Raw genomic sequence first — 128,750 nt, 5'->3', positions numbered from 1 at the left:
ACTCTCTTCTAAGCAAGCGCTTGTACTTTGATTTAGCAGCTGTGCAAGCTCTCATGAGTGTTATGGATTTATACTGAAGGGCTCCATGTGAGTAGCTTGTGAACACCGAAAGCAGAAACTTTCCTGGACCTGAGGGTCTGCTACAAGCAACTTATCTGTTTAGTATGAAACTAACCAAGCCTCCTGGGTTATTCTGTAATTCTGGTTTTGCTGCAGTTCTTGCTCCCCTGGTACCTTCCACACACTTGGAAATAGATTTTGAAGTATGCAAGAAGAAAATTTATTCTAATCATCCTTTCCCCACTGCCCTTTTTAAACACATACACCCCCACACAGGAATTTGGAAAAGCATAATTATAAAGTGTAATCTTAATTTTCACATTTTGTTTATACGAACTTAAAGTGAGTAATTATTAACAATTGGATATGCTTTCTTACATTTGACAATATATATTCTGCAACCCAGTGTGAGGTTCAAAGTAGCCAAGTAGAACAAGTCAATGGCTGGCACTCATAAGCTTGAAAAAGAAAGCCTAAGTGGATTAGTATGCAGAGCATTAGGGCATTGAAGTATTTTTCAAAATTAACTCCCTACAAGGAGGGTTGGAGGATTTTTTACCAGAATTTTTTAAAAAAAATTTTAATTTTTTTTTTGCAGAAACCTTGAAAAGAACTAAAGAGGAAGCTGAGGCAATTTTATGTAAGAGGAAGATAAATAAGACTCTTCATAAACCAGTGACAAAGTTGAGAAAAAGGGTAGTGTGAATCTGTATGCACTTTCAGATGAGTCTGGAGAATGGATAGATCAAATATACTGGCTTTCCTCCCCATCTTCTGAGTGATGACTCCTTGCACTGTTTCTATGCCTGCTTTTGAGGGACAGAACTCTTCTGCAAATACTTTTTGCCAATTTTAAAGTCAATAATCCCCCTGGTATATGGGCTGCCTGCACATTTTTCTGTTTATGTATTAACTTCAGTTTACTCTCCTACTGCAGAAAGAAATCTGAGATACACCTGCCAAGGACTACCTTTACTGTCATTGAAAGAGGAAAATACATGTGCATTAGAGATGGAAAAATAGACCCTGTTCCCCTTTGGCAGGCTCCTTTATGTTATCTCCTCTTTAACATATCGATAAAGCTGATCTGAATCTTTCAGAATGGAAATTTCTAGCTTTATGTCAACGAATCAATTCTTTAAAAACCAACAAATTTTACAGTAAAGCCAACACCCGTAATCTGCCTGCAACTCTTTGGTCTCTGATCTGAATATTTTTTGTAAAAGCATAGTTCCAAAAAGCCTTTTAACATATGCATGAAAACCGCTAATTCTCTTTCACCCATGTTTTTTTAAAAAGCTAAAACACTTTGCAACCTTTATTATTTATAATTGAGTATAATCTTAATTATTTATCTTTTCTCTTTTATTTTCATTTTCCTCCCTTACTTAAAGCAGGAGGTTTTTTTTGCTTTTTTTCAGTGTGATCTCTTGAATAAGCAAGGCTTAAGCTGATGAGATCTGTGTGTGTAGTTAGGATGGATCTTATCTAAATTTGCAGTATATGGAGCTATCTGGAGAAGTCATCCTAGGACCCCTAATCTCATTGGAGATTGAGGCACTTTAGGAGGCAGTTTGTCAGGCCTATTCCGCAACAAACTTTTGGAAGAGAGGAATTGCACTGTAGTCTCTGTAATATAACTTCCTTGACAGCTAAAAAAGCCTGGAGAGATTGCTTTTGCTGTGCATACCTGTACTATTAATTACATTTTGCCAATTAAATCCCTCCCTGTCCCTGTATGAATTCCCCCACTCCTTTCACCCCAGTAAGCTATTAACAATTTTACCACTTCTAAATATATCTGACAGAAGAAGAAAAAATTGCGAAGATTTTTTTCTGCAAGTTTTGTGCAAAACAAGGGCTAGAGAAGCATTCTACTAGTACCTGCATGCAGGAAAACATAGGACTCAGCTATGGACATGAAATAAACAAAAAGAAATGCTATGAAAACCAATAAACTATGCTATTAAAAATGAATCCAAAGAAAAGATCCAAAGCCATTGTACACAATCATCTTCATTGCATCTGATACTTGTTTACTTTATAAAGGCTTTCCAATATTTTTATAGTCACGAAAAAGAATTCACTGATTGTGAGGCAGTATAACAGGATGTTGACCACTAGAATGTAATGAAGCAATCCCTAATAAAATGCATCTGTAGAAGCAGCAATTTATGATCTCAGGAAAAGAAATGTCCATTTGCTAGTTCAGAACCATATTTTATTTCATTTTTTCAAAGAAAAATACAAATTTTACAGGGTAGAAGGTTCAGGGATCTTTTTATGTAGTGAAAACCACAGTAATTAAAGCCATGAATTTATAGACTATGTATGAAAATAATTTTCTCTTATTAATGACAACAAATGCTGACACCAACATCATCAAGACAGAAATAAAGGATTTAACTCTGTTTTCTTTTAATAGTTTTTATTTTTACTATTTGAGCTACACTATATTAAAGATCATAAAATTAGACATGATGCAATCATCTCCTTGCTACACCATTTTACTACTGCTGCCATCTGCTGCATGGAATAGTTTCCAAGAGTATTTCTTACTAAGCTGGTGAATGATTCGTTTTGGAGATAGATGTTTACGTGGATATGCCAAATTGCTTTTGTTTATTCCTCTAACTTGAAATGAAGTTTATTTGGTAGCAGAGTAATGTGAATTTTACAGTAGGACTTAAAATTGTCAAAGTCAATAAATTATTATCAAAGATGATATGATATATGATATATAGAAGAAATGTATTCTCAAATTTGTTTTGCAAAGTAGAATGACTTACTTCAAGAGATATTTTGACTCAATTAAACATGCTGAAATATCCACAACATTAATGTTAATGTCTTTTAAAATGTCATCTCTCAATGAATGTTATAAATGAGGAGGCAGTAAGAACAGAAGATCCAACATGAACAGTCTATGAATTCATATCCTTCTCCAGTACAGTTTGTTTCCAACATTTCTCTTTCTTACTCTGTTGGGGAAGATGAAACAGGAAAGCCTTATAAATATGATTGCCTGACAAAAGATTTTGGGAATATGAAAACTACAGGCAACATCGAAATGAAAGCCACTTTTGAAATACCAAATCTTAGTTACTGAACAACTGGAAAACAATGGTATGGCCGACTGAAGGTAATCCCCTCTTGATTGAACAATACCCTCTGCTTGCAGGCAGGTCCAAGGGTCAGAGCAGACCCTACTAGCTCAGAAGAAGGGGTCCAAAGAGTAGTTTTTAGAAGTTAAGATGTAACACTCTATGGTAATATAAGAACTCTTATAGGCTGTATGTAAATGCTATAGGATTTGTATCTTGTATTAGATTGGTTAGTGACAATTAGAATATTCAGTACAGAAGATGATTTATTGTATTGTAACCAAGACCTCACTATTCCTCTCTTACTCTTCGCACACTCTTACACTCTCTCTCTCTCTCTCTCTCCTTACTTACTCGCTTACTCTCTTGCTCTCTTGGGCCTGCTCAGAGCTGCCAGCTGCAGCTCTAAGCAGTGCCCCTATACCCACGCCCTTTGCAATAAACTGCATGTTCCAAGATCTGACTATAGAGATCTCTCGTCTCCGTCCGTCCCTACATTACTCTTTTTTTTTTTTTTTTTTTTAAATCCATCTATCCATCTGTACATCCCAGAAGAAAGTGCTACTCTTACATACCACACTCCCAACAATAATAAACCTATTATCTGCGAAGATGTAACTTGCACTGCAGGGTAGCCCAGTTATATTGTGATGTAACATACCTTTGAAAACACACCCTCAAATGGGTACAGGTCCAACTACTTATTCATTTAGCTAATAAAAGGCATAGACAACTACGTGATGCAAGTCACAGAATCTTAACAATATCCTAAAAATGAAACATTTTTATTTTTACAGCACAAACCTTAGCTTAGGCTCATCAGTAATTTAGCCTCTAACTTGCATTTTCTGAAAGATCCATGGTTTTGTTGAAAACCCTGCAAAAGTCCATAGCTTTTATCTATTTTATTCTGTTTAATAAGCCTCTGTATTTTTAATTACTTTTTGACTGGAATAACAACAAACTCCAAGGCAAACTGTATGAAGAGAAGGATAGAAAGTGAAATTAAAGGAATAACCCAGAGCAGAGGACCATAAGGGCTAAGAAAAGCTCTACGGGCCCTAAGCATTGCTTTACCTTGCTCAGCATTATGTCATAGCAGCAGAAAATGCTGTTCAGACAGTGCATACAAGCCTGACACTGTTTGGGATCCACTCCCCTCACACCTAGCACATGCAGTCATTAGAATGAGCTGTTAGGCAGCACACCCATGATTGTTGCCTTTAGTACATCTTATAAACGTTTTCCACACATTTAGCTAATTCATCTTCCCACTGCCTTCATAAGATCCTGTGCTAAATTTTTTTTTTAATTCCCTACCTAGTGTGTAAACTAGGATTTTCTTTCATCTCTTTAAAATCAATTTCCTCTTAACTTTCCTTACTCCTTTTTAGTATACTGTAAAATTCAATCAATAACAGCTCTGTATCCATTTTATTCGCAACCTTCATGTTTTTGTAATAATTACCAGTATCTCTCCTCAGCTTTTTCCAGTCCAGATTTAGGTATTTTCCTTCTAGTTTCTCTCTCATAAGAGAATTGTTCTGTCCCTAAATAATTGTGCTTGCCTTTGTATCCATTCAAACCCCATGTCCTTCCCATTTCAAACAATACTCAAGATGTGAGTAGGACACAACACTCCTCATAGCTGAAATTAAATGTACTTACATTGGGGTTTTTAGCAGAACTAGCAGAACCCTTTCTTTTCCTCCTGTATTTCTAAGCCAGTACTAATAGCAGGCATTTGATTTAGTTCATCACCTAAATATAATACAGCTCCTGAAATCATATTGTTTTGTAGGTCATCTTAACATTGGTATTGATGCATAAAGGCCGTAATCTGCAGCAGTTTTCACCCTTCTCCTACATGTTCTGAAAGGTGCCCCGCTCTAAAAATCAAAAGAAAAAAATGTGTGCTCAGGTGGGGAGGGGGTAGATAAGTACAGTATGATGTACACTAAAGTTTGTGGCTAGTGAAGATGAGGGCAGGAAAAAATACATCCATCTTTCCAAGAGTCCTGTCTCACACTGTGTGCATTGCAATCAGAAGTTAAAAGGAGATGCCTCTTGCTGCTGACATGGTAGTAAGCTCTAATTATGGATTCACCTAGTGACTAGTTAAGCATTTCAAAGGAATTTACTCAGACTACAGATAAATGTTGCTTGGATTTACCAGAGTTGTACATGAAAGATGTGTCCTGTATTCCTCAAGAAATCTTGTTTCTAAGCATTTTCTTTGTGTCTTAGGGCACATTCTCTGTGAGCTACCTCCTTTGCCTGGCTGGCGATGCTGTGCTTGATGCCCCCAGCACATGGTTGGCCCTCCTGGCTTCCAGGGCACTGCAGACTCACGTTTAACTTGCCACCGCTAAATTGCAAGCTAAATGCAATCCTTATTGCACTCAAGAAAATATCATGTCCCCCAAAAATGAAACTATTAAGTTAAACACCTTATGTTCTAGCTGTTTGCAAAGATACAATTTTCTTCTTTTGTTATTGCCTTTCAGATTTCAGCTAGCTCCATATAAACACAGAATACGGTCTGCTTTTGTTTTCTTCCGGCTTTTTTAGCAAAACAGGCCATTTTCAACACACTACTGAATTGGAAACATCATTAGTCTAAAAGCAAAAGAAATTGAACCAGTCTGAGCAGTGATTCATGTGAAACATGAATATACTGTCTTCGTTTTTGTAGTGGCTGCTTTCAGGTGCTGTTAACACACCAGTAACATACTATACTGGAATAATGTATGGAGAATGTTTATTTGTAAGATAGTGACACAGCATGTCACGCTGATAAAGGGTTGAGAAATGCTCCACGAATAAGGGGGTCACTGCCCAAGGCAGTTTAGAGCTGTTACTCATTGCACCAAGCACCCAACAAAGCTTCTTTGGTTGAGATCAGCCTACTACTCTCCAGGATCTCTGAGCCTGAACCTAAATAGAAACTGCCTAAACTAGGAAACGCTGGACCATAGACACATCCTACCTTGTCAACCCTGGTTGATTCTGTCGACTAGGGCTACCCACTATACTACTTCCACTACTAACATAGTTCAGCAAAGAGCTGCTGTGGAGGGAGCCAGTGTGAGGGAAGACTAGATAAATATACTAACTGGTTTTGGAGACTGAGGTATTATTTTCCTATTTCCCAGCATGAATTCAATTCAGGTGCTGTTTAGGACAGACAGGATAGCTGAACTGACAGGTACTGACACAGGCAGCTGCAGAAGCAGCGCTGCACACGAGAGCAGACGTGCCTTGTCACAGGGATTTGCACAGGTGTGACAGTAAGGGCAGTACTACACACTAGAACAGTGGGCATGCTACCACTACAAGGTAACACTGCTTGAAGGTGGTAACTTTGAGTGTATACACCAAGCCAGCCTTTGTTCTGCTAGCCTGCCCAAAACACAGTTTTTGCCTGTATAAAGACATTTGCTGATAGCTTCCTTTACAGTACTGCTGTTCTCAAACCTCTGTAAGAGAAAATATTGTTGGTTTGGCTGTTGACTGAGAAAATACTTTGCTGTTTAGGATGCACTGGGGTCATCACTGATGAAATTTTTAAGGTTCCATTCATCAAGAAAATGGGCATTCGTGCTTTTAGGTCTGATGTCTTACAGTGGCTACAACCTAGACCACTTTGTAATAGCACACAATTCCAGCACCTTGAAGAGGAATCTGGCCTTATTCAACTGCAGGAAACTGAAGAGAACACTTGTACACTTGGCCATGTTCCATGATGTTTTATTTAAATATTCCTATCAAGTAAGCGTTTTTGACTTTTGATTTCTAGCCTTAGCTATAACTTAAGTTGGGCACTCATCCAGGACACTGCCCAAGGCTGAGAATCTTAAATTGATGTGTAAAACACCTTCATAGATGGTTGGTTTAGTAAGATTCCATTTAATTTAATAAGAATGGAGCTCTTAGATCGTGTATTGCAGAGGACCATACGTGAAACATTAAGGATCACAACAGCATAATAGAAAAAATATTATCAAGACAAAGAATTCATTAGTTTGATTATATATTATTGTACTAATATGGAAGACAGCTGCAACACTGTCACTAAAACCTACCAAGCTTTCATTCTTGATGTAGTAATTGAGCCAATGAATATTCATGAACTCTAACTTGTAGTGATTCCACAGTTCATTTGTCAGCTGTGTGATTTGCAGCATTGCCATAAAAATCCAAACTAGTAGAAAACATCAAAGAAAACTAACAGACTGTGCAAATTTCCCTTCTTTCCAAATTGTCTCTTACTCCCTATGCAGCAGTAAAGTACTATACTGAAGATCCTGATCAGATTTAAATTCATGTCCTTTTGAACAGGGAAAGAACAGACCACAGGAGAAGCTTATAGTTTAGAGCTCTATGTTATTTGTACTTTTTTCTGATTCATCACAGTTTAGAGAACTGGCTTTAAATTTTTTTCTTAAAAAGATGGCCCTTTCAATTGTCGATAACTTACCTACTACAGACATAAACTAAAGACAAAACAGTAAAATTACTGATCATTCCAAGTACTGCACCTATAACTTTGCATAATGATTGTTTAATCTTGGCAATAATTCTTGATTACTTCCTTAATAGTTTAATATAAAGTGCTGAATTAATGTTTAATATAGGAAAAAGAGCCCTTCTAACAAAAATAAAAATGTACAACCAGATAATAAGTGATCTGTACTGTATAATTTGAAAATACTTCAATGTTCAGAAGTTATTTATCAGTGAAATAAGTCATTTTAGTTTGTTACCACAGACTTCAACAATGTTTGTTTTAATAATAAATTGTGGAATATGCACACAAGATAAAATTACTGAAACATTTGCTGAATTTATAAGACTGTAACGGATTTCCCTGACAAAATTTGTGTAAGTACAATATATGTCATTCCAAAACCAATTTAAATACAGAAAATAACTCACTGGTTGGGACTGATATTTGCCATGAAAAATCCATCACAACAGATGTCTCAAACTCCCTTGAGACACCTTCTCAAGGAATGAAAAAGTACATCAGCTAGATGCTCACAAATTACTGGACTTGAATCCACCAATTCACCTCATCTATCATATTTCTGTAAGGGTCCAGTCCTGCCAGTTATTGCATGATGTGCAGCATACAACATTTTCCTAGGGTGAGCAGAGCCTACACTGGAGAACAAATAAATCCAGTTTTCATTAAGCACAATAAACCCAGCTTACATTTTCAGCAGCAGTGAGTTTCAAACAAATTTCTCAGGAAGCAGCTGTACATGACTACAAGCTTGTTTACACATAGCGCTTTTATGTCAGTTTTGAAAGTGATATTTAAACTGGTTTCGCTAAAGCTGAAAAAAAAAAGATGTTAAAGTATAATTTATTGTAATATAAACGTCACATTTTTGATTTTAAACTGACTAAAAGTCAAGTTATATTTTAATGAATATGAGTGTGTCCAGAAGGCATCTCTGAATAAGTGATAAGGTGGCTGAATGGATGGTGGTTAGAAGGCTGCTATTCTGAAAAGCATTATTAGTTGCCCTATCCTAAGGTTAAGTAACTGGCATTCCAAGCATCCTAAGATTTGAGAGAAAAAGTAATTCCAGCATGCTGCACAGATAAAGACAGTGCTGGAAGTTCATTACTTTGTCACAAAGCAAGATTAAAGAATATTTTTAATCTGAGAAGGAGTAACAGGCCCATGAAGGAAATGTTGCAGGAAACAAGAGCATATTTCTGCAACAAAGCAGATGATATAAGAAGCAAGCAGGGAGACATTTAAATGTGTTTCTGGTGTTGATTGTAGTGGAAAAATATGTAATCTCTTTGTAAAATAATCGAAAGATATGGCAGAAGAACAGCTTGACATGAATTGACTCAGATCTAAGTCTTACAATCTGGTCTCTGATTAAAGAAGGCAATTATCATGCTGTTTTCTGACCTTGTAATCTATTAATCACTTGTGTTATATAAATATGTATTTGAATAGAAGCAAGTTGGCATAGCCCTACATACTGGCTATGCATTTGAATCAATGGAAAATTATAATAAGTGGAATCATAAAATCATAGAATGCTTTGGGCTGGAAGGGACCTTAAAGATCATCTAGTTCCAACTACCCCATCATGATCACTAGATCATGTGAAACACTCAATATCTTCAGAATACCAAACATACAGATTCCTACTCATGTTCTGAGCTCCTACTAAAGCACTAGTATGGAAGTCCTCAAGATAGTCTCGTAGTAAACAGAGCTGGAAGTGTTGCAGTGGTAATTCTTGCAACACGTGTATCAGACAACAAGGCCCATGGAAAAGAATATATGGACCGATTCTTGGTAGATATTTTCAGAGATGTTTATTTTTCCAGCCGTCTGATGGGCGACTGCCGAGGAACTGCTCAATCACGGCACCAGAGGGTCCTTCCCAGCAGGGGAACACAAAACAACCAATGGGGAACGAGGTTGACCAGGGAGTAGGGAGACCCTGTAGGCCCTGCCTCTACCCCAGGGCCCCTCTCTCAGGACCTCATGGCAGGGGGAGGAACCCCAACACTTCACCCATTTATTTGTAAGAAAAGAGATTTAAAACTTAACATTGAAAACAACTGGATAAACATGAGATAACAAGAACAGTTTCAAAACAAAACAAGCTACTCTCCTGAGTCTTTAAATGTCCAAACTGATTTTTTTGCTGGAATATCTTAAGGATGACAGAAGGGAGACAGGACTCTCTGAGCATACTTTGTGGGGAAACTGAGGCAGGAGATGGTTTCTTCAATTTGTACTTGTTGAAACTATAAACAAAAATATTTAATTTCTTTCTCTCTCCCTTGTCATCCCCCACTCGGCATTGGAAAGGGATTTTTGGGGAAACAATTGGTAAAGGCATGGTTTTGTGAGGGAAACCATGGGTGAATAAACAGATTGGGAATACACTGGGGGTAATAGGATATAGGGTAAAAGGGAAAGGTGGGATTAGGAAAGGGAGGCTGTATGGACTGCTTATAATGCGGATACTGTCTAACACGACTATGATTTTTAGCATATATACTGCCTTTCACAGAAATACCACAAGGCCCAGTGACATCTGCTGCTTGCAAACCTTTCCTTCCTTGGACAATCTTAAACTCTACTAATTCTCCATCTCCTAAGCTTGGGATATATTTTTTGGGGTTCTTTTTCATAATGGCACAAATATGTCTTCTTGGTTGTCACATCTCATTATAAAACCATAATTTTGTTTAACATTATACCATTTTACTATTCCTAAAACCTTAGATACGATGATTTTTTTCTTTTTCCAAGTGGCTGCTGTTTTCTGTCTCGCTGTGTTTTTGCTTTCGCTTGCTCCCGTGTTGGAACCGCCGGAGCTGCCTGGGCTGCCGGGGCCGCCGGGGCAGCTCATGCCTGTGCGCTCTCACCATGGGGTTTCGACTTCCCGGGGTTGCATTCAGGGCCCTGCGGGCCAGGCCAGGCCACACCGCTCAGCTCTCCGCACGCTGCCGCTGCTGCCGCCTCTGCTCTCAGCTGCGCTGCCACTGCCTGGGGCCGCGCCCACATCTCGGCCAGGCCACCAAGTGACGACTCCCCCGCGCCCTGCTCCAGCCCGCGTTTTGGTTTGGCGTGGCTCCGCTCTGCTGCCATCGCCGCTGGCCGCCGCCCGCGCGCCACCCCTCTCGGTCGGGCGTTCACGGGGCTCGCTCCACCACGCGCTGTGCGGGGCCGGGTGGGCACCGCCGGGTCCCGCCGCTCCCACTGCACCTCATTCCACTACCAACGCTGCAGCTCGCGTCGCTCCACCCACGCAAGGGAATTGCCTCGCTGCTGCTCGGAGAGCGCTCGGTGTGCGTGGCCTGGGTTGCACAGTCCCTGAGGCACGCTTCTCTTCACAAGGACACAGCTGACATTGCTCAACAGTCTCAGTAATTAAATAATATTCACGAAAATATTCTTCCTTCAGCATATATTTTGACTCAGAAATTAACTGTGTCCAAACAGTCTTCCAGAAGTCTTTGGTAAGAATCAAGTCCCAAGAAACACAGAAAAAGTTCTTAAACAACCATGCCAGGAAGTGTTTCAGTTCCTTTTGAGCTTGAATTAAGCTAAAATTTAAAAATCGTTGTTCAAGAATCTTTTCAAGTTTAAGATAAATGTCCATATGCGGCTCGGAGACCCACGCATTTTTCCATGGTTCCTCCATAATTTAGAGATGGAACAGCAAAACAAAAACAAGAAGAGAAATCCAAAAAGTTTACTCACAAATCACAATCGCTGTCTTTAGGGATCAATATCATGCCCGCATTCTCACCATTTGTCGCAGTGGTAATTCTTGCAATGTGTATCAGACAACAAGGCCCATGGAAAATAATATATATGGACTGATTCTTGGTAGATATTTTCAGAGATGTTTATTTTTCCAGCCGCCGGTTGGTGACTGCCGAAGAACTGCTCAATCACAGCACCAGAGGGTCCTTCCCAGCAGGGGAACACAAAACAACCAATGGGGAACGAGGTTGACCAGGGAGTAGGGAGACCCTGTAGGCCCTGCCTCTACCCCGGGGCCCGTCTCCCAGGACCACATGGCAGGGGGGAGGAACCCCAACACTGGAAGCCATCCCAGATGAAGTATATATGTAGCTTTTAGTGTTACAGAAAGTGTATTTTTGATAGTCACTAAAACCTATATCCATGAATGATTCCATACAAATAAACAGGTCATATTTCAGGCTTGTTTTCAAATGCTGGAAAACCATCATGTAAGCAAGCATGGAACTTGAATGAGTATTTTGTGCAGTAGAACACATTTGGCAATGTCTTATGAAAACATATATTTTCTTTTCCAAGACAAAATAAAACATTGCTATTAAGTGTCAGAATTCCTGACAAAGGAAAGTTAGCTGAGTATTTTAGACAGTAAAGAGACACCTTAAAGGAATCACCCCGGTGGACACATGTGAGAGAGAGAAATACATTTCATAGCTCTCTGAGATACTCAGTGTAATGTATTTAATCCCTTCATGTCTTTGAAAGGACACTGCACCTGCTTTTGTGAAAGCAGCTATGAAGACAATGGTGTATTGCTTAAACAAGACTGTTATTTCCAAAAACAATAGAGTACACAGACAGTAGCTGAGCGCCATGTACTTTTTAGAAATATTTCAAGCATTTGACATGTTTATTTAAGAGATATGTCATAGAGTCATATTTGATACTCAAGATTTTGAAGATTTATTCTTTAACTAAGTGAAACTCACTTCTTTTCAACTTTGTCACTAGTAACAACAAGAATTAGTAGAAGTACTACAGCGCCTCAAACCAGAAGTCTATGTATTAAATTGCTTTCTCTCTTAGAGAGGCTAATAATGGACACTTACAGGAGTGTAAATATGAGCATATAATGAATGATTCTTCCTCCCTACACCACCCTGTTTTCTTTGAATTAAAGGTTTAGGAACCTCCCAAGCCAGTGGTTGGTCACATCTGGATGACTGTTGTACTAGTTTGAAAACAAACTAGTGGGAGACTGTGAGAGATTGGTTACGTGAAAAGGGACATATAGATTCAGGATATACAGATTCTTTGCAGCTTACTGATCTGAGAAGCTGGCTACGTGAGAATGGGCACATAGACCCTTGCAGCTAGCTGAGCAAGGTCTCATAAGACAATGCACCACACATCCTGTGTAACAACTGAAGTTACAGAATATTACATGTATCTTGCTCAGTAACTGAACCACCATTGAGCCTTACTGTAGGTACAAAAATGCTGTTAGTGAGGATCTTCTTGTTATTTTTCTAAGTCCGTGAGAGACTTTTCTCTCTCACAGAAGAGGTAGCAGGGAATGTAAACAACCAAGCCACCTGCAACCTTGGAAAGTCTTGTTTATGGTATAGTAGAAAATATTTTGATAATGGATGTTTTAGGATTTTGGCCAATCACCCCCAAGGGGTGGCTGGTCCTTTGCCCAATTAGACTATGAAGAAAAAAGTCTATAAAAGAGTTTGTAAAATAATTAAATAAATCAATCTTGCTGCACAATTCCTGCCTGCTGGATCTTCTCCTCCTCCTCCTCCCTATAGCCGCGGGACACGGTGATATACCGTAGGAACCAGGCCTGCGGTAATACCTTACTGCTGAACTATGGGTTTATTTGCAGAGCCAGCAAGGTTAGGTTTTGGCAGTATAAACAATAGACATCTGTGGTTAGAAGGCCAGGGAAAAAAGCAGAATTGCTGACCACGAAAGGGGGTCCAAGGAGGGGTTTAGGATCAGCTTAGTTGACGTGAACCACTTAGAATGCGCCGTTACGAATATGCATAAAGCCTATTATTGTTAGTATATAAGGAGTTTTGGTACAATCAATAAATCGGATTCCTGCTGATCACTCATATTGAGCATCTGGGTTTCCCCTCTATCGTGACAGGAGACACCAAGTCAGAATAACAATTTAATAGGGAAATAAAAGGAGGGAGGAAGAAAAAATAAAGGCAGATAACACTGGGTTAAACTGACAGAGTTAAGATACAATGTGGCACCCTGTTAGTCAGGGTGGTGGTAGCAGTCTGATAGAATGGTGGCTGCAGTCCTCCCGAAGCGGCGATCCTGTAGAAAAAAGGGTCTGCTCCTCCTCAGAAGGTCCAGTGGTGGCTATGTAGCTCCTGTCCTCTGGAAATCCAGTGGGAAGGTTGTCTCTGGTGTTCAGAATCTCAGATTATATCCACGATGGGATGCTTGGTTCCTCCCTCTGGGTGGAGCATCTCACAATGGGGTCATGAGTCATGAGGCCAAGTGTTGATTAGGCTCATTAACAGAAGATAGTCCGGAGGGAGTTACCTCTGAGTCATGCGGCAGGACAATGATGGGCCATTAACAGCAAGATAGTCTGGGGGGAGGAGGCAAGGAAACACTGCCCCGCCTGATTTCAACGGCTGATGGGGATGGTAATAGAATACACTGCAACCCAGGACACTGTTCAACAGCCCCTGTCAACCTATTCTCCAGAAACATGGCAAATTCATTTCTGACAACAGGCCTTCCCATGGCAAAGCTCCTGATTTTATAGCCTTCCATAATATTTACCCTTAATCATCCTGTCTTATAATTAAACTCTTAGTGCATTTAACCTTATCGCACTCAGTAACCCCATAACAATGTTGCTAATTTTAGCTGTCGCTGAACTTGTATTTTAGTTTGACTTTCATAGCACTAAATTTAGTTTCCATTTTACTACATCATAGCTCAGCAGTGGAAAAATCTTCTGCAGGTATCCATACTCAAGCTTGAGTTTTGACAACCATGAATACATGTGAGTCGTCAGTAAACACCACCACTACCCTCTTTCTTCCAGGTGATTCAGGACTTTTTGAATAGGGCATGATCTATATTCTCCACATTTACTGAATCCTTCTAGTAGAGTTGTTAGGCCTGATCTTCCAATAAAAACTCCACATTTACTCTTCTATAAGTTATCATAGTATCTCCTAACTCTTTCCTTATTACTGTTTCTATCAGTCTACCTTATACAAAATTAGATTAGCTGTCTTAAAGTACTCAGGAAACACAGGGCTTGTTTTAGAGACTGGTGTAATATTTGGGTCTTGCTATTCCTCTGGCACTGGAAATGTTTTCAAGAGGGATTATGTAATACAGCAAACAGCAATTTCTAGTTCTTTCAGAACAATTTCTAGGATACTTTTTAAAATTTTTTTCTTAATGTATGTAAAATTGGAGGAGAATTTAATTCATGTTACAGTGACCTTTACCCAGCATAACACTACCAGGGCCTTGTGTTCTTAGGATGGATTAGCCTTTCTGTTGTGCGCTTTTGCTCCAAAAAGCAGTGATGCACATGCACATGTGCTGTCTGCATGACTATCCACCCATACGATAAATATCACTCTTTGGGCATATAACTGAAATTTTTCATTATTCTTTCTTCATTTGAAGTCTCTCAATCTGTTGTAGTCAATTACATCTTAGTGAACAGTTTAAAGAGATGACAAAAACAGAAGTACTGTTAGCAATTACACTCATACTTTCTGATGTGTCAAAGCCATATTGCTTCTAATTGCAACTCCATTTCACTTCCTCAGAAATCTGTAAAGAAATAAATGTACCTCATTAAAGTCTGAAAAAAGCCCCATAAAAACAACACAATGGACATTTACTGAAAGACAATAAATGACCATTTACAGAAAGACAAGTGATGCAGTCAGTGAAATATCTTCATCCTGACATTATGACAGGAAAGATGGAAATAAAAGTGACCATATTTATATCCCCAAGAGGGGCAAGTCTGGTGTGTAAACCAGTTTCTGAAATTGAGCCAGCAGAATTCCTGTCAGTTCTGTATCTCTACTGATAATAAGCTAATGTTCTTTGCATTTCTGTAGACTTTTCAATTTTAAGATTTAAAAGCAATTACCTGATCTTGATAATGCTTCTATGAGATAAATACGCATTATCCCTTTATTAGCAAGGGAGATGGAGGTACACAGTTTTTTATTTGCCATGTAATGAGCTGATTACCAGAACCACTAGTGAATCATCCACCTATCCTCTCTCTCAGTTGCTAATATTGTTTAAACTGATCCTAGTATCATGTATTATGACAAATGCCTACCCGGAACACTGCAGCAATGGTCCTACAAGACTTGTGAGAAGGGGGGAAAAAAAAGTGGAAACAAAAGAAAAAGTGAAGAAAAATTATCATTATTTTACTAGTTCTGCTTCACTTACAAGTCAAATACAAGAAAAAAATTGTACATACAACCTTGAGCTAAAAAATAGACAATTTTAGGTGGAGAGAGAAAACCAGGGCATTATCTCATTCGTCATCTAAGAAATAAATGATGAGCGGTTCCGTCTCATCCCCAGGGCAGCCCATTCCCTCAGGCCCAGGCCGTGCCTCCCAGGGCCTCACGCTGATCCCACTGGGATCAGCCCACGGGGCAGCGCAGCGCGCCCGTGCTGGGGCACGTCCTGGACACCTCGAGCCGAGGGGATTCGCGCCCGCAGAGCAAAAACGCTCCCGCCAAGGCTCAGGGGCCGCCTTTGGCTCCGGACAGCGGCAAAAACAACCCCGGGCGAACCCTGCGCACCGGGGCCCGGCCCGGCTGCGGCCGCTCGCGCGCTCGCTCGCTCGCTAGATGGCGCCATCGGCTGCCGCGGGGCCCCGGCCCCGGCCCCGGCCCCGGCTCCCCCCCCGCCCTCCCTCCTCTGCCCTCCCTTCCCCCGCCCTGCCCTCCCCTCTCGTCCGCTCCCCTCCGCTCCCATCCCCTCCCCTATCTCCCTCTCCTCTCCTCTACCCTCCCCTCCTCTGCCCTGTCCTCCCCTGCTCTCCCCTGCCCTCACCGCCCTCCGCCCCCGCCTCCCGACCGACCGCCAGCCCCGCACAGCCCCGCTGGCTCCCGCAGCTTCCAGTGCGTGTAGGGCGGCGGGGCCGCTGCTGGCGGTGCGGCCCAGGGCGGGTGTGAGGTGCGGGTCCTGCAGCCCCGCCGGGATGATGCCCCGCGTCGGGGAAGGCTGCGGGACTTCAAGCCCGGGGCTCAGTGAAAGGGACAGAACAGGGTTGGGGCAGTCTTCCCTCACTTTGCGGCGCTGTTCCTTCGTCAGGCGTGGCTGCCCCGGCAGAGGGAGGGATGGCCAAGCCACGGAGTCGCTCCAGGCTGGGATTGGAAATGACAAGAGTCCAGCCCGTGGCACCGAGTGGGGCTGTGAATATCTCCCAGCCTGAAGACTCCACAAGCCCGCAGTGCTAGCCAGTGTCAGTCTTCGAGGTACACACCAAACCTGGGCTCTTTCACTGCGTGAAAATACACTCTCCCATGGTCATTCCTCAGCTCAATAACCAGTCATAAGAGACATCTACAAGTACCCCAGGATGGGGAGGATCCTCTTCAACTGCTTTGTAGTTCCAGGAGGTAGCAACAAAAGCTTACTTTTCGATGAAGCCCTGTCCTCAGTGTGTGGATCATGGAATATTGGGATGCCAATGCCAACTTGTCATCTGAATGCCTGTGTGGGAATAATATTTCTCCATTTCGCATCTTCTGTAGAAATACCTGGAACCTGACTCAGACAAAGTCCAGAATAATATAAACCATTCAAATTCTGTTTCTATTTAAAAACGGATCAAGTCATGAAGTTGAACAGTTTCCTCTGAACATGCAGCAAAGTTATGAACAAGAAATTACGAAGTTAGGAACAGCTGGGAATTGCGGAAACCTACTGGACAAAACTAACGTTCAGTTAGGAAAAAAAAACCTTCTTTAGTTGTGCTTGAGCGCTAAATGAACATAAAACTGTATCATATGTTTAATTTCAAATACTTTTTCTCAACCACAACATTTTGCAGAATATTCTTAAGTATTTAACAAAAGTGCTGAGATTATAACATGAGAAACTTAGATTTAAATGTCTTTGTAAATGTATTTTCCAAACTTGTATATGGTAGATAGGAAGTTTGGGAAATGGAGTGGGTTTTCTCTTAGAGAATCCTACTATATGCCAGGTTAGGTAACTGCAGTAACTAGTCCACTTTCCTTGATGTAAAAAGAGATCCTGAAAGACTATGATGTAATACTTTGAATTCCTTCTAACATTTAAAAAATTTTGAACTTAATACCAAAATCACAACAGGAAAAGAAAATTAGGGGGAGAAGAGAGGTGCTTGTTAAGAGAATGGTTCATTGCTGCACCAGGAAAGGTGCAGAGTGAACAATAGGAAGCATTTCTTTACCAAGTGGGCGGTCATGCACTGGAACAGATTTCATAGAGGGGTGGTCAATGCCCCAAGCCTGACAGTGTTTAAGATGTATTTGAACACTGTCCTTAACAACACACTTTTGTCAGACCTGAATTGATCAGGCAATCCAATTGGGTTAGATGGTCACTGTAAGAACCTTCCAACTAAAATAGACTGGTCTTCGCTCTGAAATAGAAAGAAAATAACCTAGACATTGGTGGTAATCACCACTGCCAATAACTGGAAGCAGTTGGCTGCTAAAAGTTATCTTGGATGTATTTTGGAGGGTGACAAGTGAGTAACCGGTGTTCCTTTGAAAATGTTTTAAAAAATAATTGTTGAGACAAAATTTATAAAAATGGCAAGATTTGGTAAAGAGTAAAGAGAATAAATTCGGGGAAAGGAGGAGAATTAACAGTAAGTTAATTTCACAGAATCCTAGAATGGTTTGGGGTGGAAAGGACCACTCTGCCATGGGCAGGGACACCTTCCAGAGACCAGGTTGCTCAAAGCTGCATCCAGCCTGATCTTGAACAGTTCCAGGGATGGGCCATCCATGACTTTCTGGGCAACCTGTTTCAGTGTTTCAGGACACTCACAGTCAAGAATTTCTTCCTAACATCTAATTTAAAACTGCCTTTTTTAAGTTTAAAGCCATTCCCCCTTGTCCTATCACTGCATGATCTTGTAAGAAGTCTTTCTCCAGCTCTCTTGTGGCCCCCTGTAGTTCGGGTGCTCTGAGTTTCCCTGGAGCTTTCTCTTCTCCAGGCTGAACAACCCCATCTCTCTCAGCCTTTCTTCACAGCAGAAGTGTTCCAGCCCCCTCATCATCTTGGTGGTCTCCTCTGGACTTGGTTAAGCAGGTTCATGTCTTTCCTGTGCCAGTGACCCCAGAGCTGGATGCAGCACTCCAGGTGGGGTCTCACCAGAGAGGAGCAGAGGGGGAGAATCACCTCCGTCAACCTGCTGCTCACACTTCTTTTGATACAGCCCAGGACATGTTTGGCTTTCTGAGTTGTAAGGACACATGGCTGGCTCATGTCCAGCTTCTTATCCAGCATCCCCAAGTCCTTCTCGGTAGGGCTGCTCTCAATCCATTCTCTACCCACCTGCCTCTCTGTATTTGTGCAAAGAATTTGAAAATTATTTGTTAATACAGTTCAAGTAATGAGCCATTTCTGATCACTTTTTACCAGTGGAACATGGCATCACTTGAAACCATTAGGAACATAATGCTATGTACTTCAGAAATGTTTCATACATTGCATGAGGGCAGCATTGGGTGGAGTGGCTGAGATTTACAAGATATTAATGATTAATGGTGTTTAGGTGATAGTTAAGATTTATCTATGACATTACGTATTAACGATGTAAGATTTATCTATGATATTCTGAACAGAAATGGGGTTACAGAAATTAAAAATAAATTCTGTCCAAATTTAGCTGAATTAAAAATTGAACAATTCTTGGTAAACAGCAATTATCGGCCTGATGATCAAAAATACCAGTCTTCTATTCTAGCTTAAATTCAGCATAAATATCATGGATATAGTAGGAAATAGATGGGAAAAATATCAACAGAATGTAGCCAAAATAGGTGAAGTGGTTTTATGGCAGTCTGTGCAGAAAAGGAGAGGAAACTTTTAGCAGCAGCACTTGGTATGGGACTGAACAGGACTTTTATGCTCAGTTTTTCTTCCTTAACTCTATGTATCAGTGATAGAGACAGCAGTGGCAGAGCCTTCATTCCTGATGCTCAGCACAACTTAACCTTCCCAAGCATTCAGTGGTGTGAACATGTCAGCAGCTGCTCAGGGAAACAGTTTGGCGCACTTTAAACACAGAGATTGTATCAAGACTATGAGAAGACACATTTCACTGATTTTTGACCTGTCTTGGCACTAGGTTGGGAAGTGTTTGTGGGGGTACAAAGGTAGATGCTTGCCATGGAATTTTATTTGTAATTTCACAGGAGCTTCTGTCAGTGTTCTTAACATTTACTTAAGAAATGCTACCTGCTCAGCCTCCGTTCTGAATTAGTATGAGAAATAAAAATAACAGAAATTTTTTAATTTGATAGATGCTTTGTTTCCAAAAGTAATGACTTCCAAGTCAGGGGAAGAAAAATCTATGAGGATGGGTTTTGATATCTGTTTTCTGATTAGCCTGGAGCTATTGATGATAAATATAATCAACAAAAAGCTATTACTGCATGTTGTACCAAATTGCATAAGATATCAATTAAGAACTGGATTCTGCAGAACTCATTTACTGTGAGATAATTGGTTTAGGCTTGCTTTGTGCCAGAGAGAGTCTAGAGTTCTCACCAGTCTCTAGACCAGATCAAGTAATTGCACCCTAATGTATCCATCCTTCTGTGCTGACCACAGTGATGACCTTGGGTGAGCAGTTTAGCTAGATATGGCTGCATTTTAGATATCTGCATTATGTGAGATGAATTCCATCCCCTTCAGGCGCCTTAGATAGCTGAGCCTACATATGAAAGAGATTATGTTGTCATTGCAAGTGGTAAGTATTAAAAATGAGGAAAATCAGGCACCATTTATTTATGACAATGAGAGGAAAAAATCCCACATCACACACATCAGTATGAAACACTTACATTAGACATGAGTGCTGAAGTGTCTTCTCCACTCTGAATCTAATTTAAACAGCAGCATTCACAATAAGCAATTTTTTTGTTATTCTGAAGCACTGAACTGACAGCGATTTTAAGTATAGAGGACTTTTTGAAAAGAAAAGAGAAACATGCAAACAACATACTTGAGCAGAAACACTGGGATTTGAGATTAAGCACTGAAAGGGGTAAGGACCTTCTTTGTCTTGTGGCGTTTAACCAAGTGCAACCTAGCCCTCTTCTGTGTCTGAGCAATGTGAGGTATGTGGGCAATGTCTTGCTCATATCCAATGTCAGGTCCAAATGACAAATGCTGAGGAATCGGTGCTCAGATGCATTGGTGTCTTCCCAGTGGCTGTTCAGCTGTTTGAGAAACTGTAGGCAGAATGATGTGTCCTTGCTCTGGCAGTGCTGTCCCACACTGCAAACAGCAGGTAATGATGACAGTGGCTGCCAGGTGTGAGCAGGTCTGGTCAGGGCTATGGCTTTCAGCCCCTGTCCCCAGGTGTGAACACCACCGCACTGGCTCACTCTGCACTCGCTTATTTTCATTGCTGTTCTCACCACAGTGCTCTCTGTCTTTCTGTCAGAGGCATTTTGGATCAGTCTTTGTGGTCTCTCAGTACCTTGCAGGGGGATCAGCAACAATGCTTCATGTCTAACTTGTGATACTGTCCAGTTCTTGTTCAGTCACGGTGTTCAGCCCAACCACAGAATAGCTGGACATAAAAATACACATATATGAAAATAATTTCATATGGTAACACATAGAGCTGGCTTGCAGAGCAGCCTGACTGTTGAGCTCTCCGTGCTTCCTGCATGGTGGTGATACCAGCCAGGCTTCTCCTCTGAAGGTCCCAGGCTGTGCTGAATTTGGTCACCAGAATACTTCTGTTATGAACTCCCAATTTTTATAGTTAACTTTTAAATACCTTTAAAAAAATCAGTCTCTTATGTTGTATGTTTCCTTTTTTCTTTTGGGAAAGGTAACTTTAATTTATCGGATTCACTAAGCCGGGCATAAATACAGTAGGATCCAGCAGCATGTACTGTTTGCCAACATAGACCAGGAAAAGCGTTTTCCCTACTCACTCATCCAAAGGGCAAGCAGAACTGTGTATTCCCAGATATCTGTAGTACATACCAGGAAACAGTTCTATCTCTAGTCATCTCCATGGGAAGCAGGTGGTGTTTTTCTCATTTGCACAGTTTCGTGCAAAGCTCTCCCAGCTACTTCCTATTTTCTCCTGAAAACAGCAATGACTTTCTTTATTGCAAGGAGTTGGTATTACAGGACTTATTAAAGTAACTTAAGGAACTTTTATCTGAAGGCTGTTGTCTCTGGGCTTTACAAAGTGTTCAAATGACATAAATTGTAAAATATACTTAAATTTTAACTCTATTTTGAAGAACCTATGGATGGGAGTTTTGGGTTTGGGGATTTTTTTGTGGTGGGAGTTTTGGAGTTTTTGGTGTTTTGTTTTGTTTTGAACCAGGTCTTGGTTAAAAGATCTTATGTCTGTATGACATTACTTCGTTAAGTAAGAAAGAGAAGGCCATGCAATCTTCAGACATCTTCCTATATCTGTGATTAGTGAGAGCTCTTTACCAGCTTAGCCAAAGGTATAGAATAATGTGTGGAATAACGTGTGTCCATCCAGCAAAGGAGGGCTGGGGAAAATTTGAACTCTCAGGAGGAAACATTACCCGGGGTGACCCATATTTTAAGATAGCCCTTGTTATAACATCTGAAATAAGTATTCCTCGAGGAAGGGGGTACTTCCATTCTAACTATCGATAATATTTTTAGTTAGAAGCCTTTATTGCTTGATGGTTATCTAGAAGAAATGTAGAAAATAGAGGTAATTCAAGTGTGTTCTCAAGCTGCTCAGGCATAGACACAGATGTCCTGGCGCAGAAACCTATTCCACTTATTCCAGAGATTTTTTTCCCTTGCAGAGATTTTTAGTGTGGCCTCATCTTTTTGTCAGTCAGAGACCGTAAGCATGTGGAGTTAGTGAGCAATCCAGACAGAAGGGCCAAAGAAGGAATCTGTTTCCCAGTACCCACATTTGGTAGAAGCTCCTCTGCTCTAGTCCTGCTCCTCCATATGCTTCTTCAGTGAGGCCAGTTAGTGCCACATGCCCTCTTGTGGCTTGGGGAAAGGTGTTTCCATTCCTCAGGAGGGATGATGCATGTCTTAAAATATGCAGAATGATAAACTACCCCCTGAAGCAAACCCTGCTACTGGTACAATGGAAGAAAAGCTGAGAAGGGTCTAGGCAGCACATTATCAAATGAAATCACAACAAAAAAGAAAGAATGTATTTTCAAAAAGCATGCCAGTGATTTTATATCTCTGCACCAAAGAATTACATAATGCACTATAACATAGCCATTTATTATACATGCTTGGATTTAAAAAGGGGCAGCTCTGCATACTGAAAGAATCATTACTGAAATAAAACCCAATGGCAAGATCATCTCCTGTTCTATCTTTATTATTAATTTGAACTGCAGAAAAATATGGATATTTGCAGACTACTAGAATATTACAAGGCTGTAGGAAATGTCATAATCCAAAAATTCAGACTAGAGGTAAAATTAAGCGTGCCTCCTCAATTTTTTTACAACTTTTTGTCTTTTTTTTTTGTAAGCAAATAATCCACAGATGCATATATCATAACAGGTTTTACATAAATGAAAAGATAGTATCATAAACTATGAAGCTGAAAACCTGAAATGAGCAGTGGTTGGCCTTGATGATCTCAAAGGTCTTTTACAGCCTAGTTAATTCTGTGATTCTGTGATTCCCATCATAGCCTAGATACCACTGAAGTAGCACCCAGGGAAAAACAATTTAAAGTTATGAGTAATGTGTGTAAAAAAGGAGAATTTCTGAGTTAAATAAAGTAATTTTCACATAGTAAATATCTGTCAGATTTTTCCCATAATACTTCTGGAGCCAACTTTTCAGCCATGTGCATTTATATGAAAAACACACACACTCCCCAGACTAAACAACTCTGTAACACTTTGGAAGGATTTTTGGAAGATGTATGTATGTATTTATGTAAGTCCATGAACTCTGTATTTGAGAAGAAAGAAGACTATTGTCTGGGTAGGAAAACAAAAAGCTGGGGTCAGATTTCACTGATTCGTAGCCAGGTTTTTGTTAGCTGGATCACATGGGCATTTGGTCAGACTACATGTCTGTATGTGCGTCTTTTCCTTGAATATCCACAGTTGCTTCTGATCCACTCATTCTGGTTGAAATATGTGGCAGGTTTTGTCTTTTCTTCCTCGAGTAGAAATAAATTATACTTCCAGCTCCAACTATAGAGAGGGCTAGAAGAATGAACAGCCAAATGATGCCAGCAGAAAGTACTTTCTCAATTTTCTCTTCTGTAGGGATATACAATGGAATAACCTTTGAGGTTAAAAGATTTCAGAATCTAATAATAAATGAAACTTCTATAACAAGAAAGCAGAAAAATTCAATGTGCATGTCATTTTTCAGTTCAACATGTGCTTCAGGGTTTTTTTTACAAATACCAAACAAAATATAATTAAATCTGATCAAAGCCTAATATTAAAAATATAAATAAAAAAGTAAACCCATATCTACTTCAGGATAACCTATGTATCCTACACTGAGGTACAGAGTAAAAGCTTATAAACTTTTTAAACACCCTCAAAACTAATACTGAGAAACTATGTAATTATATTCCTGTTTTATTTTAGCATGCCCTTATTATTCTGCTTAAAAGGAAGTATGCTTACCTGTATTTTCTGTTGACATCTCTTTGTTTTCAGGAGCTTTTGGAAGGAAAAATAAAGTTTATTCTGAATGTTTAAAAAAAAAGAGAAAGAGGCATTTCCAAGTTCCTAAGTACCAGTGTTTCTGACAATTCCCCCCTAAATTCCGGTGCTGGTGACAGTTACTAACCCAGAGAGATGGAGTTCAGCATGTATAAAACTCTAGTAGGATGTTTGGGTCTCTCATTCTAAGAGCATCTGACTTCCTCAGTCGAGATACCCAAAACAACTTGTAGAGACAGATTTCTGTTATTTCAAAAAGTGTTTTCAAATATATTCATTTCTGAGAAACTCCCCACAGGATCCTTAGTCATTTAAGGTGTTTCCTGAAAGGAGGTCTTGAGTGTTATCATGAGCATTTTACTTGAGCTGAAAAGAGTTTTCCATTGTTGTAGCCCCTTCTGTCAGAGAGAGATAACCATTCCATCTGGATGTGGTTCCTCTGGTAGTTGCACTTCCTGAACTTAGCAGGTAATAGAAAGGTGAACAGAAATATGAAGTTTAACCAGACAAAATTTCCATATTCTGATTTAATCTCAGTTGGTAATCAAACTCATGCATTTTCTTACAGATTATATTTTTTCTATTAGGATACAAAAAGTATTTTATTAAACATGATTCTATCATACTGTAGGTAAAGAGTGCCACAAGAATGTTTGTCATGGTATTTTTGTAATCCATCAGATCAGTGGTCAGTAAGGAAAGGAATCACCAAGTCCAGCATTTCTACAAGACAGTTTGCATTGCACTCATCAGAACAAGATTCTGTTTAATATATTCATCTGAAATTAAATAAAGTGTTGCTTTTGAGCTTAGCTTTCACCTAGACATAGGGGTCTGAAGTATTTGTGATGGCTGCATGGGGCAGATGGTAGTTCTGGAGGACACAGGGGAGATGCAGCCTTCTGAGAAGGCAGTCAGAAGCCATGTGGGGCTTGTCAGTATTTAGACAGCCACATGCTGCCATTAGAGTCAATTGGTTTTGCACACAAACTTAGAATATTTTACATTTCTATGTTACACAATGAAAATAATTTATTAGACATTATTAACCTTAACGTATTAGAAATACTACTTACTTTTTAGTTTTTTACAGATATAGCCTTTTTTGAAAGAACAGAGGTTGGTGTTCCAGGAGCCAGACAATGCACATAGTTCTCCACAGTTTTTAAGCCTGTGGTTTGAAGGTTCTCCCACTTTCCAGTTGACAAAATCCATTGCAGATTTATCTGTCCATACCCACTCTCCTAATATTAAAAATACACGTATATGTATAAAATACACGGGTTTAGACAAATAAAACGAGTTGTGCTGGAGAAAAAAAAATTTATAACATGAATAGTCAGTTAAATGTTTCAATTCTAATTTTAGGCATATTTAAGCATACTTTGTAGTGAACTTTGTGTAGTTTATATATATATATATGTACTTTCAAGTGTACAAAGTTGATTTCTTTTTAACATAACATGTAATTTCATATGATAGGGTAACATATGATTAAAGATATTACCTCTGTCACCTTTCTTTAGCCCTACCCAAAAGTTCAGTGATTTTCCATGGAGTATCTTAATTGTTTCTGACAGAAAGTTTGCTTCAGTATAGTCTCCTACTGATACCAAATCAGCACCTGAAAAAATATTAAGGAACAAGTCACAGTGGCTCATTTTCTTAGAGGTCAAGTCAATAAACACATAAAAAATATGCAAAAATGTATAAAAGACACCAACTCTTCCATATAGACAACACTAGTCTTGCTGTGGGTATTATATCACTGTATTGTATTTTTTTTTGCGCGTGACTTTGTGTTGTATGTATGCAAACCTGTGCAAAGATATGGATTTTCTGAATTTTTCTGGATTTTTTTAGTCTTTGGTATTTTAGAGAAGAATAATTTCTCTCCTGCAATACTTTTTGGACAGGTCTGACCACATCCCAGATTGTGATGCAAGTAGGCTGAAAGAGGTACATGCGATGTAGTCACCACGATGCCTACCACCACTATGCCTCCATCCCCCATCAGTGGCTCGGCAGCAGTTTTGGCTGTGCCTGATGATAACAGGTTAGCTAGGATGTGTCAGCAGCTGGAGGTTACAGTCCAGAAGATGTCCAGAAGTTGATTTATAATTGCCATATGCCCTGGCGTTGCAAGTACACAAAGCTGTATTGGGATCATCGGGAAATGACCACCTTCCTGTCCTGGCCAGTGGGTAACAGGCAGGCAAAAGTGTAGGAATTTAGAACATGGAGCACTGTCCGATTGTAACCTTTCATCCTGGTTGTTAGTGTAATGTTTACTTTTTGTCGTAATTATTTGATTTATCTTTCTACAAAACCACTCCAGGAATTCTGTTGTCGTACAGCTGTAGAGCAAAACACCTTTGCAAAGCAACTTTTTCTGTTTACTCAGTTACAGGTCAGGGCTTTCAAATATATGAGGAAGTGCCTTTAGAAATGTATAGGATGTTTCCTGTTCTTACACTGAAATATGTGTTGCATCACACCAGTTCTTGGAAATGTGGAGCAAAGTGTCTTTTCTCTTCCCTGGTGAAGGTAATGCTCTTCTCTCCAGGGGGGCAGCATGGGGCTGTTCCAGAGCAGGAACTGCATGGCTGAGTGTGTTTTACTGATTCATGAATGATAAACAGCTCCTCAATCTCATTTGTTGTCCAGCCAGTGAAATCCACTTACTGAACTGTGCCCTGGAACTAACAAACACATCTATCCTATGACTTTGTGTCTCCTAGTTTACACTGTGTGTGGATTCCCTGCTTGTTTGGGGAAGGGAAAGCCAATACTGCAGCCTGTGCCTTAGTGGGTCTGTAAAAGTGTTTATCTCTCTACCTAATTACTTTTTGTCATAAAACTAGTAGGAATTAAATATTTTTGAGGTACTCATATTTCACCTGATATTTGACATATGCTGTCTCTGACAAAGATTAGTTTTATTGTGCAAAAGCATGCTCAGAAAAGCAACCAAAAAAAGCATTAGATGTGAAGTTTAAAGTAATTTGAGATTTGCTTAGCAATATTATCCATTATTTTACGTGTTTAATCACATTATCTACCTTTCTAAGATGAAGTACTCACCTAGTTGGGCACATTCCTCATGAGCTTGAGACCAACTTCTTTTCTTGGAGGCCTCAAAATAATAGCAGTGACCAGAGAAAGGTATCCAAGATTTGTGTCCTCTTGATTCAGGGCATTTTCCAGGAAGTTGTGGGGGCTCAGTAGGGGCCCTTACTGATGAGAGATCAGGAAGTTGGAGCCCAGCTGTTTTATGTAATTTGTTTTTCCCATTATACTAGTAAGACAAAACTAAACTACTGTGTTAGGTTTGTAATGTTAGTGGAAATAAAGCCTGTTCTAAGAAGAGCTTGAATATGGTTCTGATTTTCTGTTTGAGACAATATTTTTCTTCATATTTATTTATCAGTGTGATTAGGAAGATACACTAGTCTGTAAGCAGAATAGATTCTGCCTAATGGTATTTTTTGTAGTTAATCTAGTCAATAAAATATACAATTGCTTTTCTGGCATAAATATCTGCCTAATTAGTTAAAACTGCTGTTTTTAAAATGTCTTCTGACACTTCAGTCTCTTTTTTTGACAGGACCAAAACCTTACAAAACCTTACAGTAGAAACTGTGATTGTGAGTGAAAGTGTTAGCATAACTAAGCATAGGTTGCAGGATTTTTTATTAAACTGCATCCTGAATACATTCCATAGTGACTGATATAATAAGAAGATTTTGGGTTGGGTAGATAAATTCAGATGGAATGTAATATACATATTCTGCCTAATTACATTTTCTTCCTGAAAGTCTTCTACAGCCTGTTTCTTTCCCTGATAAGGAATACTCAGCTCTCAAATGAGATTTCCAGAATAATAAAGTGGAAAGAGACATTAGATATGAATTCTGAGGATTTTTGTCAAATTAAAACATTTTAGAATATAATTGGGCATGTAACTTTAAATTTGCTAGTGATTCAAGATCTTCCATAATGTTGACATATTCAAGAATATGGCTAGATTTTGAAATCATATTTATAGTTATTTCCATATAAATTATAGAAGTTTTTGCTTGGAAGGCTCCTCAAGGGGTTATTTACTTCATCTTTGTGCTCACAGGTGACATGAAGCTGATACATTGTTTTTAACAGATATTAGTCCTGTCTGTTCTTATTAAGCTGTAGTGGTAGAGATTCACTGATCTGTCCACAGTATTTATTAAAGACTTATGTACTGATACAATTAGAAAGTTTTCCTTGCTGTATTTAAGTCTGTCACCCCTTCCCAATTTGTATCAGACACATAGAAAAATTAAATTCCATCCCATAAGCCTCATTTTTAATATTTAGAATTGATAATATGGTTTCTCAAAGTCTTTGGTTTCTTAGTCTTTTGTCCAACTCCAATCTTTTCTTTTAATCATTGTTACTTGGTCATATGAAAACTCTAGTTGACTGAGAAGCTTTTCAAATTTTGGTACTCCAAACTGGATACAGAATTTCATATAATGCCTAATAAAAACAGGTCTTATAGCAAGTGAATTACTTTTCCTAATAGAATGAATAGTTTAAAAAAAGTGAGTATTCAATCCTTTGTTTCTTAGGCTTTTGGTAATTATTATGAATCAATTAACTTTTGGAAAGAATTCATGTCAGTATTTAGAACTAGTTAGCTACGCCTGTCTTCTTGGTGCATAAACAAAGTATTATATTTATCCTGGTGTATAAACAAAGTATTTTTCCAGTGGCTTATTATATTTAGCACAGTTGATAGCGCTATACAGCCTCTAGTCAAAATGCTTGTATGGAGTTACTTACCATCTGATTTTTTACAGACAGAGAAGAGTTTTTCCTCACAAGAAGCTGTCTTCCAGGTGCCATCAGTGTCTAGGTAGACACATGCTAATGTCTGATTTGGTTCTCCACTGGACCACTTGCTGTAAACTAAACTCCACTTGTCAATCCATTGATACTTGCCATTGGTCTGGAAGTAAAATCTATATGGTAAATTCAAGGTTGCTTACAGTGACATAGCTACTCTACAGGTTCCTCAAGAGGACTCTCACGTAACCAGTGTAGAATCATCTGCTTACTAGTGCCCCTTCTTAGCTCTTAAATGCTAACTGACTAAAATGTACCGTGTCTGTCATCTGCAAATGTGAATGCCTCCAAAAGGTATCTAATGTTAATTCAGAGCATTTGTCAAGCACTGAGAAATGGAAGGGAAAAAAAGAAAGGGGGCATGAGAGAAGGCATAAAACTAGGGGTCAGATAAGACATCATGTTGGTGTAACCATCCAGACGTCTGCATGGAAAATGGGAGTTTGTGTGGGAGTGTTCTTAAGCAGCTGTAATCACCATCACTTTTGTTGTAGTTATCGTGACTGTGATTCATGGTGAAGAGTGTAGCATGTCAAAACACACCTACCATCCAAATGTTCACCCTCTCCTGTCATACAACTGGTGTAGGCATCTCAAAACCAGAAAGGATTATTTTTCCATAGCACTCTAACTTCTAATAGGAGTAATTATGCCAATTGCATTTTCAAATTAAAAAAATATAGCTATTGGTCAATATGTACCATATCATATAGCCTCCATATTCCTTTTACCAATTTTTGCCCCAGTTTCTGTTCACAGCTGTAGTTTGCTATTGCTACCATAAATAAGACCACTCTAGTAAAATGTGTGAGCATAAACACACACATAAAAATTGTTCCATCTCAGGTGTCAGGTGTGCAACCTCTGATACCTTGTCACTGATCACCGAGGTGCATAAATGCAGAGCAGGAGGGCAGGATATTGTGCCTGGAATATCCTTTAGATTAAAAACAACTCAAAATGTAGGAGATTTTACAATTTATAGATACTTTAAACGACTCCAAACAGCACACTACTTTGTTCTATACTGGTTTGCAGGAACATTTCCTCGTGCTAAAGGAAATCTCTACTGTATGAGTCTTATTTGAAGATTTCCAGTGCAAATGGCTGTTACATTGATGTAACATGCTGTTTTCAGCACTACACTGGCAGAAATCCCAATGGGCAACAAGATGAGAGCATAAAGTAAAATCAGGTCCTGTGTCAGCTTGACTGCTTGTATGTGTCAGAGACTGAAAATAGCTAATGCCTCAAACATTGATATAAAGTTTTGCTCATTATAAAGAAGCTACAACTGAAGAAGCTTCCCTGAAGAGTGGGACTTTGAACTGAAAGTCAAACTGTTGATTAGATAAAGGGTAACACATTGTTCAGCCATCTTTCTGAGGGAAAGATATGCATCCACAAAAGGCCAAAGCCACCAGCTGCAACTGTCCCCAGTTGAGTTTGGGGTGGGGGGAGAGCACAGCTCACAGAAGCCAGGTTTACACAGACTGCCCCCAACCGAGGGGGGAGGAGGAGGTTTTGGGTGCATGGTGTAACCTCTGGTGAGAGGCAATAAACACCCATCCTCTGTTACACAAACTGGCCCAGCTGTGGAACCCCCAACCCCACAGGGCACATCCACGGGACTTTCACGTGAGAGGATTTGCCCTCCAGGACTGCACGTGATGCAACAGACCCAGAGTCTGCTGTGAGAGACTGACCCCACCCCAGGGGGACATGGCTGGACATGCCCAATCCAGCCTGAGCATGTACACCCATGGGACTCTGTGCCTTCTGGGGCAACCTTCACCACCAAGAGACCAGCTGGAGAGGATCAATGAACATCGTTGGGATCCATGGAGTGGTGATATTTTCCTTGTTCTATTATTGTCCCTGTCACTCTTTCTGTCCTCTCCACTTCTCTTCTACTTCTTCCTTCCTTCCTTTCTTTCTCTCTCTCTCTCTCTCTAATATTTACCATCAATAAAGCTCTTACTATTGTCACTGGCATATGGTCTCATTTGCACCTTAATTCTGCACGTTAAGGTGCAAACCTGCACTTTAAAACTGGATCATAACAGTATGTAATATATTTGTTCTCACCATGTTGCTGTTAAGACCGATCCACAGAGGCTCTCCATATTCCTCTGCAAGTAGGAACAACAGTGCCTGGCTATATGGATCTAAAATGCTGGCAAGTTCGGAAGCATTTTTATTGCAGTTTTTTTGTGCTTCCTCCCAGTTCATTCTGGAATGGGTGACAGAATAGCTAATCCCACTAGAATGGTCAAAAGCAAAGTCGAGCACTGTTGCTGGTGACTTAAAGAGTTCAGGATCTGTAGGAAAAAGGAAAAAAACCACCTCAAGAACAGTTAAATTTGGAGTCATGTATTTGACTTGAGCAACTGAGTAACATCATTATTTACAAACCTAGTATAAAATTGCTAATGGAATGGAACATCTTCTTCTTAGCCGTTTAAAATTGAACATAACTTCAAAACAACAGGTCTGATAAAAGAAATGTATTTTCAGCCTCTGAAAATTTTGAATCAGTAAATGCACAGTATCTTATATTGCAGAGGTAAATTTACTCCCTCATTCAGAAATAATACACCTGCCCTGCCTGTTATTTTAAAATACTCTTTGCAGCTTAATGACTATCAGGTTTATATGGATATCAAACCTACTAGTTTTGATACCCTATAGATCATTATGAACATACGTAATTAAAATGTTTCTGGGCTTCATCTATTCAATTACAATTTAAAAAATAAAATAGTTTTCCTATATTTTGCTATGTTTTCTCAAAAACATGGCTAAGTAACACTGGGAGGCAGGATGAGGATGGGCCCTTAGGTTTTACTGATCCTTTACCTTAAAACCAAAACAAAATTAAACAAAACAAAACAAAACCAAAACCCAACTGTAATAAAGTATGTTAAACAAGAAAAGTTATTTTAATCCTTTTGTTATCAATTTCAAGATTAACAATACAGAACTCACCACTATCCTTCTGGCATATATACCCTCTGTACTTAAAACACTCCTCATTGTTCCATTTTCCTGTGTCATCAGGAGGACCTCTCTTCAGAGACACACAATCAAACTGTTGGAGTAAGGGAAAGAAGATGGGTACATGGATATTAGAAGTTATAAAACAAAGTACTATAGTTCCCTGAGTAGTTTCACTCTTTTTGTTTTTTAGTTCTGATGTTGTAGGGTGTATTACAACTCTAGAAACACCTTTCTTTTATCCTTCTCTGTCCTTTCTGACCTCCTTTGTGGTGGCCAACTCCCGTGTTGTACACTCTTCAGCTCAGCCTGCTTGTTCCTTTGGATACTTTCTGGGAGAAATACTTGAAAGGCGTTATTATTTTCAAGAACTTACTTCCACATTATCTATCCCAACTAATGGTTACTATCAGTAAGGTTTTGAATAAGAATGAAATGGAGGTCATGCTTTGTATTTCACTTGCAAAGCCGACTTTAAATAGTGGCGGTTCTAGACAAAATCACCTAAATTACAGTGCTTGCCAGAGCTGTCATCTGCTCTAGTTCTTAGAATTTCTCTTTCAGTTATGTCAGATCAGCTTAAGAAGCTGAAACATCAAGTTTATTACAAACCTCAATCTCCTCAACTAAGCTGCCATGGGGTGATTGTTGGTCCTTTGAAAATGATCCTCTGAAGGAGAGAGCTGTTAGTGTCTTGAAGGTGAAGGAGAAAGTAGGATGTACCTTGCACATTTTTTTTCCTGCCTGATATTTCCTAGTGTTACTAGAGCTGCAGTGGAGCTATGTACTGTCATTTATGTCTTCCTGCATGCCTTGACCAATGGCTACATGGGCAAGAACAACATGAATTGGCCCAGGTGTAGACTAAATTGGTTGTCCAGATCCCTGGCTTTTCTAAAGGTGCGGATACCAAAATGATAGGAGAATGGACAGGGAGTGGAATGACATCGTGTGAAGGGCAAGTTTGGAACACAAGATACAGGGATAAATGGAAGATAGGCAATGTGGGTGTGCAAATCAGTCTATATCGGTATGATTATGTAGAATGCTATTTTATTTACAGCATTATGAGGTTTAATTTCAGTGCTAGCAGTGGAGAGGGTTTGATGGGCTTAGAAAGTAGTTGACATCTTTTGGCCCTTAGTAATTCAATTACAATTTTAAATAGGGAAGAAGTAAAAAAGCTGAACTCTTTCCTCTTGCATCCTCTTCTCCTTCCTTCATAGACATGAAAATAAATTTGTGTGTTAACTTCTAAACTTCTAATGTTGCATTTATTTTCTTTGAAAATTTGATAATTTACTATGAAAAGGAAAGCTGTATTCAGTATATCCAATCTTTATTCAATCTGCCATTGCTGCAATTTTGCCAAATACTTTGACAAAATTACAGCAATGCCATTTTATGCTCTGAGATAGCTAGACTACTCAAACATTGAAAGGTTTTACCTCTAGACCCAGTTTAAAGATAGATGACCAACCAATGGAGAAGGCTTGGGCAATGTCTGTAGTGAAGTGAGCTGCTTACTGGAAGTGGTATTGCTCCTCCAAGGTTTAGACTTGATGGTAAACACTAAGCAATATTTACCTGTTGCAGATTGTGGCCATCTTCTGGATGTAGACTAGGATACAAAACAGGTTCCACAAGTTTTGGGGAATCTTTAGCCCAGTTTGTATATGAGAGAGCACTTCCATCAGACCAAACAAAGTTGAGTTCACTGAGCATATCATTCAAGCCAATCCAAGGATCATTTGAAACATCCTTCAAATGGTAAGTGAGAAAAGCTAGAAAAAAAAAGCCAACAGAGGAAAAAATTAATGTGTCATGTCATCAGTCAAAATATCAACTCATAAACAAATACTTAACTATTTTGTTCATTAAAGCCTTCTAAAAACATTTTAATGACATTTGATCAGAAATTTATCTGAGTCCATTATTTCAAGGTTATGCCAAGCCCTTGCCCATGAAAAGTCTCAAAGAGTTAAAGTATTTGGGAACAATGAAGCAAGATTGGAATGAGAAAAGAAACAAAAAAACCTGTCTGACCACCATGATATCTAATGAGTTCACTTATTTCAACAGTCAGGATGAGCCACCTGACTGATGGAAATATGTGGCTATGTAAAGCTGCAAATGGAAGGCAGGGAACATAGGCAAGGTGAAAATATGCCTTTCTCTGACATTCTGCTAAATTAAGTAGCAGAATTTGGGCAGAGGTACAGAAGTATATCCCAATCTATTTCTAGCAGAAACAGACCATGCATTCTGTTTATTTCTTTGTGTCTAAAGCTACAAATGCTAGATCTGGATTTTTAATTTTATGCAAATTCATGCCTATAAATAATGTAAGACACTTTGCATGATACATGAGGAAGCAATCCTTAGCATCACTAGCATGCCCCAAACAGATTGTTCAATTCTAAAAGCATTTCATGCCTTGGCCTATAACCAATGTTGAGTATACAAACTATAAAATGTATATATTTACACGCTGACGCTCGCCTTCTTTGCAGGAAATGTCCACTGTCTACAGAGTAAAGTCTGTCTATTACCTAAGGGGCTGTTGCACTATACCTTGAACTTGTACATTAGGTATGCTTGCCAGGTTTCCTCCAAGGCTCATGCAAACTCTTCTTGCAGTATTCCAGTAATCATAGCCAGACCCAAAAAATTTGTAACACTAGGGAAAAATAAGTATAGACTGTTAGAGTGACAGCAAAAAGAATTTAGGTATGAATTACACTAGTTTAAGTAAAAATTCACCTAACTCAGACCCCCAGAATATTTTTTCGAAGTTAACTTGTATCTGGAGCCAAATCAAACCATTCACAAGTTTTAAATTTGCTCTCTGTCTTTCTGCAAGGGACTGAGAAAGTCACAACAAAACTCAAACAGCTATTTACAAACCATGGTAGGAGTCCAATGAGGATCCAATGTGCTAACTAACTCAGAGATTTCGAGATGCCATACAACATCACAAGTAAATGACAAAGTGCTGACTCTATAGGAAAAGCCCATCCCAGGTGTGGAATTGCTGGAAATTCTGAAAAACCTTTTTAACCTAGTGTCTATGGTCAGAGCACTCTCTTGTTTATTCAGCCTTCTTCATAGTACACCTCTTTTATTAATGGAAGAATGACCAATTTCTTAAAATGTGTGTAACCATCACATTACCAGTACATATTCACCTTAAAACGTTCTGATATGAGTGTGCCTCGTGTGCCCTCTCCATGTTTACAGCTCAGTCTCTGCTCTGTGCCATGCCAGGAGCACAGTCTTGGCAAGGTTTGTGGAAAATAGTATCTTTGATGACTGTAACCTGGCATAAACTCACCTGGTGTGATATCCATGGGTGCCTTCATAACAATACTGTATATATTAGGAAATAGAACCCTTGATATTAAGCACATCAAATTTGTCCCTTTTGGGAAGAGGCAAGCGTTACATTGAAGTCTGTTTGGAAAAACTTTGCGTTATTTCTGGTTTGTTCCATCTCAAATGACTGATTTTTTGCTATGCCTGATGCTTTCAGATTAATTCAGTTCTTCAATTTTTTGAAACATATATAAAATGTAACAGTTTTCCCAATGTACGTCAGGTGACCAATTCTCAGGAAAACAAGTAAAAGTCTGTAAAACCACCATTTTGAAGTAATTAGCCAATGGGTTCATTTTTTTAATGCAACTGACAAAAGATTTCTGAGAGACAAAAGGCCTTATGTTTGTCTTTAAGTACCTTCCCAAGCAGTAATATCATTGTGCTTAGATGGAAGCATCATACCTGATTTTTAAATAAAATCCAGTCTGCAGGGCATCCTCCCGGAGTTGAAGGTACTGCTGAAGGGAGGGTTGCATTTATAAAACCTCTGTGCCTCTCACAGATATAGCCATTGGAAAAACCACAGCTGACATCATTCCACAAGCCTGAAATCGATCGAAGTTTAGGTAATAAGACACTGAATAAGATTGAAATTTGTGGGAAAGTGAACTGGTTTCTGTGCTTATAAGTTCAGAAGCAATCTGCGTGGAAACGTGTGATAACCTGCATCTACCTCCCATTATCACTGTATACAAGGGCACTTTGGTCCTGCTGTGACCAGGGAAGTGGCCAGATGAGATGGCCTCTGAGTAGAACCCTCCCAACCAGCTTTGTTGCGCTGAAAGATGCAAGTGTAAAGTAATGCTTTGTCAGTGAAAGCACTATAGAATGTGAAACTCCATATATGTTCTGTTCCTTTGCTGACTATTCTCTTATTATTAAAACAATAATCTAATTATTTAAAAATTAATTATAAAAATATCATTATAAATTTAAATTACATTATTAATTTAATAGTTATTTTCATAAATAAATAAATATTTAGTTATTTCAAATAACTATTATCTAATGATAATTATTCAGAAAAATAATTGCTGTTGATATGAATAGAACATTTTCTTTGTGCAGCTGAAACATCAGTGATCAAATTGCCACTGCATTCCCTGCTAAAATCAATATCTTATACTCCACTTTTGTGGATAATATTGCCCCTGAAGAAACCTCAGATATAACAACTAATCTTCGTTATGCATGTTTCTCAAAATTGCTGGTAAAGAATGGGTGAAAATTGACAAGAGGTTTTTAAACAAGCATTAGAAGAGCAGCAGCCATAACATTATTTTAAAAACCAGAGTTGTGTAACTCACCATCTTTTTTATTTAAAACCACACAATTTTCTTGAGCTAGTGCAAAGTTGGGTTCACCCTGTGCCCAAGCTGCATAGTGCACTGGTCTTCCACTCATCCAACTGAAAAACAGTAGTGGTTGCTCAGACAAAGTCATTGAAAGAGTTGAGAAAAATCTTCCTTAACATGTTAAAAATATTTTTAAAAAATTACAGCCGAGTCTGTCTGTAAATTGAGTTTCCATTAGCATTAAAAGACCTTAGATAATGAAATCCCTGAATATCAAGACCAAAATGTCTTTATTTTCAACAGATATTATCTACCTATTCATAACACAAATATCCCCTATAAAAACTTCACTTAGAACAGTGTTTGTACAATGTAGTTTAACCAAGGGAGAGCACACATTTCAACATGCATTATCACTCTCTGAATCTGCATTTAACTCCTTTGCAGTGGTTCCTCCAGAAGGAGCTCTGGCAGTCCAATACTCCTACAACTGCTCTTTATGGATCTTGATGTAGCTTATTTACCTACCTGAACTGTTGATCTGCATTCTGGATTAATCCTATGAGATATGAGTCCAGTTTGCCATTTTTTAAGATCTAAACATAAAAATATATATTTTTATTAGTGTTTTCTAATATTTGTTAGTCTTTTAAACCAAAAAAAGTGTAAATTTTGTGCTGTGGAAGCAAAGAGATGAATACATATTGTTTAAATGACTGTGTACGGTCACCTGAGATACATGCAACTTATAGTTTTGCTTTATTATTTTTATTAATATATTCCCATTTTTGGCTGCATTACTGGTATGATCAAAGCTTTCAAAAATTCTGTTCTCAATTTACAAAGAAAAAGTCAAAGAAGTCTTGAGAAAAACAATTTAGTATAAAATTTTTGATACTTTCCTTGTTTTAAGCAGCTATGTAATCCTAGTGTCTCAAGCTGTCTGAGCTCTCCTCCTGTAATATCCTTTCTCACATAATAAAAGCAGACATCTAATCGTGTGAATCAGAAAGGTCTTTGTGTGGCTATGTTAGTATTAACAAACCAAGCAGGATTATGGCAGAGGTTTGAGGCACCATCCATGCTATTAAGTTGTCAGCATTCCCCTGCTGTGCTTCAGTCATGGGGCAGGAAAACTAATCCATGAAGGATTGTTTGAATCATCAGTCTAACCTGGACCAGGCTAAGACTTTCTTTGAAAAGCTGTTTTGGAGAGCAACGTGACCATCAGGTAAGACCATCAAAGCCACGCTGGCAGTTGCCTCACATCTACATGCAACACTGCATTCTAGAATATGATATTTGGGTGAGAGGTAACCGCCTTGTCAGAAGGAGAGTTTTCTGAGAGCATGCCTACTCTACCTGTCATTACTCCTTATATATTTGGCCACAGGCTGAACTGCATTCAGATTAAAATAGACAAGAATATACCCACCCTAGTAAACAGTAAAGTCTTTTGCATGTTTTTTTCCTAAGGTGAAGATTCATTTAGTAGAATAAATATTTTTTCATAGAATATTTAAACCTAGTCCTAATAAAATGTGGTAATATTATGCAACAAGCACATTCTTCTGTACTTCACAAACAGGATATATACAGAGGGTATATAAGCCATGTAGTGGATAACATAACAAAATCTCCCCTTACATATTTCCACAAAAATTTTCTTTCACTATTATTTCCAATTGTAGCAAGATTTCCATGATTGTTTGTGCAGAATGTTCTGGCTTTCTCCATAGAGGCCTTTTCTGGGCTGAAAAAATATTGTTTGTCTCCTTTTACAATCCAGCCATCTTCTGTGATTTCATATGCTGCAACACAGAGGAGAAATCTCTGCATTCTTCACAGTTCTTATGCAAAGCTGGTGGTGTTACATCACACCACCCTTTAGATAAGTGAAAATAAACAGAAGCTTACTGGCAGAAGGGCCCAGAGGTTCTGGTTTCAAGGGTGTCCCTGTAATGAAATGGGGTAAAAAAAACCATGTAAAACATGTCCCAAACATTGAGCCAGTATAAGCGTTCAATTTGTGGAAACTATTTTAACGTCTATTAACTTTTCACATTTAATGTATTTAATGCAGAATATATTTATATAGCATCTTTGGTGCAAAGTTAAAAATGGATATTCAGGGAATAAAAGGTGGATAATAGGCCTACATCTCTCTCTTGGTAGATTTTTGATAAGTGCATCTTGTACATCTTGAATGTTGCCTAAATTGGATGGCTGAAGTTAGTCTGAATGAATACTTGTTTCTGAAATAGTGAAATACTTCACTATTTCACTAAATAGTGAAAATACTCCAATGTTGGTAGACTTTAAACAATTCTTTGTGGACATTGTCTTGTATTTGAACAAGAAATTCAAACACTAAACAAAGTTTTGCTTTTAACTATTTTATAATTTATTAGCATTTACTTGTTTGTGAAACTTTTTTTTTTCTGTGTAGCTGCTTTGAGAACAATTAGATTACTGCTTTTTGAAAAATAATTTAAACTAAAAACTTCCACATCACATGGAGTGTGATATTGGAGCAATGTGTCTCTAAACATGCAAGGCTAAGAGGTATAAAAATGTAAGACAAATGTCATCTTTAAAATCTCAAGGCCATCTGAATGGGGCTTTGAGCAACCTGGTCAAAGGTTGAGAGTTGGAACTAGATGATCTTTAAGGTCCTTTCCAACTCAAACCATTCTGTGACTCTATGGGGTTTTTCCCACAGGAATTTATTGCAATGTTTGTGTTGCTGTATATGTAATTACATTTTAGTAAATGACTGAACACATTCTTGGGTTAAAAACATAAATATGTCAGCTTTTAAAAATAATCTATTGTATAATTGGTTACAAGCTTAAAAATAAAATGGTTACAAAATTTAAAAGAAAAATCCTAATAAATGTGTTTTGGAAGTACAAAGTATTATGTGTTTCAGTATCTTTCACCATGCCATTATGCACTGCTGACTAATGATGGCAATTTCTTCAGGCTGTAATTTCTGCCATTCAAATACTACTAATAATTAACAGTAAACAGCTACTATTGACACTTTTCCTAATGATTTTTAGCTGTGGTGATCATGCAGGTCAGAACTCACAAAGGAACCTACCAGGAAAGTATCTTCACAACATTTCTTTGAGATAGAGGTCTATGACGATTACTTTATAAGTATGAGAAGCTGAGACTATGTGCCTTGGTTAGAATCAGATTGTTTTGAATAATTCAGCAGCACAGAAATTATATTTTTTAGAAAAGTAACAACTGAAACTAGTTTGAAGGAGCCTGGGGAGCCACCAAAGGAACAGTGCTGTTAGTCTGGGAAGTGAAATACGTAGCCCAACACATAGCTATAATTTATTCCTCTCTAATTTCACTGAATATTTTTCCTAACAGTAGCTGAGAAAAAAACCACAGAAATAAAGAAGATTTTTCTACTAGCATAAGAGGAAGATGTGAACCTGTCTAAAAGTATGAAGTATTTTTGAAGCTCTCAGTACCTTCTTTTTGTTACAGCAGGCCTGTCTTCACATGTCATCTTACAAAAAGACTGGTTCTATTATGCTGGTGGTGTTGTTTAACTTAGAATAAGATTAGGTGACTAATGTGTTGTTGTGTACCAACATCTGAGCAGAGAAGTTTCACTTCACAAAGGATATGGAAATTTAAAATAATTTTTTTCTTTCTTTTTTCTTTTTTTTTCAAACTGTAGTGCTCTCTTTCTCCTTCAGTCAGTCAGAACTGTTTTGACAAAAATCTGCTTTTGTGCAGAGCAATGAATATTGCAAGGTAAGCTCTTGAGATTGCTTTCATCTTATTTTCTATTATTACATAATTACATGAAGAAGTGTGATTTCAGTAAAGCTTATCATGGAATACACTTTTTATAATGAAACAATAAAAAAGTTTATCATTAACAGATGAAATCTTGTATTCCAAAGGTATTTATATGTCTTGAACTACTTTTCTGTGTGCAAAATTCCTGTGAAATCAACCAAATTTTCTACCAATATGTAACTTGTACAGCTTCCTGTTTTGATAGAATGGATTCAGCTTGAATTTCTTCCTAAGGTGAGTTTAGAGTAAAAAGCAATCTACCTTTCTTTATTTCACAAATCCAGTTATGACTGTATTCACAGTGCTCCTTAATCCATGACGGGGAAGGGTTTTCACTGATTGCTCCACAATCTTGAAATGCAGTATCGTAAAAATAATTTCTTGCTTTATAATTAACCTACAGAGAAAACACACCTGTGGCTTTTAATCTTGTCTACAGGGGGAAAAACTGTACTCTGTAAAGAATGAGAAGTTTCCAATCACTCCTTTTTCCCCTCCTCTGGCTGTGAAGCCAATGTGAGCTATTAAAGTAATTACAAACACTCTGCAAGATGAAAGAAAGGCTATGAGTTTATGCAGTATCTAACAGACTGTAGCAGTCCCACAAAAACTGGAATCAAATGAGGTTATAAATCACAAGCAGCAAAAAGGAACATGGCAATTTATCACCAGAGACTAACAAAAATCAGGAGAGACCTTTCTCATATATTTGTGACATGGATATAATCTCTGTAGCTGAAAGCAGTCCTCTGTCTTATCAGTGTTGTGGTGGTATAACCTCAGGGTTTATTGGCCTTTTTTGGTTTTTTCCAATCTGGTATGAAGAGCAGTGATTCAGAGTTACCCAGCTGCAAAATAGACATTTTTGGGAATTCTTATACAGCCTTTGTATGCACCATTCATGGAAACTTCTCTAACAGAAAGAGAACAGAAGGAAACTGGCATGGTAAAACGCTCACCGGAGATCCATCACTCCAGGAAAGCCCACCATCAGGATCCAAACACTGCAAACCTATCCAGAAGGGCTGAAATGATGGGGATTTCTTTCTAGAGTGTGAAAAAAAAGTAGAGTGGAAGAGGATATATGTTGTTAGCTCTGCTCAATTTTAAATGTTACATGGGACAATAACTCTGACACTTACTGAACTTGAAATACAGCAATAATTTTAAAAATAAAAGGTACAGTTCATCAGGGAACTCCCATTGGCATGTAAATGAAGGTCACACCTTGAAATTTTGTAATTTGCAAATGGTTGTATTGGAAACACAGCATGTTGATTTTCTACATTGATGTTGTGATTATAGTGTTTTTTTCAGAAATAGACTGTTCAGGGTTACTGGAAGACAGAATTTAGTTTCAAAATGGTTCACTAAACAAACTTAGAATAGGGTCTGTGGAGAAGCATTTAACAATTTTTTTTGTTGGGTTGGCTTTTATCTGAATTTAAAATGTTTGCAGATTATGACACATTTTAGGAACTCCAAAAAATTCTTTGAAAACATTACTCATATGAGACATTTTCTCAGTTATTTTTCTTATTATTATGATGAAAACCAGATAGATTTTTAAACTAATTATCTCAGGAGCAACTCAAGAATATTATAATTTTTTACTACATAATGTGTTGTTACACCAAAATATCAATTATTACACAGTTCACTTGCTTACTTTATTAAGTTTTCTATCACTGTTTGCTCTTCTTCACTTCTAATGGCAGCCAGGTCTCCTCCTATTTCTCTGCAGAAATCTCGGGCTTCAAACCATGTTTTCTTTTGGTCTTCTTCTCTCACAAAACCCTGTACATGCAGGTAGAACACTGTGTTTTCAGTGCACTAAACATAAATCTGCTGGCTGCCTTGCATAAGAAAAATAGGAAAACCTTCCATTAAAATTATCCATTATAATATGGATTCAAAAGTAATTGGATAACCTTACTTATCACTGATAGAGTGAAAATAGCAGTGATATTTGAATAGTTGTGTAAAAACTGGCTACATTTGTGATATTACGTGCCATTCTGTGGTATTTAGATTACATATCTCTTTGACGCTCTCCTATCTCACGAGTAGATTATGGCAAAAAACAGTACTTACTCTGAAGCATGAATTAGTGCTATTGCTTGTATCCCAGCCCAAGGGACATTTGGAATCAGAAATGGTTTCAGAAGCGACAGGAACAGTGACTTTTTCAGCTAATTTTTTGCAGAGAAATTTTGCCTTTACTTCACAGTTCTGAACATCCCATAGTCCAGCTGCATTTCCAGTCCTAAGGGCAACACAACCGGCTTTCTTCCCTTTGTGAGATACAAAAAAAGTTGAAATGTTTTTTAAAGAGGCTCCCTTGACATTTTTACAGCTCATGTAATTAATTTACAAAAGACTATTTGAAATATATAAGTGTAGTGTCCACTCAGAGGAGGAGCTTCATGAAAAGAGGAAACCAGTAAGCTGAGTCCTTCCCCTTGAGTGCATGAACAACTGCTTGCCTGCCTCTTTCCTCTGCCACTCACGGCAAGGCTTTGGCAGCTCAGTGCCGAGGCTGGAAGGGATTTCATCCTTTCCCTTCAGTTTGATTTTGCTCTTGTAAACAATGAGGAGTCAGAAAAGAAATATTTTAATGGCATCATAGAGTCATAGAATAATTTAGGTTGGAAAAGATCTGTAAGATCATAGAGTCCAAGCATTAGCACAGCACCGCAGGCTCACCATTAAACCATCAATGCCACGTCTACAAATCTTCACATCTTGTAAATACCTCCAGGGATGATGACCCAACCACTTCCCTGGGCAGCCTATTCCAAGGCCTGAACACCCTTTCTGTGAAGAAATCTTTCCAAGTATCCAATCTAAAGCTCTCCTGATGCACCTTGAGGCCCTTTCCTCTTCCCCTATTTCTTGTTGCTTGGGAGAAGAAACTGATCTCCACCTCACTACAACCTCCTTTCAGGCAGTTGTAGAGTGATAAAGTTTCCTCTGAGCCTCCTTTCCTCCAGGTTAAACACCTCCATCTCTCTCAGCCACTCCTCATTAGACCCAAACCCTTCACCAGCTTTGTTGACCTTCTCTGGACATGCTGCTGCATCTCCATGTTTTTCTTGTAGTGAAGCACCCAAAACTGAACCCAGGATTTAATTTGCAGCCCCACTGGTGCCAAGTATCAAAGACTCTTCAGCTTCAAAGTCAGAAATGTTCCTACGTGTCATCATGGATTTATCAAAGTTGGAAAACAGTTAGAATTAGGGAACACAGAGAGTTCCTTAATAGCATAGATTTAGTCCAGTGGTAATGATGCCTTAAAGACCCTAGAAATGAATCAACACACTTCCAAGATAATATTAGTATAGGAGGTAATATAAAAGTTGGTCTTTACTGGAGGCCTCCAGGGGCAGATGTGGAAAATGTCCACAAAATGCCCACCCCCACATGGGGTGAATACAGCTTTATAAGTTTGGCAAATTAGTGTATTTGACAAAAATCACCAATTAGAGACATAAGAGGTAAGGCAATTTCCCCTGGTTCAATCCTTTCTAAATCCTCTCCCTCAGATGGAAACTAAACTTTGTTTATGAAAACGTGTCTTGAAGCGTTGTTTTTCGGCCTTGGTTCCCAGGAAGAATCAAGGTTAGGGGCCTTGTACCCCCCTGGGCTTGGAGCTCTGGAATATGTCTTGTCTTTCTAGCTAAGGAAAAGGTAGGGAAAAGTACTGGGACTAGCTACTAATACAATAATGGGCTACAAATATATGTGTAAAGAATACAGAGAATATATAAAAGGAAAAAGGAAAAAACATTCGGCATCAGTAGAGTACCAGGCATTGCTGCATTCCAGTTTGTGTACAGAACACCTTCACCAGTCACCCACTTGAAACTCCCTTGCTCTTCCATGTCTGAGAGACCAATCCAAAAATACTTCTCAGAGCTCAGACCAATGAGGCTGGTCAAGTAGGCTTGCTCATATCTGAAATGAAAGGAGTCAGATGGGATTGAGCTTAGCTTTCCTTTCATCTTCCACTCCTCAGCATCCCAAATTTCCCTCAGCTAGAATGAATAGATTCTCCATTAGGTTTCCTCTTTTGGGAAATATGTTGTTTAACTGGGTCCCAGATGCAGTAGCTGCAATAGGGGATGAAGCTGTGCTATACTGAAAAACTGCTCCTTACTGAGCAGAAGTTGCTGTTGTCTGTTCTTTCAAAGTAAAGTACAGGAAACATTGATGTGTAAATTATGTTTAGTTAGAAAAGCCATACTGTGTTTATTCTATTTTTTTTTCTTCACAAAAAGGATATTCTGGGGTTTTTTTTGTTTTCTTTTTTTTGTCAAAAAGTTCTCAACTATTTTTTAAAATTCCAATATTATTGCATCAGATATACAGTTTTTAAACTCTTTTCCTACCTGTCTCCTATACTTGTTAAATAACCACTGCTCCTTTCACAGGTTTTCTTTGCTTCTGAAAATGTTACAGAGGTATGTCCAACCAGGTAGCAGTAAAAACCATACCTTTCCCAACCCTGTCAAGAACACATGAAATATACTTGCAATTAAAAAGAAAATATGTTCTAGTACTTGAAATTCAGTGAACACTCATGAAACAACCTTTTTTTAATAGAACCTCATGTGATTATGTATTAATTTGAATTCCAGTATACTAATGGAAATTCAGTTTAGCAAACATTCAGTGCAGAAAGAAGATTTAATCACACAACCCTTGAACCTCAAGAAGTAGAACTTTTGAGGTCTGCAAAAATAAACCTTTGTGTTAAATTTAATTATTCTGGGAACAACTGATCCAAAGCGTAAAATGTTTCTCCAACTCAACCCACATTTAAAAACAAAAGTGCCTAGCACAAATGCACATCCAACTATATCTCTTGCTCCACTAATACTCCATTATTATTACCAACAAGACTGTTTTTTATTTGTAGAAATAGAATTTGAACTGCTCTCCCATCACATATAAAAAGAAACCTCTGTAGTTTAAAACGACTCTTGCTGTTGACACCCAACACATCCATAATTTTACAACACAGATTACCACAGACAAAAAAGCACAGTATTCATACAATTACCCCAAATTATGACAATAACCTCGACTTTTATTCACTGCATCAGTGTTAGACTACCTCCTTTTTTACTCCAAAAGTAACAACCAAAAAAAATTGAAATTGTTAAATAAACTAAACTACTAGTAGTTAACTCGACAAACTAATACTACTTTGCTTACTGTAAGAGGATTACTAACTGATGTTAATTCAATTAGACATACTACATTACAAAATAGAACAGCTATTAATTTTTTACTTTTAACACACAGACATAAATGCAGATTTTGATAAAATGTACTGTATAAATCTTTCTAATCATTCACAATCAATTCATGCGAGTATTAAACCTCTACAAAATAATGTAAACAAATTAAAAATAGTAGATAAAACAAATTAGTTTAACAGTCTTTTTAAAAACTAGAAAATCACTAAATAGATTAAAAATTTAATCAAAATAAGAATATTTGTACAAAGAGTATTATTAATTATAGTAATATGCTTACCCTACTTAATTCAATGTACTCAGATATTAATTAAGAAATCAATAAAACAAATAATAATTGTTAAAAAGAGAGGGGGAGTTGTCAGGAACCAGACAGCAAAGGAAGCTGATAGCTGTGCAGATTTTCTAGCCCTGGTTCAGCAGAAACTGTGGGACAGATAAAACTCAAGGCAAGAACAAGAAGCAAAGATAGAACGAAGAGGATGCCACGACCTGGCCACTTTGGCAAAGAAGATGCAGACGAGGTCACTGCTGGCACAAGGGGGTGCCTGAAAGGACTTGATAGTGTTGCTGTGGGAACAGAGGCAAAGGAAGTCTAAGTAGGGGAATTTGTCCAGAAGTTAGAGAACTATAAATGCTGGTGATTTCTGTACTAAACTGGCTTTGTTTGCTGCTTTATTAGCATCCAGCAGGGTCTGTGTCCTTTGTCTCAATCTCTTCAAGTGCCTATGAGTCACTTTTTTGATAATAATGGATAAATTTTTACTGGTAAAAGAGAGAGACACAGAATGGAGAGTGCATTCAGAATCAGGTGAATAAAATACTTCTTTGCTTAGAACCAAAAAGAGTAGTCTGTTGTAGTAGAGATGCTGACTCAAGTTTCCTGATGTTTCGAGGCTAAAGGAACAGTAAATAGACTAATTAATTGATTTAATTCATCAGGTCACCTAAAAAGTCTGACTGAAGAGGTAACATAGAGACCACTAAAGAACAAAATCCTCAAAATTACAGCTGAATTCCAAGTCACTTTTCCCTTTTATGGCAACTCAAGATTTGGTTGCTGCACCCAAGAAAGGTAAATAAACTCTGTGTTCAGTGTTTGGCTGCTGCTTAGCTCCATCAAGCACAATGAGTCTCAGCTCTGTTCCCCATATGGGCTTGTGGGAAAGGCTACTAAATACAGAATAGTAATAAATAGGAAAGTAAAAAGAGGGAAAAAAGAAGGAAAAAAAGTGGTAGGATACAATAACTTGCTCAAAACAAATTCACTCATAAAAAGGATTTTATTGTTTTGATTTGGCTTCAGTAGTGAGATTTGTCATCATCTTGCATCATGGCATATAGCCCAGAAATTGTTGCCAGTCCCTACTACGTGTTCGATAACCACAGATGGCTGCAGAACAATATAACAAATATGCAGACAACCACAGGAATGGTTTTGGCCCCTTTCACAGACAGTTCTGAGAGGTAATAGGCCTGACTTCTTGTTATTCCTTATATGGGAATGTAGTGAAAATTATCACCCTGAATTTGTAGAATAACAGTTTTTAGGAAAGGGAAAAAAATAGTTTCAACGTCAAGTGGAGCCTGTGAAATTTTGCTAACCAGATTCTTGGTTATGCTTTCTTCTTACCTTCGGGCAGGCAGGATCAGTCTTTGCTGTCCCAGAGACTCCTTGCAGTGGGTCTCTTCTGCAGATGTAGCCTAACTTCCTGTCACAGGCACTGTCTGCCCAGTATCCATCCTAGTTTCAGTTTGGGAAGAGGTGAAAAACAGTGAGGCAGAACCTGTTTCCTACAGAAACATCATCATTCTTTTGAAAGTACTGTTTCAATGTGAAGATCTGTACTTTTTAATGGATTCCAAGTATTTGAGCTTGGAGGTGAGGTTATGTTAAGCTAAGTGGCACAGCCAGATTGTTACGGTTTGCTTGGCACATAATGTACACTCGCAATCAGATATGAACATTTACTAGTTATACGTAATTTCATTTTAAATTCAATTTAGAACAACCGTATGTGTGAGTGAATAAAGATAACATTCTTTGATTCTATGCAACTTAGCAACTGTGCTGAGTTGCACTAAAAATCTCCCTAGAAATACAGCCATAACTCAAATAGTACAGTGCCACGCTGGGATTCATGTGGAATGGTTCACCTTTCCTGCCATAATGACACAATCTTCCTGGCCAGTTACTTCATGGGTTGGTTCTCCAGGCAACCACTTGGTATATGTCACAGGAGTCCCATCACTCCACTCAAAGTACATTTGAGTTTTGAGGTCGTTCAGGCCAATCCACAGCTCATCCACAGCTTCTAAGGACAGAAATTCATCTGTGTTATTACCCAAGTTGAAACAGTCCATAGGAGCAAGATTTTATGGAGATGAGCTGAAATTGCAATGTTGCAATGCAAATTCATCTGTATTAAAAGATGAAGGAGTTTATTTTAAAATGTAATTCACATTCTTCTTTCAAGAAGTTAAAAATGAGATATCAGCAGGAAATGAGATTCCTCAGCTTTATCAGTAAAGTCCATTACTGTATCTACCGCTACAAGGTGTCTGATGCAGATAATCCACTCAAATGCTGCAGTAACTAGAGCTGTTATTTCCTTCAAGTGATTTCATGCAGTGAAAAACAAATGAAAATCAAAATGAAAAGAATTCAAATGAAAAAGAAGAGAGAATAATGATTCCTTTTGTGGGTTTTTGGCATTTGGGTTTTTTCTAACCTATGTATCTGTGGCCTTCCCTATAAATACTCATAACAAACAAGCGAGAATTATTTTATTTTAATCCTGTAAGATTTCTAACAGTATAGTTCTCTATCTGTACCAAACACTGTCCTGTGAGAAATACTCACTGTAGCCAAGCTGAGACAGGATGAAGCCATGCTCCTCAGGGTTGTGGATGCTGGCCAGGTTGCCTTTGCTCTCATTGCAGGAAATGAGGGCTTCTCTCCATACTTTGGGGTCTCTATGAACCATGAAACAGTGACCTCCATAGGACAACCATTCTTCTGGGCATTTAACAGGCTCTACATCCCCTCAAAATCAATAGATATTTCAAGTTTTTATATGGTGCAAACTGAAGTCTAGAATAACTGCAATTGCATTTAAAATCAGTTAATTAACTAATTAGAATGAAAATTAAGTGGTAACAAATAAGCAGTACTTCATTCCTCACACATGTATTTTAGTCTGTATGTTGTTGCTCTCTGTACTTCTATAGAAACCATACTGCATTTAAACAAAAGAGGAAAAGACTGGAGACAGTTGTTACTGGGCTTCACTAGTGTGAAGTATTCACTGGCCAGAGGAATATTCAGGAATTTGGTATGTAGTATTTCCTCACAATATACCCCACCCAATTATGTTTTTTATCTTTCATAAAGGCATTATTACTGTAGCACAAGTAATTCTCTGCACACACGGCTTTCCATGCCAACTCTCATTAAATAAACCAGAAAGAAGTACAGTAGAAAAGTGGCCTGAAGGAAGTTGTTCTTTTTTGCCAACTTTCTAGGTTACAGGCAACCCCATCAAGAAGTTGCTACATCAAGAAGCCTACTGGTGCCATTTTTCCAAGCCTTCTGTGACAAACCTCAGTGTTTCCATTAGAATGCACTGCAGGAAGGGTGAAGCATCTCTAACTCTATTTTCATGTCCATGATACTTTCATGATAGTGTCTGGCTTAACCCAGTGCCTCTGGAATTGCGAATAATAACATAGAGTAAAAAATGCTTGTGTGGTTACTGGGCTCCAGGAACATTTTCAGTATTTAATTATATTGTGCAAAAGAAATAACAGTATGCTTTGTTCTGTACCAGTCCTCATAGCAGAAAAACAAATTTCAATGCTTGCTTTTTCTTTTTATTTTAAATAGCCATTAAATTTAACTTTAGCGACATAAATTATGACCTTATCAAAAGGTTTTTTTTTTTGCTTGACATACCAGATGGAAGAATTAAAGGATCCTTTGTGGAGTTTTCCTTTTTACAGATATAGCCAAGTTTCAGCTCACATGGCTGGTTTTCCCATTTAGCATCTCTTCTGGGATTTAGTACCCCACAGAGTTTTTCAGACTCAGGCTCAGGGCTTCCTTCATGGGATAAAAAACCAAATTATTTTTATTTAGCACAGGGTTTATGTCAGCAGCTAAAAGAGCAATTTACTTATAGCCTTTTCATGTGTAAATTATGGGCTCATTATTTCACTCCTACATTATTTTTCTACCAGAGATAAGGAAATGTAATTTAGAAGTACCCATCGAAATATTTCTTTTGAAGCTTGTTGCATACTTCACATATTCTGCCACATTTGATTACAGAATAGTGGTCCTTTCTGCATGTCCTTTGGAAAGTGAATGCAGGTTTTCTCCTTGCTGCAAGCAGAACCTCCTGACATTCCCTTACAATTGTTGAGTGTCTCTCCTCTGCCTGCCTCTTCAACCAACACTCCAGGAGTTTCTCCAGGACCACTATCCCTGGGGAATGGTCAGTGTTTTCTTCTCAGAGAGGCCCCAAATGATAAATTACATTTTTTTCCCTCCCCCCACAAAATGTACAACTTAAAACAATTCTGCTGTGAACTGGAAATGTGTAGATTACCTCATGATCATAACCATTGTGTGGGGATACAGGAGCTCTGGGGTTGTGGGCTGCATGACCTGAGAGCCAATTCCTGAGCCCTGCAAATCTCGAGGAATTTGACCAGCTCGGCAGAAGGTAGAAAATCTTCTACCAAACTCAGCAGTTCTGGGCTTTCCCTTCTTCCTTTGTGCCAGATAAAAGCAGGTGCCACCTCTGAGACTTGGGAAGGCCAAAAGATGGACTATGCTTGCATTTATTCAGAATTTGCTGCAACCTACTGTTGCCATGGCAATCATTAAGTGACTTTCAAAGATAAACTGTCAACACCATAAACTCTATTTACAGCCTCTTGAATGAGAGAAGAAGAACAAAAAAGCATAAGACGTGAAGAGGAAGGCTTTGCAAGAGCAGTGCTCACTGACAGCTGAGTCCTTGCAGGATGCAGGGTCTGATAACCCTGTGAGAGTTGTAGAGACAGAGGATTTCACTGAATTGAATGCATTCCCAGTATGCTACAGCTCAACTAGTGCTTTTTACTTTATCTGCCTCTGATAGGAGATGAGGTTATTTAGCTCTTCTGCTTGAAATTCCATGAGTTATATCCAGTGAAGAAAATCATCATTCTCAGATTTTTTTGTTTTACTTGTCTCGTAAGGCATTCAGCTCCCTTTCCTCATGTTCGTATGGAATACTACAGGACTGCATTTATTACACATTCATCATATTGGTGGGAAATATTAATTCCAAAAATTGTTTAAAAAGATTAGTACCTGGTGCCCAGTTAAAGTATCTGAAGGGAAAGCCACCGCTCCACTGCCAGCCGCTGTTGAGATTCAGACTGTTAAGCCCAATCCAGAGAGAGGATCTCTTGCTGTCAATCAAATCTAGTTAACCAAAAGAATTGAATTCTAATGAGATTTGCTAGGAAAACTTCTGCATTTCCAAAGTTTAGAAGAAGATAATAAAAGTCTGCCTGGTGGTGTGTAAGTTCAGTACAGAGTTCATGTTAACTGGTAACAAACTCAGAGGGATTTTTCTGTAGATAAAGAGTAGTGAATTGAAAAAGATTATTTTACATATTATTTTATCTGAACTTAATGCTATTCTACAGTTATATGTAAACAATAAGCTTTCAAAACTGAAAGACTGAATTGCTATTATTAATGATGTTACAAGTTTTCTTGTGTGTGGTTCAATTGATATAGGACCTTGTTCCACAGTGTTCATAAACCTATAAAGTCTGTATAAAATTACCATATAAAATATGTAAAAATGCATAAAAAATATCGTGTTTCAAAATTACTATTTCATTAGATGTACGTGAAGAATACTGATTTATGAACACAAAATTATAGAACATGTCATATAATGTAATAGTCATATAATGGCTGCCTCCTAAAATGTTGTTTCTTGTTTTAAGATCCCTTTCTGGGACCTTTCTGGTGTTTTCTGAGCTTGAGCCAATTTTTGCCTAATTAGCTGGAAATTCTTACATTTTTGGATAAAATAATAATAATAATAATATAAATACTTTAAAATGGTAATTCCACAACTTACAGAAGTTCCACCTATAAAAAGCTTAATATACTGTAGTTTTAGTACATATATTATTAGTACATATATATATATATAATATATACCTATATATACATACATAATATATGTACTTCTATTAGGACATATATTTTATATTTGTACATTTTTTTACATCAGCTGTTCATTGTAATGTGATTAAAGCATTGAAACTTTTGTAATCACTCAAAAAAACCTTTTGAAACAGTTTTAACTGAATCTTGCTTATTAGCTCACCTCTTAGATATATTTGTTCATGTATCTCCGTGACACTTAATAATTCTGCATTCTGTTGCTGACAGCTCTTCCTTGCTTGGTGCCATGTGAGAGCTGACTGGTGGTTTATCTGGTAGTAGGTTCCTGTCAAAGGATCTGTACTCCAAAATCTGTAACTGTCTGTGTGAGAAAAAGGAGATTTAGTACCTGAGTTTGTAATAAACATTTTACACAAAATGTTATGGCAAAATTTAACTGCAAGCTTAATTGAGAAATAACATTTTGGAGCAAATAAGGCTCAGACCCGCAATTTATCTTGCTCTTTGTAAAGAAAATAGGGTTTTTCATTGCCATTAGCAGTGAAGAGCCTTACATTCTTTATTTGCACTTTCCCCTTCAAATTTTATAATCTCCAGGAGAAAAAAAATATTGTAAAGAAGTCAATAAATCAAAACTGTATCTTGATCATTGTCTACCCTGAGAACCTGTTCAGCAGCCCATAGGCTATGCCGAGATTATTCTTGGCTGAAACACAACCGAAATACAAACATTTCCAGTAAAGAAATCTTGTCAAATTATGCCATCAATAATCACATTTGCGATGCTATAGGCTTGGGGAAGAGCAGCTGGAAAGCTGTCCAGTGAAAATGGACTTGGGGGTGCTGGTTGATAACCAGCCAAACACGAGCCAGTGAGTGCCCAGGTGGCCAAGAAGGCCAATGGCATCTTGGCCTGTATCAGCAACAGTGGCCAGCAGGACCAGGGCAGTGATCGTCCCTTTGCACACAGCACTGGTGAGGCCACACCTCAAATACTAGTTCAGTGTTGAGCCTCACTACAATAAAGATCTTGATGTGCTGGAGCACATCCAGAGGAGGGCAAGAGAGCTGGTGAAGGGCCCTGTGAGGAGCATATGAGGGAATTGAGGTTGTATTTGTAGTCTGCATGCGTTTTAGATAACTGGAATGTTGAAATTGTCTTCTGACAGCTCACTGTTAGCAGAACTGGTCCCTGGGCAAGTACTAAAATAAGCTGTGATTACAACTTGCCCTAAATTTCTCTTTTGTTGAGAAAAAAATGCTAAATTTCTTGAATGGTTTGTTAGAGAAAATGTTTTCTATTTCTTATTGTTTCTTTGTTGCTGATTCAGAGATTTTTAACATTCTTTTTTACTGTAGACTCAAGTATTAGTGATAATGTCCCAAGAATTTTATCATGCCAAACACTTCATATTTTCTAGTTTATATAATGAGGATGTCATGGGATTTTTCAAGTTACTGCTTGCAATATTGCACCAGAGAATAATTTTCACCAAATCAGTCAGAATGATGGTGGTCGTTGGTGGTTGAGAGTGAGTTGAAGCTGGTTTACCAGTGCAATGCTCCTATCAAAATGACAAATTGTGATTCTGATTCTGTGGTATTGTACTGAAAAATTAGGTTTGAGGCAGCATTTTTAATGTCTTTATTAACATGTATTTTGGTGCTCTTGATCCTGCACTCCAATGACCATACTTTTATCTGTTGAGATAACATTCTTTTGTAATGTAGTCTGAAATATTAAAAGGGAAATGCTGATGATGCTAATATTTCAGTAAAACCTTTGAGCCAATCTTTTAATTTCATATCTTTCAGAAAACAAACTACATTTTCCCATGAACTTTAGACCAATCTTGTTATACAGAACAGGGCTTTGCTTGGGTAGAACAGGTTAGACTACTGCTATCAAAAATATCAGTGGGTATTAGACTGTGAATAACATCTCAATTTTCAGGTGATTCTATGCTGAAAACAGTCATATTTAAAGCACACTGTTTTCTTTCCTGAGTCTTAACTGGGACACACCCAGACAACTTTCAGCCTGACTGTAAGCTATTAGCAAACAGATTTGTTACTTCTGTCAGGAATGTTATTGAGTGAAAGAGACATTTTTGAGTAAAATTAGGTCATTTCAAGGTTTTTCCCTTCCGTATTATTAACAGCATCTCAATACAGATATATTTACGTAACAGTGTTGTGTTATAGGGTTTATGCATGTGGGACTTACCAGCAGCTGGACAGAACCCATACAAATGGTCCATGTCAAAGTCGGGCGTCGTTGCACACCAGAATAGGCCATCAGACCTGCCAGCAGCCGTGCACTCAGCATACAACCTACCACTCAACAGGAAGGGGAAGGCACATGGAGCTCCGTTGGAATTTCCTAACAATGTAAACAGATCTGAGGGGGCAAAAGAGAAATTTTAATATAGCTGTGTGAATATATGTGTCTGTACTCTCCATAAGACTGCCTGGAGAGAGCATTACAAGTGTTACACAAGAGTGACTGGGGAGCTGCTATAACCAGCAATGTCTTTCATGGAAGTTCTTGGTAGGTATTGCAATTTACTGTTTGTTTCTGGGGTACATCATTACCTGTACCAGCTGGAACTTGAGCAGTTTCATGCTGTAGCCTACTATGAAAGGACTGTAGTGATTTTTATCTCATATATTTAAATATAATTTTCTAAAAATAGTGCTATCTTTTTATCATGTGGCTTAACTTCCTATCATTCATTAAAAGGAAACCATTGATTAAATTGTTAAATGTTGTGAGAATTTTTGGCATCTGAAATCTCACAGAGCAACTGAAGGTATTATGCATGGAATTATTTCCTTACATTTAATACTGATGTATTAAACTTAGAGATTTTTCCCTTTCATCCAGTAATACTAATACAATCTCATTATGCAGTTAAAGAAAGTGCTCTGATTACAGAGTCACAGAATCACAGAACGGTTCGGGTTTGTAGGGACCACAATGGGTCATCAGGTCCAACCTCCCAGCTCAAGCAGGGCCATCCCAGAGCATGTGGCACAGGACTGTGTCCAGACCATTATTGAATATCTCCAGGGAGGGAAACTCCACAACCTCTGTGGACAATCTGTTTGGGTGCTTGGCAAAGGAAGTTCTTCCTCATATTCAAGCGGAACTTCCTGTGCTTCAGTTTCTGCCCGTTGTGTTATTGCTACGCACCACCCAGAAGAGTGATTAACACTAACAATTAAAAATAACCTACATCTACATTTGTTCTAAAAGTAAAGAACAAAAAATATGCAAATTTTTTGCACAAACTGCATTCTGTCTGAACCCAAACAGCTGTGTTTCTCCAGGATGGAGGGATACAGGCCTGAATATGTGAACTAATCATTCTCTAGTCAGCTATTGCCTCAGGGGGAACAGCTGATATCAGATTAAGGGGAGCAGAAATCAAAAGACCCTATCTCTGATGAGAAACAAGTGGATTCAATAAACTTTCAATATTAACGTTTAAACTTTACCTTCATGGCCTTGAGAACACAAATCATCCATGGTTTCATAGATCTTCCATTTATCCATTGCCTCTGATCCTGTTTTCAGTGCAATATTTTCTTTTCTTTTGTCAGCACTGAGATACAAATCTTCCCCTTGAATTGCCAAGGCCGCATTTTTGCATTCCCATTTCTGGAATTCACTTTTCTTGTTGCATGGGTACAGAGAAATTTTAGCCTGGTTTCTCTTGGAGGGCACTCCCAAGCATTGTGCAAATGCCATGCTCATTAGCTGATGATCAGAGACCCACCTGAATTTTTGTAAATCACTGTTTTTCTTGCAAGTGGCTGTTGTGACTACCTCAGAACTCTGAGCAGTTAAACAGAACTTAGTATCCTCATTGTATATTAAGAATATATCCTTGTCTGTAAAACAAAACATTCAGAATAGGAGGTTAGGGTGAGCACATGGTGAAGGGGAACTTGTGAGGAGAAAGATGTGCTGTTTATTCTATGCTGATCTGATTCATGTCAGGAGGCTGCAAATATTTACAAGGATCAAATGGTATTTTCAAGACAATTCATTCTGGGAAGGAAATGTAAGTACAGCTCAGTAAATACATGTAAACACAACATGGAGGAATAAGAACACATAAACTGCATCAGCTCAGCTTCAAAAATGTGATCATAATAATGGAATTTCATCTTCTCCTGAAATGTACATTTCATTCAAGATGAAGAGACCTTTACTGAAAATTTGGAAGTTGGCCATCACTATTATGCATTATAGATTTAGCTCCTGTTACATACTTCTCCGTGGGGTCGCATTTGTGCTTAATACAGCTAGTGAGTGAGCCTTCTGTGACTCTTGCTCCTTTTGGAATTGACATGTTCTGTTATGTTTTGGGGATTTTTTTGGAATTGAAAACCATATAATGGTGGCTTGTTATCTTGCCTTGATCCAGTATCCTTTCATCAGTATATCTATCACAAGAAGTCAACATAATTCACACAATAAATCACAAACATTCTCACAAGAACCAACACCGAGGAGCATATAGATTCTATAGGTGTGGGCCTGCATGCCTGTGCATTGTAAATGCCTCACATCATAGTTAACACTCCCAAAGGGTTATAGGTAGCCTAATATAGTGATCTACTGAGATAAGTAGGCTCTGCTGGGAAGGGCTGTCCAGAACTGCAGATGTGCTGTGACGCACAAAGCAAGTCTGCCTGGGCACACAGCTGCATGCTCTTCAAAATGTCAGGTAGCATACAGCTCTCACTGGCTTTGGGTCATGAGGGGTTGAAATTTGGACTACAAGGAGTATTTGAGGACCTGCAGAACAGGAGGGCAAGATTTTGTCCTTCGGCCCTCTGTGCCTCAAATTCACACCTGGAAACAGAGATGCAGCATCACTGCCATATCCATCTGAGAGAATTACTCATAAGAGGCAGTGAGATACCCCTCCAAACTCTAAAGTCTCTAGGACAAGTGGGATGTTAGGTCAAGCCAATGTTGGGTAGTGAATGGGAAAAATTCTGGGGGGTTATGATGGAAAGAATAGCTCTTGAGCTCTTCCAGAAAGTCCCCGTATTACTTTGACCAGCTCCGTAATATATAGAAGTTTCACTTCTGCAAATCTAAATTTGAAGCTGAGACTTAGTTTGTTCTTTCCTTGTCCATTTAGGCAAAAAGTTTTAAATATTATTAAATCTTTTATTTCTTACTGCTCAGTAAATAAATGCTTCGTGTAGTCCCCTAAGTACCAGCTATTGTCCCTCGTAGAATTTTTGGTTCTAATGATAGGAGTTCTTGCTGGAAACTGTGAGGTTTCTGCTTTTGGACTGGGTTCCCACCTCACAGAGCAGGAGGGAGACCCTCTTTTTGCACAGGGTAGTGCTGTCACAGCTCACATGGAACAGTGTTTGCTTTTGGAAGCTGTGATATGTACCCCACTCCACAAATCTAATGAACTGAAGGATAAAGAAAACATATCTTTGAACATTATCATCATACTTACTTCAAAAGGGAGTTGTGATCTGTGTTTGGTCAACTTCAGAGCCTTAACTGTCCCTCTCACCCTAACAGCTGTGGTGGTTATTCCACAGCTGTTCTTCACTATCATATGTTTCTAATATGCTTTTTTCACTGGCATCTTCTCAGCCACAGTGAGAAGCCACATCTTACATCAATCCACAAGTTCCATCTCATCCCACACAATCTCATGCTAAGGCTAGGAGAAACACATACACCACCCTATTTAATTCCTTCATCCTTTTCATTTTTTGTGAGTCAGTCACATATACAGACAAGGACTATGGAGCACACTGTGAAGTCCATCTACTTTACAGTAGCAAACATAACCAATAAACAAGTTGTACCCAAAAGGCAATCTTTATTCACATATGTGACTCTCTCCTTCTGATTCCCAGCTTTACCCCATTTTGGATATTACCCTCTCTTTAAAAGTAAATCAACATGTCTGTATCTGCCTTTTGGAAACTTCTGTGAACCATTCCCACTAGGACAAATATGAAATGCAGAGTTGTAAAGCTGTGTAAAAATCTTAAAGATCCTGAGAAACCAACAAGACAACAAAGATGCCCACTTTCATATCCACTTTTGCAGGGGATAGGAAAAAATAGACTCACCGAATGTCTGAAAAGCAGTATGAACAAATGAGAGGAAAACTAAAACTGTAGAAAAGGTCAAGTATTTCATTCTGTCTTCTTATTCACAAAGAGAAGAGATGAAATAATTGCTGCAGTAGAGGTCCTTAAAGAATCAGTTCGCACCGGCTCCTTCTCAGTTTTGGAGATTTTTAGTTGAAAGAGAAAACTGGGCTCTAAATAAGGAAATATCCTGTCACATGTGGTATTTTGAAATCTATAAGTAATTACAAAATTCAAACTTTGCATCTGAAAGTGAAGTTTCCATCCATTCAAATGCAAGTGGCAAAGTTTGAACATTCCAAGATCATTCCACTGAATTATTTTTAACTTTCTTGGTTCTGTGCTGGAATTGTAACATTCTGACCCTCAAAGACAAAGAAGCAGGGAGTGCACTTTAAATGGATGTACCTTAAATGTCATGCATATATACCTGGGAAACTCAGAGAAAAATACATGCAAATTTCTTAGCCATATAGGTCTTCACTGTTGCAAAAGATATATTGATTTCGTTTACTGCAGTGAGCAATGCTGGCTATTTCAGTGTGAAAAATTAACCCACACAGGACAATTTAATTTTACTTGGTGACTTGATAAACTGGGTATTATGTATATACTTGCCTTTTATCTATCCAGTGTATCAGCTAGTAGAACTACTGTGCTGTTATTTCATGTGAATTTATCTTAGAAGAACCAACACAAATTAGCCAAATCTTTACAAATTTTTCTGATTTTGGCAAAAAAACTGCCTTTCAAAATTATTTCATCCATTAAGTGCAAATGAATTTTACTACTTTATTCTTTCTTTGTACCAAGTGTAAATGAGACAAGGGAAGAGTAATAGTTTCAAATTTTACAAGTGAGCTTCATTCATTTATTAAGTGGAAATGAACTACAGCTATGATGCACAATCCCTTTGTTATTTTGAGAAAAAGGGAGGAAAGAAATTCAGCTGAAATTACCCTTCAAATTTTGTCTCATTTTTCTTAGCTTAATTATGAAGACAAATCTCACCATATTTTCTGCAAGAGCAAAGCATCACTTCATAAGATAGAAGAAATTCATTTGCACAATACAGTCTTTGGAGCTGTGTAATCTAAAATCTAAAAGCTGTGTAATTTAAAATAATGTTATTATGTTGGATTTTTAAATCTGTTTATTCTTTTAATTTGCTTTGCCTTTATCATTAGCCATCAAATAGCACTGAATCCAGTTCAGTATTCACAAAAAAGAAAAATATGTGTATTTTTTGTAACTTACATGAAGGGGGAAAAAGAAGTTGTAAGATTAAGAGGGCTGTCATTAAAAGTAGTTTGAGTACAAAATGCCGTTTATTCCTTATCCTCTGCAATACGTTTTGTTTAATTGCCATATCTACATCGTGTCAATCCAATGTGGTGTGACATCTCCTCTGCCGTTCTTATGCACTTTCTAAAGGTTTGTTGTTCCCAGAGACCCTTGAGATCTTTATTTCTTCAGTATGTCAGAGACAACAGAGAACTCATAGGAAACTTAAACATCTCAGTAAACCTCTAAAACATTTCACTAGCAAGGCACTGCTGTGTGCCCCGCGGTTTTACGGGCCTGTAGCATGGACACAGCGCCCAGCTATCAGTCCATTTATCAGAGAAGTGGAGGACAGTAAGCAAAGGTATCCTAAAATGAGTGATCAAGTGGAATAAAACCAGGAATGGATTGGTGACTACTTTATAGTTTATTTATGGCTTTTTTAGTCATATGCCTTGTTCATGTTTCTGCATCTCCTCCTGTCAGCCTCTCTTTTAAGGAAGAAGACACATTAGATCAACAAACCATGTATCACCTCCACATGCTAATTAAACACTGAAGTGTTATGGTGCAATATATAGATTGTTTATTGATATAGTCTCATGTTGATAATTGATAAAAAACATTCAAAGTCATAGAATAAGACTGTGTGCAAAGACTTATTTGTTTTGCAAAATCCAAGTTGAAGCCATGAACGAAGGACAAGTATTTGCATTTCACTTATAATATTATAGCAAGGAAGATATTTATGTAAAGGGTGTAAGACAAGGGCAGCAATGGGGAAGAACAATTCATGTAAATCTCTGTTTATTCCAAACACCACTTGAGTAACAGTGTGGATGCTTCAGTACAGTATGGTGAGATACTCTCAAAGTGCAGGCATTAGGGCTGAGTGCTCTACAAAGAGTGCTCAGTTTTAGTCTTGACTCTGTATGTGACACTGTCACAAATTCCTAAATAAGTGACCCATATCTTTTAAATCTAAATTCCCACTAGTTATTTTCCATGCTCACCTAATTAGCCATTTTGTACAGTACAAAGTCAATAAACACCTGAGAGTATTTATTGCAGAGCATACAGCAATAGTTCTCAATCTTTACCGAAGGAATAACTGCCAACGTAACTTCACAGTAAAAGTTACATGCACCTAATAAAGACTAAGGTTTCCTTTAGTTCAGCTATATTTTTTTTCAGCTTAACCATTTAGTTTGGCTGTGTTATCCCATCAGACAACACTGTGTTCATTTTTTTCTTTGTTGCTGGTAGTATCACTTCCATTGTCCCCTGCAGTCAGGGCATGGCTGTATTTCAGCTGTCTGCTGCCCCACCTCAGCTCTCTTCCAGTTCCACTTCCAGTTTTCATCTTGAATAAAAAATAAACCATGAAGCCCATCCCTAATAAAATGATGAGGACCAGAGTAAGTAGTATCCACATATTCAGGTGACCACTGGCTTTGTCCTTTTTGGCATCTATAAATAAATAAAAAGCAAATAGAAATGAATGAACTGTAGCAACAAATAAATATAATAATATTGAAAACTATAATATCTCTCTTAATTACTCGGGGGAAAATCTGTTATAATATCTCTGTGTCAGTCTTCCTCATAGATCTTACCATGCAAAAGGAGGATCAGAGAGGGGGTGACCAATTTACCAAAGCATTTGATTATCTTGGGGTTCCCTAAGTGTCTTGCAGATAATGATAAATTAGGCTGGGAAAGAATCACTGGTAAGTAAGTAAATTAAGCTCATATTTAAAAAATAAAACAAACAAAAAAAACCAAACCAAAAAAAAGACCCGAAATAAATAATATTAAATTCAAGCACATATCTGAAATTGTTTGGAAGGTGAAAAAAAAATCTTACCTTCCACGTTTGCAGCTGCTTTAAGAATAGCTGTCAAAGATAAAGACAAATGTTAAGACAAAATCTAAAAAGGTCACATTTTCTTCCTGACAGTTGCTTGTTAGCAAAAGGTCTGGTAACCTGCATATCATCATCACTTCTGGAAACACATCTGCTAAATTAAGAGAGCTGAAAAGGTGCAAAAGATTTTTAACCCCATATTCCCTTCAATAAAACTGCAGTGTTTTGCATATTAAAGCCTCCTTCTTGCTTCTTTTGTAATAACCAGAATATCTCCAAGCACTGGTAGTTTCTGACTGTTTTAAGTGGACTCTCTCTTCTCCCCTGATTAATTAACCTTGCCCTTTTCACCACGTCTGTTTCTCGTGGAGACTGGGAACAACTTGATCGACTGCTGAGGATATTTGAGCTTTCCTGTATCGCACACAATTCTTTTGAGACCCAGCAGGTCTTAATTTACCATAATTCATTTGCATGTGTAATTACACGTAGAGGCTCAGGCTTTCTCGTGCAGCGTTTCCCGGCTGTGCACAGAGGGCGCCATCCGCAAGGCTTTTCCCGGCGGCTGGGTGGGAGCTGCTGGGAGCTGCTGGGAGCTGCTGGGTGACGGACACGGCCAGGATGAATCTGGGAGCGTGGGATGCAGCAGGAGCCGGGCTGCTGCAGCAGAACCAGAGCAGTGCGTTGAGCTCAGGTGTGATTGCGAGCACGAAGGAAAAGCAGCTGTTAAATTTGTCCCTTGAAAGGACGCGGAGCTGGCTGTAGTGGAATAAATATCTGGTTGTGCTGGAACGCCGTTCCTCTGGAGAACCCGGTGTCAGGGAATATCCTCTGTACTTTGGCATTGCGCGTCAGGGCCGCTCAGAGTCAAACCCGTCAAATAAACTGTGTGGTGATAGAGAGTTTCTGCTTTCTGACATGTTTGGTAACAAAGAACTGTCATTCAGCAGTGTCTGCCGCCTGCAAGGTAAACTAGGCATTGTCCTAAAAGCAGAATTTTCCTTTTGAGATCATGCCTTCAACACTGGTGTGACTGCTGCTTTCCCCACCAACTGCAGGTTTGCTTTGGTGGGGAAAGGACTGAACCTCAGAAACATCCTGAACCTTGGGGTTGTGAAATAGGGCAGGAAATTGGACTTTTTTTGCAGAATTAACAGTTAAACTCCAAAATACCACATGGTTGTTTGGCTCACAATATTCTGATGTTTCTACTTCCTGACTAAAGCAGATGGTGCTCAGTTATACAGAAACAAAATATTAAAAAAAAAGGAAAAAAAAAAGCTAACCAAAACACTTCTACTCTTTTCAAAGGTCACTATGTGCTCTCTGAATCGCACTTCCGTTTCTATTTAAATAGAATTGCTTCATCCATCTCTTGCTGGAACAGCATGTATCATACTACAGCAAGACAAAGAATAGCAAATTATTGATGCCACTCTTGTTCCATAGAAAGAAAATAGGAATGTTAGTAGAAAAAAAATGGGTTTATGTTGGAGGGGAACAAAACAACAAAGGAGTTTAAATTTTTTTCAGGAATTATTTATGATTTTTACTTATTAATTGAATAGTCCTCACAGAATGTAAGAAAATCTGAGGTTATAAAGCAAGAAATCATAAACAGGGCAAACAACAAAAAAAATTGTATTATTTTTGTCTGAACATTGAAACATTTGTATCAGTCCTTTGTAATGATCATATTGTGCTATCACTACTGAAATAAAACCATAAATGGAAAGAGCAAATATTAAAGAAGTCACTTACTCTTTGGTTTCTTACAAATAAAACCCTTTTGGGAAGAGCAAGGCTGGACACTCCAGTTGCCGGTGGCCGCAGACAACTCCACGCAGAAAGCCAGCTCATCCCACGAGGGCTGCCCCTCACCCCAGTTGACAAAGTCTAAGGCACTGTTATCTTGCCAAAGCAGCTGCCCTGATGTTGCAAAAGTTAGTATCAATACTAATAGATCCACAGGAAAAGTTTTCACCTTAGTGAATATTAACATAATATTATTTTGTTCAGCCTAATAAGGCAATATTACTTTCTTCAAAAATTCCACCTGTTGTTGTTTTTGTTACATTTTATCTCATTTGATTCTTGTCTCAAAAACAATATAATTGCTTTCCCAAATTATGATTTGCAGATTTATCAGTCATTTATATTTCTCCCTATTTTTCTCTAGGATATTAAAGTTTCAAACTGAAAAAAGCTTAATTCAGACTTTTGATAAAAAATTTCTAAATTATTATTTCAGCAGCACTCAATGAAAATCAAGCAGCTTTTACTATAATACTTAAACATATGCTTAGTTAAAAATGAAAACTTTTTTTCATAGACCCTAACAAAAAAAGAATGTTTCAATGGGATCAAAATAATCTAAAATCAAACACTTTCTGACTGCTTTTAGTCTGGTAACAGTGTTTTCTTCCAGATGCATGTTTTCTTCTGCATGCTTTAGCAAGCAGCCTAATTTTTTCCATACAGAGTCACAGAGGAGCTTGATGCTGTGGGCTCTGGCTGGACTCTCACAGGTCCCACATGAGTGTTCCCCAGCCATGAGAAGATGAGAGCCAGCCAGGACTTGTTCCCAACAGGAAAAGCTTTCTCAGAGACCAGGAATACGAGAGAACCTCAGAGAGGACTGAGGTCTGAACTTCTACTATACTTCAATTGGCTGCTTAAAACCTATTTATTTTATTAATTTTTTGTCCATTTAATAAAGTCTGTTTATGGTTATTTATAGAACTTAGAACAGTTACCATTTACATTTCTGTATATTCCTATCCAAAAGCCGCTTGTCTTGCTTGTGTATAAGTCTGCATGTTCTATTAAAAAGTTTGATTCAACCACATCTTCTATGGAAGTCAACACAGCACCTATAAAAAAAACAATGGAAGAACATTGGAGATATACCCAACATAGTTACAGCTTTTGAGATAGGTTAAGTTTAATAAAAAAACCTCTCCTGCTGGTAGGGAGTAAACAAGAATTTAAATAGAGACAACAAGGTAGTGTACAGCTGCAGGGGAACAGCCCGGACAATGGGAAAGGTCATCTAAAGTGAAAGACACAAAAGCACAGTGAAGATGATGACTCTTAAACACCAGACAAAGTGCACTGTATTTTCAAGTGATTGGATGTTATTTTTCATAGGAATTATGAGTGATTAATTATTTGTTCTTCATGGTTTGACAGAATAACATATAGCATGAAATATTATTGTGTAACAAACAAATTTGCAATTCAAACTGATGTATTAATTTTTCTGGCAATGGTGGTAGAGTAAGAGGGCTAAGAGGATCTAAAAAGATATGAAACAAAGGATTCCTTTCTTTTCTATTTCCTGGCCTCCTGAGACATGCATGAGACAGCCAATGACTCAGCAGCAAAGGTGAAAGAGTGCCAAAGTGCTGCTCCTATCTTGGTCAGGAACAGATGTGTCCAAAGACAGGGAGGGAAGCATTTTCCGTCCCTGGGCTCTTCAGTCTGCCAGGGAGCCTTACTGATAGAGCAAGGGCTACCAGGCAGCACATGCAACCCCTTTCGGATGACACAACCCGCATTAAAAATGAGTGATGGTTATTGCGATATTTACTTCATATTGTGTGGGGAGAGATATGGAAAAGAAGGAATAAGGCCAGAAACAAGTGGGGTTTTTAAAAATCGCATAAAATTTAAGATGTTACTAAAAGGAGAAATTTTGTGAATGAAGAAATATAACAAGAATCAAGCACAGCTGGAAAAATAAAACTAGGAAATCTGATCACCTTGAATTCAACATAATCAAAAAACACATAACAATAAAAATAAATGAGACATTTATTCCTTATTTTTCATATTTGTAGATTTTGCATTATTACTTTCCAAGATTTTTTTAAATAGTCCTATATTTGGGTAAAAATAATAATTACCTGATTGAATGCATTGAGTCACAGACTGAGCCCAGCTCATTTCATTGGCATTGAAGTTATAGCAGTGGCTTCGGAAAGGAATCCAAGATATGTGATCAGATTCAGGACATGTTCCAGTATCCTGCGGGGGATCAGAAGGAAGGACATCTAGAAGAAATGAGATATTATAGATGCTTTCATTCAGTAAGGATTACAGTTCTTCATATATGAAATCAAGTATTAAAACCACCTTTTCTTTAAAGTACTTTAAGTATTCTTTGGCACACAGTGCTAGAATTATCAGTGTCAAAGTCAGGGGTGACAGTGAGGATCAGGACTGGCCAGCCACAAGAGGATGACTCAGTGTGAACCTGTGCTCTTCTATGTTACTAACTAAATCAAACTTGTACTGTCTCAAGGATATTTGAGTGTTCAAGGATTTTTGTTCTAGTTTATTTTGTTATAACCAACAAATTTATATAAATAAAAGAAGCATTAAAAAGCAGAAAAAAAGCCTCCTAGAAAACTCCCAAACTCTCAAGAAGTTCAAGTAAGTTTTATTTTAAATGAAATATCATATAAACCCTAGTTTACTGTAGAAATCTCCTATTTAATATTTTCCTCAAGATAACAATCCTTACATAAAATTTCTGAATATCTTTATATCTGACAAAGCATGGAATAATCTGAGGCTTATTGAATATTTATGTGGTAACCCCTCATTTTCCTACAAACAATGACATTATGGAAAGAAACGGCGACATTGTCAATTAGTACATGTGTTTTTAAAACAAAAGTTGCAAATTAATAGCTATGAAATTCAGAGCATGGCCTAGAAAAGAAATTAAAAAACAACCAACCAACCAAAAAAACACAAAAACCCAACCCAACACAACCCCAAACCAAACCAAACCAAACCAAAAACAAACAAACCAAAAACCCCCTCAACCCCCCAAATAAACTCTGTATTTTCATTAGGTGTGTGTCACTAGAGCTAACAGATGTTACTCTAACACAAATGAGAAAGCAAAAAAGCTCGGTCCCATCTTGAGGTTTGCCTGCAACTTTTACTGTGTAGTATTTCTCAGTGCTACCCACAGAAACCCTGTGGAGTATGAATTTTTGTTTGGGCCAGTAACAGACCCTTTTTTATATGATAAAACTCTTTCTCCTTTATCCACATTTTGGAATCTAATAGTAATGAAGTAACAACCAGTGTAGGAATGATGTGTATATGTCAAAGAAAAAAAATCTGTTTTATACTCAGTGGATTTCATCAATTACAGACCTTCGCATAAAACCCCCATCAGCAGAACCAGTTTTACACTCTAGACTCAATGTGAAATGTCTAATGTTCCCACAATCTCTGTGATCTGTCTGCCTGCTCCCATGGCAGCTATCACTCCAGCCCACTAAAATGGAAGGATCTTGGCTGGTGAATGTCAACTCCATCAAAGTAAAACATCTGAATGCAAAATACAGGTATTGACATTACATACTCAGGCTTATTCCTCAATATATACTTAGACATTTGCAATTCAGTCAAAACAGATAAAGCAAGGTTTCTGCCATAAAACCAAAAGTCATTGCCATTGCTTACCCTCAGATTCTTTGCAGACAGGAAGATGTTTTTCATTACAAGGTGCTGTTTTCCAGCTCCCAGAGAGTGCTAGATAGACACAGGCTCTTTTCTGTCTTGGTTCTCCATAGTCCCACTTTGAAAAACTTATTTTCCTTTTATCGGTCCATCTATAATATCCATAATTCTAAAATTGAAACAGACATTTAACATAACAGTTCTACACTCTCATTTGATGTTTCAGATAAATGCAGTTATACAGAAGCACATTTTCAAAGTGATACAGGCAGCTCAGTTTGTACTGTGCTAGTACTGTTAAAATACTGGTTGAATCAGGACTCAGCGACATATAAACAAGACACAGCAGTATGGCTCGCATGCTGGAACAGCCCATGGAAGTGTTTAGAAGGCTAAATAATGCTCCCTGGGGACTCAGTCCGTTGTTGGGCAACGTTGTGAGGTGGAATTCCCATCCCAGAGGAGTCAGATTTCCATGAAGAGCAGCAAGACCATAGGAACATGAAACCTGTGGAAAGCTTGGGTGGAAATGGGTCTCAGAGTTGGCAACCAAACAAGGACTCTAAGCTCCAGCAGTTTTGAGGAGAAACATTTAGGAGTAAACTGCAGCTATCACTATGAGATACCTGAGAAAATTATTACTTTTTAAGAAGAAAATGAGAAATACGCTGAGCAGGACTTCTTGAGTCTTTGTTTAGTCTTCCCTCCTCCCCTTTTTTCTTTTCCAGGAAGAATCAGAAGAATTACAAGGAAAAGCACACAGACACAGACAATATATTGCTGCCAATAAGAAGAGGGGGATAAGATGTGGTCTCACTCCAGTGTATAGCTGTGTCAAGAGAGGCGCCAGGTACACAAGGTCATACTGAGCTTGGCATCATCAGGGCAAGATCAGTCACTTCCTGGGGAACAGGCGGAACCACAAAGCTTCACTCTGCAAAGTCACGGATGGCTCATTTATGAGTACCAGAGGAATGTCTGGTGATTCAAACTTGGTCAAAATGGAATTTTAGCTGCTTTGTAAATCATACTTCTGTGACTGTAAAAACAACCAACTTTGATATCAAGTGGACTTAACACTATTATTTTGGTTTGGGCAGAGATGCCCTGTGGACTTGTGCAAGTGGAAGGATTTATTTTAAGGTTGGTGACTACCCATCACTTATGTGAGCATTTGGTCTGGTGGGGGGACACATACTGTTAGAATAGTGGAAATACGTATTGTTCAGCAACAAATTCATTGTTTCAGACAATGTAGCCTTCTGAGGGGCTTTATCAGAGTGTTGCTGCATCATATAACTGGAAATGCTATTTTTACACAATATTTATTACAAGTATCCCTAGGTATACTGAATTTCAGACATGTTTTGCTATGTTATATATTAGAGTGGAATGACAACTAGTAAAAACAATGAATGGTTAAGATGATTATGACAGATGCAAAAGCTTTGTTATTATCAAGAGGTTTTAGTCAGATCAAAGAACAATGCAATAGAAACATGATAGTTAAGTGCATTTAGCAACTGCATATTCACTAGGGAAGCTGAAGCTCAATTTGTCACTCAGTCACAGAGCTAATAAGACTGATTCTCACTCAGGTGTTCCCTTACAAAGTGGTGGAACTTGATTTCAGTATTCACTACTTCTGGTACAGTATAACTTTTACTGATTTTAATCTTTGGGACCTAGCAGGTGTAACAAAGAGTGTATCCTCAAAGGTGTGTGGTTTGGCCTATAATCCCTTCTGAACCAAAATGTAATGGAAAAGCTACAGCTGCCAATGATCAAGAGGCACTAGCCCTACTGACCATCTTGGATCCTTTGAGTAGGGGTCACCTGACCTAAAAATGGCCATCTGAAAGTTTACCAGATGTTTTTACCTAGGTGTCCAAGATTCCCACAGAACTAGTAAAGAGAGTCCAGCACCGCCAAAGGTTCTCATCCTTCTCCATTGCCTAAAATGGAGTTTAATGATTTAAGATAGATGAAGTCAAAAGATGTGAGACTGTCCACCAGTCCTAGGTTTCTAAATCTGTTCATGCTACAATTCTTCTGCTAATAATAACAACATTTAACTTTACGAAATATTAATTTATTAATCTTACCACATTGCTGTTGAGCCCAATCCATAAGGGCTCTTCATATTGCACTGCCCGCAGCAGCAAGAATATATTACTGTAATAATCAAAAATGCTGGCAAGCTCTGAAGATTTCTCCTTGCATGCTTTTCTTGCTTCTTCCCAATCCATTTTATAAGGAATGATTAAATAGCTGCTGTTACCATAATGGACAAAATCAGAATCTGGACCACTTGTGGGATGAAACAGTTCAGGCTCTGTAGGAAAGAGGTACAAATTTGAGAGGAAGAGGAGAAAACAGTGAAAAATTACTAGGTACTGGATAGCAATATTGCTTTTGAGTAACAGATGAATATGGTGTGCCAGCACAAGCATCAAGTAACAGCATTTCTCACACAAAACCAAAGAGAATTATTTTAATGGCAATTTGGAATTATTTTAAACTATGGTGTAAAAACACATACAGGGATTAGAGAGAGGCAGAGAATGAGCTGTGTGTACCTATAAACATACACTGACCAGATGAAATGATGTGAATACTGGTTTCACCATGATCCTCCCCCAGAGCTCTCCATGTCCCCCCACCTCAGTGCAGGTGAACTTCTTCCCAGGCACGAGCACAGGACTATCTCCATACTGCTTCAGTCTCAAAATAATTTTTTTCTAAGCAAAGTTTGTGGCCCTGCTGCTACATCTTTCCCTTGTAGAATGAAGTGAAAAAGGAAACTTTATTTGTACCTTAAATTATATATGCAGAAGTAGAAGGCAAAGGCCTAGAATTAGTGATGGGGACAGAAGAAAAGACATAAACTGGCTTTGTGTTCAGTCACTGTTGAGGATGCCCTGGCAATTTTTTTTGCTAGTGTCACCCTCATGCAGCTTTCTGCCCTTGCATGGGACAGAGCTGTGAATCATCTGACCCAGCTGTGGCTTCTTCCTCTATTTTAACTTGCTGCTCAGCACTTCCCTGTTTTTGTTCCTGCAGACTCTGCAGTGTAGCTCTGCTCCGGATGTGTCTCCCACCCTAAGGCTTCGTGAAGAAAACTGGAACTTTTTCCCTTCTGAGTATTGCTGTTCTTGTGTTAGGAAGGCCTTTCTAGAGACTGATGAGCAAACTAATCAGTTTAATTGGCCTCAGTTAACCCCCAGTTGGAGGTCACTGAGGGATTTGTCTTTTTGTTTTGTATTTGCAAAATAACTGGATTCAGGCTCCTAGATCTACGATAATTGGGTAAAGCACAGATGACTAAACTTTTCTGTTAATAGAGAAAACAGCATTTTGAAGGCATAGCCCTTCTAGGAACCTGGTTTGGGCACTTTTCTTATGATGAAGATGGTGAATTCTGTCTTCAAAGTGTCTACATGCCATGTGCAAGCATCTGATTAAGTGTAGATGTCTGCAGGATAGGCAATGTTGGCTTTTCTGAGTGGTGGTGGGTGTGCTGATGGGGAGAAGTCGTAAAGCAAAATATTTTCTATAGTCCTTTATCCCAGAGTGCCTTTTTGTCTACTTTCCTGAGCCAGGAAAGTAGCCCTTCTTCTCTCACCCTGCCTGCTATAGCCACAGCTGTGCACTTACAACTGAGGACTTAAATGGTTGGATTTTTCAGTAAGTGTTTTGCAACAAAAAAAGTGAAAAATAAAACTTACCACTGTCCATCTGGCAAATATAGCTTTTTTTATGCTGGCAGTCAGTATTTTGCCATAATCCTGCATCATCTACAGATCTTTTTGTCATTTCAATACAATCAGTCTAGCGCAAGAATAAAAAATAAAATTTTTGCTGATAAAGTGCAAAATTCCAAGCAAAATAACAGAAATAGGTATGAGGACAAAAAGCTAATAGCTTTCTTTTCTAATTTTCTGGCTCTTCTTTTCATGTATTGCTTGTTGGAAATTAAATGCATTATATTATATATCTTAAGCAAATGTACTTTCATTGGCAGATTGCTGCAAGAACTTCTGTCAGTTTATTAAAATTCCTTGGAATGCATTGAAGTTATTTTTACTATGTAGTTAATGGTAATCTGTACTGAATTTGTTGAAGTTTCATTTGGATTCTCATCATGCAAGGAAAAACTATAAACCAGAATAAAAATCACAACTAATAACACTGAATATTTTCAGTAAAATATAATAATTATAAAAAGTGTAATTATTTCTAGTGGTAAAGATAGTAAAGCATTCCTTTTCTGCAGTTCTAGACTTTGACAAAGGAATGAGATTAAGCCTAGACTCTAAACAGGTCTATTAATTCCTGAGTACAGCTTTAAAAATTTGATCTTTGAAATATTCAGTTGCCTTCTGCTTTAAGCAATTGAAAATAAGATCTTATCTGAGACAGAAGTTAGGCTGGGTACTCGAACCTTGAGTATGTTATTTATGTTATGCATTTTCTGATTTATTTCTCTTTACCTGTATTGTAATATACTTCCAGTCAACCCTTGTGAATTTATCTCTGAATGGGAATCCTCGTGCCCACTTTGAATAGTCAAAAACGCTTCCATCTGTCCATAGATATGTATCCTCACTGTTAATATCATTCAGCCCAATCCATGTTCCACTGGCAACATCGTTTAGGTGGAAGGTGAGGAAGGCTAATAGAAAATAGATTAAAAAAATAAAACAAAAATACCTGAGGATTTTCGTCTCTTCAAATTCAATGTAAATCAAATTACAAATAAAACAACCAATCATCTTCTAAATATATTGGAAATACCAACTTCAGTATTGTTTGGCTATGAGCTAATGGTAAAAGAGAAAAATTACAATGGGTAATCAAACTGAAGCAGTTTGATTTCAGGGAAAAAAAAGAGGGAAAAAAGGAAAACATTTTTGATTTAAATTATTTAGGCTGCATGGAAATATTATAGAAATCAGGGCCAAAAGTGACTTCAAAAGTATTGTCTTTCCCAAGGGAGCATCACCTGCAGATATGTAATTTCTGGTGGATGTTTGTTTAATGTCTAGCTTGAATATCTGTGAGCATTTCATGACTATAAACTATTACAATTTATCCCATCTTCCAAGGCCATGGGGAACAAAATATTCTGTTCCTTCCACATAAGATGTTTGCCAAAACTTGGGAAGTGTCATAATATCTCACTCCAGCCTTCCCTCTGGATCAAACACCTCCTGGTCTTCCCTCATAGATGATGCAATTTAGATCTGGGGGTCGGTTCACCCTCATCCTTAGATGGTGACGTGTGGTTTCATACATAGGGCTGTAAGGCTCAGATGTCATACCTTGCACTTGATCACTGTGTATAGAGGCCAAATTTCCCCCTAATTCTCTACAAACACTTCTTGCTGAGTGCCAAGTTAGTTTCTCATCTTCTCTGGATCCAAATATTTTATAACACTGTGGAGAGAGTAAAGAATTAGACAGACTTTCAGGTGGCAAAGAATATTAAAACCATTGATCTGGATTAATTCCGTGCTAGTCCCCGCATGCAAAGAGCTGCAGATGAGGTATCTGATGAAACACAAAACTGTCAGCCTGAAAGAAGGAGATCCAGCCAACCCCAGAGATACGTGCACAGTACTTAAAAACCTGTGGGGTCACTGCTGGGAAAGAGCTGACAACTGCCAAAGCTTTTGAGGAATTAAATTACTGAAAAGTAGAATTTTTGGGGGACTGGAACTATCTCCTGATTGTGAACCTAATTTGAAGCAGGTAATAATCTCTCAGGTCAAGTTTTTTCAATTAAATACCACAGATGGAGAGCTCATATGAGAACTCACATGAGTGGAACAGCATCGGGAACAAGTGCCCTTTTGTATGGAGGTTTTTCGTAAATACCAGTGTAAAATATTTTTTGTGTGGTTGTGTATCTTCTGTGGGACAGAAGACATGGCTCCTCTCTCTTCATGCCCTTTGAATGCATAAAAACTTTTCCTATTGATTGCATTGTGGAATTGATTTGTGGTTTTCCTCTATTAGTCTGTTTGTTGGGGTTTTTTAAAAACTCGTATGTCCAGGTTTTTTTGCTTAACTTAGCAGAAAGCAATGCTTGGTTTTCTTTTATATTTGATTTGACATCTATTGCTGTTCGTGTTACTCAGCTTAAGATGAGTTGCTGTGATAGCTGATTACTTATGAAAAGTGTGACCTTTCGTTTTTTCATCTGTCTTACTCAGAGAAACAGGGTTACACTTACAGATAAGGATAATGTATCAGGATTTCTAAGTATGCCTAAAATAAGCAGGAATATCTAGAAACTGGGAAAGTAACTATGGCTAAAGGCACAGAGACATTTATAAAAATTATAACTTCAAACATAAAAATCACCTTCTTTTGAGATTTAGTTACAAATTTGCCAACCTGAAAATTCACTGCACTGCTAACTAGGATACCACTTAGTAAACTGGTGTATAGAGGAATTTATTTAATGAGATAAAAGGATAGTTGTTTTCTTCACCTATAGCAAATCTGCTAAATATGGCTGAGATTTATTACTGTACCTTATTGTTAAACAAAAGCCAGGTTTCAGGACATCCTCCCAGAGGTGGAAGTACAGTAGGAGCAAATCCTGAGTAAGTTGAATTGTGCCTTTCACAGATAAAGGCATTTTTCACAGCACAACTTATGTCTTTCCAAAAGCCTGTAAAGAAGTGGAATACATAAAATCACTGAAAATATTACAGAATACAGGAAAACTTGTACAACCACTGGAGCAGTCAGGCCCAGATGGCATTCATAAAGCACAAATGAAACACATTTACCTAAATACACTCCTCCTTCCTTTACAATATGCTTCTTTCCTAAAAGTGATAGCACTGTTTCAAACTTGAGCATGTTAAGAAAAAATGTCAGTATTATTGAACTACCTCTTTGTGGGGTAGCTTCAAATTTAAGTCTGTACCAAACGTTTTGGATTTTGATGCTAAATTTTACCCAAATATTTCTTGTTGCTATTTTACTCACCAAAATCCTCTGACATTATCACACAGTTTTCATCATTATTTGCAAAATTGGGTTCATTTGGAGCCCAGGCAACATAATTCACTGGGGTGTCATCCAGCCATCTGGAAGAAACAAGGGGACAGTGTCTGCCAGACAGACATCTCAGCAATCAGCCAGTCACAAGGTCTGTTTGGGCAGAGGGCTGCACAAGATATTAGCAGTGACCAGAGGGCAAAGGCTCTACATATCCTGCAGAGGACACAGCCACAGCATTACTGCTGCTCTCATCTGTTTAGTACTACCATATTCCAGGCAGTGTATGGACATCCTTTAAATCCCAGAAAGATGTCCTGCTGAAAGTCTTCTATAAACAGATTGTTAAAACAAGTTTCCTGACAGAAATTTCAGAAAGCTGTTGGGTGAGACACTGCTTATGCTTCTTGCTTCCAGCTCACATAACTTGAACCACTTGGGGTTAATTTGATTTAACGCTTTCACACACATTTTATCAAAACCTCCTGGCCCTTTTCTGTAGCCATTGGAGATCTGGTCAGAGTAAATCTCACCCTTAGGTTGATGTCAAAAGTGGATCAGGTAAATAATATCCTAAAATTAGCTGCTTCCTTTCACTGTTTATGCAGGGTTGCAGTTCTCAGTGTAAGACATAAAGTGAGCTGCATCTTAGCCATTAATTTTTATTGGGTTTTCTCTCCCAAATTTGGAAGGAAAATGCATTTCTCTGCTTAAATATAGAAGAATGTAACACTTCTGATGTGAGACAGCTCCTGAAAACTATCCAGAAGTCAGTTGCCCAACAAGTTTCATTTAACTTGTAAGACGAAAGTGCACACAGAAGTGCTCCCTAGAGCGAGATGAAATTACCATCATTTGTTGTCCATTACATTTTCCTTTACTCACCTGAATCTCTGATCAAAGCTGACAACTAAGCCAATGAAATATGATTTTCCTCTGTGTTTTGTGTACATCTAAAATAAAAGTAATTAATAGTTAAGCAATAAACTGTTCCTCAATGTCAAGCAAAAATCTGAAAGCCAATTAACCATGCCTGTGATTTTTTTCCCCTTTTTTTTTAGAATTTGAGCCTCATATAAGGAAACTGTAGGTTCAGACTCAGGTTTCAAGCAAGCAACAGGTATATGTGGAACATCCTGGAGTGAAGAGCCCTCTGTACAGGAAAGCAATTGTCACTGTGCTGAGCACTGCATATATTAGAAGAGATGAGCAACCCGGGCCAGAACTATCCTTCTCTGCACCTTTAATATTTGCATGCCATTTTCCTCTACCTATTAAAAACAATGCCTTTTTTTACAGGTCCTAAACAAATCTATTGCTCTATAAATAAGTAATGTAGGAAAATAGCTCAGGACTCCAGCCTTGCTAAATATTTAGTATGTTCCCTTTATTTTATCATCTGGTCTGCTTCAAAATGCAACTATAATTAATAGGCTTTCCGCTTACATATTGCCATAGAAATCGTCTTTTGCTTTCTTTCTCAATGACAACAAGATCTGCAAAGTTCTTCTGACAAATTCTCCGTGCTTCTGCCATATGGACATGTTCTTTGCTGAAATAGTACTGCTTATTTTCATATATAATCCATCCATCACTGGTGAGTTGATAGTCTGAAAGATAAAGAATCATATATAATATTTTCCTATCTGGTCTGTACAAAGTCTGAAAACTGTACAGTAATCTTTGTGAAAGAGAAAAGAAACCTACCAAGTCTGTAGTTTGCTTCAGGCTTTACCAGTGTACCTGTAAAATAAAAGATTGTAGTAAGCAACATCCTAAATAAAATAAAAAATTTCAGAGAGATTTGCTTTATGTAGTTTCACGTGCTTTGTAAAATAGAGGGAAAAACCAAACCCATCAAGCAAACTATGAATTAGCTAATGCATTTTCAATAATTTAGAGCATGTACTGCCATATTAAATTATGTATATAATTTAGAAACATTTAGCTAATGAAAAATATGTACTTTACAGTAACATATCTCCAAAAGAACTGTATCAAAAAATCCAGGATTCACAGTAAACTTGTAGTAGGTTAAACAAATATTACTTTGAAAATTTATTTCAGTATTTTCACTTGACATGCTATGATTAATCTTTTTAATATTCTTGGGACTAGAGCCAAATAACATAATCCAATATAGTAAATTCTAAATCTTGCCTGCATAGTAGTAGACTACCCACAAGTACTGAAAACTTAATGCTGTTTTATTGTTAATATCAGGCATAACTTCCAGTGCCTCAATGAATTCTTGCTTTCCTGATGACTTGATGTCTACTAGGACAGTCTGTTTTTAAGAGTCATGGAGAGCCAATAGATATTGAACCCAAGTTTCTGGTTACAGGCTGGACCAGGAGGAAGCAAATTAGCTGTTGCTATTCCCAGAGCCAGCTATAGCCTCTCAAAGGAAGTTCTGCTTTCATAGGAATGCCTGTTATTTTGTACTTCTGGACTACTAATTCTGTTGCTTGCTCCATTTCTACTGTGGTTTCATGGCAAGAAACACAGTGTTATAGAAATGACAGAAATAATTTGATGAGAAATAATTTGATGAGAAATAAGCAAAAAAAAAAAAGAAAAATCAAGTCAAATTATTTTGGGGTCTTTTAAACGCTTTCTTCTTAATTATTGAGAGAACAATAGAACTAAAATTATTTCAATATCTTCATCATTAATTTATATACTTCTGGTCATTTTGATTTTATTGTTCAATGCTAACATAACTGTAACATTCATTGTTTTCGAACAGCTGGAATATCTTTTGTAAATGTGTGTCTTAAGTGAACATAAGGTAATTCACTTCTGAGCATGTCTTCTCTCACATTGATCATCACAAAATCTAGATTCACAAGATCAATTTCTTGAATTTTTCTTGCTTTTGAAAGTTCATCTAGGATCAAGATAAGCTGATCAGAGTCTTTGTGTTGTGTTTTCTGAACTTCTGAGTAATCTCACCAAGAGCAGAGAGCCACATCTGTCCAAAGCAGCATGCTCAGTGTGCCCAAAAGGGCTGCACAGGATGTGCTGCTTCGAGCTGGTGTGCAGAAATCAGAGCTTGGATGCTGTGTTTGTGTGACTAATCTACCAAAAGTGATTCTTCCTTTCTGGTTAAGCAATTTTTCAATGTTACCATGGTGCCTCATTCACCCTTCAAGGGTTTTGTTGGCAGAGTCATCAAATATTAGATACACTCAGTGTTTTTATATAACTGCTTATCCCTTCCCCTCCCTATTGTGCACCCTAGTAGTTCCCAGTGTGCATCCAACTTTCTTCTCATTTCAAGAAGGTTTTAAAAATCTCCTTCTCCATGGAGATGCATACAAACTGTTTACAACCAGGAAGCAGGGATGTAGAAGTAGGACTGAGTATGCAAAACAAGTTCTTTCACTATCAGCTCTCACTTGAGGTCTGCAGCCCAAGCAGACCCCATTTTCATCTCCTGCTGGTGGGCACCCCAACATCTGTCAGGTCCATTTTGTGGGCCTGGCACCAAGTGTAGGAGTCTTGGCATTAGGACCCTGCTTCCCAGGCAAAGCTGGTGGATGCAGGAGTTCACCAAGGTTACGCCAGCCTCCATTTTTGATTATATTAGGTTTTCAGAATTGCTGGTTCCTATAGCAACTGATCCCTCTCTTGGTTCCCATTACTTGTCTCACAGTGGGAAGCCAAGCTCTTGTCCCTTTTGTAGGAAGAATTCTCTTGTCCGACATCTACGGCTATCCTGGGTAAGCCTGAAGCAGACAGAAATAGAGAGAGGAGATGAAAGGAGAGGGAAATAAGTACCTTTGCTTTGCAAATTTATTCAACCCATGGCAGAAAGAGATAAAACTAGAGATGAAGTAGTAGGGACACTAACATCCTGCATCCAAGGACAAGAGAAATATCTCAATTCATTCTTCTTGGTTTATGTGTTGCCTTCACTGCAACTGGTTTTAAAATGAACAATTCCCAGTATCTTTCTTACGTTCAATTTGTTTAAATCCATAAAATTTGCTTTTTAAACTTGGGTTTATTGCTCCAATTAAATGGGGAAGTAATAATACCTTTTTTTGTTTCACAAATCCAATTAAGTAAATGTTCACACCGCAAGTCGTTCCAGCGCATTTGGGGTGATCTATTAAGCATAACACAATGCTCAAGTTCACCATGGTTGTTGGGTTCATTTTCATCCCAGTTCTCATAAATTACCTGTGTTGGAAATACATATAAATTACTGAGTGATTCAACCTGAATAAAAGTAATTGAGATTGCCATGGTGACACAACTTCAGTATCTCATTGTCTCAAGTACCTTTTTTACCAGATCAGTAGGAGTTCAAACAGACCAGAGAGGGCTGTGAAAGTCATGCTGGTCAGGTTACTTCCCCACCACTCCCTGAAGAAGGTGCAGAGACTACATAGTATAGAAAACCTTGTATTTGATGAAAGAAAAACTGATGGGCAGAGGGAGTCACATTTATCTTGTTTTGTGAAAATTGTTGGCTGGGCTTCCCTGTACTGCCATACAGTAGTGCCCGTTTTGGGGTGCTCTGTGTAGGAGCACAGACTGCCAAAGGTGGGGTATGACATGGTACCAGGGATGAAACAGAGGCAATGCTGTGCTAAGACAGTGCACTGCAGCTATTCAGCTACTGGATAAAGGGCTGCCATGCACCTGAGGAAAGTTTAATGGGGAAACCATATTTTTACTAGAAAATGGACACATCGTGAACCAGCCATAAAATAGAAAATCCAGAGCACGAAAGACAGAAGGACTTGAGCATGTACACAGGGGAAAAAGTCCATGGGAAGGTTGTGAGAAAGGAACAAGCAGCATTGGGGAGGATGTGAATGAGGAACAAGCAAAGCAGGAAAAGGATAAGAAAATGCAAACTGAAGGTCAGTTGTGACATACATGAGGGACGATGTGACACACATACACGAGCCAATCATAAAGCATAAAGTTGCATATGCAAATAGGCCTTAACCAATAATAATTATTCACGATCGTGTGTGGGAAAAGCAAGAATTGTATATTGGGGACAGTAGTTTATCAATAAAATGGCTTCTGCTTGATTCACATTGAATTGTGTAGAGACCATTGTTTCTCTCTGCAGTTTAAAGAGATTGGAAAAAAGGCATAAAAATTAAGAAATATATATATTCTGAAAGACAGAAGGTCAATTAATATCCAGCAAATAAATACTCACAGGGGAGCCATCGATCCAGGCAAATCCTTCATCAGGATTTAAGAGAAACAAACCGATCCAGAAGGCCTGAGTGTTCAGTCCTTTATCCCTAAAATAATTTGTACAAGAGAGATATATGAGTGTAGAAAGAGAGGCCAGGATATAAATCCTGTAAAACATAGAAACATGCTGCTTTCTGTCACACCTGAATTGGGACCTGTGGCCCAAAGCGAAGCTCACTCCCTGCACTCTGTCAGGGGGTTTGATACTGCTCTGTGTTGGGCTAAGACTTCCCATATTTAAAAATAAGTTAAAGTGATGTGGCCCAGAGCCAGCTCAAGCTCCCATCCCTGTGGATGCAGCACAGCTCGAGGTTGTAGTATGAGTTCAAAGACAGAGGCTTTAGCAAAAATAAATCATAAATAGATGTTTATTTAACTAATAAAAAATAGCGAAAATTTATTTTCAGCTGCTTTCATTTGCTTCTTAGCCCTTCCTAAGAAGTTTATATAATAGTTCATGCTATTTACCTTTTCATGCCTATGGACCAAATGAAAGAGTCCTATTTAATTCACTGCATAACACAAAGATTTCCTTCCACAAAAATTTTATACACTAAAGCAAGAGACTTAACAGGCTAGTAAAACCACATTCAGCTGCTCACAGTACTAAAAAAAAATTTAAATTAAGAAGGGTAAGATCACAAAAACTTCTTAATATGAAAGTTTTAACTCTGTTTGAGAAAGTAAACCTCAATTCTGCAATATGGGAAACAGTTTTGGTTAAATAGCTGTATATTATGTGTCGTTGACATGTCTTGACATTATGAAATACAATCAGAATATAGGTCTAATTTGAGGGGAAAATAATGTTACAGTTTATACATCATGAGCAAGACATAGCCATCTAAAGTGCTCCCAAAGGTTAATTACGATGAATTATTCTTTGATTTCAGGAGTCTTCAGTTTATAGTCAGAAAAATTCCACTCTAAGTCCTTGAATTTTGGTTTACATTACACAGTAACTCAAGGGAATTTTTGAATGAGTTGGTTAAAGTAAGAATTGCACACAGTTACAAAATGCCAGTTAGAGCTGAGTATTTTATTTTCTCCCTTTTGGGAGAGGGACTAACATGTAAGAAATTGAGCAGATCTAGAGAACAGCCTTGCTAAAACCTGTAATGAAAATTTCAAAAATATTAAAGCCTCTTTGAAATACTAAAGTTTGGGGGTTTTTTAAGCAATATTACAGTATGTTATTTCCAGAAGAAAAATTTCCAACATAATTCAAAATTCGGTTGTTTTTATTCACTTACTTGTTTAGCTCCAGATATGTTTTAAGTAATTTTTATTTAACATAGCAGGAACATGAAAAAGAATTCTTGTTCAAGTACTCACGAAGCTAATTGCCATAATAAAACTTGATCTTCTCTTGTATTGATTGTGACCAGATTTCCACCTATTTCTCTACAGAATTCTTCAGCCTCAAACCAAGACTTCTTTTGGTTTCCCTCTCTCACAAAAAACTGTTGAGAACAAAAAGTAAAAATAAATTAGTAAATTTTCAAAGCTTATAAAACATATGTAATTAAATTGAGCCTCACTTTAGCACCCCTTTACTCTTGACTGAGACAACATGACACCTGTCCAAGCCTTTAATATTGAACATTAGAAATGTTAAGTGTAAATATGTTTTCCTTAGCATCATCTATTTTAAAATAAGGCAAAAGTAGTATAGGCATCTGAGGAAAATAAAAGGTATCAGAATGCACAGAGGAGAAAAAACTAATCTATAACTTAATTAGAATTTTGACCACTGAAAGGTTCAAAAAAAGATGGAAAAACTCAACCAAGGTGTTTCACAGTAGAAAGCAGGAGATTTTTGAGAAAAGGAAGGGGAAGGGGAAGTCTGTGTTGGACTAGAAAAGATAGTATGGATGCAGAAAATTGTTTGACAAAGCGTGGACCCTAGATGAGGAAGAGGTTTTTGTATTGAGGTGCAAGCATGCACACAAAAAATACACTTTCTGTCATGAAGAACATATATTCTTGGACTAAGGATTTGTTTAACAGGACTAAATGCTTGACGTTTTATGGAAATGATAATCAATAATTTGGTAAATTGCAGAACCAATATAATGATAATTACACATGACATAGAAGCTCAGGCCCTTGTAAATACAGGACTAAAATCATCTCTGGTCTCCCAACAGGCAGAGCCTCAGAAAGAAAGTGAGAGCATACTTACATGAAGACATGGAAGAACAATGCTGCATATTTATTTACTTGGTCTATTTTGCCTTTTCTTTCCTTTTTTCCTTTGCAAAAAGGAGAGCTTTTTAAGGCATTTTTAGCTAAATCAAGAGAATGCTCAAAAGCATTACTTGCTGAAGACTTGCCAACTAAATGCAGATCCAAAAGTATCACTATGAGTATCACATGCTGTGTGAGAAAAGGTTGTCAGAGGGGCACGTTTTCTCTCTGAAACACTGTTCTATGCAAATGACACTTCCAGCTCTTGAGATGCAATACTATGTTTTTTCTGAAGTTCCAAACTCCTGGAAGCAAATAAATTACGTGAAGTTCTCACCTGGAATTTAGGTAAAAGAAAGCATATTTCTAGCACTTTGTGTTCATCATTTTCCCTTGTTGACTTTTGTTATATTTGGTGGATTTTTCCCCTATGTTTTCTTGCCCTTTAATACCCAAGAAAAGATCATTCCCAAATAATGTCCCAGCATCATGGTGACCCCTGGGCTGCCCCATGCTGAGACTCCCACTGAAGGTGGACACACACTTACTTTGAGGCAGGAGTCTGCCTGGGAGGCTCTGTCCCAGCCTTCGGCACAGGTGGCCACAGGGACCTGTCCTGGAGAAGCAGGAGGCGGCACTCCTGCTGCCCGCTGTTTGCAAAGATAGTTTGATGTCTTCTCACAGCTAACAACATCCCATAATCCAGCTGCAATTCCAGTTCCCATGACAACACAGCCTTGCTCTCTCCCTTTGTGATGTGGAAAAGAAATGAGTAAAACCAAAGCCTTAATTGCTGTCTAAGGAATCAGACCTTTGTTTCTATTCATAGAAGATTATGAAAAGGAAGGTGCAGATTATGCAGATTAAAAAACATCCTGGATATAAAACTATTTTTAATACCACCTGTCAGAGGCCAGATATGGGCCAATGAACCTCACAGACACAGCTTTGCCAAAACCAGAGATTTGCAGCTTCAGAAAACAAATCTTCCTTATCTTACCACCCCAGGGAAATCACAGGGAGAGTGGCTCTTGATTATATTTACATATCTAATAGATGACCTGACAAGTACTTTGGAGTTCTCAGTATTCTGGTAACTCAATTTCAAGAAGGGTGATGTCAAGTACAACAGGTTTGTTTTAAGGCATAACTAGCTGTGTGAAGGCAAGAGCTCACAGGTAGCTGCTAATATGGATTGCTGAAATGCCAGACAGCTGCAGGTTCACTGCTCATTTCTCACATATTCACATTGTGGGTCAAAACCCTGTCCAGAATAATTTTTCTAAATCTGATGAGTTGTTGTTTACTGGTGTTAAAAATGGTGAAAAAAATGAGCCCATGGACTTTGTTAACTCCTGCACAGTATTGCCTTCAAAACCTGTCTCTGTACACCTTGGCAGGAGGCTGACTTAAACCAGCACCTGCAGCTCAGCTGTGACAGTGCTGGTTGCACTGGTGTCAGACACAGGTCTGATGGTGTTGGCCACCTGCAGCTACAGGCACAAAACATAGTGCCCACCCTAATTTCTAACCAGGGGAGTGAAAGCACAAACCCGTGTGAGTCACAGCTGCACTCCTGTCACAGGGGTTGAGCCCATGCAGAGCTTACCTGGCATTGCTGTGTTCCAGTGTGTGAAATGAGGAGTTTCTCCATCAGTCCACCTGAAACTCCCTTGTTGTTCTGTGTCTGAGAGACCAATCCAGAAATATTTTTCAGACCTCAGCCCCGTCAGACTTATCAGAAAGGTTTGCTCGTTTCTGCAGTGGGAAACAGTGTTCATTCACAGCCTGTTACCGTGCAATATTAATCTAAGTGATACAAACAGAGGCATGTAAACATGACCCCAAAACAACAGTTCCTCAGTGAAGTTCAGGCAAACCCCTGGTAGTCTTTAAACTGCAGTCATGAGGGACAACTTTTTCCTTTCAGCTGAAGGCAACTGAAAAGTCACAAATTGCTGCTCACATGGGCTTCTAGTCTTATTCTACTTTTTTCACTCCCTTTCCAAATCTTTGAGGTGCCCCAAGCAGACCACCAAGACAAGACCAAGCTGTCAGCTTTGCTACCATCACCTCTGAAGGCAGTCATGTTCCTCAGGGGCCATGAAGCCTCTGAAGCCTGACAGGGATGTAGGTAGATGAGAGATGATACATTCTGGCGGTGGGAGAGGGCAGGTTCTGGGAAAGATTTCCTATATTTTTTCAGAATTTGGCTTAGAAGGTAGTTTAGGAAAATGTGAAGCTTTCCTATCATAATGAGAGACCACCTGTGAATAAGTAGATGAAAATAGTAGTATCTACTTTCCAACGGAAAAAAAACCCCAACAATACAAAACAAAACCAAACCAAACCAAACCAAAAAAACCTCACCCACCCACCCACCTAACCAACCAACCAATCTACCAACCAACAATCAAATAAAAACCCCAAAACCCCACCAAAACCAGAAGTTGCTTTAATTATGAATTGAAAGATAAGAGACAAGTGTTTCATTCAAGAACCCCTCAAATCTGAAAATTGCTAGAATGGATTGAGTAGATAGCCCTAAAACATTGAGGCATTTGTTTTGGTTTAGGTTTTTTTCTGCATGGATAAACTTTGCATGCTTTTCTACGATAAAATTTTTGAAAAGCACTGATAAAACACTTTGACAGGTTCAAAAAACAGAAAAGTTTTGCAAGTTGCTCTATTAAAAGCATTGATTTTTTAAAAAGTAATTTTCCCACCTGCTTTCCACAGTAGCTAGATGAGCTCTGCTCTGTTCACATGTCTTATTTGCTTCTGAGAATGTCAAAAGTGCAGAACCCACCAAGTAACAGTGAAAACCATATCTTTTCCAACCCTGTGACGAACATAAGATTTTAATGTGCAATAGAAAGAGACTTCAAGGTAGAAATTTCTCTGCTCTTCTGTTTATAAATGTTCAATGCTCAATTTGTTGCAGCTGAGTTTAAAACTAAGATGAGACTGGGCTGATCTGTTAATAAATAAAAGCTATTTTTTGATGCTGTTCACTCCTACAGGAGGCCTTTTTGTTTAAGAGGTGACATTAAGATCTTAGTTTTCATCTCTTTTATGCATACATGACTTTTCAAAGAAGGTTGTGACTGTGCTATTTGCTGTAGCTTTCCAGTGCTCTGTAGGGATGGGATTATGCAAACTGAGTCTATAAGGAGCCTGTGATTCATTCAGGAGGACCTGCAGCTCCTGCTGTCCAGAGCTGCACAATCAGACATAATGAAATACCAAAATATTGCAATATGGAAATGAATTCACAAACAAGCACAGCCCCCCAAAGCTGCCCCTGTCACTCCCAAGCAGAAGGGGTGAGGACATTTTCTGAGCCAAAAGGAATCCAGACAATGCTTGTTTTCAGGGAGAGTGGAAAGGTGGAATACCAGTAAAACAACCCCACTTTTCCTGCTTTTACAGAGATTTCTGCTGACCAATACAAATACAATGGTTTTCCAAATTACAGGGTGGTTCATCTGGGAATGAAGGGCAAGGCAGTATTCACGTCCATGTAAATGAACCTCAACTTTCTTGAGAATTTTCAGATAAAAATGAAAAATGCACATATATTAGTAAATTGCTAGCAGGAAGAGACCAGGTTTCCTCAACAGTAGATTTTCTATAAGACACAAAGACAGTATCCAAAAGAAGCAAGAACTAGTAAATTAATTCCTCTACATTTTTTTGAAGATTATTATTTATGAGAGAGCAGTTACTTTCTGGCAGCCTGGGTCCTCAATTGTCTCTTTTTCAGTGGACTGTGATGAAGGCTTCTTTTTACAGATGTAACCAAGTTGCTTATCGCAAACATCATTTGCCCAGTATCCATCCTAGAATAGCAGGGAGAAGGAACAAATGTCAAAAAAGGGCACTCATAAGCATAACTAGTGTTTTTTCTCTTTCTTCACAAGGCAAACTGGAGATTTACTTTAAAAATTAGAAACATCTGTAATGCTGTTTTGAAATGAAAGAAGGAAAATAACATTTTGAAGTCTTATCATTACTTCCTGCCATAACTTTTAAATGAAAGGGTTTGTAAAGATCCATCTCATTTGGGGCTAATGGATCTGCTTTTGGAGCAGGATTATTTCACTACACTTCTTGAAAAAAGCTGAATTAACTGAAATAATGCACATCTGATAGGGTTGCAGTAAATCTAACTATTTTATCCATCAAAGAATCTGAATATGATTGACTACTTTAAAAAAAAAGAGTTTTCCCTTTCCCACACCCCCTCTCCCCCCCATAAAATCTGGTTGAGTGCCTAATACTGGCAAACATTAACATTATTCTATGACTTAAAAGTTCTCTCAGTAACAGCATGTATTTCATACCATCATTTTCAATTTGTTTCTTTCAAAATTCGTGACACATTTTGTCCGTATATGCGTGTGCATGCACATGCAGGTAAATGTATCAAACAATCACATCTTGTTAGAAAATAAGGTTTGTGAGTCAAGCAGTCAGAAATACTATAGAATTTTACGTTAGTTTTTTGGCAGGCAGATGGCAGGTGAAGAAACATGCCCTAGTGCCAGTTGTCTGCACCTTGATGCCATGTCTCAGTGACATGAGTCCCCTCAGAGGGACATAATTGTCTATCTGATTGGAATATGAGGTATGCAAATAGCACCTCTGGTACCCACACAGGGTATTAACTAATTCATCCCCATTTCTCTCCCAGAGCTTAAACTTTGCTGAAACCAAGGGAAAGAATTTAATGCAAAATTTATGGATCAAACTTTTCACCAGACAAGGAATTTCAGAAGGGAGTAACTAGAAAAATGCTTCCTCCCTTTCTGATGTCTCCTGACCTCTGAACTTCTCTTGTGATTTATACCAAATTTTGGAGCAAAACTATTTCAAGATAATATAATGAATGATACCTTAATAAGCACACAAGTAAGTGATTTTGGGTTGATGCAGTTATTAATTTGCATTGCTGTAAAATGAGTGCATGTTATACCTGCCCCTTCATAGCGACACAGTCCTCCAGACCGTTTGTGTAGGTGGGATGCCTGCGGTGCCATTTGGTGAATGTCACAGGAGTCCCATCACTCCACTCGAAGTAGAAGTGAGCCTTCACGTCATTCAGACCCAGCCACAGCTCTTCTGTTGGCTCTGAAGCATGACAAGAAATAGATTTAGTTACTGTCCACTGTGCAGTGAACGTTTCCACATGCAGAACAAGCAGGGACTGATAAATTTGGCATGTGGTACACAAGAGGTGGTCTTCACTCTTTTATAAAAATGCTGTTTCCTCTCAGATCTCTACAAGAGATGTGCTGTGGAAAAAACATCAGATTCCACTCAGAAATGCTTATTTTAATGAACATAAGGCTCTTTACAGCTGGCAGAAGATTTTTGCAAACTTCCTGTGATTCAGAACAACAAAATGGTCCCGAGCATGAAGACGTTGAGTGGCTGTGAGTGTCCCACCTCTCAGGAGATCATACTGAGTCCAAGGCGTGAAGACGCCTTCCAGTACATTAGAGGACTGGTGTTGGCCCATCAGGTGTGTTCACCAAGGCCAGCATCTGCAACAAGTGTCAGGACCAGTTACCACAGATCCAAGGAGTATCAGAAGTGAAAAGATTGTTTACTTAGCAGCTATATATATTCTATATATAGCAAGAGATTAGCATCAGCAAGAGGTTTGAACCTCGGCGAGAAGTTTATTTTCTAGATTTGTAGCTCAGTTCTAAAGCCTTGAACATAGAATATAGGTGCCAAAAGTGCAATCATTAGACATCTTTATGTGTCTCTGGAAAGAATACAATATCTTTGTTTTCTTCTCCTCCTTTATAATGTTTCACAATGTGCATTATTTCTTGATAAACATAGATATTGTTCTGTATTTATGTAACAGCAACAACGTAAAATAGTGTGGTAAGCTGGATTCAGTCTTTCACTTGTGATATGTCAGAGAAAGCATTAGTATTTAATTTGAAGTTCAGCTTTTATGTCACCAATGGAGCAAACACAATACAGGCCTGCATATATACTCACTGTAATCAAGCTGTGACACCAGAAAGCTGTATTCAGCAATGTTGTGAACGCTTGCCAAATCTCCATCTTGCTTTTTACATGAGGACATAGCATCTTCCCATGTTTTGGGGTCCCGGTGAATGCTGTAGCAGTGACCTGCGTATGGCCACCAGCCATCTGTGCACTGAACAGGCCTCAATTCCCCTAAATTCAGAACACAATTTTTCAGAGCAAGAGGAAAATAAAGGACACTAGGATGAGGTCTCTTGAGTACTCTTTACAAAAATGGGACAATATGAATAAACATAAAGCTGTAATTGGCAATGCAAAACACATTCAAATTAAAAGCAAATATCATTAAGGCACAATATATACGCTAAATATGTAAATAGAATGAAGTATTCTTAAACAGACAACCACTTTAACCACAATTTGTCAGAAATGCAATTTGAAAAAATGATCTGTGAGGAAAGAGGGACCAAAGCTGACATCAGCCTCTCTTCTCTTTGTTCCCCACAGCCACTTGATCTCGTGCTGCCAGTGGTGGCTCACATTGGGCTCTGCTTGCTGGTCTATGGTTTCTTGCAAACAAACATTTTTCAGGTATGGAAAAGCATGAAGCAATTCTTTGATAACTGCAGGTCAGTAAACCTTGCAAATTAGTGGAGACTTTGTATATTTTCTCAGTAGCTTTTTTATAACTTGAATTCTTAAAAATGTACCTTAATCTTGCTTTAAAAATAGAAACCTGCATTTTTTTTTAAGGCTAATAATGAAATAAAGATTCTCTGAAATTATTTCTCTACTTCCTTTATTTTGACTCATTCTTTAAAAGTAGCTTTTACAATATTCCCGTGTGACAATCTCCAGTGGATTTCTATTGCATGGGGCATGTTCAGAGCCATGCTGGTGTGTTGGGATGGCCCACGGATGCAACAAGGTCTGTTTCAGTGTTGTTGCTGCTCCTGCTCTGCTCATATGAAGCCAATGCATTGCAAACTGCGGACATCAGAGGAGGATTTTTTTCATGAATATACAACTAACTGCAATTATTCATTTGGAGAAAATGTGAATATTTCTACCTCATTTATGCAAGTATGTCTTTTGGCACTGGTTACCATGACAGAGCAGCTGCTATCTGTCTTCCAAGATTGAATGATAGAGTGATGGAACAAAATAATATGAATGTTTAATACATAAAGGGAGGAAAAGGGCAGGATATAAAAGTTTGTGTGTCATGTATAGTTGTATTTTTCAAAGGTTTCTAACATCTTGGTTGAAAAATAATGTTGCATACAAGTTCCTCTGTCTAGAAGTCAGATAAAAACCTTTCTTTTTATTTGACTAACCTACCTTTGGGCATAATGTCAGGTTTTGAACTGATGATTCTCTTTTTACAAATGTAGCCTAGTCTCTGGTTGCATGCTTGGTTTTCCCATTTAGCATTCTTTCTGGGATTCAACACTCCACAGATTTTCCCGGGGAGTAGGAAAGGACTTCCTTTAAGTAAGAGAGAAAATAGAATTTCACAGCAAGAAATTACTAAAAAAATATTAACATAAACATCCTATTACCAGTGGAAACATCTGATTTTTGATTCCTTGAATGATTAATGGGAAGAAGCCCTCCCCTACAGGATAACTGCCTTGTAATTTATAGGAGCTACCTTTAGTCAATGCACTGAGAGAGATATAATTACCCTCCATTGACTTTATTATCAGGATAGTACTGGGAAATATCTAATTCTTTTCCTGACATCCTGGTTCTCACAGGAAGAACAGCTGAAACTGGACTTTTATCTTGTGTCAAAAACTTCCAAACTTTAGAATATTGAGTTTTAAATTATATTATCCTTCCAGTATATTTCAAGAGTTTCACAGTTCTACTTTCCTATGAAATAGCTTTTTTCTTTTCTGTTGCAGTGTGTACAAACCTCTGTAAGCAGCTATGAAAATTTCCTGATACAGAATTTTTGAAAACTTAGAGGTGAGTTTAATTATTCCTTTGACACCTTGTAACTTTTCCAAATCAGGAGAAAGCTTGGAATACTCATGGCAAAAAGCAAACACAGAACCAAAAAAAAACCCCAAGCAGCAAAGAGAAGAGCTCTCTATGTATGAGAAACACCACAAACCTACCCCATCTCTCTTCCTCGAGTGGCCCCGGTGCAATTTTGCACACACTGTTGAGGAAATAGAAAGAGAACCAGAGAACCAGAAAGCTGGTTCTCTAAGCTTCTCAATAGCATTTAGAACTTCTCCAAAAAACATAGTGCTATTATTTGCTAAATGTTTTGCTACTTTTGGAAGATTTTACTTATATTCACACTCGTGGACAACATGTTATGGAAAATTCTGATCTTTGATGTGTAGGGTTATGTATCACTCCAAATAACACTCTGTTTTCATAAACAAGCTCTCTGTTTAGATAAGAAAATAGAATAATATGGGGTATCTGATATCCCCTGTGAACTTTGTAATTTGAAAGTGTTAGTCTTAAAACAGGGATCTAGATCTTCAGCTGTTGTAAATCAGAATGGGCTTTCCTGAAATAAAATTAGCTAGTGCAGTTTTTGTTAGTTGGTGTCTTATCAGAATTCATTCAAAGATTACAAAATAGATACAGCTCTTACCTGGAGCCCAGTTTAAATATCTGAAAGGGCTGCCCCCAGCCCATTGCCATCCACTGTTGAAATTCAAAGCATTCAGTCCAATCCAGAAGGCAAAACCAAATTTTTTAATTAGCTCTGAATTAGAAACAAAAAAACCAAACCCTCAGTTGGATCTCTCTTATTCATAGTAAGATCATCTAAAAGAAATTAAGCGTAAAGTAAGAAATTCATATTTCTTAGTTTAAACCAACCCCAAACTAGTACTTTCTCCATTACTGAGATGCACTGATTACAAAGAGTAAAATTTTTAAATGAATCTATATTGATTTAGCAAAGATCTTAGTAGGGCAAATTAACATCTTACTTCACTTACATAAATAAGAGCTTATTTTTTTCTCACTTACTTTCATTAGAACATAAGAGATCTAAAAAAACCCTGTTTTTCATTGAGTAATTTTGCCAAAAGTTTTCTGTAACAGCTTTCATGGAGTAAAGCAAAAGGATAATGTGTCAATAAGTTTTTTCCAGCTCTTTTTCTATGTGAGTTCTTTCTAAACCTCCTTTACACTATTCATAATGAAATAGATACCATCTGTACCTGAAATTCACTGGAGTTATTTGTAATTTATCTGTGCAAATGTGTCCATATTAGGGCCAATCTAACCATCATCATGTGTTCTCCTGAAAAGATTAATAATCCTTGAAACACGGTGGAAAAAGGTAAATTTGAGGACCAGCCCATAGCCCTGGTCAGCAGTGAGTGCCCTTGCACAGAGGTGAGCAGAGGAAACCCACCCCCTGGGACAGACTGCAGGAGCTGCAGGAGCTCCCATCTGGAGCACAATGCTGTCATGGGGACATTTCACTCCCAAAGAGGTCTGTGGCCAATCGTTCATAAAAAACCCCAGGTAGTGGAAAGGCAGTTCAGACCATCCCCCTTTTGGTGGCTGCTGAACCACTCCAGCAGCCCTGCCTTCTTTCTTTGCTGAGGCAGATGACAAGGCAGCCAACTTCATCACAGCATATTTTAAGGTCTTCTTCTCTATCCTTTTACCTCTGATATATGCTTGCTCCTGAGACTCTGTAATGCTTAGTAGTTCTGCATTTTGCTGCTGACAGCTTTTCCTTGCTTGGTGCCATGTTAGAGCTGATTCTGAGTTTATCTGATAGTGAATGCCGGTTGAAACATCTTCTGTCCAAAACCTTTCTGTGTCATCTGGAAGAAGTGACATAGAGCACTGTTCTAGTGGACTCACATACACCAACTGTAACAAAATAAAGTGTGTAATAATGCAAGTTCTCTGAAGATGCACCCTATTAGCTGTCGGAATCAGAGAAAAATAAAATCAATCTGGGCATCAATTTACAAAAATATGTAATTTTTTTTATAAACATTATTTTAAATGTCTGTGATTTTAGAAAGGATTTAATTGTTTCCCAATACTTGCTTTTAAATTTTCTCATACTAAAAATGCAATTCTAGGTAAACCAGACATATCTATTGATTGAAAAGAAGAGATTCCAGTGTAAAGCAAGTGTGTAGGTGAACTATGACCCTGGAGGCTCTTCATGCCTGATGGACAGGAACTCCCTCTTAGGTCACTGTCAAGAGAAACAATTTTTCCAAAAATGGCAGAACCTGCCCTTGACAGCTTGAGAAACAATAAAAGAAGTCTGTGTAGCACCAATATATAGCTCAGCTGCTGTTTTTGCAGAGCAACTCAGAAAACCTAGTGAAACTGCTGTGTTATTGGGAAGGCCACTGGTGATACCAATGTTTGCCTCCTGAAGTGGAGGGATCCAAACATAAGTTCAGTGCAGAAGATACCACAAAGGTGGGAGAGTAGAATAATTTTTGCAGCAGCATTTTTTGTGTAGGCTGGCCATAGGAAACTAGAATAAGATAGAAAATTAAAGAGAAAAAACTAGAAAATAGAAGTTTAGGTGAGGATTGACTGTAGGGAACGCCCAAAGAATGAAGAGAAATAGGAATTTTTTGAAAAGAGGGTGAAAGTCTAAATAATAAGAGAGATGTCTAAATTCATGCTGTTCATGCCATGCACTTAAATCCCATAAAATGAGGTATGAAAGAGCATCTTCACCCCTCTGGTTCACAAAGAGAAACAGTCACCTCCAGCAGTTGGGTCAGAACATGTCTGGGCTGAACCAGGAACCTGATGGCACCTCTTGCTCTCCATTCTATACAGAGAGAGCTCTCAGCCATTGGGACAATGTTCAGTCAGGTGATTTTCATTTGGGCTGCTCTAACAAGGTCAGTCATGCAAGTGTGCAGCTGGTAGCTCGTAAAGAACCTGGTAGCTCAAGAGATGGTTTGCTCAACAGGATTTCATAACAAGTTAATAAATAAAATGCAGGACTTACTTGTTAGTGGGCAAAATCCATACAGTTTATCGGCATCAAAATCTGCAGTTGTCGCACACCAGAGCCAGCCATCTGACCTGCCAGCATCTGTGCACTCATTGTACTGCTTATCTTTGTATTTGAAAGGGAATACACAAGGCTGTCCATTGGCATTTCCTCGTAATGTAAAAGTAACTAGGGGGAAAAAAATGTTAAGAGGACATGAAAATAATAATAAAAATCATAAATCTCACTTTCTAGTAATGGATCCGTCTATCATATATTTGTTTATCTAAATTGAGAACTCAATCTTTTAAAATTAATTTTTATTATAATTTCCTCCCTGGTGTAGCTAGAGATTTTAAATAAAATTTTTTAGTAAAATGAGAAGTTTAAATACTGTGGTTAGAATTTGATATATATACACTGTAGGCAAGTCAAATTCTGTGATGAACGGTTAGTGATACATTGTGGTTCCTGAAGAGAGAAAAGCTACAAGTAGAACTGAAACACAGTGAGTTCACTGCATTGTTCACAGCTAAATAGGTTTGCTTTATTTGCTTGATCACTTTATCCATTACCACTTTTCACCACATCTATTCCTTAACTGTTGAAACAAAAAGGCTAGCTGACCAGAGAGAATACAGACCAGGCTGTCACGAGGATATTTACACAGTACAAATTTTAGGTTTCAGTTGCACATTTCTTGGCCTGGAGTGATCTTGCAGATTCATCCTGAACTTAGATTCTTTTAAGGTTAGCAATTTTCCATGTTTTTAAACTATCAAAGTATAATGGGAATGTTCTTTTATCCTGAAATTTCTGATATAGGCTCTCAATCTCACATTCATGCAAACTCGTTCCTCCACTTAGTTCTCCACACATTACTGCCTTAGCATTTCTCTCTATAGCTATACCCAATGACTGATATAAATCTTCAGATTGGAACTGTTCTTCTAATTTGGTGAGGCTGGAGGGGAGGAGCCAGTTCTTTGTTCTCATACCTCATGTCGTGGGGCAGAAAGAGAAACTTGCACAGCTATCATGAAAACATGTAAATCCCTTGACTGATCACTGCACCATGGGTGTGAAGAGGAGGGTAAAAGGAAAGAGGTCCATGCTTTCTCGTCTTTCATTTCCCTCCCACACAGTGCCATCTGATGTAATATTTCCACGGAAAGAAATTCCAGTTTAAAGATCCTGCTCTTATTACCTCCATTTTCCCAACATCCCTACACATCCCCTCTTTTATTCTGTGACTCAAGAACTGTCAGTGTACCTAACATACTCTTTAGATCATGTATCAAATCTGATAAAAAACACAAAATGATCAGTCTATGCATTAAAACTGTAAAGCTGCCCAAGGTAAAGCATTTTCATACCTAGTTTAATACAAAACCAACAGGAAACTTACCTGATGACTGTAGTGAACATTGCACGAGGGAAAGGAAAACTAGAAACCTGGAGAAGCTCATTGCAAATGTAACTTGTTCCTCATTCTTCTATGAAAAGTTGGACTAGAAGATTGGCAATATATAAAAATCCTTCTCTCTGTGGATAGTAATGGGTCCTTCTCTGTGTCAACGGGTTGAGGGATAAAGCTCTGTACTCTAAATAAGGAAATGTCCTGTCACATGGTATTTTGAAATAACTGGAGTGCACACTGTAAACACTACTCTCTTTGAAAAGCAAGTCCCTTCCAAAACTGAAGTCTCCCTCCTTGTAACTAGAGGTGTAACTTTTGTCTTCTCCTGTGACATTGCTAGTATTAATACAGGTTAGTTATTGGGGTGCTACACAGGACAGACCTGGAAGAGCAACTTGAGAACTGGGGACGAGAAACCTGCAGTGACATATCATCAACTAAAACCCTCAGTTTTAACCCTTACATCTCAGAAACAAAGGGAGGAAAAATCCCAGCACTTCCAATACATTGCAACAATGTCACAGCACTGTGTATCTAGAAGAAAGAGAGCAAACTTTACAGGATGTGCAGGTTTTGGTGCATTATGAGTTCTTGCTCACTTTGAGGCAAATTTAGCATTGTCACATTGTTTTATTTGATCCCAGTTTGGGGCTGGGCTGTTCATAATTGCTTGTCAAAATCTGAAAAAAGTGAAGATGTTCAACACTGTAGGCTAGTGGTAAGCTTCCCTGTAACAGAAAGGAAACTTTTGCCTGGAATACTTTAATCAAGCAAAAGGATGTGTTTATCTATCTGAGAAATTCCTAATGAGGCTGTTTCAGGACAAAGCCAAACACAAGCTAAATTGGAAAAGCTCCTTTAAATGTGTTATCAAAGTGCTCATCTGAAGACTTGTATTTGCATGGAACTCTTGTAAAAATATGCTGCAAAGCCATAGTGGCAACAGTCCTGCTGTTCCTTCTGTTTATTTACATCAGTGAAATTAAAAGAAGTTGTGATAGCAAAATTGAAAAAATCAAGAAGTGAAATAGCTAGTAGTGAGATATATATAGAAGCTGAACAGTAGATGTCATAGGAGGAGCAACTATCATTGCTTTTATTTTTAAAAGTGTTGTGGAAAATTATTGCAAGAACCAGGCAAACTTGTTGACTTGGCTGTAGAAAATAGTAAGAGAGAAAAACATTTTCTGAAGAAAAACATCTGGATTACAGCAAAAGTAGGAATTGAAAGAATTGTTTAATAGTAACTATTCTATTTGCAGGTCACATGAAGGGAGGGCTTAGTTTGAGCAAGGCTTGCAAGAATAGCTCTAAGTCATAGAGCTGAATGGTGCTACAGGCACCAATGTGGTGAGGCACAAATAGAAGCTGAGTTTCCTGAGTGAAAACGTATTTCAGATACAACTAAAATAACAAAATTAAATCACTCTGACGTAGGAAATCCCAAGGGAAAATACCTGGAGGACACAGTTCCTGCCCAGTTCTCTCATTTGCCTCACAAAGTGGCAGCCTGGATCTGGTTCAAACTGGGCTTTTTTCCCCCTCTCCTGTAAATGGATGCTTCTGAGGATTCTTCCAGGGCTACAGTGATGGGGAAAGATTAGTGCAGACACTGGCATAGGCTGAAAGAGGAATTGAGTGCTTCAGAGCCCTTTCACATGACCAACCAGCTTCATGCTGGTTGCAAACCTTTTGGGGTCAGTATCCTGTGTGCTGCATAGCACCTTGTGCAATAACTTGTTCTCAGCAGTGTCCTACACTCTTGCTTGTATTTACAGCAAGAAAACTGTTGTTCAGTGCCTAGGAAGGAAACGTCATTAATTGGGTTTTTTCTTTTATTTTTCCAACTTTCCAGCTTGCTCAATAGACTCAGTGCAGCTGGGGGAGGCAGGTTGTTTCCTGGGGATATCTGCTAAGCACTATTTCTCATAAAGTGTTTAGTATCTTAACTGTATTTACAGATCACTTAAAAGCTATTTTGTAGTGCTTTCTACTGTTTTTCTGACATCTAAAGCTTAGTTTCTTACAGATTTCTAGTACAGAACCATCTGCTGCATTCCTTAGTTTTCAGTTCCTTTTTCCTGCATTTAAAAATGGGAAGTTGGTGCTTATTCAAGCTGAATTCAAAGTGGTGAGGAGAGAAGCCCTCCTTGTTATTGACAAAAGAGTTCTTGTGCTGGCAGGAGCACCCCCCTTCCCCTTCCCCCTCACTGGATTCACAGGGAATGATAAAGCTGAAAATTATACTAATAGAAAACCTTTTTTTTATTTCAAAGCATTAACAAAAAGAAGGAAGAATGTAAGGGTAAGAATATTTTAACTCATGTAAGTGAGTTAACACAGTTAACAGTGTTAACAGTTAACAATCACAGTATTGAATTGAAAAATTATTACAACTTACACCTCGTCTTAATATTCTTTACTGACATGAACTGTGTTTTCCATGGCAGAAAATGAACATGACAATGTTTTCTATCCCAAAGTTTTCTGATAAGAACATGAAGCAGTTTTATAAGTGTGATAGGATATAGCCATAAGGAGCAATGAAAGTGCTGGTCTGATGCAGTGAAGTTTGTGGGGTGAAATGAGTTCAATTTTGCAACAGAGTTAGACAGGTTCTAATTTTTGAGGTTTTTTAGTGTCTGCAAAGTCACAGCAATGCAGTTCTAAATGGCATTCATGCTTTATTGGACATTCCTTCTCACTAGTTGACTTTTATAGTCCTTTTTCAGTACATGTAATTGTTTTTGACAAGTGTTTTGCACTACTGTCCTTGCTAAAGCACTTGAGAACATCTTAACCATTACAAAATTATAACATCAAACCATAATTCTAATTTTGTAAAATATGTATGATTTAAAAAAAATCAGCTGGTGCAAAAAGATGAAAGCTATTTAAGTTTACACTAGATCTCATTTAAGATCTCACTAGGGACTTTTAACAGATACATGCTTTAATTTCAGCAAGTAACTTGCTGCTCCAAGTAACATGCCACAGGACCCATTCTCACCAACTCTTCAGTCACCACATCATTTTAATAGTGTTTCATTGCCAGAATCTGTTGAGAGCTGGTTTTGTCTTTTTCTTCTGTAGAAATAGGCTGCCATGCCAGCTCCAAAAACAGTTAACACAGCCAAGAAAATGAGTGGCCAAACAGAGACATGAACAGGTGGATGAGTCTCTTCATTCTTTTCCTCGCCTGAAATGAATCCATATAACTGTGAGAAACCGTAGTAGTTTTTATTTCCACATACAACATAAAAACATGAGGAAGATGTTCTCTCCTGCCTGAACTTGAAGGCTGTAAACTGAGCCCTGAATTTTTGCTAAGCAGTAGTCAGGTCTCTGTTCCTGAAGCTAACATGGTTTTAGTGGATCTGGATTACAGTGACATACAATGCACGTGGTGGATGTTTGTAAGAATTTAATGAAAACGTATGCTTTAGATGCCTATGGGATGCTAATTATTGGAAATTGGTTTTACAATATTTTTATTTTACATTATTTACAATAATATCTTTGGAAGAAACTTTCATATCCATCTACATAGTTTCCAACAGCCTAGTTGAAGCACTCTGTAGCTGTTCTCAAAGTTCTTCTCAACTCTGGTCAGTGCTGAGCTGGTCAGCTCAGGGTTAGCCCTGCAGCAGTCCTGTTGGCCAAGAACACGGGAGTGCTCTTGTGCATGGGGAAGGCACCTTGGGGTTACCCCCAGTGATTGATAACCGTGCAACCCTCAGCAGGACTTGTCTAAAAGAGAGTGGTTTGGGAAAACTCATTTTAAGTTCTTCCTCTATTTAGATTTCTCCCAAGTTTCTTGTGAAAGTTCTTACCTTTTTGCTTTATAGGGCTCCCATTCTGCTCAACTTCAGTGAATATCAGAGAGAAATGATATGACACTTCATTAGAATCCATACATTTGACTGTTTTGCAAAAATAGTACAGGAACAAAACCCCCTGAAGTTCTACCGTTGCATTAGTAACATATATGTCTGCTATAAAAGGCAACAAATTGAGGTAAAAAATACATTGCTAAGCTTTTATCTTCCTACTTAACCTTATCCACTTCTGAAATTTTATATTGTTTTTATATTTACAACATTAAAATACTGACTCTTTTCTGTGTTCATTCAAAATACCTTTTCACATTTTTCCTGAAATATTAATTTTAATTTATTAAGAACATGATGTACCACTCTGGAGATTAGTTTTACATGGCCTATTTTGGGAAGATCTGCATGTCTAGCTGTTACAAAATTTTTGATTCCTAAACGTCTTCCTAAGAAAATGCCTACTGAATCACATGGGTAATCTTCCTATTCTCCTCTGTGTAGGATAGAGACAGAGAAAAATGAAAGACCTTTACAAAATTTTGTTGTTGTTGAAGAAGTGCAAAAAAAAAATTTAGCACTCAGAAATGAAGAATTATACACATAGAATTAAAGATTTCTAAATTATCATGAAAATATTTCCCCTCTTGGCTCTTTTATGTTACAGCTTGCAAACACCCTTGATACCCAGAGCAGAATTTATGAAGGCAAGATATAAAGTGAAAGCAAACAGAATGCAAAATGAATAGATACAAATCAATAGAAACCCCTACTAAGGCAGGAAATAGTTACATATGGGAGCACCTTATGATTCAATGGATGGACTTTAGAGATTCCTTACTATTTCAGTACTATGTAGGATGGAATGTAATTTGGATGTTTTTAATAAATCTTTAATAGGGATTAACTGATTTACTGCTGTGGATGTGTGCTGATTTCAGCACAGAAATTAACCGTGCATGGGAGATGACTGTTTCTTGGTTGCACTTCAGGGCTATTTTCTAATTAAAGACTACTTGGAAAATGAGTAAATGCTAACTCCAAATTTTCAGTTATTTTTTCACCACCTATCATGTCTTGAGATGCCTTTAGCATTGAAATCAAGTTATTTTAACTTGTCATTCAAATAATAGAATCTTAAAACTAGCTATGCAGACAGCCTTTACTTTTTTGAGGTTTTCAACATAGGACAGAGATGCTCCCCATGATTTACTGGGAACAATGCACAATGCAAAAGCTGGAAAATTAAATCTGATCTCACAGCTACTACAGCAGAAAGTGCAAAGGTTTAATGATGACTACCTACCATTTTTTTAGATAAGATTGATTTTTAATATCTAAGTTAGAAGAATGAAATGATAGTGCTTTCTTTCAGACAATTTCCTTTGTATCTCCACTTGGGAATACTTCATGTAGTGTTTTACCTCTGAAGCATTAGTCTGGTATTTACAGTATTGCGTGAAATTTTCCAGAAATGCTGGTAAGACAGCTTCTCTAGTGACTTGAGGTTTTCATTTAGAAGGGAAGTGTTCTTCATATTATTATTGCAATACAGGTGATCTTTTAGAATCCCTGAGGCATTACTGACTTATAGGTTGCTGAATCAGGGTCAATATGAAGCCAGTTTGAGATGTTGGGAAGTCATATAATTTTTGAGAATAACAAGCTGGAAGAGGAAGATTGATTATTCACATTGATTCCTCCTTGCAAGGGTATAATAACTATCACAATAATTAGTTCTTGGAATAGTCATACCCTTGCACAAGTGTTTGACAGGTGCCATATCAATGCCTGTGTTAGGTATTCAAAAGTTTCTGGAAGTTTCATTCTCAACCTAGGCTGTACAGGATGTTACTGTATTTCCATGTGACTGTAGACAGTGATGTGAAGAGTTTTCAGTCTACAAAAGCAGGCTGAACTACAAATGGTTAGAGAAGTGGGATATGCCAAACAAAACTGCCAGAAATTACTTCCAGACCTGTGGTGAAGGGATGTAAGAGTTACTAGCGAACAGATCTGCCCTGTCACTAAGGACTGGCACACTGAGGACTTACCTTTGGGTTTTTTGCAGATAAATCCTTTTTCAGAATAGCAATAGCTTTTGTCCCAATAACCAGATGGTGCAGTTATTTCAACACACTGACGCTCCACACTGAACTCTTTCTCCTCCCAGTTAACAAAGTCCAGGACAGCATTATCTAGCCACAACCACTGGCCTACAGAGCAACTCGCAGAGTAAGAAAAAAAATTAAAATGTACTCCTTAGCTCACCAATTTACTTTAAAAATCTATAGTAAGCCACTTCTCAGCAGGAACCCATGTTTTTTTGTAAAAGTACAGTAATCCTCAATTTTCTCATATTAGCAAAGAATTTTTCCATTAAAATTTGAAAGTAAGACATACCTTCCACATTTTGGTAAAGTCCTATCCAAAAGCCTCCTACTTTATTTCCAAGTGGTTGAATTTTATGGGTCAGAAAGTGAGATTCATCCATGCTTTCTACTGAAACCAAGGTAGCTCCTGAAAGGCATTAATGAGCAAATAACCATAACCTACAGGAGGAACAATTGTAATGACCTCCTCTTTCTAGTCTGTACAAAGAAGAGCTTCTGGCAGTATTAATGCTGCTCTGTTGGTCTCTCCATTGCTGGTTGCAGAAGACAGTGACCTGGAAGTACTTAGAGGCTGTGGCCCCCCACTACTGCCCCCAGGACAGTATCCCAGAAGCCAAGAGCTGATGGGCAACTCCATACACAGGGAAGCTGCAGAACTGAGAGGACAGAACACTGCACAAAGTCACTCTTGTCAGCTTATTTTCATTGTGCCAGCCTTAGAACAGCTTATTAGGTAGAAAAATATTTCTAAATTTTTAAAAAATCAGTATTTTTACATTTTTATGTGAGTTTTGTATAAACCTTGGCACAAATCTTGTTAGTTGATAATGAAGGCTCTCACCTAAGTGAGCACACTCAAGGGAGGCCAGTGCCCAGGTTCTCCCAGCTGATGCTTCAAAGTAGTAGCAGTGATCGTGGTAAGGGGTCCAAGCTTGGAGTTCATCTGCTTCAGGACAGTCTCCAGGCAGCTCAGCAGGGTCAGTAGGAGCTATCTCTAAAGAAGCCATATGGTATGAAATTGGTATTGCATTATGAGTCATCTATGATTCTATGTTATGTGTATAAATAGTGTGGGATTTCTCTCACCCAGCTTTATCTATCTGGACATTATTCCCACATTCCCCCAACCCAGAGAGCAGGGAAAGCTAAGCAGTCAAAAGCGTGAAACATCTTATTTCTCAAATCACATTTCTTAGGACAAGGAATCAAATTGCATCCTGCAACATCTAACTAACTGCCTTGAACTACTGTGAGGAAAGCAAATCCTGAGGGTTGGTACAAATCTCAAATCTGCATTATCACAACACAGAAAGCTGTTGTAGGCTAATGAATCATTAATTCCACAGTCTCATGTTGTCTGGCTGCCCGGTCTCTTCATGTTGTCACTTTTTAGAAAAAAAAGCCATCAATGGAGCATGCCTCTGCCAAATTAGACTCTGTTTCTGATCGTGGGCGCAGCTCCAATTCACTTCGATGGATCTGTGGTTCTTGCACTGCATAAGCAGACCAAATGTTTGCAGCCTTAAAACATAAAGGAGGGAAAATAGCACGATTCTACAAAATCTAGATGCAAACATGCCTCTGCATGTATCTGCAAAGAGTTAAAGTATCATTTATATTTCCAAAGCTCTTACAGTTGTAGCTCTAGCAATAGCGGATGGAAGTGAAACTCTTGCCTGTATTTTTGGCTCAGTGACACTCCTCAGTTGAAGTTCATACAGTCAGTGCACAATCCCAGCACCGACTTATATTACACACAGACTCATGTGATTTATGGGCGTGTCTTGTAAAGAGTAAGAGATACCTTGAAGATAGAGCTTCATCGCATGGAAACGGTTTTACCATGGAAGCAGTGCAGCCAGATGGGTTTGCAGAAGAGCCTTTCCTGTGCCTAAATTCATACATCATCCAATAGCAAACATCCACCTTGTGCAGGGAGGTAGGTGCTACCCTCAAGCATAGGCCTCTGCAGGGGTAGCCCAAACTAGAGCAAAGTCTCTGGGATTAGGCAGACTCATAGAATTAGGAATGCATCTTTGAAATTGTTACATGCCTTTGCTTACCATCTGATATCATGCAAACTGAAAAGTAGCTTTCATTGCAAGATGCTGTTTTCCAAGTACCATCAAGATCGAGGTAAACACAAGCACTGTTCTCCTTTGGTTCCCCTGCTGCCCATTTTGTGTATCTGGTTTTCCAGTTGTTGGTCCATTTGTAATAGCCACCAGTCTGAAAACAAAGAAATTCTGCTAATAGATTTTTAAATTTTTTTTTACATAAAAAGTTCTGTCACATAAATATAAAGTAAATATAATCATATGCCTATTTGATTTCTTCAGAAAAAAAGCCATGTTTTTAAGCCTGTTCTAAGCAGTGTCACTGGGCAATTTGAGTTAACACAAGAGTCACACATGAACAGTGTTCAACACTGCATTGCTTTTCAGAGGGTTTTTCTGAAGTAACAAACTTCTACAACATGGTGAGGAGAAAGTCAGATGAGGCCATCTTAGGTCATTTAGTAAATCCCATATCAAGAGGAGCAATTACAGAGAATTTGTCCCCCCTGCTCTGCTTTATTTAAATTAAAATTGGGAGCTATTTGTGCATAAAGATTACTTGACATTAAGCATTAAACAGCTTAAATCTTGAAATATCTCCCTAATGCTCATAGTAACTTCTATTAATATAATAATAGCTCTAAGTATCCCCCAGTACAGCAGGGCATTTGGCTTTCAGATGGCCAACAGTCACTTCATGACAGCTGTACTTTCTGGCTTGTGACTCTCAGCCTGCAGCTTGACTTCTTTTACTGTTTCCAGTACTTCCTGCTTTCATCTTTTGCTTCTTGCATAACCTTTTCTGTTATTCTTCACTCCATTTGGTGGATGAAAATCCTCAACTGAATCTAGGACCCCTAGATTTTTGTGCATTTACACAGTGAAGCCGTACAGAAAAGAGTTGTTCTGCTGTTATAAACTGGCCATCCAGAGGACTGCTGAAACAGGAGAGCTCCCTGGGCACCTGCACCTCCTGTCTATCCAGCACTTACCAGATTGCCATTAAGACCAATCCATACTGGTTTTCCATATGTCAGCATCTGGATCCACAAGAATGAATGGATATAGGCATCTGCAATGCTGGCAAGTTCTGCAGATTTGTCTTGACAATTTTTTCTGGCCTCTTTCCATTGCATTTCAGATGAAATGATTGAATAGCTACTGCCACCATAATGAGTAAAGCCAGAGGCTGGATTTGTGGATGGTACTTCAGGCTGTGAAGGCACTGTGGAGGAAAAACTGAATGCATGAATTTACAACATATTGCTCATCTCTAGTATGGAAGCTATAAAAGATTGGTCAAAAAGGTCCTAGTCAATAAGTCAAAATTTTTTTCTAAGCTCATGAACAAAACAAAACAACAAAAACCAAAACCAAACCAAACAAAAACACAAAAAAACCAAATAAAACTGCCCAAAACCCCAAACCCAAAAAAACCCACCAAAAATAACTTTCAAAACATGGAACAAGTATGCTAATATAAAAGCTGAGTGAAATCCTGGATGTCCTGAAATAGAGTATACTTGCTATAGAAATGACTGGTCCAGACTAAGACGCTTAAATTGGATATTTCAGATTCTGTGCTATAAATTATTTTACTAAATCCAAATATCTGAGTATACATTTATTTCAGGTAAATGTGGTGGATAGGACTTAGGACAAGTCATTTAAGGCATTAACTGTTGTAATCTGTAGTCTCAACCTGAGACTTTGATACCTGATGTTAATTGATCACCACTCGCTGTTGACTCCAAGCTGTTGACCTGTTAGTAAGGGCTGCCAGAATGCTGCCTGCATGTTTGAGTCAGGCACTGTATATTTCCATCCTTGAGATTGTAAATGTATTCAGAAGAACTGGAACTGGGATAAAGCAAATTAAAAATGCCTCCACAAAACTGTATGTTTGCTTTGCAGGGAGGGGTCTTCTTACAAGCAAGTTAGCTGTGCTGAGAGAGAACAGGCTGCAGGCCCTGACTGAAGTGAGGGGTCAGGGAATAATTTTTACTTTAATAAAGCTGAGGCAAAATGGTTTTGTTATCTGTGCTTTGCCTTCTCTACTCCTGTTATGTGGTTGGGCAGCTGGGATTTGTATAATTATAATTCTACAGGAGAAGAGTCATTATTTATCACTTATTTTGGTGTAAAAAATAACAATATTCTTCTACAATAGGAACACATCCAAGAAGCTGTATATTCTGATTGACATCATGGCATTCAGTAAAAATACTGTGAGTGGATTAAATGCTCTGCTCAGAGACATCCAGGAGAATGGGAAGATCACTGCAAGAACATGATTGATACTGCACTTAAACAGGATGCCTAAACTCCTCCTACTTTGCTGGGAAGAAATTCATTTTCATTTATTATTCTTGAGTATTATTATGATTAGGTATGAAACCCCATTTAAGATAGTGGTTCCTTCCTCTTCAGCAATTTCTGTGAAACAAATTATACTTTAAGCATAGCACTGGCTTAACACTGAGGGAGCTCTGAAAGCCTGAGAGACTCAGAATGAGACTCAAAGCAGGAAGAAATAATTTCAGTTTATATATTCAGCTTATCTAGCCAAGATACTCTTTCTCTTTAGGAGACTGGGTTGAACAGAGCTCACGTGAATTCATCTGGCACACGTAGCCTCTTTTGTTGTCACAGCTATCATCTCTCCACTTCCCATCTGACTTCATGATGAAGACACAGTCTGTCTGAAGGAGAGAAGAGGCACAGCCATTACAAAAGGCAGTGAGGAGGTGGTGAGCTGAAGCTCCTGTACTGCTAATGCAGGCCTGATGGCAGAGAGGAGAGGAGCTCGTTGAACACCTGTGTAATTAGTTCAAATTTCCTAGGTTTCTGCCAAGCAGCTTGACCTGGTATTTATTAGTAACCCCGTAAATTTGAACCAGGTTTCCACTGGTGCCAGTTAAGGTCTGAAAGAAGTCAATTAAAACCAATTTTACCAGCTTTATTGAGAACCCTTTAATGACTGTAGAAATTACTGAAGTACCTATAATTAATCTTCTCAGTTCCGATTTACAGTTATGTAGATCTGCTTCAAAACATTTTCATCAATGAGAAAAACAATATAAGAACTATTATTAAAAGCACTGGTCTGCCCTAGTCTTTCTGCAAGACTCTCTTGCAGAAAGCAGACACTCTTTGCTGGGTTTTTTATAGTCATTATCAAGTTATCATTATCAGATGCCCGTAGCAACAAAACATTTTCTGTTTACTTCCTTGTGTTTGATTGCTCCAATATTTCCTTCATGACTTCCCTGATTTCAAGACTGGCCATGACAGTCTTTCAGCACTTCATCCAAGATTCTCCTTTATGCTGATTCAAAGAAGTTATAGTCATCAGCAAGTTAAGAGATGGTAGATGTTAAAAATCTTGGGTGACTAACTGCCAATAATTTCCTCAGAAATTACCACCTTTGGAAAAGAGATTGAGTTTCAGCAGAGAAATAGTAATTTCATTGGTGGTACCAATTTGTACCATCAGAAATAAGTGAAGCAGTGTGGAACACATTAGCCTGGAGTGGGACATATACACAAACAAATTACTGTTGCATCAAGAGCCTTAGTTTTGGTTTATCATACCCTCTCTCTGTTTGGTGTTGCAACTTTAATATTTGCATTATTGCAGTTTGGGAAGGAACCGATATAAGCTTCTCCAAGCTTCTTTTACAGAACTGGTCTTTTGCAATAGTTCAGATGGAAGGCACAAAATCCTTCTTCTACAGAACCTTTGCCAAACATTTGGGTATATTTGGAATCATTATCAGATAATTTGCTAAACACCATTCTGCTTACAAAAGGACTTGTTTCAGGATCCTATTATTGCTGCTGTAACTTTTCTTTCAGGAAGATCATCTAGCTGCCCAAGATACACAGGTTACTTAAATTTCCTGTACCTCCAGAGCATCATCTGTCAATGTTTCATACTCATAAAAGTCAAAGTAGCTTTGTTTCTTTTCTGGTGCACCATGAACCCAGTTGGTGTAGGAAACAGTGCTTCCATCTGTCCAAAGAAATGTGGACTCTTGGTTTATATCATTCATCCCAATCCAAACATTAGTTGTGGCATACTTCAAGTGATAGAAGAGAAAAGCTGGAGGGAAGCAAAGATTTCTCATTAAGGAAAGCTCATCATGACATGACTTGCCCAAAAGAGGGAAAAAGTGAAAAAAAGTGGGGGCCACAATAAAAGGATAACATTCTCCACTACAGAGCCCATCTGCTGATAACTAAATGTTTAAATGAGCATCCCTTACCCACTGTGTACGCACACACAGAGTTTTAGCAAATCCTATTGCCAGTGAGAGAGACAGAAAATACAGATTTCTGTCAGTGTGAGAGATCTGTGCAACCACACTCAAAGCAGACTGGAAGTTTCATGAAAACAAAGCAACTGAAAGAACTAGAAACAAAATTTATTTCTTATGTGTAATAATTTTAGTTATTGCCTTGCACTTGAGTTAAAATAAACCATGGACTGACCTGGCTAATAAGCAGTTTTCATCAGTTAATCACATATTCTATATTGGAGAGTATAGCAGTTTCTTTAATGTGAGATTAAGATTTTTTTTCTTTCAGTAGAGCCCATATACATACCTTGCACTTCTTCATTTGGTATAGAAGCCAGGTTTCCTCCCAATTTGAAACAAACATCTCGTGCAGAATGCCACGTGAGATTTCTTGTTACATTGGAAGCAAATACTTTGAAACACTGGAAACAAACCAAACACTTTTTTCAAACTAGGAAAGACTGGAACTACTGTATGTGAATAATACCAATTATCTCTAAGATATACTTTTCTGCAGAAAAAGAAATCAGGGCTAGAATAAGTGACAGAGCTCAAGAGTAGAAAGTGTGTATGTCTACCCAGGCATACACTTATCCCCCCTCATTGTACAAGGTGTAATCCAGGAGTCTGGTATCAAATAAACTGAATGGAATGAGGTTAAGTACATAATCACTGTTCACATTTTCATCTGCCTTCTTCCTGCAATAATCGAGGCATCCTTTGAAACCAAGAAAATGTGGCTTTGGGTGACACATCTGCTGGGAATAATCTCCAGTGTGCTTTGTCTTGCTTCCAATGACTGTGATTACAACTGCTCATCCTGCCAAAGGTATGAAATATCCTTTGGCACATTGACCTAACATTCTGAGGATACAGTAACAGTGCAGTGTACATAAAGTAGACAAAATAACCTTTGGGGGATGGAGCTTCAACTCCAGATTGGTACAAACTCTTCTGTTACAGCAATGAGGATTTCCAGACTGTGTCTGAATGCAAAGCTGTACTCAAAACAATTGTAGTTTGGCATCATCTTTCTGAACTCAAAGCTTTGTGAAGCCCGTACAAGCCAAAGTAATTGCTCAAATATATTCTTTCTAAATCTTCCCACCTTTTTTACAAGATTGACCATTAAAAATTTGCATTTCTAAACAAAATAATATACATGAAGAGAGGAGGAGAGGTTTTCTTAAACAGTAAGTGTATTTTAAGCCTGCACAAACTATGCTCTCTGAAATGTATTCAGCACACATCTACTTTTATTGTATTTCTCTGCAAAGTTAAATGCCTATAGTCCGCTCAAAAAAAGCTCAGCCATGCAGCCTGCAAATTTTGACTAAGTAATTACTGTCCAGATTTACTTTATATTCGAAAAAAAAGTGAGGTTTTCAGGATTTTGTTTTCAGTTCTTCTGCTTAACACAATTTACTGAGGATATTTGTTGACATACCTTGTTGTTAAAAAACATCCAACTTTCTGGGCATCCTCTGGGAGGCAATGGAGAAGCAAATGTTGAATGAACAGAACTGTTATGTTTTTCACATACAAATTTATTGGCAGAACCACAGTTTACATCATTCCACAAGCCTAAAAATAATTAAAAAAAAATAAACAAGTTGAGATTTTATAGTATTTGTAATAATAATTTATCACTTTTTTTTTTTAATGAACACAATTTTTTCTGTTTTGTATTTCAGGCTGCAGCTTGATCTGAAGGCAAAATAACCACGGCACCTTCAAATAAACTCCGATAGTAACACCACTGTAGCCCCTTGTAGTTAATTTGAGCTCCCTGACCCATTTGCTCCTCGTTCAGGGCTCTCTCCACAGCGTCTGTGTTTTGTTTTAAAACAAACCTGATTATGGCTTTTTTTGAGCTCTGGCACCATCAAATTGCAGGCAGCAGGGGAAACACACCAGTAAGCAAATTTGAAAGAAAATGGATCAGAAATGGATGAGATAGGAAATACTAGATCAATCTAATGACACAATACAGTGTTCAAACATACTGCATGAATTCTTTGTAAAACGTAAATTGAGAGATCAGTACATATATACTAAATTCCCATTAGCCTCAGTTAAGTTACAGAAATAGAACCAAGAGGAAATAGAGCTCTAGGATTTGCAAGAAATTTGCATTTCAGTGTACTTGTAAACATGTCTTAGGACATTAGATGTATTTTTTTCTTTCCTCATTGACTTGTGCCTTCAAATCCCATTTCCTGTAGCTGCTATAAATGTTTTCTTAAGTTCATGGGAGAGAAGACAGACCATTCAACTTTTTACTGAAAGAAGTAGTGAAAAGCCCTGTAAAAAGGTGCAATATCAATCTTAGAAATCCAGAAAAAAACATCTGCTTTTAAAATTACACATGGTACTGAAATCTCCCCATTCCAAGGACACAGGCTCTTCCACGGCTGGTGGTCCCATGACTGGGAAGAGTTACAGCATTGCATAGGTTTGTCATTGGAAAGAAACTGCAGAAAACAGCTACCAAAGATTGTGTGACAGTTGGCAGCAGCAGTTTGACAGCATTGGTTACAATCCGAGCAGAGACAAATAAAATCTAATAGTTTTACATTGCTACTTACCATGCTCTGACAGCATTACCACACAATTTTCCTCATTATTTGCAAAGTTTGGTTCATTAGGAGCCCAGGCCACATAGGTTACTGGAGTTCCATCCATCCAGCTTAAAGAAGAGATATATAAGTAGTTATTAATTAATACCTTCAGTTGTGACATGATAGTCTTAATGAACACCTCACAATTAAGAATGTCTGTGAGAATTAATGAGAACTGGCTATAACAGGAGGGACTGTCTGAGATTTTCCATTCTTTACTTGATTATTCTAATTTGAAGAATTTTCTGTAAAATATTTCTGGTTGCGAAATAGAAAAAGAAAATACCAAGCATATTTTTTGGTTAATGGCCAGGATTGGTTTGACGACAATTAATAAGAGAAATCAAAATCAGTTAGTCATAATACATAATACAGAGAATATTAAAATTTTATCTTATTACAATAACTATTGTATTTCTAGTTAATATTATGCTTCTCTGAGCATTCCTGATGTTTTCACAGATGAAAACAAGAATGAAAGTACTTTTCTGTGGATTTTACCCTGCTCTATGAAAGGTGGTCTATTTTTGTCTAAACTAGAGGACTTTCTGTCAGCTTTAAAACCATCCTTCCTGAAGTACCAAAACTGAAATTTTTCTGTCCATGTATACATGCTTTTTACTTTCATATATTGCTATTGAAGGAAGAAGAGGTTGTCTCCACATTTTAATCAGTATTTCAGAATTTAGGTCAGTAAACCTGAAGTGGGAAAAAAAATCACCACTCTCTATCTCTTGCTGCTGCTGATACAACTGATCTAAATAAAGGAGATTCTCACTGGACCCATGGAATGCTCTATGTCCCTAATTTTTCTCCTAAATGAGGAGGTTAGAATCATCTCCTGACTCAGTCATTATCAACTTGTCTCTCCCCACTCCTCTTCTGTCCTTCTCAAGGTAAATGATTTACATGCATTTAACAGTGGCATTAAAATAGAAAGGTTAAATTCAAATCTCCTCTAACCTTTTCCAGATCAACCTCAGAAGCACCTTTTTTCACCTCCCAGACACGTCCTAACTAGCAGGTAGGAAGGTAAGCAGTGTATCACGCTCTTCAGTATCTCTTAGTCTAGTTTTGAGTTGATTTGTGCGTTGGTCTTTTCAGAATACTTGTTAATGTTTCTGTACTGTGAATTTCTGCTGACTTTTCTCCTGGAATAGGAGTTTGCAGAGACTGCCTTTTGTACTCATTACCTGTGTCTTCCTAATTCTGGAGAACCCCTCTGAAGGTATTTTATATAGATAAAAAGCATTAGAAAGACAAACCCTGTGAGACAGGGCATGTTTTAAGTGTGTGTGTTTATGTTTATAGGTATAAAATTCAGCATGGTGGAGCATCACTCCAATTTATGGGGCAAATCTCTGAAAGAAACTTGAGAAAGTGTGTATGGAGAGTAGATCTGCCAAGCCTTTATTTGGCTAAGTGCTTACTCAAGGAAAACATATTCTTTTACTATTTATTTTTGGGGAAAACTATTGGACTTTAGAATATTCTAGGACTATCACATTCTGCTCTGTACACGGTATGTGGAACAGCCTTCAGACCTTGAAGAGAACATATTCAGTACCTCCAGCTACATAAAGTATTGAATTTGTTTCTACATGTTAAGAGCTGCACTGATCATCTTAACTTACCTGAACGTTTTATCAAGGCTCACTCTTAGACCAATGAAGTATCCTGCTGGCCTACTCCCAAAGCTCTCCTAAGGCAGAAAGACATAATTTTAATTTAAAATATAAGTCTTTGAAACAAGCAGAAATTGATACACCATTGATTAGGTTCACAGAGCAGCCACTAAAGTCCACAGCAGTAAAGCACCTGCTTGCAGTTAAGCACAGCAATGTATTTATATGCCCAGGCACAGAAGTCAGGTTTTTATCTGGGACATCAGAGCCGTCCTGCAGCGCTGAAGGCCCTTGGGATGGAGTAGAAAAGAAGCAGATTTAGAGTCAGAAACTGGTACTCCTTTTCAATCTCCCTTAAAGACCAGCTGCTTCCCAAGAGAGTTGGTACCTCCCCACATTGCCCCTCCCGTCAACTCCATCAGCACAGCTGGCACGGAGCAGGAGAGGCTCAATCCCATGGGATCAAAGGGCGCATTGGGGGATATTTCATTAGTGAAAATGCTGATGGGTCTCCTTCTGAGACAACTCAAGTTTTGCAAGCAGATTGTCAAAATCATTTCTACTTTAGGCTGTCTATTTACAATGATTCTTACAGTTTCTTTTAATACTCTCTTTAGGAACCTTCTCTCACTGTTACTATTAACAACAGCTAGGTCTGCAGAATTCTTCCTGCAAATCTCTTGGGCTTTTTCCATGGAGACCTGTTCATCGCTGAAATAGTAGAGTTTATCTTTATATATGACCCATCCATCCGCAGTGGTTTTATATTCTGGAAGATAAATAAGGTAGCCTTAAATTCTGTATGTGTAGAACACAAAAGCTTATTTTAGAATAACAATTTTAGGAAAAAATTATGAATAATAAGAATGTATTCAAAGACCTACCATATGTGTCAATTGGTATAGGTTTTAATGAGGCTCCTGCAAAAGAAGAAAATAGGAGGCATGATGCATCTCTGTAGAGTGCTTTATGATGTAGCTTGTGACTGACTGCAAGAAGAGTGAGGAGCAGAGCAGGATTCTCCATCCCTTTGGCTATTGACTAGAAAGTGGGCTTAGCCACACAGTTCAGCTTCACATGGTTCAATATGCAAGGTCATCTACTTTAACTTTGTATCATAAGCAGTGCTTCACATCAGCAAAAGCCATAGCTTTAGCTGAATCACATTCCTGCACAGAGCAAGGCAAGGGAAAATTGCTCTTCCAGCCAGTAAGTCACAGTAGATTTATCTGAAACACTTTAAACTTTGGCATGCAGCTCCTTTACTGATCCATCAGTAGACATTCCATAATTCACCTGGGGGTATGTTCATCAAAAGGGAGAAAATTTCCACTAGATTTATTTTAGCTCTATTAAAAAACTCTCTGAGTAATATTCGTAAGCAAATGGAAATACAACTCTATGTATGTGTGTATGTATATATACACCTATACTGACTGAGTTATTTCTGGTTGGGATAGAAAAAGAAATGGCACTGCTGTGAATCATTGCTTTTTCAAAAGCAGTTGAATCCTGAATAATTCTACAGGAAAACTTGAAGTGCCAACAAATCTGACAAAGATATAATACCTGATTTTTGGCTTCGCCTGTGTTAACATAAAAACCAGTATTGTAAGAAATAAAATACACACCCTTACAAATCCTTACCTCCAACATTACAAAAATAAAAGCAAAAGATTCTTAGTATTAAAAAAATTTGAAATCTTGAAAATATATGGATTATTTATACACCCTAATTTATGTCAAATAAATCTATTTATTCTTATCATCCATAATTGAAAAATCTCAGCCTATAATAAGTTTCTCAGTACTCTTGACCTCCATTTGGAAAAAGTAGTTCTTCAAAATTTTGTCTCTTTCTCCAGCAACTTAACTTAGAAAGCAACTACTTATTAAAGTTTTTAAATTTTCTTGCGAAAAGAGAAGAAGAAATCTACCTTGTTTTATTTGGCAAACCCAGTTATGCTGTTCTTGACAGACTGAAAGAGACCACAGTCCAGAAAGTCTTGCACCATTGAGTGAGCCACAAAACTTGCGTTGTCCTGAATTCCTTGGACTATCATCCCAGTTTGTGTACCTAACCTATAGAAGAAATCATCTTTGTTACCCTTTTTATCTGTTTCAGTAGCTGTACTTTCCATTAGAAAACATAAATTAATTGCTTTTGTCTCAGAAATCCTGGTTTTAGCTAAAAAGAGTTGGAAATGCAGGGAAAGCAATAGGTGTAAGGATTTTAGAGTGAGGCAATGATGTCAGTGTTCAGACATGGCTGTCTTGCCACAGGGGGCTTTTCCTCTTGTTTGTGCCCTAAGCCATAGACACAGACAGAAGAGAAACAGGCGAATGGACTGTTTCTAATGAACTTCACCTAGCTATGAATTTTACCCACATATCACTCATGCTAATCATGTGCAGACAGGCTACTTTTCACTCCATGTCTGACCTGGTTCAAAATTACGTTGTCTGACATCTGTCTGGTGGCAGCGACCATATCATGCATCAATTCCTCATTCCCTTCTTCCCTTCCCTGTGGTTAATGAGGATGGGAGTGTGACTTTTGGGAGGGAAGTCATGTCCTGCAAATCTAGAGGAGTTACCTCTGATGAAACTGACATCCAAATGGAAAGGGAGACCCATGTGGTACAACCTACTTATTATTGTCAAGAATTCTTGGTAATGACACCTTCTGAAACTTTTATGGAAAGTTATGTGAATAAGATAAGGGAAGAGGTCCTTTCTTGTGTTAAAAAAAATATGAAAGAATAGGGAGTAGTAGTAAATGGAGGGTAATAAAAGTAGATCCCACAGAAATGTTTTTCACAGCTGTAGATATTTGCATGGACTCAAGAGACAACTGGATAAATTCAAGGAAATAAATAAATTAAAATTTTATGACCACACTTACTGGGGGATGCAGGAGTATACTGGGAAACATGCTTGCTGTTTGATTAGCTCTTAAGAAGTTTATGGCTACTGAGACAGGATACATGATGCAGTATAATGAATTTTATGTTTTGACATTAGGTGTAAATATTATCTTATTGGAAGAGAAAATAAATTACACAAAAAGCTACAGATTCTGATGAGATACAGAGAATTTCCATGCATTCAAAAGTTTAGCTATGATATTAATCATGACAATACAGATTAGCAGATGGATCACAGATTAGTTTGCAGGATCCATGTTTTCTTGATGAGGATAACTGTAAAAAGCCAGACAGTATATGTACAAATGCCAAAGTATCTTAAGCAAACAAATATGACGAAAAATTAAAATACTCACTGGAGAGCCATCACTCCAGGAAAATCCTTCATCTGGATTCAAGGAAAATATACCAAGCCAAAATGTTTCAAACATACAGCGAGTGTCACTAAAAGAAATTGCAGGACAGAGCAGTGTGTAAATATCAACACAAAAAACATCCAGAAATACATTGTTGAACTTTCTAGAGCACATTGTAAAAGCAGTGAAGTTGCAAATTTCCCTATTACCTTCGGTGAAATGCATACATATGTTCTTCATAGAAATGTGTAATATTTCTGTGGTTCAGTGTCAATAGCTTAGTTATCAGGCTTATTAGTAGTATTGATCATGTATTTCCCTAATGTACTATTTACTTAGGGAAAACCTTCACAGATTCAAAAAGTGGTTTCAGCACTGACCACTGCAGGGTAGATACATATCTACTTCAACAGTAGATACATTGATCATGTTTTCTACCCTTGTAGAAATACCGCTAATCTCATGTGTTTCTAAATTGTATCTAGTAATCATGGTACTGGTGGAGGTTTTTTAAAATTTTTCTCAACACACGTCACTCTTTTTTTTCCATGAAAATGTTAAAAACAGTTGTTGCTGCTCTACTGAATAGATAAATTTCGAACTATCACAGGTCTTTTCACTTTTGAGGAATCCACGCTTTTCAGAAATCATGTAAGATCATTCATAATAGTTCATATGAAAAGTCTTTTAAATCTGGTAAGATAAACACACATCAAATACCAACCTCATTGCTTGGTTTACTAATGGTATCTCCTCCTTAGTGTTAATGGCGACCAGATCCCCTCCTATTTGTCTGCAAAAATCTAGAGCTTCAAACCATGATTTCTTTCTAATTTTTGATCTGCAAAAACACTATGGAGAAATTATCTTAGAACATATTATATACATGTTACAATAATTAAAGAATGTGATTTTTTATCCTTTATTTTGTGGGGTAATATGCGTATTTTAGCAAGGCCCACCCTTAGGAATTGTGCTGCTGGAGACTATACTTCACTGTTTCCCTGTTTGTTCCCTGAACTCTCACACATCTCAGACAAATACCACATCTTTGCACAACAGACATAAAGAGCAGCACCAACAAACCAGCTTTGCTGCTTCTGCTGTTTAATACAGAATTTTGACATTTTCCTTTTAATATTTCAACATGAAGTTGTTTCTGGTTTTTCTTTTTTTCTCTTTTCTTTATGTTTTTCTGGGGCCTTGATGTTTATGTTCCTCTTCTTCCATTTCCTGCTCCAGTTCATTCAACCCCTGGAGTACAAACTTCCTCATTTTCTTTCCTGTGCCCTTCCCCCCTCCCTTCCCTTCCCTCCCTTCAACCTCATCTTTCTTCCTTAGTTTATCCCCTCTCATGGATAATTTCCTGAGAAGAATTTTTGGGGTTTTGTTCTTTGCTCTATTCCAATCTCAGATATTGCAAAACGAAGATGTCAGTTCCTTTTTCTTTTTTTCTTGTTTATTTTCTTACCCCAGACCAAGCTGCTTCTTTTAACTATTTAGGCACTTACTTTAAAACAGGAACTTCTATGGCGGTTTGATACCCAACCTTCAGGACATGTAGGGACCAGAGCAGTAGTTGGAATAGGTGGAACTGTTGCACCCTTTGCCCACTGCTTGCAAATATATTTTTGCTTTATCTCACAGTCAAGAACATCCCATAATCCAGCTGCAGTCCCAGTTCTCATGGCTACACATCCTGGTTTATTTCCTTATGAGAAAAAAAACCAAAAAAACCATGCTGGATATTTTATAAAGTGTGAATTATTTAATTCTTTTTTTAAATCACTCACTTTTTGCCCTGCAATAACATTTGAACAGCAAATTTATATTTTAGGTGTTTTTCATACAGGCAGAGTAGTATTTTCTGTTTGAGGAGGTCATGATCCAATTAGAATCTTACTTTATTTTTCCTTTGTTTTTGAATGTCCTGCATAATTAATTTTTTGGGTAGAAAGTAGGGTGAGAGTTTCTTAAAGTGAAATCTTATGTTTTCAAGTGAGAATCTCATTCCTATTTATGTTAAGCCTGTTTTACATGAGACAGCATTACCTTGGTCAATAGTGTTTTTTCACATAGATGGAAACAACTCCACTGGTGCATATGAGGGCGGGTGTGCAAACCCAGACAGTTTCAGCCCAAAACTTATCCCATGATGTTTGCTGTAATTTTAGATGGTTCTCTCAGAGGAAACAGAGCTGCCTACATCCCACAAGATGCAGTCAAATGCACAAAATGGGCTTATTCAATGGATTATTTGTGCTCTTTCTTAATTTTCTAAGTATTTTTAACATTTTGGGATTTTTTTTGTTTGGCACAGACCCGATGTTTTAATGGACCTGTTTACCATCATGCCAAGAACAGAAATGAAATTATCAGCTATAAATCCATCATTTTATGCCAATTCAAGACATGGTTTTTCCTAAGAACATCCTTTACCTGCATCAAAGTTCACCTGCTGTTTTACTGATCATGCTCAGTCACTTATTCTCCTGATACCATCCTGAGTTTTCTCACAGGCGCATCTTTGCTACCAGAAATAATTTACTACCATCAGCAAATTTTGTCATCTCACTATTTCACCTTTTCCAAATAGTCTGCAAATATATTGAACAGCATGGGCTCTGGCACAGATCATTATGGGACACAGTTCCCCAGTAAAAAATAGCCCCCCTAATAAAAAATTCACCTTCCATTCAGTGGCTTTTGATCAATACTTTTATTCGTGTAAGAGCTTTTCTGTGTTAGGTCAGGTTAGCTGAAAGTCTTTCAGTAATTGAGATAGACCACACTTAATAGAATTCCCTCATTCATATGCTTTTGCCTTCTGTGGGGAGCTCTGGGAGATCTATAAGCATAACCTCCCTTTCCAGAAGTGATTTTATATATCTTTCCCACTATATCTTCTTTATTAGAGATTCAGCTAATTTAGTAATGACTCATTCATCTATATTTCTCCTATCTCCCTGGAACCATTTTAAATGTTGGCACCAAATTTGTCTTTTTGAAAAGCTTAGATGTCAAGGCAGCTTTAGGAGGAAGTTACACATTAAAGAGAAGAGTTCACTTCATGTAACCTTAACAGCTCCTGGATACTTTTGCAGCCATGCTTAGTCCTGACTTCATGCCATCAATTTACTCCATAGTCTATTTTCTTGATATTTACTCTTGAAATAGATTCTTCCACAATAGATACCCTCACAAAGCTTTCCAGCACAAAAGTCCATTTTCTTCTCAGTGAACACAGATGCAAGGAAACAGATTTTTCTTTACTGTTCCAGCCTGACTGTTGAGGAATGCATTTGCTGCAGGTAGTTTGGTTTGCAAGCTGCAGTGCCAGCTAGAGATTGAGCTGTGGGTGGTGGGAGCCAAGGCAGAGGGCTGTGAACTGGCACTGATACTTTGCATAGCAAAGGGCACAGGCACCAGTGGCTCAGCCAGGTGAGCGGACACCCAAAGACACAGACAGAGCCAAGGACCTAGTCTTAGTGCATGTAGACTGTAAGGGTAAAAAACCCCAGAGTTTCCTTTGTTCATGGACCCTCCTTGGAGGCAACCAGCTCAAGCTGTTGTTTTATTATTGCACCATGATCGAATTATTTTAGGGGTCAAAAAATCTGGGAAAACCTGGGTTCAAGCTGGTAAGGAAACCTTGTCTGACTGTGTGAGTGTGGGGGGTGTAGCTGGGAAGGGACCTTGGTCTCAGCTCATGTGGTGTGAGTGTGACTCCAGAGTGGCACCTGGATGTTAATGAAGATTCCTTAACATGACCTCTGAGTGCTTTCTTCATACTCTGATCATCTGCTGGCACCACAGACTCCCTGGCAAGCTTTCTTCTTATGGCATTTGCTAAGGTTTTACTAGTCTTTGTCTTTTGTAATTTTTTTATTATTTATTTTGTATTTTATAACCTCACTGGAGGTTTTCAATAAAATTTTCAGACAAATGATCACTATGAGGAGCATAGTATATCTCAGGGAGAGCAGATTTCCTCATGGCATTATGAAATCTTGTTTTCTCTTCTTCTGTACAGTATGAGCCCATGAATGCAGTTTTCTTAGTATCACGCATAAAAAATAATAGTGGCACAGTAATTTTTGATACTTTGAGTTTGTAATTCTAACTTAAAATCCATATTACAGTTGCTCTGTTTTAAACTCTTCTCCCAGGCTAACTTTTTCAATAGAGGGACAAGTATGAAATAGTCTCAGGACCTGTTTGTAACTCCTGTTATCTCCCTGTGAAGATGGGGAAAAAGTTAATCTTATGGATAAATATACCAGATGTCCTAATATAAAATTGCAGTTCAAACTTTTCCCTTTGAAACTAAAATACAGGATTTGAAAACTGCCAGGGCTTGTAGAATATACCAAAAGTTTAAAACATAAAATTCAGAGGACATTGACCAAGCAAACCCAAATAGGGACCACAATTTCAGAGCACCCACCATCTCCCATCACAGCACCTACCAGGCATTCCTGCATCCCAGTGTGTGAAAGAGACAGCTTCACCATTGGCCCAGCTGAAAGTGCCTTGATCCTGCATATCAGAGAGGCCAAGCCAGAAATATTTTTCAGGCCTCAGCCCAACAAGGCTGGTCAGATAGGCTTGTTCATATCTGTAAAAGGGATCATAGAGATGCAAATTAAAACGAAGACGTTTACCCAAATCCTACTTGTCTAATGTGATGACAAAATTTTTTCTCCTATTCCCTGCTTCAAGCTGGGGGAGAAGACCTTACCGTAGAATTCTGACTCCATATAAACAGCAAAAAAAAGTAAGACTTTTTTGTTATTCAACTAAAGACCTCATCTGTTACTTAAACACTTCGCTGTTTGGTGTTGTGTTAGCTTTTCTAGGAATATTTCATGGGATACAATCTTCAGCTATTTAAAAGCCAAGAAAAAGTCATTATCATACCTACTTTCAACTGTGGCTAAGTAACCTTCTTCTCCTTCACAAGTGGTGTTTGCTTCTGAAAATATTGCTGGAACATGTCCAATAAAATAGCAGTAGTTTCCATATCTTCTCCAGCCCTGTAACATGGTTTTAGGATTTCCATACAAATTTTAAATAATTGTGATATCATGTATTTAGTGAAGTATTCCATTTCAAAATTAATGAAGCCCAGTGATCATGAATATTATGAATTAGAAACTTTTTGCAGTGAAATTACAGATCCCTTCTAAGCGGTTTCTGTCAATGGTTTTCTAGATTTTAGAGTAGCTGAGAGAGAGAGAAACTTCATATTAAATAAAAACAAAAACCCTTCCATGTAAATAATACAAATAATTCAAATAATTCTAATTGCTTCTCAGACAATGTACTTATTTCATCTGACGTTCAGATGACGTTCCTTTCTCACATACTTACTTTTTTGCAACCTGCCTCAGTAATTTCTTTTTCTCCAGCTATTTGTGATGTAGCTTTTCTTTTACAAATGTAGCCAGTCTTCTTCTCACAGATGTGGTCGGCCCAATAGCCATTCTGTGTCAGGAAAAAGTTTGAAATAAAAAGAAATTAAAGATGAATAATCTAAAGAAGATAAATAATGTCTTTCTTTATAATGAAAATGATTCATTTTCTTTCTCCTTTTACTTTGAAATGGAATTTTTTTTCCTTATCCAATCATATTATCCTGCATGATAACAAAACCAAATCTTCTCACATTCAGTGAAATAGTAGACTTGGCTATAGCAGCACAGCCACAGCTGGCAGTGGTAAGAAGGGAGAAGGGTACATGGAGCTGCTCCCTGACCTCTCGAGCAGGGCCCTTCACAGGCAGTTGTGCTATAGGATGGCAAATGAGCAGGCAAAAAGGAGCCAGCAGGAATCAGAGATCCCCGTATACCATCATTACTACCAGAGGAAAAGGAGAGAATGTACTCAAAATACCTTCAGAGACCTGTTTCATAGCCCTAATAATTTCATTTGTGACTTTCAGATGTGCTTAAAGAGAAAATTTCACCAGTGATGCAGTAATGCTTTCTTTTTTTTTAAAGGTCACATTCGGTCTCTTTCTTTTCCCGACCTCCATTTTTCTGGCCTTAGCCATTTGCTGAAATAACAGAGCATTTTATTCTTTGATTAAATAGTTAGTTTCAATATGGAAATACAATATGTATTGAGTAATGTCACCTGGCCTTTGATCAGGACACAATCTTCTGGCCTGTTGTTTGTGGTGGATGGCTCTCCCAGGTGCCATTTTGTGTATGTCACTGGGGTACCATCACTCCATTCAAAATACATTTGAACCTTATGGTCATTCAGCCCAATCCACAGCTTGTCTGTTGGCTCTAAAGATGGAAACAGAGATTAGACCTCTTACGGCACCCCCCCTTTTCACAGCACAATCAAGCTTTGGAGATGTAACTCCTTTCACAAATTTATGAAGCATAAAATTATTTAGTGTGTTTTATGATCATTTCATAAATTAATATTTTCATATAGATATTAAAATAAAGACTGTATGCTTTGGAAAATTAGGCTGTAAGGAAATTTTTGCACCGAATGAAAAAATTTTGCTCTTCTTCCTCATAAGAGTGGGTGTGAATTACCAGCCTAATGCTGATACACCATGATTTTATGATAGAACTCTGAGTAGTTACTTTTTAGTTCCGTTGCACCAGTCAAATTTTAAAATACTGGTTTTGTGTAACTTGAAGCCTGAATTTTTAAAGCTTCTTTTAACAAAATGAAAAAAAATGAGAAAGCCCCTAAGCCCAGCCCCCCAGTCCTAAATCAATTATTTTGGCAGTAAGTAAAATCAGAGTTTTGACAACATCCAGAACTCAGCAGGAACTCTCAATTCAGATGTCTGGTTTTCCACACAGACAATGGCAAGAGACCCCCTGGAAATACTCACTGTACCCAAGCTCTGACACCACGAAGCTGTGCTCCTCAAGGCTTTGGATGCTGGCCAAGTGACTCCCTTCCTTCTGACAAGAGGTCAAAGCTCCTTCCCATCCTTTGCTGTCCCTGAAGATCTTATAGCAGTGATCTACATACGGCACCCATCCATCTGGGCAAGTTACAGGCCCAGTGTCACCTAGGAACACGTACCAAGGCTTTAGAGGAGTTCAGTTGCCGTGCAAGGGACGTGACATTGAAAATATTTCCACTTAATCTGTGCAAAAGTTCAAAACTAAGAATTTTCTTTTGAAATTCTCATCATAAGGAAATGATGAACACAAAATGTAGTAAACAAAAATGTGATTCTAAATCAGGCAATTTTTAACTTGGAAAAGGAAACTTTTTCAATTAAAATAATACCTAATACAAATTCTAAGATCAGTCAAATGTCTGGAACAAATACATTAATTTCATAATGTATTAATCGCATGTATTAATTTTGTAATTGATTAATTTTATCAGCTTCCGTATCACCTAGTATTTATTTGTCAGATAGGAGAAATCAGACATTATCTGCAGCTAACATAGAAGGTTTATGAATTTTTAAAGGATTAAGTATATTGATAGAGTAACAGTCGTAAGACAGATTTATAGCTAGAAGAATAAATAGGGATACACCAACAGGGAAATCTTCATACACTTAAAATATCTTTTCTCACTTCACTGTGTCGATCATTCATAGTCTTGATCTTCCACCACTTCTGCAGAGACCCCTGAATTTACTAATCTGGGTGCTGGTTAACCACAAGTCCTGGAGAATGACTTAGAACCACACTAAATTCTCCATCTTTCTTTCTTGGGCTTATTTTTACTGATGTCCCTCTTCTGAAAAATAATTTTTGGATCGTTCTCCCTTTTGATGGTTAGCAGTGTGTGTACTTAAAGGGGAGACATAGCCGCTGAAACATGGACAGGAGGGACTAGTTGGACTTTTTTTGCTTTTATCTGTTTCATTCTGTATGTTGTGGAACAGGAGATCAGACTAGAAAGGTTTCAATAGTTGTAAAAAGAAATCAGAGAAACAAGAAATCATTTCTAATTCTTCTGTTCGTCCTTGTCAATATGCTGAGTGGTTCAGATAACAGTTCCTACTTTAATTATCAACATATATCAACGTACCTGACGGAACCAAAGTAAAGTTCCTTTTCTTACAAATATAGCCAAGTTTCTGATCACATTCCCAGTTTTGCCATTTAGCTTTTGTTTCAGGATTCAAAACTGCACAGAGCTTTCCAGATTCTGGAGAGGGGCTTCCTTTGGGAAAAGTACAGATAAAAAAAAAAAAATTAACTTTTCTGAAAGACAAACAGAGCTCTGAGGTCTAAAATGCACATGAGAGACCACTCCTGGATGAAGTGATGGAGGTCATGTCTTTCCCAGCTTTGTCGAGAGCTAAGGTAGGTCTCTAGTAGGGGAAATGTCTGTACGAAATGTAGTGTGTAAGTTAGGTAAGTAGATACAAACCTGTAAACTCATACTTTAGTTGCTAGTCAAGAAATGGAAGACTGAATGTTTTTGGGACAGGGAGTGTTGCTTTCACAGCTAAAATATTTTTGCAATACATTGAAGGTTTCTGTCTTTTATTGCTATAGAAAAAAAGGTTTTTGTAAAGCTAAAGGAAGAAAAGCTAAAATACTTATCTCATGGAATATTTATCTGATAATGAAATTTACAGCAGTATTTGAGGTATGTATATTTTCTCTTTAGAAATACAGAATCAAACACAGTCACATCTACCTGGAGCCCAGTTTAAGTACTGAAAAGGGCTGCCTCCAGTCCATTCCCATCCACTAGTCAAGTCCAGTCTGTTGAGTCCAATCCAAAGTGCAGAATCTGTACCTTCTGTTAATTCTAAGTTACAAAAAGAAAATAAATTATTTTATAAATCACTTTTGTATTAGCAATGGTCACTAACAGTGTCTCTAGGAAGACTTGCAATTCCGAAATATCTAACTGCAAATATCTGTAGATACTGAGATACCTGACAAATTGAAATATGCCAAAGCTTTGAATACTCTAAAAAGGTAAACAAACAGAAACTCCCTGTTTTATTTTATCAACTAATGAAAAATAGGCACAGATTATATCCAAATATAATATTATATTATAATCCACAGATTATATCCAAAATAAAACTGTTTCTGCAGAATAGGCTAAATTCTGTACATTTAGGAAGAAATATTGGTAAAGTGTAAGAATAAACAATGATAATAAATCTGTTGGAAGTTGAATTAATCCCTAAAATGAAAAATAAGTATTTCTTCCATATCATTCCCTCAGCTATACATGGATAAGTAAAGTTGATATTTTTCAGTTTGACAAGTGAATGAAAAAATCAGCTGTCAAAACTGCATTTGAAACAAAACACATCTTTCTTTTGGCATAAAGAAAATTTTTTTTCCCAATTTTTTTTAAAACTTTCCTTTTTACCAAAAGTAAAACTTTCATTTACTTTTCAGGATTTTTTCCCCCATTTAAAAAAAAAAAAAATCAACGGTGTTTTAATATAAACTCAGGTTTGTAAACATGAAGTCAAACCGTGACACTTGCAGGATGCTGGAATACTTTGAATTCTATGTAAATTTGACAGCAATTTTGATATGAATTTGAAAATTCTAAAATATTTTGTTTTCTTACCCACACATATTTAGGACCAAAGGCAATGGCCAAATTCATACTAAATAATCCCTAGCTGTTATGATGGCCTGAACAGATCCTGAATGTAACCCAGGGTTTGCTTTACTGCCTTACCTTTAAGGTATGTTTGTTCATGAATGTCTGTGATACTCAATAATTCTGCATTTTGCTGCTGACAGCTCCGCCTGGCTTGGTGCCACGTGAGAGCTGAGTCAAAGTTTATCTGGTAGTGAACATTTGTTGATAGATCTGTAGTCCAGGTGCTGTCTGTATCTGTGAAGAAAATAATTACAACAGAGGTCACAGAAACTTGCCAACAGAAAACTGAATTGCAGTTCTTGTTCTGTGTGGCAGGTTCTCATTCATCTCCTTAAATGTCACCTGGGCTGCTCTTTCAAGACCACTGAGAATGTTACAAGCAGATGGGGAAGGACAAAATTAAGGCTGGTAAACTGACAGGTAAAGCTGGCCTATACTGCCTCCTGTTCCATGAAGAGAGAAAAGTCAGGAATTACCGAAAGGGAAGTGATTGCATAGGAAAATACATTGCATGGAGTGCTGTGGCAGAAATCCCACGTGAAAAATTTAAAAAGTTTCACAACATCTCCTTCTCTCTCTGGACAGCAGTTCCCACTGAGAGCTGTAAGAACCAGCACTAGACCTGAATTCAGCATCAAAAAGGTTCTTGGATAAATCCCATCCCCTTGTGAAGAGCCTCTGGAAGCGCCTGTCACACAGCAGAGGTGCTCCTCCTCCGATTACCTTTGCATCTTTGACTTGTTGAAGATTTATACATGCTCAATCAAGTACAATACAAAATTGTATCATGTATTTGATTATTCCCAAAAGTCAGTATGAAGATGAAATTAAAATAAAAAGAACTGAAAGCTTGAACTAGCTTTCAAAAACTGAAAATTATTCAATGACCCTGTGTCACTCACCTTCAGGGCTCAGTGTCTGAGGTATCTTTGCAGGGACCTGGAAAGCATAGTTGACTAAGGATGTGTGTCACACTGAAAGTCCACTTTAAATCAATTGGAGTAAAGGGGTATTCCAATAATAAAGGACAATGCTGAACAGGGGCCATGGGGAGAAATACAGAGGAAAGACAAGATGTGTCAGGTGGAGATTTCAATGTCATGGATGCAAAGCTCTCCTGACAAGAACAAAGCCATAAAGGGAGATAGAGGGGGAAGTGACCACAAAAATAGAAGAAAGTGATTGAAATTGCAGAGAAATGCCAGGCAGATATCAAAGGGATGGAAAGGCTACTTCCTGGACAATATGAACAGGACTTAACAACACAGATAAAAGGACACATTCCACTTTAGTAAAAAAACATATTCACATGAGAATCATGAAGATTGAAATATTAACTTCAACATCAATCCTCCTACAGTGCTCATTTTTGTGCCCACATCCATCAGAATGGGAATCCTCAGAGAAGGGTGGTACAACAGTGACAGCACACATCCTGGCTGGGAAACAGTAAGGAGCTCAAAATTATCGTGCTGCTCAACAACATCCCCACAGTTAATGGGAACTGAGTGCTGTTCTACTCTTCAATCACTCTCTTCACATCTTCATGCAACGATATTTCCTTGCATAGTGAGCCGCAGGATGTGGCAATGTATCATATACTAAAATACGTTCTTGTAAGTTATGAGTGGTTATTATAAAGATAATCCCATTCAGCTCATGCCGGTTTGCCAACGCTGAGGGGAACTGTGTGGGAACAGGTTCTTTACCTCTGGACGGGCAAAGCCCGTACCGCTGGTCCGTGTCGTAGTCGGCAGTGGTGGCGCACCAGAGCCAGCCGTCCGTGCGGCCCGCGGCCGTGCACTCCGCCCACCACTGCTCCTTGTACATGAACGGGAAGACACACGGGGCGCCAAAAGCATTTCCCAGCAGCGTGAAGGTCTCTGGGAAGACAAAATGATAACGTGAATATGAAAAATAACGAATGAATGTAAACTAGGTAATATATCATTAGTGAGGTCTACAATTAAGTTTCTGTCCAAGATGTTTTTACAACCTTAACAAGGTTCCAGAGTGCTACCCTAAGATACTTCTATTTCAAACAATGTTAATATTTATATAACACATGCAAGAGCAGGAACTAATATTTATAAGTCTTGATTCCTGGAAAAAAGTAAACATATACTAGACTATCTCCCTCTGGTTTTATTCCAGTGACCATTTAAGAATCTCAAACAGTGAAGAGGCTTCCCACATGCAAAGCTGAGTTCAGTGTTCAAATATCCTGTGAGGTGGCTTTTAGAGCATTCATTCTGGATGTGGGAAAGCCATTCAAAACAATCAGAATTCAGCTAATCAAAAAAGGTAATTGCACTGGTGACTATAATTATTCCATGAGCATCCTCATTTGCTGAGTCAAAAAAGCCACTCTTCCTCCACTTAAATCAGTACTTTAAGACCTTTCTCAGCTCACCCATATTGTGTTTCTTTCGTGGGGGTGTAATTTCATATCCCTGTGACTGTATAAGAAACTTATCAGTGTTTATGTGCTCTGTTAATAATACAGTGACACAGGACGGTGAGCAATAGTGACTTTAGAGAATACTTATACATACTATAAGAGTAAGCATGTATATACATATACACTAATAATATATATTTATAGAATATATGGAGAGTACATGCAATACTTATAATACGTGAAATACTAATGTACTATAATACATAGACTAAAAAATAGTGTGTGTATAATACATGCTTGGACATAAATATAGCATTAAATTCAATGTTAACTACCTCAGTGCATGGATTTCCTAAAACTCTGGTGTTCATGGAAGGAGTCAGAATATCAGAGCCAAAGATCCTAAACACTCTAACACTCACAAAGGAATTAATGCAAAGGATGAAAGAATCAATTTTCTGTACCTTCATACCCCTGGGAACATAAAACATCCATGGCCCCATAGATATTCCACTTATTCTTTGCACTCAGCTCCTTCTTTAACAAAACGTTCTCATGCTCTTCGTTACCAGGACTGAAAAACAAATCTTCTCCTTGGATTGCAAGGAGGCTTTCATTTCTGCATTCCCACCACTGGAGTTCACTTTTTTGATTGCAGGGGTACAGGGTGACCATGGCCTGATCCTTCTTCAATGACACCCCCAGGCATAGTTTCAGTTTCACACTCATAAGCTGATGATCTGTGATCCACCTGAATTTTTGTGATTCATTGTCTTGATTGCAAGTGGCAGTTCTAACTGACTGTGCAATAGATGCCTCAAGACAGAGCTTGTTGAATTTATTATATAGTAAAAATGTTTCAGTGTCTGTAAAACAAAACAACACATAGGAAATAGTTAATATACAGTATTTGTATAGTGGATATGTGATATGATTCTGCTTCCCATTCACATGAACAAGAAGTTCATTCATATCAGATAAAAACATTATGTTTTTCAACAGGGCCCAGGGCATCATCAATTCTACTGATTAAAAATAAAGTAGACAACAGAAAAGGAATGTCATGATTATACGTCACCATACTGTGGATCAGTGGCAGGCAGCAGCAGCAGCTGAGCTGAGCACAGCTTGTTGGATGGTTTTACACCAGTCATGTGAATTCCCTCAACCACACTGATATTATGATTACCTTGTTCCAGCCTATCCCCAGATGTGTGGCCTTGTAGACGTGTGACCTCTGCAAACTTTTCTCACCCTGCCAGATCTTACAGGTTTCCTAGTGGGTACATAGCCATCTTTGCTGAGCCATTTGCCTCCCCACTCCCAAATCCACCTTTCCTTTCCTTTTCATCATATAAATGTGAGTGAACTGGCTTCTCAGGGGTCACTCTGGACTCCTCGGCCTTGCTGACCTACAAGACATGCCATCCCTACTATGAGCCATTGACTATAAAACTAGGAATGACTTTGGGAAGCCAATTGCAGTCTGAGGAAGTAGCAAGGACCAGGGAGTAGCAGCATCTGACACTTGCCAGTATGTAAAGGCAGGTAGAAGGTAGAGGGTACACCTGTACCAGAAATTGGGTCCCTAGCTCTCCAGGCAGTTTGTCTGATCATGCCTAAAGTGTTGGCCTAAAGGTAAGGGAGAAGTAGGGGAGCTAATTTCAGTCCTGCAGTGAGTTTATCGGCAGCAATTGTGAGCTGCGCCTATGAATTTTCTCTGCTGCCTTGTCTCGTACTTTGTGACCCATGCAGCTGTATTTTCTGCCAAAACTTGTAGGATTCATAATGAGTTTTGGTCCCTGATACATGTCTTGATCAGTAGGTATATAATTTAATAAAAATGTACTTAAGAGGTTAAAGACATTTCATTAAAAGCCTGCAAAACATTGAAATCAATGTAATTGATAATATGCAGTACACTGAAAATAATTATTCTGACCTCAGTCAGACCATGGTGATTTAAAAAAATACCATATACTCTGAGACAAACTGTGAAAGTTTTCCTCCGGAGTTAAATAGGTGAAAGGATTTAACCTTAAATATTCAGGTCTGCAGAAGCCACCTGATTAAAACCTAGAAGAGAAGTCCAGCTAAAGGGATAACAGTTGTGTTGTCACTGCAATTCCATAAGATATTTCCTAAACTTAATCCAATTTTATTTTTTAAAAAATTATTCCATCCATTTTATCAATGCCAGTGAATTCAATGAGTCTATTCAAAACAGCGAATAAACCCCCTTTACAGCCATCATCTGTGAATATCTTAATGTCTTACAAATATTTCCACATTTCACCACTCCTAGAGATTTTCACTGCCTGAGTTTGTTATCCATTACCCAGATACCAACAGCTCAAAAATCAGAACCCAGAAGTAAAGAATTAAATAAATTTTTTAAAAGGCATTTAAGCATAGCTCATTATTTTCTTAGGTCTGATCTTCTGGGGTTATTGAAATGATAGTGCCACTATACATGAATAAAGCCTTTAAGAATTGAGTCTCTGCAACCTTCTCTAACCATTTCATTTTTCTGTGAGATCCTGCCTCTTGCCTGCCATTGAGAGGTTCCCCAACCCCAACTAATAATATACACATTGGCAGTACCACAGAACCACAATCACCCAGAAAAGCCAGAGGATTGGAAGCACTTTCATGAAAACCTTCACAGGAAGCAAGCAAGAGGCACTTACCTGCCAGCTGCAAAGCACTGTGAACGAGAGAGAGAACAACCAAGAACCTGAAAAACATAATTGTAAACGCTGTTTCCTTTTCTTCCCTTCAGCAAAACCTGGATGGTGAGAGCTGCTGGCAATAAAGTCCTGCTGAAGAGAGGACAGCGGCTGGTTCTCCTCAGTTTTGCAGGCTGGATGGTTGGGTAAAAAGCTCTGAGTGCTAAATAAGGAAACATTCTGTCACATGCCACATTTCAAAAAAACGAGACCACGTGCCACAGATTTTACACTCAAACAAGAATGACTTCTCGCTGAGGGCAAACCATGCTTCCTTGGGAAAGCAGGTGGTCACAAAAGTTTATATCTTACTAATTTCCCACTGTCTCTCCTGAGGAAATGTGGGGAGCTCATGGGATCAAATCAACA

At 38.1% G+C, this 128,750-nt stretch overlaps 3 protein-coding genes across 7 annotated transcripts; all 3 read right to left on the bottom strand.

Annotated features, from left to right (window-relative positions):
* Positions 1-20,448: 20,448 nt before the first annotated feature.
* On the bottom strand, positions 20,449-58,525 carry LOC116446210 (macrophage mannose receptor 1-like). Of its 3 annotated transcripts, none has more exons than XM_032113594.1 (30): positions 58,343-58,525; positions 55,718-56,113; positions 54,444-54,617; positions 52,419-52,577; positions 51,380-51,493; positions 49,973-50,119; positions 48,881-49,063; positions 48,175-48,332; positions 47,651-47,761; positions 45,145-45,260; positions 44,562-44,710; positions 42,848-43,047; positions 42,423-42,550; positions 41,713-41,800; positions 41,015-41,150; positions 38,840-38,878; positions 38,570-38,733; positions 37,451-37,518; positions 36,935-37,035; positions 36,030-36,172; positions 34,824-34,929; positions 33,837-34,033; positions 32,241-32,343; positions 31,341-31,573; positions 29,190-29,355; positions 27,450-27,602; positions 25,873-25,989; positions 25,442-25,609; positions 24,327-24,362; positions 20,449-23,948 (listed from the first exon to the last, which is right to left on the bottom strand). In XM_032113594.1, exons 1-30 carry the CDS (start codon positions 58,410-58,412, stop codon positions 23,749-23,751), a joined length of 4,323 nt encoding a protein of 1,440 aa, XP_031969485.1. In that variant the 5' UTR covers positions 58,413-58,525; the 3' UTR covers positions 20,449-23,748. The 3 variants fall into 3 exon arrangements, with proteins under 3 accessions (XP_031969485.1, XP_031969493.1, XP_031969502.1); XM_032113602.1 differs by having other exon boundaries at positions 48,175-48,329; XM_032113611.1 differs by having other exon boundaries at positions 48,881-49,054.
* A 1,691-nt stretch (positions 58,526-60,216) lies between these two features.
* On the bottom strand, positions 60,217-94,029 carry LOC116446237 (macrophage mannose receptor 1-like). 3 transcript variants are annotated; one of them, XM_032113621.1, is made up of 29 exons: positions 93,821-94,029; positions 92,428-92,601; positions 91,100-91,261; positions 90,067-90,180; positions 88,788-88,934; positions 87,456-87,638; positions 86,413-86,567; positions 85,163-85,276; positions 84,161-84,276; positions 83,044-83,192; positions 81,983-82,182; positions 80,580-80,707; positions 79,204-79,291; positions 78,059-78,203; positions 75,723-75,758; positions 75,462-75,625; positions 74,901-74,968; positions 74,004-74,104; positions 73,541-73,680; positions 72,323-72,437; positions 71,492-71,673; positions 70,727-70,829; positions 69,104-69,333; positions 67,002-67,167; positions 65,423-65,569; positions 64,271-64,387; positions 63,276-63,443; positions 61,515-61,544; positions 60,217-61,117 (listed from the first exon to the last, which is right to left on the bottom strand). In XM_032113621.1, exons 1-29 carry the CDS (start codon positions 93,879-93,881, stop codon positions 60,873-60,875), a joined length of 3,948 nt encoding a protein of 1,315 aa, XP_031969512.1. In that variant the 5' UTR covers positions 93,882-94,029; the 3' UTR covers positions 60,217-60,872. The 3 variants fall into 3 exon arrangements, with proteins under 3 accessions (XP_031969512.1, XP_031969520.1, XP_031969531.1); XM_032113629.1 differs by lacking the exon at positions 91,100-91,261; XM_032113640.1 differs by lacking the exon at positions 93,821-94,029 and having other exon boundaries at positions 91,100-91,310; positions 92,428-92,504.
* A 2,044-nt stretch (positions 94,030-96,073) lies between these two features.
* On the bottom strand, positions 96,074-128,525 carry LOC116446223 (macrophage mannose receptor 1-like). The gene is made up of 30 exons (XM_032113620.1): positions 128,343-128,525; positions 126,117-126,518; positions 124,961-125,134; positions 123,327-123,485; positions 122,313-122,426; positions 121,695-121,829; positions 120,529-120,711; positions 119,802-119,959; positions 119,037-119,150; positions 118,584-118,699; positions 118,133-118,281; positions 115,175-115,374; positions 114,388-114,515; positions 113,664-113,751; positions 112,318-112,462; positions 111,265-111,300; positions 110,974-111,149; positions 110,390-110,457; positions 108,723-108,823; positions 107,582-107,718; positions 106,442-106,556; positions 105,742-105,938; positions 104,445-104,535; positions 102,826-103,058; positions 101,840-102,005; positions 100,618-100,770; positions 100,066-100,182; positions 99,717-99,878; positions 97,666-97,698; positions 96,074-97,031 (listed from the first exon to the last, which is right to left on the bottom strand). Exons 1-30 carry the CDS (start codon positions 128,398-128,400, stop codon positions 96,862-96,864), a joined length of 4,278 nt encoding a protein of 1,425 aa, XP_031969511.1. The 5' UTR covers positions 128,401-128,525; the 3' UTR covers positions 96,074-96,861.
* Positions 128,526-128,750: the final 225 nt, after the last annotated feature.

Source organism: Corvus moneduloides, chromosome 1, assembly GCF_009650955.1.
Source record: "Corvus moneduloides isolate bCorMon1 chromosome 1, bCorMon1.pri, whole genome shotgun sequence".
Lineage (NCBI taxonomy): Eukaryota > Metazoa > Chordata > Aves > Passeriformes > Corvidae > Corvus > Corvus moneduloides.
Note: the sequence above shows the minus strand (reverse complement) of the source record. Positions and strands in the feature narration are given on the sequence as shown.

Excerpts from the sequence above, each read along its gene's own strand:
- LOC116446210 (XM_032113594.1), bottom strand. The coding sequence starts at position 58,412 with ATGAAATACTTGACCTTTTCTACAGTTTTAGTTTTCCTCTCATTTGTT. Across the intron at positions 54,618-55,717 it reads GTGTTCTCAAGGCCATGAAG|ATCTGTTTACATTGTTAGGA; the intron begins GTAAAGTTTAAA and ends TTGCCCCCTCAG. Across the intron at positions 25,990-27,449 it reads TGAGGAATGTGCCCAACTAG|GTGCTGATTTGGTATCAGTA; the intron begins GTGAGTACTTCA and ends ATATTTTTTCAG.
- LOC116446237 (XM_032113621.1), bottom strand. The coding sequence starts at position 93,881 with ATGAGCTTCTCCAGGTTTCTAGTTTTCCTTTCCCTCGTGCAATGTTCA. Across the intron at positions 73,681-74,003 it reads GATAATGTCAGAGGATTTTG|GCTTTTGGAAAGACATAAGT; the intron begins GTGAGTAAAATA and ends ACTTCTTTACAG. Across the intron at positions 61,118-61,514 it reads AGCAGCTGCAAACGTGGAAG|ATGCCAAAAAGGACAAAGCC; the intron begins GTAAGATTTTTT and ends ATTTATTTATAG.
- LOC116446223 (XM_032113620.1), bottom strand. The coding sequence starts at position 128,400 with ATGTTTTTCAGGTTCTTGGTTGTTCTCTCTCTCGTTCACAGTGCTTTG. Across the intron at positions 118,700-119,036 it reads CTGAGGCAGGTTGCAAAAAA|GGCTGGAGAAGATATGGAAA; the intron begins GTAAGTATGTGA and ends ACCATGTTACAG. Across the intron at positions 97,699-99,716 it reads TATCTGCAAAAAACCCAAAG|TTGAGCAGAATGGGAGCCCT; the intron begins GTAAGTCCTCAG and ends TATTCACTGAAG.